Source organism: Pogona vitticeps, chromosome 4 (assembly GCF_051106095.1).
Source record: "Pogona vitticeps strain Pit_001003342236 chromosome 4, PviZW2.1, whole genome shotgun sequence".
Classification (NCBI taxonomy): domain Eukaryota; kingdom Metazoa; phylum Chordata; class Lepidosauria; order Squamata; family Agamidae; genus Pogona; species Pogona vitticeps.
This window is the reverse complement of record NC_135786.1, coordinates 5,269,840-5,389,203: the sequence shown is the minus strand read 5'-3', so window position 1 is coordinate 5,389,203 and position 119,364 is coordinate 5,269,840. Positions and strand designations below refer to the sequence as shown.

General features: G+C 46.0%; 3 protein-coding genes and 1 long non-coding RNA gene across 13 annotated transcripts; 2 read left to right on the top strand and 2 right to left on the bottom strand.

The window, feature by feature from the left end:
• The first annotated feature begins 212 nt into the window (after window positions 1-212).
• GMEB2 (glucocorticoid modulatory element binding protein 2) lies at window positions 213-22,762 on the top strand. Of its 9 annotated transcripts, XM_078391973.1 has the most exons (11): window positions 1,499-2,018; window positions 2,169-2,374; window positions 3,631-3,825; window positions 6,150-6,244; window positions 7,801-7,928; window positions 9,992-10,095; window positions 10,368-10,525; window positions 15,002-15,073; window positions 16,732-16,869; window positions 18,721-18,843; window positions 20,807-22,762. In XM_078391973.1, exons 3-11 carry the CDS (start codon window positions 3,692-3,694, stop codon window positions 21,448-21,450), a joined length of 1,596 nt encoding a protein of 531 aa, XP_078248099.1. In that variant the 5' UTR covers window positions 1,499-2,018; window positions 2,169-2,374; window positions 3,631-3,691; the 3' UTR covers window positions 21,451-22,762. The 9 variants fall into 9 exon arrangements, with proteins under 9 accessions (XP_072852774.1, XP_078248102.1, XP_078248099.1 ...); XM_072996673.2 differs by lacking the exons at window positions 1,499-2,018; window positions 2,169-2,374 and adding an exon at window positions 213-451 and having other exon boundaries at window positions 6,147-6,244; XM_078391976.1 differs by lacking the exons at window positions 1,499-2,018; window positions 2,169-2,374 and adding an exon at window positions 268-451 and having other exon boundaries at window positions 7,806-7,928.
• A 17,234-nt stretch (window positions 22,763-39,996) lies between these two features.
• Window positions 39,997-42,887, bottom strand: LOC140706472 (uncharacterized). Of its 2 annotated transcripts, none has more exons than XR_013544350.1 (2): window positions 42,753-42,887; window positions 39,997-40,152 (listed from the first exon to the last, which is right to left on the bottom strand). It is a non-coding gene; the product is annotated as an uncharacterized LOC140706472 (long non-coding RNA). The 2 variants fall into 2 exon arrangements; XR_012086094.2 differs by lacking the exon at window positions 42,753-42,887 and adding an exon at window positions 41,410-41,523.
• Window positions 41,897-87,230, top strand: HELZ2 (helicase with zinc finger 2). Its single transcript, XM_072996670.2, has 20 exons — window positions 41,897-42,005; window positions 61,063-62,163; window positions 63,277-63,460; window positions 64,564-64,671; window positions 65,485-66,014; window positions 68,478-69,119; window positions 70,116-70,902; window positions 71,147-71,222; window positions 71,821-75,328; window positions 76,929-77,014; window positions 78,451-78,585; window positions 79,914-80,072; window positions 80,442-80,586; window positions 81,438-81,554; window positions 82,546-82,741; window positions 83,104-83,238; window positions 83,646-83,864; window positions 84,825-84,981; window positions 85,114-85,281; window positions 86,937-87,230. The coding sequence occupies exons 2-20, from the start codon at window positions 61,163-61,165 to the stop codon at window positions 87,077-87,079; spliced, it is 8,496 nt and encodes a 2,831-aa protein (XP_072852771.2). The 5' UTR covers window positions 41,897-42,005; window positions 61,063-61,162; the 3' UTR covers window positions 87,080-87,230.
• A 5,865-nt stretch (window positions 87,231-93,095) lies between these two features.
• On the bottom strand, window positions 93,096-98,009 carry FNDC11 (fibronectin type III domain containing 11). The gene is made up of 2 exons (XM_020812427.3): window positions 97,880-98,009; window positions 93,096-94,111 (listed from the first exon to the last, which is right to left on the bottom strand). The coding sequence occupies exons 1-2, from the start codon at window positions 97,891-97,893 to the stop codon at window positions 93,160-93,162; spliced, it is 966 nt and encodes a 321-aa protein (XP_020668086.3). The 5' UTR covers window positions 97,894-98,009; the 3' UTR covers window positions 93,096-93,159.
• Window positions 98,010-119,364: the final 21,355 nt, after the last annotated feature.

Sequence of the window (119,364 nt, the reverse complement as noted above, 5' to 3'; positions counted from 1 at the left end):
CGCGCCCACGAAAGAGCCTGTTCCCCCTCCTCCCCCACCTACACCCAGCGCCCCAAGTGGGGAGCCCGGCTTCCCGTTTCCGCGCAGCCGCAGTGGCGCCCGTTTGGCGGGACTTATTTCCCAAGGCCGCCTTTATAACCCACGCGGCTGGATGGCTGGCTCCCCTCCCTCGTCGCCACGCCGCCAAATAAGTCCCGGCGAGCTTCTCCAAACCGCCCAGCGGTGGAGGAGGCATCGGCGAGGCGCGCCTGCGCAGGAGAAACCTGAGGCGGCGCGCCCGCCCGCGCGCCGGAACCCGAGCTTCCCTCATAGGCAACCCAGGCAGACATTTCCCCCCCACATACATACATATACTTTCCCCCCCCCGCGCCAAAAAAGAAAAATTCCCCTCAGCGCCTCCTTCCGTGCCGCTGGAACCTGAGTCGGAGGGCGCCGGACGGCCGCGGCTGAGGTAAGAGAGCCCCCGAAAACCCCCTCAGCGGGGGCCACCGCCGCGTTCCTCCTCCCCCCCTCACGCACGCACGCACGCGCCCGTCCGCCTGCCTGCCTGCCGTGCCGTCCGTCCAGCCAGCGGGTCCCTGCGGAGCGTCAGGACGTTACGGCAACGGCGGAGAGACGACGACGACGACGACGGCCGTTGCGCAGCCCAGCCAGCGCTCGGCCGTCTCTCTCCCCCCCCCCGCCTTTCCCCTCCTCCTCCTCCTCCTCCTCTCTCCCCCTCCTTGCCCTCATGTCGCCAGTGGCGCGCGCCCCCGCGCGGCTTCTAACTCCCCCCCTCCCCCTCCCGGCCTTGCGAGCGCGCAGCGACGCCTCCCCCTCGCGCTCGCTTTTCCCTCACGCGCCGCGAGGCGACCTCCGCCTCGATCGTCTGCGCGTGCGCCCGCGAGAGAGAGAGAGCAAGAGCGAGCCCGGCCGAAGGTCCCGCGTCGCCCCGCCGGCCCGGCCCTGCCCGTTGCTTTTCTCTCTCTTTCTCCCCCCCCTCCAAACCGTTCCCCTCCCCTTCTTCTTGTGGAAGGGAAAAAAAGGCGCCCCCCTGAGACCCAGACGCGCCCTCCCTCCTTCCTTTTCTCTTCCTTCCCCACCTCGGCCTTTGCCTCTGAAAAACCTGTAAAAATTGTTTTTAAATAACTTTTTAAAAAAGTTCTAGGTCTAGAGATGGAAAAAATTCCATTTCCCCCCGGGGGGGGAGAAGCAAGGAAAAAGCTGGGGGGGTGTCCCCCAGAAAAATGGATCACTGTCGATCCAATCTAGATAACTTTATATACATACAAATATGTTCAAGGAGGAAAAAAGTTTTCCCTGTGTTCTTCTTGGGGGGGGGGGGGGGGAAAGAAATTTCCATTTCTCAGTCAGCACAGTCTGGATAACAATATGCACACAATTTTTTTTCTGGAAGGGGAAAAAGAAGACATTTCCCAGTCGATGGAGTCTAGATAACTTTACATACATGCAATTTTTTTTTCTGGGGGAGGGGAACCGTTTTGCCTGGTTGTTGTTGTTTTTTCAGAAAAAGTTTTATTTCTCAGCCTATCCAGTCTAGATAACTTTACATACATAGGTTTTTTCCATAGGGAAAAAGATCATTTTTGGAAAAAATGGAAATTTTATATCACTGGTCATGGCTTTATTAGAGATCTCTGAAAGGAAAGCAAGCACTCGCATTCTCCAGAACTCTTCTCTGAATGAAGGTGGTCTAAAATGTGAGGTTCAAGCAGAAAGTCCTAAAAACCCACCAAAAGCTAAATAGGAAATCTATTACTCATTTAATTAATTTAATTAAAATAATTTTTAACCCACCTTTCTCCTTAAAACGACCCAGAACTTGTGACCGTGGTATGTTTCCTCCCACCATGGTTATGGTTTTTAGTATTATAATTATGCTCGTTGGAAAGGGTTGCCATAAGTCAGAATTGGCTTGATGGCAAAATATTATTATAATATTTATTGCGTGACAGAGGCCAGCCCCTATCCTGAGGTGCATGCCCCTCTACATTTCAGCACAATGAAGGCTGGATTGTGTAAGTCCAAAACTGTTTTTCTTGCAACTTTTAAATCTTTAAAGTCACATTTAAACAGGCAGGCACAGTTGATTAATTCAAGTATCAAAACAACCTTCAGCAAAGCTGAAGCTTTTCTACTGTTGCTTCCTCCCTTGTTTCACTATGAAGCGTCCAGGTTTTATGCAGGAACATTCTGCAGATGGCAGCAGGAAGCAGTTCTTTTGCACATTCATATTGTGCCAGGTGCCATCCTGTGTGTTGTGCATATGTGGCAGCAGAGCCTGTTGTGTTCAGCTGGGCTTACTCTTAGGTTGGAACCCAGGAACATCGACTTGGACATAGGTTCTGTTAAGTTCAGTGGGACTTGCTTCCAGGTAGGTGTGGGTAAAATGTTGGACTAAGTATGCTTTTGTCAACAACACCTACTGATACAGCACTTGCAACGGTTATTTCCAGATTCATAGAATTAACCTGTAAGAAGCAATGTCATCTTGGTGAAAATCATCAGGTGCATCATTTAAATGCCGCAGTTGTATTGTAGTCTCAACCCACACGCAGGTGTTGTGATTCTCCTCCCCCACCCACTCCAGTTTATATTCTGTTTGTCAAAGACCAGGTCATCAAGGCAATTTACACCATTTTAATACACCGTTGTCTCTCTTTTCCATGGTTTGTAATGTGTTACTCCTTTACAATGACATGTTATGCTCTTACTGCATGCAGTTCAGTATTGGCCATGAGTAACTAGATGTACATTATTTTGTGCTCCAGTGCAGAGCTGCACAACCTTTTTGCATCGGTTGTCACAGATGGAAGCTGTACTTGTGCATATCTATGCATTTGTCCCAATAATCCTCTTTCTTGACTTGAATAAAATGTTAAGATTCTGCTGTTCGAAGTGTTATCTGTTTGAAATCAGTATATGTGAGTGGGAGGAATGTGCAGAGAGGAGCAGCAGCTTCAGATTCTGCATTAGTCCTGCAGATGATACCAACTGGAAGTCAGGGAGAGACTGAGCCTATTTTTATTTGATTCTGATGCTATATAATTAAAGTGCAGCAGGCTCACAGGACTGCATGTGGTATTTGAAAAGGTGATGCAATGAACCTGAATATTTGAATATGATGTTACTTTTTACCTTTATTTGTTACAGTTGTGTATGAATCACCTGCCATTTCAGCTGAAAGGATTTCAGAGTAAAAGGACGTTAGAGAGCCATTTCCTGTAAGGCAACACAGTTAATGAGCTATATAGACTGGTGATCTGACTGTCAGTAGAAGATGGCTTCATGGGTTCAACCTAAAACAAACAAAAATTCTAGTGCCCTCTTACAACACGATATATCTCCTAAATATATGAGGTTTTCCCTTTTGGAACTGGATATATTTTTACCACTTAGAATTTTTTTCTTTCTGTTAGGGCAGCTTCCATACTGTCTCATAAGTGAAAGGTTACGTGCCAAGCACGTTACTTTGATGATGACAGTGTCTGTGATTCTCATGCTTTCATTCCTACTCTAGATTGCTTGTTGAGAGGGACACAGGGTAATTATAGTGGAAATAAGAAATGCATGGCTTTTTAAAAATTCACTTGAAGAAATCACAGCTTTCAGTTTTTGTTTTCTTGACAGGGCAAAGGCTGCAGAAAGGACCTTACCCTCAACATCAGTCTTGGCTGCATTTGCTATTCTGATGATGGCAACTCCAGATGTGAGTGTCCACATGGAGGAGGTGGTGGTAGTAACGACTCCAGACAATGTGGTTGATGGCAGTGGTGTTGAAGAGGTGAAGACTGTTCTAGTCACCACTAATTTGTCTCAGCATAGGTAAGCAAAAAGAATACCTGAACTTTAGGGTGACTGCCTTCAAATAGTACAGATCCTTACCTTTTCTAATTTGTTACATTAGCTCTCTAGTTGCTTCCAAGGGGGTCTTGGAACTTACTGATTTCTAGAAGATCTTACATAAACAGTACAGCTCATGTCTTGCAGACTAAACGGTGTGGCTTTTTTATTGAGTCAATCTATCTCATGTTCAACCTCCCTCTTTTATTCCAGATTTCCACTTTTCTTAGCAATATTGTCATTTCCAAGGAGTCTTGCCTTCTCATGATATGCTTAAGGTCCAGCCTTAATCAGTTTTGGATAGTTGCACCTCGTCACCTGTGTCCCCCCCCCACGCCAGGTTCCCTCAGGGTTCTGTCTTGTTTAAAATGTTAAATTAAGGTTGCTCAGAGTTTTGGGGTTCAGTATCACCAATATGTGGGTGACACTCATGGCTTCTCTATTTTGGCTTTATTTTTGTAAAATAAATAATGACACTGTGTAATATGTCGTATGTTGTTGTTCATCTGAGGTTGCATTTACAGAATTTATAGAACTGCTAAGGACCAGGCTATATTTATTATGTCCTGATACATAAAGCCATAGAATTCAAAGAAGGTGTACTTTCGTTCTCACATGACTGTATGTGTGGGGCATTCTCTAACTTTTGGAATGTGGTGATAGATAGATACCACATTCCAAAGGTTAGAGAAAGTTCTGTTTTGTTTGATTACCAAATGCTTCTCATAAGTTGTTGAGACTGCTAAAGACCTTAAAGCCCGAGCAGGTTCATATAGAAGAAAGCCCTTTAGATCAGGGGTCCCCAGCCTCTGGTCCGTGGCCCCATGCTGGTCCGTGGCCTGGGCCGGTGTGATCATGCCGCTTGTCATCCACCTCCCTATTCTTTACTTTGTCCAAAGAAGAATTCATCACACCCAATTCTAATAAAACCAGCTTATTGTTTAACATGGCTTCTTTGATTTTTTTGGTCTCGTTTGTCATCATCCAACTTCAACAACAAATTCTAAGTCTTTACATGATTAAAACTGGGTATCTCTTCGTGATAAGACAATGGGGAATAACTGCTAACTTCTTGGGTCCATTTGGGTTTGGCACCCATCAGCTCTGGTGTGTTCTCAGCCAACTTCAAGTTTGTGGATGGGACATTGGAGTTCCCTGCAGTTCCCCCTTTGTCGAGCCATATATCTTTCTCTGTCGGGGTTTGAAGCCCATGGGACTGCTGGGGAATCCCTATACATTTTTACCTTTCTCTCCTTTGTTCTTCTCTCTTAACACATGCCCTATATTTCTTCCTTTGCTTTCGCTCTTCAGTCTCGTCTCTCCCCCCCCCCCCCCGGTATGGTGGTTTTCTATATATTTGTTGCCTCCATTCCTTTTCGGCGTACTCATGAAGCACCTTGAACTCTACCCACTCCTGTCCGAGGATCTTCCTGGATCAACTTTACTAGGTCTTCCTTTTTCTCTCATTTCTCCTCTCTTTCCGAACATGCTTCTGCCTCTTCTGCTCCTTCTCTCTCCTTCTTATCCTCTTCCTTTCCTGCCTGATTTGCGCCCCCTTCAGCCTCTTATTTTATTTCTAGTTTACTTAATTCCTTTTCTATCACTTCTACCTCTTGTGCCATTATTTGAGAGGCAGACGGTATGCTCTCCTGATCCTGGGTGAGGTGGCTTGTTGCTTCACAGCCAGACCGTCCCTTCCCACCCACCACACACACAATTTCCACCCCCCGCACAGCCCCTTTGTGCATGCGTAAAAGTGTGCCTATGCAAGCGCCCCCACCCCTTTGTGCATGTGTGCGAGTGCCCTATGTGTATGAGCAGAGGTGCCCCACCTTCTCCAACTGGTCCGCAGTGTTGAAAAGGTTGCGGACCACTGCTTTAGATGGTGAGATTATCAGGTAGGAATCTACTCTCTTGTTCTCCCTAAAATGTTATGAACAAGGGTGATGCTGTACAAATGAAGCATAATACAGTAATTACACCTGAGACAGGATTAGCTTTGTGTTCAAATTTTAGAACTCGCAACCATCAAAAGTCTCTGGTTGGGATTAGACCCAAAGGAAGGCCCTCTCCTAGTGTTTCTGGAGATTGGCTCATAGCAGAAAGCCATGCCCCTTCCCTATAGCACCTACGTACTGTTCCTGTTAATAATGCTTAGTTGAATATAATGTGGTTTCTCTCAGTGAGTAACTTTTCATACTTCTTTGCATTATGGTTCAGAATGGATGGGGTAGTTTTCCAAAGTGATGTGGATTATAAAGCAAGGCATGCTCGGTCGGTCTAACTGTTCATCTTGTTACTAGTAGTGACCTAAATGAAGACACCCTGGAGACAGAAAATGCAGCTGCTGCAGCTGCAGCTGCTTTTACAGCCTCCACGCATCTGAAAGAAGCACTTTTAGGTAGGTGCACAAAATGCTAACACAGTCCTTTGCATCTGCAAATGGCATTATCTCAGGTCAAATGCAATGCACACTGAAAAGCAGAGTGGATAAAAATCAGTGATTTTTTTTAAGCAACCAATTTAAGTCACTATTTAAACCATTATTTAAATAAAAATTCAATTTTTAAAATATAAATCATGATTTAAATGTGTCATTTAAATTAAATCTACCCTGCTGAAAAGTTTACAGCTTTTCTGCCAACTTCTGGAATGTGCATTTGCTGATGATGGGGGTAGGTGTAATGTTTGTTTGCTAAATTCTGTGGAATGCAAAATAATCCACATGCGGTGAGGTGAGTGGAGCAGATAACTACATTTGAGGATAGTTGGACTGTTCCATGGTTTTGTGATTGTGTATTAATTGCAGTAGTGCTTCTTCTTTATCTCTATTCGTCCTCAGAGAGATCTAGGTAGCTTCCGTTAAATATTCTTCATCTTGTGAAGTGTCTTCTGCCATGTCTGAATATGATCAAGACAGCATTATTTCAGCTCCTTTAATGTTGTTTAAGCAAAGCTGTTGATGGCTAAAATGCTGCTTTCCTTAATGTGTTGATGTCTCTTGCTATAAATGCAAGCAATGTTTTCAAGACAAGACAATAAGACTGTACTGTAGTTCAAAAATTCCTTTGTGTGAATACACTTTTTTAAAAAAAAGAAATGTTAGAAAAAGGAAGAGGAAGGTAGTTAGTGGTTGAAGAATGTGCATCAACGTGGGAGGAAAAGATTAAAAAGAAAGAAACTAATTGTTCTGATTGATGATTTTTATTATCTCCACCACCAGAGCACAATATTGACTCCCAGTCTTTTCCCAGGCATGCAGCACTATAGAATAGATAAGGGGAAAGTTACAGTCCACTCAAAATTGCAGCTTCTCAGTGGCTGTTTGGGGGAAAAACAGCAGCAACAATATGTGCTTTTAATTTGGGGATCTTTGTGCTTTGCACCTCTCTTCCTTAGAAAGTGATTATGCTTTCTAGTTTCTTCTTGCCATGAGTATTGTCACTTTTTCCACTTGATGCCTCCCCTATGTGGTGAAATGTAGACAGTATATTTCCCAGCATATATACGTGTTCTTTTTGCTTATGATAATGTTTTTTGTGAATAATGGTATTAATGACTCTAGTCTTGCTGAGTAGAGCTACACTTGTGTAGTTTGATGTTATGCAAGTGGTAGCTGTAAAAGTGCCGTGGTGGAAGAGCTATTCATGAGGCACTTCTGTGAACAGATTACACAAAGGACTTACACAGTCCTTGTCGTCTGTGCGAAAGGACAGAGCCAAGTTGGGCCTGTGTAACGTTGCAGTATATGATGACAAAAAAGATTCTGATTAACAGAAGCAGTTAATTAGCTAGATGTTCAGTATTACCACATTTCAAGCTTGTCTATATATATATATATTATTGAAGGGAAGGATTTTTTTAAAAGCTATTTTACAAAATGTCTTCTGCTCACAATCAGTAGCCTGTGAGTGTAACCTTTTTTTAAAAAGTCTGTTCTGATTCCTCTGTTTGAAGTGAAGATGGCTGAAGGAGAGGACTGCATGGAAGCAGAGATAGTGTATCCTATCACGTGTGGAGATAGCAAAGCCAACCTGATATGGCGGAAGTTTGTTTGCCCTGGCATCAATGTGAAATGTGTCCAGGTGAGATGGTGGCATAAGAAATAAAGCCTTATGTATATATTGCTATTTATTTCAAAGCACCCACTGTCATGGAATTTTGTGAAAGATTCAACATTCAACATATACCTAACTGTTACCAATCGCAAAAGAAGTTAGCTATAATTTTTACTGAGCATCAGGTGCAGGGCGTCTGCTCAAAAAGACCTCTGTGCCTCTCTTATGAGTATGATTTAAGGTTTTATTTATTTATCTAAAACATTTATAGCCTGCTGTATATCACAAGATCAAGGCGGGTTACAAAGCCCGAGGAAACGATTTAGGAACATAAGAATTTAAAATGATTTAAACAGAAACTTTAAAACCATTGCATTAAAGCACAGGCCAAAGAGTTTCAGACCCCAAAGGCTCTGATAAATAAGTATGTTTGGACTTGATGCTGAAGCGATGCCTGTGTCAGCATCAGTTGGACCTCCGGGGGGGGGTATTCTACAGTCAGGATGTTCCAGCTGAGAAATGCTTCTTTCATGCCTCCACATAATGAGCAGTTCTCAAGTCTGCGACATGGAGGAGGGCCTCCCCTGCAGGTGCCTACCTGTACATCACCACTACCCAGGAGACATTGTTTTTTGTCCCTTTGCTTTTTTTTCTCAAAAAAGGTTATCCCTATAACTAGAGATGGGAACTCACCATAGTTTGTCACGGCAGCGCAGTTCAGCAAATTGGGCCCTTCGATGTCATGTGGGTACCCTGTATTCTACACCCTCTTCCTGTGGTCACCCCATGAGAAGCAAGGCCGGGGGCTTCCCTGCCCCACCTCCTCCTCTGCATGGGTGGCTGCAAGAGGAGGCAGGGCGCAGAATCTGGGGTGCCCACGCAACACTTGGGGGTTCAATCTGCCGAACCGCGCCAAACCACCAAAACACGATAAGTACCACTCTCTACCCTTCAGTAATAGAAGCATGTAAAACTCACAGACTAAAGAACTGGTTTATGTAAGATGCCCATTCTTTCATGATATGTGTATTATTTATGAAGTCGTGTAATTCCTAAATAAATAATTCATAAGCCTCGACCTGCTGAGTTATAGTCTGCACTTTAAAAAGGCAACACAAGAGAGAAGAAAATTAGGGGGAGGGGGGGAATACGTCATGTTGGGGGATATTAAAAGGAATGTTTAATGAACTCAGTGGAATAATTAACCTATATAGCCTGCTGTATATCACAGATTAGAGAACATTAATCGCAGATTAAAAATCAGAACATTAGAAAGAAAGAAAGAAATATGAGAGAAAATTACAATTTTTTTGTAAAGTTTTTAAATCTTTGGCTCTGCTTGGTTGTCTTTTTTTTCTTCCTGATCATACCTATCTGTTCTTGTTCCCATCATATGGATGGGCAACTGAAAATGAACACAGTGTGTTGAACTTATGCAACTCTTCGTTCAGTTTGATGTTCTTGTCCGCTGGAGTATTGTTATTGTCTCTTTATCCAGCTGTTAAAGTGGAAGGAAACTGGTTAGAAGGTGCCTTGATCTTGTTTAAAACAATTCTTCATCCTTCCCCTAATGACATTGCTTTGGGTTGATGAGGAATGGGAACAGAGACAACTGCTTCTTTTTCCCCTCTGCTTTCTTGTCAGGTCCTCCTCAGGACCATGAACTGGGTAAGGATGGCAACAAAATGGGCAGTTGCCTCTGTTCCTTCTGAGCTTCATCACCAGTCAGAGATGCCACAAATCCAGGAGTGGATTCAAGGCTGCTTCCAGTCCTTCCCAGTTCCATGTTTGTTTTAGAGGTGATGAAGTTGAAGGAGTTCAAGGTGGAAGAGATGATTAGGAATTTCTCTTCCTCACTCCCTGCAAGTCTCAGTTTCTGTAATGTAAGTAATATTGGTGGTATCCAGCCGTACTCTGTTCCCCGAGATGTGATGTCTTCTGTGGGGACACAGCAGAGGTGCCAGGCAGCAAGACTTGGGAGTAGCTATCTGATTTTTGTACTACCGGACTTAGAATGATGGTTCTGCTCTAGCACTAGCTGACAGTGTGATGGTCTTGTTCCTTCATGCCACTTTCTCTCTTCTTTGCAGTATGATAACCATTTGATAAGTCCCAAGGAATTTGTCCATTTGGCTGGCAAGTCCACCTTAAAGGACTGGAAGAGGGCAATCCGGATGAATGGAATCATGCTAAGGTTAGCCTCTGTCTATGTGTAGATGGCGCAGGTACAGACTGAGATTTGGAGCAGACCTCAGGGCATGTACATTGCACCCCATGCTTTAAAGGAGTCAGGACCGACCAGTCCCTTTACCTTGTTATCTGGTACTTATACTGATTAAGGTCACCATCAAGAACATTTTCAAGCTTCATTGGAATAAATATGGTAGACGAAAGTGTAAATGTACAACACGGTTGTGGTTTTAAACTGATGCAAGTGGACATTCACATTTGCTCCCTCTGTTATAGGAAGATAATGGATTCAGGCAAGCTGGATTTCTATGAGCACACCAAAGTGTGTTCCAACACTTGCCGAAGTACTAAAATTGACCTGACTGGAGCCAGAGTGTCTCTGAGTAGCCAGACTTCGACGGAGTACATTCCTCTCACCCCTGCCTCTGCAGATGGTATGTGACTGGGTTGCGCACCTTTCAGGAATTAACACCAGTTTTCCCCAGCTGTTACTATAGTGGTTGGTTGTGAGGATGGTTTTTTATTATGTCTCCTTTGGGGGGGGGGATCAAGGGGTAGGGAGCGTACACTTCATCTCTTGATTCATCCTCCCTCTTTCTGGAAAGTTTGTGTCAGGATACACGATACATTAGTTCATGATACTAATGAACATATATCGTGTTAGGCTACACAAGCTAACTGTCTCATGTGGTATAAAAAAGTAGCATCATATTTTTATACATTAGTGCTCTCCAACTTTGAGAAGGGTCTGTGGTGTAGTAAGACACATGCTTTGAAGGTATGTTATCCATCCCCATCATGGGTAGGATCCTTAGGAAAGACTTCTGTGTAGGATCTTGGGAAGCTGGTTAAATTGGAGGTAGTAATAGGGCTAGACGGATGTCTTGTCTGACACCATATAAGGCAGCTATATTCACACTTCCTTTTCAAGATGAAATAGGGTGCTCACCTGGAATCTGAGTACTGAACAAAAAAATAACATCATTAGGTCCCAGTTGTCTGGGTGTGTAAAGTGTAGAATATTTGTCAAGTCTTCTTTTGAACCTTTGAGGAATTTAACAACACACTTCTGCAACCAAGTGGAATACATTCCAGCACCCTGTCTTGTGAATGCAACAGATATGTAGCCACATGTTCTGGGAGATTTATCAACTATAATTTCTCCCAGCTTGCATAAAGCATGTGAGATGCTGTCTCCAGGAGCCTCTGGACTAGAATATGACCTAGATTTCTCTGCAAGGACCAAATTTGACAATTATGCTTATAGTACTTTTAACATTTTTAGCTTTTGGCTTTTCTCATATTGCCCGATTTAATCTTAGCCCTAACCCTACGTTCTCAAGTGTAGTTTACCCTTGAACTCAGATTGTGTATAAAAATGAACATAAAGTATTTTAGTAATCCTTGTTTTCCCCTTGAATTTTAATTATTGCTGACTTTTGCCCTTCTGTCAGTTTTTTCTCTTTATCCTGGTCAGTTGCCAGCTCATATCTGCTCACCCCTCCATGGAAGAGCCCCCACGTTTCCTCTGCCCTTTAATAGGGCTGTCTTTCAACACAAACAGTTTATTACTGGCTAAATAGTTTAGAGACTTTCATTTTAAGACTGCTCCTTCATTTTTAACAAATAAAAAGAAGGGAGATTTCCAGTTTTTTGGCTTTCAGGTTACAGAAATAGATGTTGCCACCAAGATTTAGAGAAGTTACTTGACTGACATGCAGAATGATAATCACTGGTGAGTGAGCACACAGCAGTACAGGGGCAACATTAACTTGTAGATTTAGCCCTTTGAAATTTAGAATGATTATATGAGCTCACTTCTCCTGGGTAAAAGGAATCATGCCCACACTTCTTTCTAAACAAATTAAGAAAGCTTGCATTTAATACAGGGAGATATTTATGAAAGAAATGATGATTGAAGTCCTAGTTCCAGCTAACTGACCTGGAGACCTCAGGAGCCATGATTATCCCTTTCATCTCTAGAGAACAAAGGGAATATGCCTTTTCCTTGGAACGACAAGAGAAAAGTGTGAGAGGGGAAGAAATTACTTCTGCAACCATAAGAATAACGCTCTAAGGTTGCAGTCTAAGGTCAGTGCAAGTCTGAGCGTGTAAAGGACAATCCAAGAAACCTGAGGGCGTCCTTTGTGTATTCTTCCCCCTGCAAAGACATGCATCTTCTTGAATGTAAGCTGAGTTGCACCACTCACTTCAAGAATAATGAATCTTAAGTTTCCTTTTCTAGGAAGAGTATTTTAGCTGTAGTCGCCATGCATCTGTAAAACATAGGATGTGCTCACTCAGGCATATAGCTCACATTTTGAACCATTTGTGATGTGGTCCACTGCAAGCTGTTTGTTGGTAGTTACGCAAAGTATGGGAAATATGGCCCTTAAAATCGGGCAGGGTGGTGACGGTTGAATGGGCCACTTAGATATGAACTCCTTACAAGAGGGATATTTGCCCCCTGTTTTGAAGGAGACCGATGACCCGGTCCATTCTGGAAAAAGTTGTGAACCGACAATTTAAACAACTATTGTCCAGTTGCTAACATACCGTTCATGGGGAAACTGTTTGAGAGGTTCATGGCTGGCCAGCTGCAAGCCTTCTTGGAGGACACGGATAGTCTGGATGGATCCCTTCCGATCAGGGTTCAGGCTGCATCCTGGGACTGAGACACTTCTGGTTGCCCTGCTAGATGACCTATTGCGGGAAGCTGACAGGGGGAGTGTGACCCTGTTGGTCCTCCTAGACCCTGGAAATAGTCAAGATTGGTGATTGGAGGTCTAGCATTCGGTTGGTTCCGTTCCTTCCTTGATGTCCGATGCTTGGGGAGGCTGTTTCATTCCCGTGGACATTATAATGTGGTATGAGTCAGTCATCTCCCCCTTGTTGTTTAACATCTACATGAGGACGCTGGGAGAGATCATTCGGAAATTCAGAGTTCGCGGTCATCAGTATGCTGATGATACACAATTCTATCTCTCCTTTTCCTTTTCAGCAGGGGAAGCTGTACAGACCCTAGAACGTTCCCTGGCCACAGTCATGGACTGGGTGAGGGCAAATAGGCTGAAACTGAATCCTGACGAGATGGTTAGGGACGTGGTGGCGCTGCGGGTTAAACCGCAGAAGCGTCTGCTGCAGGGTCAGAAGACCTGCAGTCATAAGAATGAATCCACGCAACGGAGTGAGCTCCTGTCGCTTGTCCCAGCTCCCGCTAACCTAGTGGTTCGAAAGCATGCAAAATGCAAGTAGATAAATAGGTACCACCACGGTGGGAAGGTAATGGCGTTCCGTGTCTAGTCACGCTGGCCACGTGACCACGGAAGATTGTCTCCGGACAAAACACTGGCTCTATGGCTTGGAAACGGGGATGAGCACCACCTCCTAGAGTCGAACACGGCTGGACAAATTGTCAAGGGGAACTTTTACCTTTACCTTTTACCTGATCGGTTAGGGGCCTGTCACCTGATTTTGATGGGGTCATACTCCCCCTGAAGGATCAGGTGTGAAATTTGGGTGTGCTTCTGAACCCAATGGAGAAACAGATCCTGGGTGTGGCCAAATCTGCCTTTTCCCATCTGAGGCAGATTGCATACCTCCATCCCCTTCTCAACAGGAGATCCCTAATAACACTGGTTCAAGCGTTGGTAAACTCAAGGATTGAGTGTTGCAATGCTCTCTACATGGGGCTGCCCTTGAAGGTGGTTCAGAAGCTGCAGCGAGTGCTAAATGCAGCGGCCAGGCTGGTCACTGATACATCTAAATTTGACCATATGTTACCTGTCCTGGCTCACTTGCACTGGCTGCCAGTGTGCTTCCAGGCCAAATTCAAGGGATTGATGCTAACTTATAAAGCCCTTTACGGTTTAGAACCTTGCTACCTGTCAGAGCCCCGCTCCCTCAGGTCAACTTTACATTCCCACCCGCACCTCCCAGTCTTTAATGTTGCTGGTGGCCACTCCATAAAAGGCCCGGAAAGCATCAACCAGAAACCAGACCTTTTCGGTCGTGGCCACTCTGCTCTGGAACTCTCTTCCTGTGGAGGTGTGACTGGCCCCCACCCTCCTGAGCTTCCACAAGCAAATTAAAACGTGGGTTTTTACCCAGGCCTTCCCAGGCAACCCCCTTTTGTAACATTATGCTGGCCTCTTGTCTGCCATCCTATGTTCCAAACTGGTGATTTTATTGGGGTGGGTGGGTGAGTTCTGTTTGTTTTCTTTTAATGTGATTTATATGATTGTAATATTTTTAGCTGTTATGTTTTATAATATTTTCTAAGTTACCCAGAGTAGTGGCATGCTCACTAAATGGGTGTTGTGTGTGTAAATTACTTAGTTCTTCAGCCTGACCCTGATCCGTGCCCAAGCTAGACCTTTTTTGTCCACCAGTAGGGCTTCTGCTTATTGGTGCTAAGCTGGGGCGATTCCCCAACGGACGGAAGGGTTGCTTTAAGGGAGATGTCTCCCGACAACATGACCCTTTCCAGTGTGATGAGATGCAATCGTTTCTTGCTGTCTTGTCACACCCTTACTGGAAGCCCTGATGCTAGGTGTGATCTCTCACACTTACCTGTCTTTTGAGGTTGCTATGAGAGTAAAATGAAGTAGCTTTATCGTACGTTGCGGTTTCTTATTCTAAAGACAGTGATCATGTAAACAAGACCTTACAAGCAAACAGCCAAGATTTTGAAACTCTTATTTGAAATCAGTTCTAATTTTAGAAATGCCACGGGAATAGGGGAATTCCTGGCTTTCAGCTGGCAAATAATAGAGCAGAAAAGTGAGAATAGTAAGATAAGAAGAGTTTACAGTAAAAGAACTGATACATCTTACAAGGTCATACCATGTTCTTTTTGTTGTTAAAAAATCTTCCTACAATGGTAATTTTTGGTTTGGTTTTAATCACAGTAAATGGTTCTCCTGCCACAATTACCATAGAAACATGTGAAGACTCCAGCGACTGGACTATGACTATTGGAGGTGATGAATAGAAACGGCGCTTGTGGACTTGTCTGTGTTTCCAGTTCTGTTCCGTGATGGCTACCTAAACCTGGAAGTCTTGTAATCAAAACTATTGCATGTGTATGAGCTGATTGTTACTGTAATCTGTGTACATGGGGGCAGAACTCAGTGGTAGAACCCCTGCTTTACTGGCGTAGGATCCCAGTGCCCTTCCTAACATACCCAGATAGTTATGGAGGAGACCTGCCAGCCTGGAAACCTGTTACAAGTCAAGGAGGCAGTACTGAACAAGACGGCGCAATGGCCCGACTGTGTGAAACAGTTTCAGATTGGACATGGGCTCAATGCGCGTCACCAGCATTTGTACTAGTGATACCACAGGTGCTGTGTGTTCCTTCCCCCCACCCCTTGCCAGCTGCCCAAATCACAATCCAACATGTCCCGCCTGGGTCCTCCTTGTCCAGTCCGGGCAGATGCTCAGGCTTCCCTTCTCCGCCTTCTCCAGCATCCAGCCACTCAGACAAGGCAGCAGGGTGGGGATTCTTGCTGTGCAGCTGTTGAGTGGTCAGCTGCTGGAGGAGGCAGGGAAGGGAAGCCTGAGCTGGCCGACAAGAGGACCTGGGTGGCACTCACTGGGTTGTGAGTGTGGCAGCTGGTGGTTGGAGGAACGTGCATCCAGAACTCCTCCACTACTATACTTCCAGTATTCCCTCCCTCTTATATATTTTAGGCACATCTTCCTGTCAGCCATTTTGGAAATAGATGATATGTTAAAATTGTTCTGGAATATACAATTTCAGACTTTTGGGTGGGCAGTTGCTTGATTGAATGTCTCCACGGTATCTATAAAAATGTGTTTAGAAGTCAAGGAGAAGGATTCCAAGCGAAAACCAAGCACTGTGAGGGAAGACTGAAGGAGCTGGGCCTGTTTAGCCTTAAAATAAAATTAAAAGAGACTGAAGTGAAATATGATAGCACTTTTCAAATACTTGAAAGGCTGCCCTACAGAAGAGGAGCAGGATCTGTTCTCAATCATTCCCAGAGTGGACATGCAACCATGGGCTCAAGTTACAGGAAGCCGGATTTCGGTTGAATATCAGGAACAACTTCCTAACTGTTAGAGCAGTACAACAATGGAACCCATGACCTCATGGGGAGTTGGTGAGCGCTCAAACACTGGAGGCATTCAAGAGAAAATGGGACAGCCCTCTGTAAGATCTGCTTTGATTTGGATTCCTGCCTTGAGCGGGGTGGTGGTGGTTTGGCATTAATGGCCTTATAGCCTCCCCTCCCAACTCTGTGATTCTAGCAGAACGTTCCCTCTGTTTGCTGTTTTGTAAGGCTTTAGAAGTGGGAATAGCATTTGAGTCAGAAGTGTTGTTATTCTGGAACAAGTTATGCCACATAAATATATGGTAAAAATATAAGAGTGCCATTTGTAAAATATGTGTGGAGTACAAGTACCTTGCATGTGAGTGTGCCCACAGTAGAGTTCGGAAGCATTACTTTTTTGGACTACCAGTTCCCAGAATCCTCCAGCCACCCACCCCTGCTGCCTGGGGAATTCTGGGACTTGTAGTCCAAAGAGACGTTTCCAAGCCGGAGTACAAACATAGGCATACCAGGTCACCTTCCTTTCTTTGCAGATTTTTTAAGCATTCTCTCCTTTCCTCCAGAGGATACATTCGCGTTTTGGCGAGGCCTGAAGGAAGCTGGCTTGTTGGAAGAAGTGATCCAGGAGTTCCAAGCGGAGCTCCTGGAGACGATGAAGGGCCTGCAGCAGAGAATTCAGGATCCCCCTTTACAGCTGAGTGGTAAGATGTGTCAAGTGCACCGATCTTTCTGGCAAACAGTACTGTTTTTTCAAAAGTTCTTAACAGTTGTTAGAGGTCATTCAAATGGCTACCATAACTTCTAGGAACAGAAAAGACTGTTGGTGTAGATGTTGTAGGTAATGTTGGGACATTTAGGTCACAATTTCTACCTTTTTATTGAGTATTAAGAAGCTGAAGAAAGGATTCTTTCAAATACGCCCAAACAATAATGCTTATGGCTTTTTGGATTCTTTGTGTATGTAATTCGTTGCTTGTGCAAGATATGAATCTGTTCCTTAAATATTTAATACAGTGGTGCCTTGCCAGACAATGTTAATTCCGCGAAAATTGCTGTCTTGAGAAAACATTGTCTTGCGAAACATGGTTCCCCATTGGAATGCATTGAAATCTATTTAATGTGTTCCAATGGGGAAAAAACATCGTCTTGCGAAAATCATCCATAGGAAACATCTTGCGGAACGCGGTTCCCCATAGGAATGTATTGAAATCTATTTAATGTGTTCCAATGGGGAAAAATCGTCATCTTGCGAAAATCGTCCATAGGAAAACATTGTCTTGCGAAGCGCAACAGTGATCGCAAAAACTGTTCGTCTTGCGGATTAATCATAACGTGAAGCAATCATCTTGCAAGGCACCACTGTAATTAAATTCAGCAAATCTTGGCTCCTAACGATTCCAAAGAAAATCTAGAACCATAGTCGCCAAAGTTCAGAAATCAGAGGACATCCTGAATATGATGTCTCGTAATCATGAGGTTCTACTTCGTTGCCTGTGTAACATCTTGTCCTCTTCCTATCGTAACTATATTTTGCCCTTTCCTCTGTTTTCCTCCCTCTTTGACATCTTGTAATCTGCCAAGACTGTTTCAGGCTCTTTCATAAGAGAGATTCAGAATCCATGATGATGCAGATTTGAGTAAAACATATTTTGCATTCAGAATACAAATTTTAATGGCTTGGAGTTACTGGACAGGAAGGCTTCTGTTTGGAGAGGCATCATAGAGAAACAGCTTATGTGGGTTTTTTAAAAATTTATTTACCTTTATATCCAGCCCATTGAGTGAGCATGCCGCTACTTTGGGCAGCTTACAAAATATTATAAAACATACAGCTAAAATATTAAAACCATATAAAACATATTAAAAGAAAACAAACAGAACTCTAAAACCCACCCCAATAAAATCACCAGTCTGGAACATAGGATGGCGGACAAGAGGCCAGCATAATGTTACAAAAGGGGGTTGCTTGGGAAGGCCTGGGTAAAAAGCCAGGTTTTGATTTGCTTGCGGAAGCTCAGGAGGGTGGGGGCCAGTCGCACCTCCACAGGAATAGAGTTCCAGAGCGGAGTAGCCATGACCGAAAAGGTCCGTTTTCTGGTTGATGCCTTCTGGACCTCTCTTGGAGTGGCCTGGATGAAAGCTACAGAAAGCTAAGGTGGCCATTTTTCTTGTATTAACACTGCTGACTTCTCTTTTCTGCTGGCTCTGGAAGGAAAAATTAAGAATGAATGATAAGTTACACATTTTGTTGTCTTTGTGGCATAGTATTTCTAACAATTAATAAAAGAGGAAACAAAGCAAGTTTATTTCCCAAAGATACTTCTATTCCAAATGCAGTTACATTTTATTTGGTCTTTATTTCAGCTTGAGATCAGGAATTAGGTAGGAGTTCATCCAATTAAAAGTTAAAATTTTATCTTTGTAGCCTTGTACCACCCTATACCACCAGTAATGAAATAGAAATGATAATAAATAAAAAGCACAGATTAATCACTCTTCTTTCTTTGAATGTCAGCAATTGAGATTTTTGTTCCCACCTTATTTTTTTTAAGATGCTGTCTTGCTCAACAATACAGTCCAGAACTTTGGCATGCTAGACCTGGTGAAGAAGGTTTTAGCCAGCCACAAGTGCCAAATGGATCGTTCCAGAGAGCAGTATACACGAGATTTAGCAGGTATGAATATGCAGCCTTATACACAGCGGAGAAGAAAGAGTCCCTCTGGCCTCAGTTTTTCCTGCAGGTCTTGTACCAGGATTTGATCTGAAAAGTTTTTTTTTCCCCAAAGAACAAACATGGCTGGAGATTTCTCAGGCTGTGCCTTCACATTTGAATCCAGCTCCTTTCCAAGATGCTTCTCCAGACCTTACCCTTAGAGTTGTCATTTTCAACTCCATTGAATGGATCAGTTAGTGGACTGGGCGGTGTTCCTATGGTCTGCTAAACCAGGGGTCCCTAACCCTCGGTCCGCGGCCCATTGCCGGTCCATGGGCTCCCTGGAACTGGGCCGCAGAGACTGATCTCCGCCACCCCTGCACACACGCATGGTGAGCGTGTTGCGCTTGCGGAGGGGCCCAACATGCCCCACCCGTGAGCATGGGGGGACCCCCGTGCATGGAGCCCGCACCTCCCCAAACTGGTCTGTGGTCCCAGAAAAGGTTGGGGACCTCTGTGCTAAAGTACGCATCATCTATTTTAGTAACAGAAATAGGGACTCATTTATTTCTTCCCACAGCAAGCCAGCCTGCCTTGCATTTCCTTATCCATTCCCCTATTCCAGTATGCAGCACGATAAGCAAAGTGTGCTGCTTATATATTGCCCCATAGCACTTAAAACACACTCGGGGTGGTTACCGTTTTATTATGCAAGGCTACACATTGGTGTGCACACACACACACACACACACACACACAGAGCACACTCTACACTGCTAAGCTCCTTAGCAGCAAGACTTTCAGGACTTTTCCCCCAAAGAATAGTGTGAGTCAACATGGGGTGTGAACACAGTGTTACACAAGCCAGGGAGACCCAGGTCTCGATCCTTGTTTGTCTTTTAAGCTTTCACAGAGTCATGCTTGAAAAGTTTGCTTTCTCTCAGTCCAACGTGCCTCACTGACTTCTTGTGATAATGATTACAGTGGTGCCCCGCATAACAGGTGCCCTGTTTAACGACGAATCCGCATAACAGTGGCTTTTTTGCGATCACATTGCAATGTTTTAAATAGTAAAACATCGCTTTGTGACGATCGGTAAACTGTTTCGCTTACCGATTTCCGCATAGCGATGTTTTTTCTAACAGCTGATCGGTGGTTCCAAAATGCCCACCGGGTTTAAAAAAATGGCCGCCCGCAGTGTTTTCACGCCCTTTCCTCGCTTACCGGGCAGCGAAAATGGCGGCCGTATGGAGGATTTTTGTATAACGGTGAGTTTTTTGCCCATAAGAACGCATTAATCGTGTTTTAATGCATTCCTATGGGCTTTTTTGTTCCGCATAGTGACGAATCCGTATAGCGACAATGTTTTTCGGAATGGATTATCGTTGCTATGTGGGGCACCACTGCATTTGTTTAACTTGTTGCACTGATAAACTGTTTTATATATAAGTTCTCTCAGGCATTGTATTGATGTAAAGCTGAAAAATAATACCACAACAAGGAAAGAATTAAGCCATATTTGGCCGTTATTAAAGCAGACAACATACCACAAGTAGGGAAGAGCAACCTACATAGCCTCTCCACTTCTGCCTTCTATGGCAGAAGGTGCACAATCTGAGAAGAAGAGCATAGCTTGTCCTTGAGGGCTCTCTGCAAAGGTGTGGATGCTGATTTTCAAGTAATACATTTAATTCTATCCTAGCTGGAGGTGAAAACCCTTCAGCTTCTGTGTTCTAAAGGGGGTTGCACCAGGCAGAAGGGCTGTTTCCCTTTATAGCTATTGCGGCAGTACCCTGTTCTCCTTAAGAGATTTTTCACAGTAAGGCCCCTTGGTACTCCCTGTTTCAGAATAGCTTTAGCGCCACAGATGATGAGAGGCAGTTTAAGAGGAGGATACCAAACTCCAGTTCTTAGCTGATTAGTGTCACTGAACACCCTGCTTAGCCACTGTTACGATCTTCCTTCCTTCCTTTTTTATCTCCAGCTCTAGAGCAGCAGTGCGATGAGCATCGGAAAAGAGCAAAGGAGCTGAAACACAAATCACAGCACCTCAACAACGTGCTAATGACCTTGACGCCGGTCTCCCTCCCCTCCCCTTTGAAACGCCCCAGGCTCACGAGAGCCACCTCTGGACCTCCAGCCATCCCCTCACAGATCTTGACTCAGCCCGCACAGATCACCTTGGCTCCGGGGATGCCGGTCACTCAGCTGGCCAACCTGCCTATAGGCAAAGTGGTCTCTGCCCTCCCACTGTCTGCTCTGGGGAAAACAGCGACCCAAGTGACTTCCACAAGCTCTCCAGCCTCCCCACTGCTGGGTGGATACACAGTCCTGGCCTCAGCAGGTTCTGCTTTCCCCAACGCCGTCGAAATACACCCAGATGCCTCCAACCTCACAGTCCTGAGCACAGCAGCCATCCAGGACGGCGGCACCGTGGTCAAAGTGGTGAGCCCTTTCCAGCTGCTTACTCTCCCAGGACTGGGCACAGCTATCCAGAATGTCACACAAGTGTCTCCCGGTGGGAGTACAATCATGACTGTACCCTCCACTGTTGTTGAGGGTACGACGGCAACAGAAGAACATACTACCATTGAGGTAACTACAGTAGATGACTCTGAGCAGAAATGAGACACAGACTTTTAGCCTGCTTTCTGGGGTGTGCTTTGGGCTCACACAGACATCCCTCTGATGAGAAGAAGAGGGCACTGGGAAAAGAGGAAGGAGACGGATCAGCTCATGGGAGAACAGTGAGGATGGAAACAGGAGGGAGAGAAGCATAGAGAGACCAAGCTGAAGGGAGAACACTACACAAAGGTGATGAAATTCCTCTGTTCCAGGAGAATCGTTGAAAGCTACCATCTTTCCACCTACTGTATTCGAGCACTGTGCTTTCTCTGGCAATCTGCAGTGGAACAAAAGTGTTTGTAGAGCAAGAGAGGCAGACGAGGCAGGTTTCTGAGAATGAAAGAAATCGAAGAACCAAAGGACAAGTTAGCCAGCCAAGCAAGTGTAGCTCTCAGAATGGCAGTGCAGATAGCCAGGAAGGCATTTCCTGGGCTGAGCCATGATTCAGGCTGTACATGGGTCGTGGGCTCTTTCCCTGCCAGGTGGGAGAACAGGTGAGAAAAAACACTGCCTGGGATTGAGTGTTGGGTAAAACGTGTAGGAAGGCTCCCAGGGCCGCCTTCGCTTTGCAAAATGCTTGCAGGATTTAAAGCAGTCTGGAAGATAAGCAAGGAGGGTCCTTTGGGGGGGGATGCTTAGAGCGGGGACTTAAAAGAGTTGCCCATTTTTTAAATGCAACACTGGGCACATCTCTTTACCTCACTGTGTGGAACTCACAGTTTGAGACCTAGGACATGAGGTGTTTTGGAAGAGGGTTTGTACAGAGGACCAGTAGAAACCCATTCAAATAGAAGCCATTAACCTCCAAGAATTAATGGCTTCTTTATGTTATTAAAAGGCAAATAGACAAAAAAAACCAACAACCCCCATCCCTCACATATTCTAGCCTTTTTTGTTTGAGGCTAGTGGCCGGAGGAGATCATTCTTCTGAATACTGGATGCCTGAGCTGCTTTTGTGTCAGTGGAGGGCTGACGGTGTCTCTGTTCACACTGTCATCTTCCACAGGCGGCGATCCTTATCCACTGTGCATCGGCTTCTCGGGCCAATATATTTGTGGAAAGGATATTTAGGCTGAAAAGGCAGGGGGAGCAGTGAATATGTGCCACTTCTGAGCTTTTGGGGGTGCTGTTTCAGCTGCCTTGAGGGAATGTGATAACCGGTTGCTTAAAAAAAATGCAAGACAAGACATGCCAACGGGAGGGAGACGTTTGCTGCCCTAAAACACATCTAGGCAGTTGGATTCTTGCAGTGTGAGTTTGTCAGTAACAGCAAATGGAAGACTGGAATAAACTATTAAATGTGTTTTTAAGCATGTCCTGTGGCTGATTGACTTTCTCTTTTACATTTTCTCACCACGAAGTAAATGTCACTATTTGGATAGGAGCCCAAGTAAATGGCTTCAGATGAAGCTGTCAGAGTTTTGTTTGCTATCTTTAAAGGCAAGTTTAACATTTATTAGGTCACACGCAAACTCACAGTCTTACATGTTTGTTTTTCTAGTGTACATATACTCCAATGTGGTTATAGTAGCCCGGTTTGTATATTCAAGCATGAGATATTTCTGAGCTAGCATGATGGAAGAGCATGGAACGCAGGCTTATATTCCACTCCATAGTGCTTAAAGCATTCTCTGGGCAGTTTACAGTTTTGTGTTTTTTTAAAATAATTTTAATTACATTTTTTCTACTTTTCTATCCGTTGCAACTAGAGTGATTTATTACAATATATTCCATTCATTTCATCTTGTCTTATCCTCTCTAACATAATATTAATCTAACCTACTTAAATTGGTGTAGATTTCTATCCGGGTATAAAGAGGGTCCCATTTATTTTTATCCAGCCTATCATTTAGTATATCTGTCAAAATATCCATTTCTGCTAGTTCCAAAATCTTCTCAATAAATTCCTTCTTTGTTGGCACCTCCTTATATTCCGCCCCATAGGGCTTAAAACACCCTCTGGGCAGTTTACAGTTTAATTATGCAAGCTATACATTGCCCTCTCCTCCCCAAAGTGTGCTCGGTACTTAAATTAACCAACCTCAGAAGGCTGGAAAGCTGAGTGCACCTCAGGCTGGTTGTCAGAATCCACTGGGATCAAACACTGACCGTGAGCAGAGTTTTCACTGCAGTGTTACAGTTTAACCCATGCATTCCCTTTATAGTTGTTTATAAACAATTATAAAGAGAGGGATATCAAGGTTGACTCAGCCTTCCATCCTTCCGAGGTCGGTAAAATGAGTACCCAGCTTGCTGGGGGGGCAATGTGTAGCCTGTATAATTAAAAAATTGTAAACCGCCCGGAGAGTGCTTGTAGCGCTATGGGGCGGTATATAAGTCCAATAAATAAATAAATAAATAAATAAAAATAAATATCCTGAAATGTCTCCCCCAAAAGGTTAATGTTTTATGTACCATAAACTAAAAATTGAGGGTCGTCTCATACACTGAAGGAAGCTGAAGAGAGAACAAAAACAAGTGGAGGGGAAAGCAGGGATCAAAGCGATCCTGCAGCGCTTTGATCCTTTTCCCCCTACACTTGCTAAGCCCTAGTTAGATTTCTTAATTTTAGATTAGAAATGTGTGGGACGTCTTATACATGGGAGCGTCTTATACACAGAAAAATGCGGTACTGTTCTATTAGCAGGGAAGGATCGTGATGCATCTATAGGAAGCGAGTTCCACAAGCCGGTGGCCAGCATGGAGAAGGCCCAGCTCCTCATGGAAGACTCCCTGGCCTTTCCCGGGGTGGCCATCCACATCATCGAAGCCTGAAAGGTGCAAGTGGCATGGGGGGTTGATCTTAGGGAGAGGTATTGGGGAGAACCCAATGATGGAGTTGCTAGATTCAGTTCTTTTCACTCCAGCTCAAGAGAGCAAGGCTCTTGTAATAAGCTCCATTCATTGTTTTGTCAAGAGGTGGGCAAAGAGCCATCCTGGATTTGTTCAACTAACTACAGAACCCATTAGTCCTGTCACCTAGTCTCACAACACCTGGCAGGCGATACTTCCTTCTTTGGGTTCCAAAGTAGGTGGCCAGCATTCTGGCTTAGGTGCTCTGGAGGAGAACATTCAAGACAGTTTCACCCCCCTGTTGCCGTTGTACCAGCCTAGGTACAATGAAGCTGCTCTGTCGTACACAGCCCCTTACAAGAAAATGAACACATCCAGAAAAAATATGCCATTGTGTTGAAGTGTCCCAAGATGAATAAATGAAGGGCCCGTGACTAATTCTTGGGTTTTTGCCTGTCTCTAACACACTAATCAATCAGCCAGAGACAGAGAGATCCAATAAATATTTATTTTCAGCTGAAAATAGGCGCAAACTTCACATGCAGAAAACATGCGGAGAAGAAGCACACCCCCTGATACAAAAGCATACATTTTTATAAGGCATCACATGAAAGAGGGACCAAGGGGGTTGGGAAGAGGTGGAGAAAAGGGAAGGGTTTCTATAATTGGTACACATTCATGCATGTGGGCTGTAATTCACTTCTCCGTGTCAGATACTCTCCTTCCCAAGGACAAACTTCTCATTTAGAAATACCTTAATGGTAAATTGAAAGTTACAGAAAGCAAAATGGCTACTGTTAGGCCAAGATATATTTTATATGTATTAACTGGACCCCTTCAGTGTCTTAGCTGATTCCAAACGAATTGATTTAAGAAGAAAACTAGATTTGAATTAAAGAGAACCAAGAATATAACATGAACACTGTATCAATTTTAAAGTCAGCTAGGGTGACTATGTACAGTATATACTGTATAAAGTACACTTTGCATAAAAGATTCTTACTCATTTGCTGCCACTAGGTATGCTGGCAAAATAAACTCAAATTAGAATTTAAATAAAACCAAAAGCTAAGCAAGTTTATGTTGTTACTGGGGCAGATTTAAAATTGTGAGATAAGCTTTTGGAGACCGGATCATCTTTCTGGCTAAATGTTTAAACAGGAAGAAAAGAGGCTGAACATCATGGAGTGCAGAAACCTAATGACAGTTAACAATATACAGTACAGTATTAGTTTTGCAGGGAGCCAGAACCGGGGGAGCCATCAGTCCCAGTTAACATGGCTGGCATGCAGAAAGAATGGTCACAAAGATCTAACAAAATCTTGTTTCTCCACCTTTTCATATTTGAGATAGTTTAGAGCAGGCTGGAAATTCACAGAAAAATGTATTGACATGAGTTGGATGAAAAATGTGCAGCATTCAACTGTACTGTCGGCTGCCCTGGACTCCGCATTGGGAAGAAAAGCATTGTATACATTAAAATAAATACATATATTTAAATTGAGTGTTGCCATAATGCAAAACAATACAGTGGTTCCAACAAAAAATTGCTATCTTTATTGATATAGTTGGCACCCATATACTTCTAAATCAGTCTGGAGTCCAGTGAAATCTAATGCTATGAAATAATTGTTCCATTGTTAATATTATCTACAGGCTCAGCCCCATAAACTTGTGGGAGTTCTGTCGATTCTATCAAGTCTGGGACTAGCAATTGCATTTAAACCATATATTTCAGCCTAGGTACAATGAATTCTGAATCTTATTTTTTCAGAAAATAGCAGCTAATTCAACAGCTGCTATTCTGGACAGTACCTAACAATGACCACCTCTTGTTTGTGTGTATTAATTGATACCATATCTCTTGCCCATTAACTGTCAGCTATCAACAGATAACCAGAAACAACAGTTAAACATGGAGGCACGGCTCAAAGACTTCCTCCCAATCTGGATGACCTGGCTTTCAGAAAAAGGCAGCTTAATGACATGGTTGTGAGAAACATGAAGTCTTGATCCCACTGCTTCGATCGAGAGGAAAACAAAACCTATCTGGCAGATTTTTCAGGATGTCTTGCAAGCAACTTTAAAATTATCTGTGAATTATCTACTCTCGCAGAGCTCAGCTGGTCCTTTGAATTGTTCCAGGAAGCTAAAGCCCTGTTTGCTAAAAGAAGATTATTCGTGGAGGAGCAGGAGGGGGTGAACATCAATAGGAGGAGGAGAGCAAAGTACACATTGCCATCAACAGCAGAGACTGTTCGGTTTCCATTTCTCAAAATTAGTGAGAATTACCCTCTTTCCCCCAAATATAAGACCTAACCTGAAAATAAGCCCTAGTATGATTTTTCAGGATGCTCGTGATATAAGCCCTACCCCAAAGATAAGCCCTAGTTAAGTGAAACCCTGCCCTCCACCATTGAGCAGCAAGCAGAAGATGACATGAGTATCCGAATAAAAGTAGATGGTCGTACATGAAAAAAAACCTGAAAATAAGCCTCAATGCATTTTTGGAGCAAAAATTAATATGAGACCCTGTCTTATTTTAAGGGAAACATGGTAGTTGTGCCAGATAACTTGCAAAAAGTGTGAGATATCGTGTCACACTTTTTGCAAGGTCTCTGGCACAGAAGGGGGAAACATGCCTGATTCCTGTGTTTAAGAACGCCTGCTGCTTTTATGTTTTCTGCAGCCTCATCTGAAGGTGGCTTTTCACCACCATGGAATAACTCAATATACAGAATGTCTATTGGCACTTTCATGTCTGAGGAAGTTTGGCTTCTGAGCCACAAAGTCTAGCACTGAAACAAACCTGCCAATCTTTACTGTAAAGTGCAACCATATTTTGCTGTTGTTTTGTGCTGTCAACTTGGAACTGACTTCTAGCAGCCCCCCCCCAAAAAAAAAGCTTTAAAAGTTTGCCCGTCCTAGATCCCTGGTGAGTTTCTGCAGCGGAGCTGGGATTCGAACCCTGGGCCCACCTGTGGCTTTTCTTCCTGTTGCATTTCCCAGTTATTTTACAAGAGTAACATTATCTGCGAATCATCCACTCTCCCAGAGCTCAGCTGGTCCTTTGGATCTTGCCAGGAAGCTGAAGCCCTGTTTGCGAAAAGGAGATTTCTTCATGGAGGAGCAGGAGGGGGTGAAGATCAATAGGAGGAGCAGGAGAGCTAGGCACACGCTTGCCACCAACAGCAGAGACTGTTCGGTTTCGGTTTCCATTTCTCACTGGTTGTTTTGATGCCTCTCCCAGGGTTGGCAGTGACGTGGCGGCTTTGTGTTTGGCCCCCAGCTTGCTTGTCCTTCTCTGCCTGTCTCTCTTGCAACACAAGGGGAGGGAAAGAAGGTGGTTCCTGGGGTGTTATGTTCTCTTTCAGAGTAACTAATCTATCTATGGGTTGCGCTGGGAGGAGGAAGAGAATCAGAATATGTCACACTTTTTGCAAGGCATCTGGCACGACTAATTGTCTCATGGGGCTTCTGCAGGAGCAGGCAGGAACCTGAATGGTAAAGCCCTCCTGCACCAGTGGAATCGTGTCAGGCAAAACTGCTCCTGGTGGATTAAAGCTATGCTATTTTAAAGCCCACAGGAGCTGTGCTGGGGGGGAGGAGGTGGGCTGTTTATATCCCAACATTTTTCCAGCATACTTTGACTCCAGACATTAAGTTTTATGACTCCCTCTTTTTTAAAAAAAATACTTTGACCCTGAGCTTTTGAGTGGATGGTATTGACTTAACAGCCTTCAGACAAGGGAAGTAGCCCAAGATGGGTATAAATTAGCAAAACAGAAAGATAAACTTCTTGTGGCCCCCCCTCCCTGGGTGTCTCACTGTTTCCAGGTTTTAGAGCCCAAAGGTAAGGGGGAAAGAAGCAGAACGAAAGAACCGTCATTCAGATATTTTCCTCACCTCTAGTCTAATTTCTGTCACAGATCTCCAATTCTTTTCAGAGGCTCCTTTTCACTATGAAAAACAAAAGTGGTTTTGAGTAATAAATAATCCTCATCATCATCTTAGAAAGGCAGAGCTGGAAGGGACCCCAGAGATCCTCAAGTCCAGCCCCTGTTGAGGAGGCACAGCCGGGAATCGAACTCCCAACTATCTGGGTCTCTTCAGCCAGATATCCAACCCACTGAACTATCCAGCCTTTCTTCTTCTTCTTCTTCTTCTTCTTCTTCTTCTTCTTCTTCTTCTTCTTCTTCTTCTTCTTCTTCTTCTTCTTATTATTATTATTATTATTATTATTATTATTATTATTATTATTATTATTATTATTATTATTATTATTATCATCATCATCATCATCATTATCATTATTATTATCATCATCAGTATTATTATTGCAACAAGGGGAAAAATCGGGTTCTGGGGGAAAAGTTTTAAGGGACAAGGCAGATAACAGGTAACTGGAAAAGTTAACTGCGGCTCTGAGAGAGTTGGAAGAGTGATGATTGATCTCCCCTCCCCTGACAAATGTTGGGGACGGGGTATTGCGCAGGGCTATCTGAAGAGCTGTTCGGCTTGCATGCGCCCTGAGCAGCATCCGTTCCCCCCAATTAAGAGCATCCACCACAGCAATCACACCAGCCAGTACAGGTGAGCGGTTCTAGGGTTGGACCCAGTCTTAGGAGGGACAGGCTCAGCCCCTGACGAGCCACGAAACTCAAGGTGCCGCCCTGGGACATTCACAGTCTTTCAACTTGGCCTGCCTCACAAGGCTGTCGCAAAGATACTGACAGAGGGGAGCAGAGAAGGGAGAGAAGTGTGTGCTGCTCTGAGCATATTAGAGGGAAAGCAGGATTTTCTTTATTGATGTATTCATATCAGAGCATTGCACAATTTAAAATTATGGACATGTATGAAATATAGGAATTAATCACTTCTTAAAGGAATTAAAGAACTCTTAATGAGGGTGAAAGAGAAAAGAGTACAAAAAATGGTCTGAAGCTCAACATAAAAAACAAACAAAGATCATGGCCACTGGTCCCATCACCTCCTAGCAAGTTGAAGGGGAAGATATGGAGGCAGTGACAGATTTTACTTTCTTGGGCTCCATGATCCTTGCAGATGGTGACAGCAGCCACGAAATTAAAAGACGCCTGCTTCTTGGGCGGAAAGCCATGACAAACCTCGACAGCATCTTAAAAAGCAGAGACATCACCTTGCCAACAAAAGTCCACATAGTCAAAACTATGGTATTTCCAGTAGTGATGTATGGAAGTGAGAGGTGGACCATAAAGAAGGCTGACAGCTGAAGAATTGATGCTTTTGAATTGTGGTGCTGGAGGAGACTCTTGAGAGTCCCCTGAACTGCAAGGAGAACAAACCGATCCATTCTGAAGGAAATCAACCCTGAGTGCTCGCTGGAAGGACAGATCCTGAAGCTGAGGCTCCAATCCTTTGGCCATCTCATGAGAAGAGAAGACTCCCTGGAAAGGACCCTGATGTTGGGAAAGTGTGAAGGCAAGAGGAGAAGGGGACAACAGAGGACGAGATGGTTGGACAGGGTCACTGAAGTGACCAACATGACTTTGACCCAATTCCGGGAGACAGTGGAAGACAGGAGGGCCTGGCGTGCTCTGGTTCATGGGGTCACGAAGAGTCGGTCACGACTAAATGACTAAACAACAACAACAACATGAAATATAGGTAAAATTAAAAACAAAACATTAAAATAGCTATTTTTGACCTGAAGCAGGCTACTTCAATATTTATTTATTTATTTATTTATTGGACTTATATACCGCCCCATAGCGCTACAAGCACTCTCCGGGCGGTTTACAATTTTAATTATACAGGCTACACATAGCATTCTCTTGCCCATTCACTATATTTATTTATTTTATTTATTTATTTTATTTATATCCTGCCTATCTGGTCGGTTAAGACCACTCTAGGCGGCTAACAGAATATCTTATTTTGTACATGTGGTGGGGCATAAATTGCATCCACATAAATGCTGCATTTAATACATTTCTTCACAGTCACAGAACATTCGTCTTGTATCAAAGCAGTCCCATTTTACTTGATTATTCTTTGATCTTTCAGCTTTGCTTTCAATTCTATTTAATGACTTCCAGATAGTGCAGGAGGGCAGAGCATGAACAGAGGTGGGGAGATGACACACTCCAGGAAGAAGAGGCCTCATAAGCAGCTTGGTGCTTCATAATCTTGAAAACTGACCTGAACTGTCTGTCATTCCCTGCACATGGAAAGGTAGCAAGTCAGGGAGAAGGCTAGGCTAGGCTGTAGTGTTTCAAACATACTACTGTACTTTACAGTATGAAATAAATCTGCATAATGACTATCACAGTACTATAATTTTTAATTTTTTTACTCATGTTCTTCTGTATACAGTTTTAAGGTTTCCACAGTGGAGCATCCAGTAATGTGAATGTTGCTGTAAAATTGTAAGTTGCCCAGGACAGCACCTAGAAAATTTACTTTTTGGGACAAAAAAACTCCCACTCATGCTGAGCAGATTTACTTCCCTCCAAGCCCTGGCTTAGACACAAGATTTTTATGAAACCTGTGTGTTTATGGAAGATGAGAGCCATACATTTTATAACATTTATTAAATTGGTTTCCCAGAGTCTGCCTTCCAATGTTAAATCGCAGTTAATAACATCAGGTCCATCAAACGAAGGGTTAGCCATGTGGGCCATACAAAATAAAATAAGTTCCTCACATGGGTGCAAACCTGGTGAAGTGGTTCGTTTAATCCGTGAAAGCTCGTGAATTGCATGATGATTTTTAAGTGACCTATAAAGGTGTCGCCTATGTTTGCATTTTTATTTTAACAGAAGATCGTTGCCGAGAGAAAAATGGCGACTTTAAAAAGTGTTGGCCGTTGGTGGACGGCGAAATCCCACCCCACACTGGTGGTGGCAACTAGGAAAGCTTGGAAGGAGCAAGTTACAGGGAATGAAGATAATTGTAGCTAGCAAACATTTGTCAGGATGTAACAAAAGTTTTGTTTAAAAATAACATAAGAATGCAGTTTCTGGAAGAGGTAATCTGGTAGTCTGTTGCAGCAAAACCCAAAACACTGGGAGTTCAAATTTCCCCTGGTATGGAGGCCACAAGTGTGAAATAGTGTTTGAATTACGAAAAGATCAAGCGGCAGCCCCCCCCCCCCCCGTAAATCTCACTCTCTTGTTTTCCATCCTAGCTGCCCATCCGGTCAGACCATTGCATCTCTCCTTGAATATCAAGGATAATGAAGGGGTCCTCCTATGAAAAAAAATGTTAGTTTCCTGATACTTCCCCCCCCCCCCAGCACAGCTCCTGTGGGTTTTAAAATAGGAAGGTTTAATCCACCAGGAGCAGTTTTGCCTGACGCGATTCCACTGGTGCAGGAGGGCTTTACCATTCAGGTTCCTGCCTGCTCCTGCAGAAGCCCCGTGAGACAATTAGTCGTGCCAGATGCCTTGCAAAAAGCGTAACATATTCTGATTCTCTTCCTCCTCCCAGCGCAACCCATAGATAGATTAGTTACTCTGAAAGAGAACATAACACCTCAGGAACGACCTTCTTTCCCTCCCCTTGTGTTGCAAGAGAGAGAGGCAGAGAAGGACAAGCAAGCTGGGGGCCAAACACAAAGCCGCCACGTCACTGCCAACCCGGGAGAGGCATCAAAACAACCAGTGAGAAATGGAAACCGAAACCGAACAGTCTCTGCTGTTGGTGGCAACGTGTGCTTTGTTCTCCTGCTCCTCCTATTGATCTTCACCCCCTCCTGCTCCTCCATGAAGAAATCTCCTTTTAGCAAACAGGCCTTCAGCTTCCAGGCAGGATCCAAAGGACCAGATGAGCTCTGGGAGGTTAGACAGATTAGTTTGTCTGGGAATTGTCTGGTCAACTGTTCAGTAGAAGGACGCTACCCAGTGTGGTGTAGCCCATGGATAGGGTGATGGCTAGGACCCAGGAGGCTTGGGTTCGAAACCTTCCTGAGTCATCAAAGCTCCTTGGGGGAAGGGGAACGGGTAAAACTACTCCTTCAATACCTCACATGAGGTTGCTAGGAGTCAGTTTGGACTTGACAGCACATGACAGCCACATTAAAGATGGTAAGAACTGGTTGGATCAGGAAGATGAGCCATGGAAAGCTGCTCAAGTGGGTAAAAGACATAACATGCAGGAGGCTACAATAGAATAATTGAGTTAGAAGGGGCCTACACGATCATCTAGTCCACCCTCCCGCTCAATGCTAGCACTAGCTATGATGACCAGAAATTCTGGGAGTTATAGTCCAAGAATTGTGGTGCTGGAGGAGACTCTTGAGAGTCCCCTGGACTTCAAAGAGAACAAACCTATCCATTCTGAAGGAAATCAACCCTGAATGCTCACTGGTAGGACAGATCCTGAAGCTGAGGCTCCAATACTTTGGCCATCTCATGAGAAGAGAAGACGCCCTGGAAAAGTCCCTGATGTTGGGAAAGTGTGAAGGCAAGAGGAGAAGGGGGACCACAGAGGACGAGATGGAAGCGACCAACATGAATTTGACCCAACTCCGGGAGGCCGTGGAAGACAGGAGGGCCTGGCGTGGTCCATGGGGTCACGAAGAGTTGGACACGACTTAACGACTAAAAACAATTATCAAAGAACATCTGGAGACCCAAGGTTGAGAAGTAGCGGAGGATTTCAGGGTAAAAGGAGGAACATTCTTTCTGCAAGCAAGAAATTTTGGAAGCAACAAGTTACAGCGAATGTAGATAATTGTATCTAGCAAACATTTGTCAGGTTGTAACAAAAGTTTTGTTTAAAAATAACACAAGAATGCAGTTTCTGAAAGAGGTAATCTGTTAGTCTGTTGCATCAAAACCCAAAACATTTGTGACACATAAAAAGATTGACAAGTTTTTTTTATTTGGCAAACCTTTCCCCCCCCCCTTTTTAAGGAAAACAAAGATCATAGGTGGGTCTAGGAAGGTGATAGATTTTTTAAAAAAAAAATAGAGCAGAGGTTTGCTTCAGGTAGAGATCTTAAAGGTCATTGGTGAACAAGAAGTACATACATCTAAGCACAGATACATAGATTAATATTTATAGGGTGAGGCATGTGAATGAAACCACCCCAGAAGGCCAATTTCCAAAGCAACGGTTGTGTTAGCTTGAGTCTAAGTGGTACCTGACCAGGTAACGGTTGTGTTACCTGGTCTGAGCGTCGACCTGAAGGGCTCAGCAGTGTCTGTGAGTCTACTAGCAAAAGACTGAAGCACTTTAAAAACGAACTGCTTCATTTCAGTGTGAACTTTCATGGACCAAAATCCACTTCCTAGGAGAGAAGGGGGTAACATGCCTGATTCCTGTGTTTAAGAACGCCTGCTGCTTTTATCTGTTTTCTGCAGCCTCATCTGAAGGAGGCTCTTCACCACCATGGAATAACTCAATATACAGAATGTCTATTGGCACTTTCATGTCTGAGGAAGTTTGGCTTCTGAGCCACAAAGTCTAGCACTGAAACGAACCTGCCAATTTTTACTGTAAAGTGCAACCATATTTTGCTGTTGTTTTGTGGTGTCAACTTGGAACTGACTTCTAGAAGCCCCCCGAAAGCTTTCAAAGTTTGCCCCTCCCAGATCCCTGGTGAGTTTCTGCAGCGGAGCTGAGATTCGAACCCTGGGCCCACCTGTGACTTTTCTTCCTGTTGCATTTCCTGGTTATTTTACAAGAGTAACATTTTCCAGTTGCTTTTCACAACAGCGACAATGTTCCAAACACTCTCACTAGTCCTCTCATGATCAACAACTAACCGTTTTGCTGCCTGCCTGCAAATGTCAGAGCGTCTTTCCCTAATGTCATCTGCTTGACCCACCAGATCCTCTCAGGACAGGCTCTTCTATGTAGCCAGCCGTGAGAGAGGCCTGAAAGTCGTCAATTAGAGGCAGGGCCTCCTCGGTGGTGGCCCCAATGTTATGGAATCAACTCCCGGAGGGGCTACACCTTGCCCTCTCCCTGTACTCTTTTTGGAGGCAGTTAAAAACACTAATTAGAATCACAGAATCATAGAAAAATGAAGTTGGAAAGGACCTACAAGGCCATCAAGTCAATGCAAGAATACAATCAAAGCAGATCTGCCAGGTGAAGCCTTTTCACGCTGGCCCCCCTCGGCTAAATGCCTTGCCTCCAGTCTTGCCGATCTTCGGAAATGGGTTGCGCCATTAAGTTTTTAGACCATGCTTTTGCTACTTGTATTTACCTCTGTGTAGTTTGTTTTAATGGTCTGTAAAACCACCTCGAACAATGCTTTGGCACCAATGGGGCAGTATATAAATCAAATAAAATCAAAACAATCCATCCATCCATCAACAGTGGCCATCCAGAGACAGCCACCGTACAGGATACCCAAAGCCAACCATAACAAGGGTTTTGACATGGCAAAGGAGATGTTTTGTTTATGGTCCATCTGTCCCAGGCTCAGTGTGTTGTTTCCTAACCCTCTTCTTGGTGCAACCCACTGACAGCTTCCTTTTCCGAGAATAAACAGGAAGTCCCTTCTGATTCCCCCCCCCCACTTCTTTTTTAATTTTTCTAGACAGGAGATGGGTCATATACATTTTCCATTGTTGCTTTGTAAACAGAGCTCACTATTTATTCTCTGTGCATGATCTGATCCCTTATTGGAGCCTGACAAGTCACCCAAAAAATGTGAGGAGGCATTTCGACACCCTGGAGAGCAGCAGTCACATTGATGGCGAGGCCCACCTTGGCGAAAAGGTGGTGGTGGGAGCAGCTGGAAAACTCTTCCTGTGTCTATGCTTTATCTATGGCTACCTGCTGACTTTACATTCTCAGCCACAGCCCATATGCGTGCTGTGTTGCTTCTGCCTTCTCTCTGCCCACATATTCATGCATACTTTTGCTAGCCTTAGGATTTCCCATAGCCTGCTGATACCTCCTTGTTGTTTCACTGGAAATCTTCTTCATATAACTTTCTATTTCAGACCATAACCTCAACAATCAATCAGCCAGTGTGGCTGTTGTGTCCAGAAGTTCAACGTCTCATAGGCAAGCAGAAGCTGGTAATGATCTCATAACAACCTAATGTACGCTTCCTTCAGTCTTAAGAGTCTATGGTCACGTGCTCTGTATGGAGGACTTGGAACAGCGTCTAGTGTGGCTGAGAAGGCCAATTTAAGAGTGACCATCCTTTCCACACTGAGGACAAATACAATCTGTCCCCTGTCCAGCTCTCTGATTTTGCTGGTTTCAGGATGGCCTCTTTGCCTCGGCCTGCTGGACAAGGGTCTCTTCAAATTGGGGGAGGCCATGATGCACCACCTGCCTCCAGGCTGAATGCTCAGAGGTCAACGTTTCCCATCTGTAGAGGTCCATCCCTAAGACCTTCAGATCCCGCTTGCAGATCTCCTTGTATCGCAGCTGTGGTCTCCCTCTGCGACGCTTTCCCTGCACTAATTCTCCATACAGGAGATCTTTTGGAATCCGACCGTCAGCCATTCTCGTGACATCCCTGAGCCAGTGTAGACGTCATAACAACCATTTGTCATTATAAAGACATAACAGGGTCGCTTTTTTTGCACTGGGACTTGATTTTTCCTGTTTTGACTGGGACGGCCATACTTGCCGAGAGAAAGAGAGAGAGAGAGAGAGAGAGAGAGAGAGAGAGAGATTGGCAGCTGGTTTAGAAAAACCTAGCTTTTCCAAACTGTTTTGACTACAGTCTTGGTAGTCTTCATCAATCAAGTGATGGGGTGATTAGGGAAATGGAGCTGGTTCAGAACTTAACAGGGCATCATCATTGACAACAACAAAACCATTAAAATTGCCCCATTTCCAGGGCGTGTCTCTAAAGGAAACATGATACTGTCAGAAACATGATACTCTGCAATTTAGCCATTTCAAAGGGGAAATCCAGGGTCCTTTATACCTACTCCCTGGAAAACATGCTGTTAGATGTTCTTAAGAACTCTTTTCTTTATTTGTTCACTTATATCCCTCACCCTAAGAACTATTATTATGCAGCCATAGTTCAGCCAAGCAGATCAATAAAGAACATGTATCAAAAAGATTTATTTTCATTGCTGGGTATAAATAGAAACAAGGGTTTCCAGCTGGACCGGAAATGTTCATTGTTTCCACAAGCTTAGAACCAGAGCTTAGAAAAACTGCTACAAATCCCAGAATCCTCCAATCACAGAAGTTCAACTTATATATCTGTATCTAGATACCTATGTATGGGACATTTGAGGATGAAAATGGATGTAATAGGCCTGTGCGATTCTTTATCTGTCCACCCTTATCCCATTCCTGCCAGATGCCTTAGAAAAAGCATCCCTCCTTTCAACCCCATAGCTCTGTTCTGTGAAACAAACTGTGGTTATTTTCTTGAGTCAATCCATCTTGTTATCTGCCCTTCCTCTTTTCCTGCTGACTTCCCCTTTACCCAGTGCTTTCTCTTGTCCTGTGAGCCGTGTCATCTTGTGATTCATTTGTGCATGGGTCCTGTTTAAAAGGACTGGTCATCTTTTAGAGGAGACCTGTACTGCGGGACTCCTTTGCCAGGCGAAAGGGAAGCGCACCCCCTCCCCTCCCCCAGTTTGGCAAACATAGGTATATATGTCTGTCTTTTCCGAAGAGGCAGGAATCTGCCAGCCTGCTCAGCTGGTGAACGTCCTCAAATCAACCTGACTAGTGGAGTCAAAAGAAGAAGAAGAGTTGATGTATTTCAATCACTCCGCCCCTACCCCTATTCTATAGCTAACAAAATGCCTACGGTAGATGCTAAGCTCTCTGTTCTTTGCGTGGCTCATGACAAGCACTGTTGCTCTTGTTATGTGCTTTTGGCAACCAGGCTGAAATCCTGTTGGTCAACATGGAATCATGGAGCCAGAAGGGGTCTATAAGCCCATCAAGTCCAACCCCCTGCTCAAGGCAGGAATCCAAATCAAGATATACCAGACAGATAGTTGTCTAATTTTCTCTTGAATGCCTCCAGTGTTGGGAGCGCTCACCACCTCCTGAGGTCATGGGGTTCCATTGTCGTACTGCTCTCTAACAGTTAGGAGGTTATTCCTGATATTCAACCGAAATCTGGCTTCCTGTATTTTGAACCCATTGTTGTGATTCCTGCACTTTGGGATGAACAAGAACAGATCCTGCCTCTCCGCTGCATGATAGCCTTTCAATTATTTGAAAAATGCTATCTCCCCTCAGTCCTCTTTTCTCAAGGCTAAACATGCCCAGTTCTTTCAGTCCTTCCTCGCAGGGCTTGATTTCCTGCCCCCTGATCATCCTTGTTGCCCTCGTCTGAACTTGCTCCAGTCTGTCGGCATCCTTTTCAAAGTGTGGTGTCGTAAGCTGGTCACAGTATTCAAGACGAGGCCTGACCAGTGCCGAACAGAAGGGGACGATCACCTTACAGGATTTGGAGACCATACTTCTGCTAACACAGCCTAAAATAGCATTTGCCTTTTTTGCAGCCACGTTACACTGTTAGCTCATATTCAGCTTGTGATCTATAAATCATTCCAAGATCCTTCTCGCTCTCATTGACCCCATCTTGATCCCATTTGGTTTCTTTTTCCTAGATGCAGAACTCTGCACTTACCCCTGCTAAATTTCATTGTTATTTTCAGCCCAGTGTGTAAACCTATCAATATAATTTTGAATCGCGTTCCTTTCTTCCAAGGGAAAGGGTTGTTTCACCCAATGTTCTGTCATCCACAAATCTGATAAGCATTCCCTGCACTCCCTCATCCAAGTAATTAACAAAAACGTTGAAATGCACCAGGCCCAGGGCTGAGCTGTGTGGTACCCCACTTGTTATCTCCTCCCAGTTTGAGAAGGAGCCATTAATCATCACCCTCTGAGTATGGTTTTTGTACCTGTTTAGTCACCTGACAGTTGTTCTATCCAGCCCACACCTAGTTAGCTTGCTAATCAAGTAACTAAGGTATGTGTCATCATGGCCGGATGAGACTTCTCAATAAGTGGGTGCAGCTGGTGTGCAAGCTTTAATTGTGCAATGGCACTCTGACCACCACTGAGCTGTGGTTAGAGCATTGGACCAGGATTCATAGGTTGAGACACGAGTTCAAATCCACAGTCAGTCAGGAAACCTGGAGGCAAGGACCGGCTTAAGTCCTACTGTCAGCCTGGACTGAGACATAGGTCAGGAGGAGAAAGGGGTGTGTGTGAAGGACAGCCAGTTATGTTTTCTTGATTTCACTGGAAGAAAGTGGGGAATAGAAAGGTAATGACCGGATATGTGTATCACTTTTTTGACTTCCAAATGCGGGCAAACAGCCCTGCTGCATTTTGAGGCCATCCGGCTCAGCTTTAGTCTCCGTTCCAGCCTTGGCAGCCCCAGGATAAAAATGGACACAGTGTGTATTCTGCTTTGTGTGATTTGGAAGAAATGCAGGGCCCATATGCAAATAAGCAAACAAATCGATAAACAGCCGTAGCAGCTGAGGCTTGAGCTAAATCTCCAACAGCAAAAGGACTGTTCAGTGAAGGGTGCTCATTATAATAAACATTTCGATGGTGACACTACCGTTCGTTTTGAGTTTTAAAAGGTTCACGGTCCCGATCTTTCCTGCAGTTGCATCAGGATTCTGTTTCTCCTTGCATGAAATTATTTTGCAATCCATTGAAAAGGCTGGGAAGAAAAGGAAAGTGGAAGTGATGATGAAGGGAAAGTGACCAGCCTGGAAAGGACAGGAGAGATCAGAAGAGTTGGCTTGGGAACAGAGCAGGCAAAGCCAACGTGAACCTAAGAAAATGGGGTTTTCCCACTGACTCAGTGAGAAGAAGAACAGGCAACCTCACACATCTGTCCATCTTCTCTCCGTCCCTCAATGTGTACTATGGAAGATTTGATGGTAATTTCCCAGAATGTTCAGGTTGCTGCCTGTTACTGAACGAAAATAATCTGATATATGTATTATTATTGTACTGTAGTTCTTGTGAAACAAAGAAATAAGCCTGTAATGATTTATCCTGTTCAACAGAAGAGTCTGTTGAGTGGAGAGAGAACTTGGGTCTGTCTTGTGGTTACTGGGTTGGGTTAGGTCGGACATGGGCGATGCGGGTTCTAATCCCCGCTTGGCCATGAGATTCACAGAGTGACCTTGCCGAACTAGGAGTTATATGTGCCACTTGGAACTCACTGGAGAAAAGGTAGGATGTGAACGCCAGAAGCAAATTGAATGGAAAAGGATTTGGCTCCTGGCTAAAGACTGATCCCGTCTCAGCAGACAGTTCTCTCTTTCATGCTAATTCCCATCCAGCCTTTTGTTCAAAAGTACCATCAGATTCTGACTCATCCTCTCCTGACTTCACCATTAAGACAAAAGACTTCCCCCCACTACCATGATAAAAATCAGCTTGGAGAAGGGGGGGAAATGCTTTTAATAAAATCGCAACCCCCAGAACCTCAAAATTACAATGGCCTGGGGGTCTTTAAAAGAAATGAGTAACTTTGGAGAAAATCATTGGCAATGAGATTGCTGAAAGACAAGAGGTAACATTGGCCCAATTATGTTGCTGAGCTCCGCAAACTGCACTAGAGTAGGCCCAATGAATCAAGGAGGATTTAGAGAGCCAAGTCATCTGCAAGTTGTGTTGATTTAAATAGGCCTACTCTAACTGTGACCGTTTACCATACTAAGTCCCTGTTCGAGTTGACTCATTTGAATCAATGGAAGTTACAGAGGACTTGACTCAACAAATCTACACTGATTCAATGCACCTACTCAGGGGCAACGTACTTTGCTAAGGAACAGGATGTTGGCCGTTATTTATGAGTTTATTAATGAATCCACAGCTTTCCTGGATCTTGAACCTCCATGCTGTCCATTTCTTCCATGTCCGATTCTCCATATTCACGACACACCTGGTATCTTCTGGCTGTCTCCTCACCATGACGGCGGATTCATCCACAACATGAGTCTGCAAAATATGTCCAAAGTTGCTCTTGTTTCAACTTCTATACCACCCCATAGTGCTAAAGAACTCGCTGAGTGGTTTGCAACCTAACTACGCAGACAACAGAAATGTCCAGGGTCCAAATGTCCCTTTTATAGGCTTCCAACAGGCGTACCTTGAAAGGTTGAACAACGTCTGAAGTTGGTTGTTGGTGATGTGAGCGGTGGCGCTAATTGATGACTCACAGATATCGGCCAATCAGATTGATTGAGGGACTTTTAAAATGTACCTGCGAGAGGGGCTGGGCTCTTTCCCTCTCAAGACCCCCTTTTCTCAGGTGAAAGGGAGAGCTGATCTCTGGGCAACGGGAGGGGAGAAACGACCAGATGCTACTGGCATCCGGGGTTATATGGCTCCCTTTGGCTGTGCTGACGATCCAGAAATGCCTCCCCGTGTTTCCTTGGACCTCTTTTTGCATTTTGAAACTTTGTGCCCAGAGACCCATCTCTGTGATTTCTCTATCCTGCAGCAGCTTTTGTCTGAATGTGTTCCACTTCTGTTGTTTTGTTTAAAAGGCAATGAAATTTAGCTCCTTCATGTTGCTTCTGATTTAGAGAAACCCCAAGAATTATTTTATTTATTAGATTTCTGTCCCACCAATCTAGACCAAGGGTCTACTCTTTTATTAATGAGTTGCAAAAGGTGGTCCTGTCACTAATGGCTTATCCTTAGGTCCTGCAAACAAAGGCCACTGGTTTCCTTTACTGAGCCAGTTCATCTCATGTTGGGCTTCCTCCATTCCTGCTTTATAGTTTTTCCTAGCGATATGGTCTTTTGCAAGGCGTCTTGTCTTCTTCTGCTACTTTTGAAGTGCGATTCTCTCTGTTATGTCTTGCTGCTCATGAGACCTCACTATGGTCTATTCTAGGTGGGGTTGACGCTGATTTAGGTCTCTGGTCGAAGAGCCAGAGGTTGGGAGTTCGGTTCCCCATGGGGCCTCCTTGACAGGATGATCCAGAGGGTCCCTTTCAGCTCAGCCGTTCTAAGAGTCTACCTATTGTGTGCATGCAAGATACACGTGTCATTCATGCCGGATAGCTCCATGGCTTAGGCACCTGGCTGCGAAGCCAGAGATTGAGGGTTCGAATCCCCATTGGGCCTCGATGCTCCCCAGGCTGCCTTCCAGCTCTCCAGTTCTAAGATCATCATCATCACCACCACCATCATCATTTATGCATTCTTCAGCTTAAGCCTTTCCAAAAGAACCCCCCCCCCGCCCACTCTTTGAAGTCATGGCTGTTTCCCCGCGTCAGCTCTTCTTCGGCTTCCATCCCGTGAGAATCCTTGCCACCCTCGTGTAGAGAAGGCACGCGGGTCGCGGCTCCTCCTGGCCGGGGCGCGGGGCGGTCCTTCCCTCCTCTCCCCTCCCGGGCATCCTGAACGCATTCATCCCCGCGGGGTCTGCCGTCCCCGTTTGCCCTCCCTCTCCCGAAGCTGCCTCTCGGGTGTGTGGGTGTGTGGATGCTGGGAGTTGTAGTCCCCGGCAAGGGGGGGAGGCGGCGGCCAGCCACGACCCTTTCCAAGCCGGGGCCTCCCCGCCCGTCCTCCCCGCTCCTCCTTTCCCCGCCCCGAGGGCCGGAGCGCGGGAGCCTGATGTAACATCCGAGGCGCGCCGCCATAGGGCCGGCCCGCCGCCAAGGCCGAGGAAACGAAACTCCGGCCGGCTTTAAATCCCGCGCCCGCCCGGCTTCTCCCGCTTTCTCCCGGCGCTTCTCCCGCGCCCCGCCAGCCATCCAGCCGCTCGCCCGGAGGAGGAGGAGGAGGAGGAGGAGGAAGAAGCCCGCAGGGAGCCCGTGCGCGCGCGGGGCGGCCACCAGGTAAGCGGAGGGACACCTTTCCCCCCCCCCCCACCTACCTACCTACACACAACACACACACACACACACCCCTTTGTTTTGATCTTGTCCGACCGGCGCGATCCGAGGAGTTGTGTTCTTGACTCGGGGAGGCGAGCGTCCGCCTCCCCCACCCCCGGCCCCGGCCGGCTTGCCTCCCCTCGCGCGTGGGAATCCGTCCGGACACGTGGAGCGACCCTCGGCGCCGCCGGGCGATGGCGGCGATCTCGCGTTTTGGGGACGGGGGGGGGAAGCATCCTCACAAAGTTTGGGGCCGCCTTTCCCAAAGTTGTGTGTGTGTGTGTATGGGGTGGGGGACAGAGGCGGGATGGACGACCCGGGCGAAGGCCGGCCGGGCTGGGCTCGCCAGGGCGCGCCCGGAGGTCCCTCTCGGGGGAAGAGGCGCGCGGCCGCCGGCTCCCCCCCCCCCCGCTTTCTGGTGGGAAAGGATGCCTTTTTGGAGGCGAAAAACCGCTTGGGGGGGGGGAAGAAGCAAGAGGCGGGAAAACGGGGAGGGGGGAAGAGAGAGGCTCTTGGAAGGAGGTCCCCCCCCAAAAAAAACCCCACCGTGGGAGAGGATGGGTTGGTTTGGGGACGCGCGCCCAGGGAGGCTCTCGGGAAAGCACCGTTTGGAGCGGGGGGGGGGGCGAGAAGAGACCCTTGGCCAGGAAGGAGGCGTTGGAGAGCGGCCGCCCCCCAAAGGTTGAGGAAACCTCCCCCCCTCCTTACCAAGATCATCATCCTTGGTTTGGTTGAGTTGCTGTTGGTGTGATCCCCAAGCAGAGGCTGAGAAAGTTGATGCGGTGGGATTACAACTCCCAAGTTCCCCAGCAGCTGCTGCGGTGTGTGTGTGTGTGTGTGTGTTTTGGGGCGTTGTCGTCCCTCCCCCAGTTCATTTTTCCACCCCAGAAATAAGTAAATAAATGTATTTATTTATTGACTGCGCTCCCAATGAGTGTTGAAGCCCTCCTATCCTGGGTGGTTTGTGATAAATGCAGCACAAAGCCGAGCCTGACAATATAAACACTCGAAACAGTAGCAAAAGGGGGATCATTGTAACAATAGTCCCACCTTCCACTTGCTCTCTCTTGAGTTGCCCATGGATAGTGGCCTCTGATCCTACTGTATTGGCTTGAGAGACCAACTTGGCTTGTTTTTATTTTTATTTTTTATTTTGCTTACCAAAGGCTTATCATCCTTCTTCTGGAACTTTGCTGAATTTCCCAGTTTGCTCCCCTGGGTGGCCAGTTGGCCCATTTATTGAAAGTCGCCCAACATTTTGAATGAGGAAGAATTGATTCGTGAACTTGTGGAGCCAGGCTGGCCCACGGGCACAGCAGAGAACTGGGTGGCATCTGGAAGATTTAACACATGAACGGGTGCAAAAGTTTTTGCACCCTTCTTTGTATGGCTTGGCTTTATTTTGTGAAAGCCCTTCCTGTCCCCCCTCTTGTTTTTCTAATCCTAGGTAGCCGTGCGACAGTGAAAGAGGAAAATAAAATAAAAGCCAGGCTTGGACAGTAGCTTAATTACGATGTGCACAAACGTGCAAGCGTTTTAAGTTGGCTGCTATTGCCAGCCTGCAAATTTGATTCCTTTATTTATTGCCTTTTATTTCATTGTCTGGAGGAGTGTAGGATGGCGTAAACGGGTTGTATTTCTGGCGTTTCCTTCCGATCTCACAAGAACCCAGCAAGATGGGTTTTGGATCGGCACCTGCCCCACGTTCTTTCCAGAAAGCTTTGTGGCTTGTGTGGGTTCGGCTTAAGCTCTTTTTTCGGTTCAAAGAAATCAGTAGATTTTTGTTGCATCAAAACAGGTGAAAGATTTCTTGGTGCATTTAACCGTAAACAAGTGTCCCTGGCATGATTACTGCCAACGGGTCTGGAAGGGGTCTCCTCCCTTCTACCCTGTTTCCCCGAAAATAAGACCTAACCTGAAAATAAGCCCTAGTAGGATTTTTCAGGATGCTCGTAGTATAAGCCCTACCCCCCCCAAATACCCCCCAAATTAAGTGAAACCCCATCCTCCACCATTGTGCAGCAACCAGAAGATGACAGGACTGTGTTTGAATAAATGTAGATTGTTGTACATGAAAAAAATAATAAAACTTGCCCCCAAAATAAGCCCTAATGCTTTTTTTGGACCAAAATTAATATAAGACCCTGCCTTATTTTTGGGAAAACACCGTAAGAGGAACAGGTTGCCGTAACTATTGTTCCATGGTCCTGGCAAATCAGCAGGGACCCAGTCTTTTACGGTCTGCCCGGTCGAACCTTCCAGCAAGGGCATGTTCTCCATTCCACAGGGTTCGTCCCTCGGGGTCTCGATCCTCCCAGGGTCGTCCCTGTAGTTCTTCCTCGGCTCTCTTCTTCTCCATTCTAACCCTTCTCTACTCTTTCCTTCTCTTCTCTCAACCTTCTCCTCCGCTCTCTCGCCTTGGCTTCTCCCCAATAAGAGAGTCTTGTCGGTTACTATAAAACCATGTGCTGTTTTTACGGCTGAAATGGTTAAGCGTCTGATTTCATTGCTCACCGTTCTTTCAAGTGTTTGCTCCCGCAGAAATCCTTTTTTGGTGAAAAATCCCCTGAATGTGTAGGGAAACTGGCTACCAAATAATAATTACAGCTGATCAATATTGGTGGGTCGCCTTTTCCGTCAGTTCCTTTCATTGAAATGGGCCTACTCTGAATGCAACTTGGTTTAGCATCGTAAGTCACAGTTGAGAGTCATTTCAGATTGAAAGCAATGGAACTTACAGAAGAATTGACTCCACCGTTGTTTTAATGGGCCTGCTCTAGTGCAATTTACTGTGCTAAGCCACAGGATTTGGGTTGGTGGTTCATACCTAAGCCCTGTTCATACACTATTTATTTTTAAAAACATTTTGCTCTGCCTTAAAAAGGGCCCAAGGTGGCATACCTTATGAAAAGGCAATATTTGAAAGCTTTTTAAAAAAAAATCATTCAGAGGTCCTTCTGGAATAACCAGTTCAGAGGGGTGGGAGGTAAGGTATTGCAGATTTCCATAATTATGTCATAATTATGTTATTAACCACCCTCTAGCACCATGGGGTAGCATATATTGAAACAATAAATAAATAGAATCAGAAAGTATTCGTTTCGTTTCGTTTAGTCGTTTAGTCGTGTCCGACTCTTCGTGACCCCATGGACCAGAGCACGCCAGGCCCTCCTATCTTCTACTGTCTCCCGGAGTTGTGTCAAATTCATGTTGGTTGCTTCACAGACACTGTCCAGCCATCTCATCCTCGGTCGTCCCCTTCTCCTCTTGCCATCACACTTTCCCAACATCAGGGCCTTTTCCAGGGAGTCTTTTCTTCTCATTAGATGGCCAAAGTACTGGAGCCTCAGCTTCAGGATCTGTCCTTCCAGTGAGCACTCAGGGTTGATTTCCTTTAGAATTGATAGGTTTGTTCTCCTTGCAGTCCAGGGGATTCTCAAGAGTCTCCTCCAGCACCACAATTCAAAGGCATCAATTCGTCTGCGGTCTGCTTTCTTTATGGTCCAGCTCTCACTTCCATACATCACGACAGGAAAAACCATAGCTTTGACTATTCGGACTTTTGTTGGCAAGGTGATGTCTCTGCTTTTTAACATGCTGTCAAGATTTGTCATCGCTTTCCTCCCAAGAAGCAGGCGTCTTTTAATTTCGTGGCTGCTGTCTCCATCTGCAGTGATCATGGAGCCCAGGAAAATAAAATCTGTCACTGCCTCCATATCTTCCCCTTCTATTTCCCAGGAGGTGATGGGACCAGTGGCCATGATCTTAGTTTTTTTGATGTTGAGTTTCAGACCGTTTTTTGCACTCTCCTCTTTCACCCTCATTACAAGGTTCTTTAATTCCTCCTCACTTTCTGCCATCAGAGTGGTGTCATCTGCATATCGGAGGTTGTTGATATTTCTTCCGGCAATCTTAATTCCGGCTTGGGATTCCTCCAGTCCAGCCTTCCGCATGATGTATTCTGCATATAAGTTAAATAAGCTGGGGGACAATATACAGCCTTGTCGTACTCCTTTCCCAATTTTGAACCAATCAGTTGTTCCATATCCAGTTCTAACTGTTGCTTCCTGTCCCACATATAGGTTTCTCAGTAGATAGATAAGGTGGTCAGGTACGCCCATTTCTTTAAGAACTTGCCATAGTTTGTTGTGGTCCACACAGTCAAAGGCTTTTGCATAGTCAATGAAGCAGAAGTAGATGTTTTTCTGGAACTCTCTGGCTTTCTCCATAATCCAGCGCAAGTTAGCAATTTGGTCTCGAGTGCCTCTGCCTCTTCGGAATCCAGCTTGTACTTCTGGGAGTTCTCGGTCCACATACTGCTGAAGCCTACCTTGGAGGATTTTGAGCATAACCTTGCTAGCATGTGAAATGAGTGCAATTGTACGGTAGTTGTAGCACTCTTTGGCACTGCCTTTCTTTGGGATTGGGATGTAGACTGATCTTTTCCAATCCTCTGGCCACTGTTGGGTTTTCCAAACTTGCTGGCATATTGAATGTAGCACCTTAACAGCATCATCTTTCAAGATTTTAAATAGTTCAACTGGAATGCCATCACCTCCACTGGCCTTGTTGTTAGCCAGGCTTTCTAAGGCCCACTTGACTTCACTCTCCAGGATGTCTGGCTCAAGGTCAGCAACTACATTGTCTGGGTTGTCTGGGATATCCACATCTTTCTGATATAATTCCTCTGTGTATTCTTGCCACCTCTTCTTGATGTCTTCTGCTTCTGTTAGGTCCCTCCCATTTTTGTCCTTTACCATGTCCATCTTTGCGCGAAATGTTCCTCTAATATCTCCAATTTTCCTGAACAGATCTCTGGTTTTTCCTTTTCTGTTATTTTCCTCTATTTCTTTGCATTGTTCATTTAAGAAGGCCCTCTTGTCTCTCCTTGCTATTCTTTGGAAGTCTGCATTCAATTTTCTGTAACTTTCCCTATCTCCCTTGCATTTTGCTTCCCTTCTTCTCTCTGCTATTTCTAAGGCCTCGTTGGACAGCCATTTTGCTTTCTTGCATTTCCTTTTCTTTGGGATGGTTTTTGTTGCTGCCTCCTGGACAATGTTACGAGCCTCTATCCAAAGTTCTTCAGGCACTCTGTCCACCAAATCTAGTTCCTTAAATCTGTTCTTTACTTCCACTGTGTACTCATAGGGGATTTGGTTTAGATTATACCTGAGTGGCCCAGTGGTTTTTCCTACTCTCTTCAGTCTAAGCTTGAATTTTGCTATGAGAAGCTGATGATCAGAGCCGCAGTCAGCTCCAGGTCTTGTTTTTGCTGACTGTATAGAGCTTCTCCATCTTTGGCTGCAGAGAATATAATCAATCTGATTTCGATATTGCCCATCTGGTGATTTCCATGTATAGAGTCGCCTCTTGTGTTGTTGGAAAAGAGTGTTTGTGATGACCAGCTTATTCTCTTGACAAAACTCTATTAGCCTTTGTCCTGCTTCGTTCTGAACTCCAAGGCCAAACTTCCCTGTTATACCCTTTATCTCTTGGCTCCCTACTTTAGCATTCCAGTCCCCTAGAATGAGAAGAACATCTTTCTTTGGTGTCAGTTCTAGAAGGTGTTGTAAATCTTCATAAAACTGTTCAATTTCAGTCTCCTCAGCAGTGGTGGTTGGTGCATAAACTTGGATTATTGTGATGTTGAATGGTCTGCCTTGGATTCGTATTGACATCATTCTATCATTTTTGAGATTGTATCCCATTACAGCTTTTCCCACTCTTTTGTTGACTATGAGAGCTACTCCATTCCTTCTACGGGATTCTTGCCCACAGTAGTAGATATAATAATCATCTGAGCTGAATTTGCCCATTCCTGTCCATTTTAGTTCACTGATGCCCAGGATGTCAATGTTTATTCTTGCCATCTCCTGTTTGACCACCTCCAGCTTCCCAAGGTTCATAGATCTTACATTCCAGGTTCCTATGCAATATTTTTCTTTGCAGCATCGGACTTTCCTTTCACTTCCAGGCACGTCCACAGCTGAGCGTCCTTTCGGCTTTGGCCCAACCACTTCATTAGCTCTGGAGCTACTTGTACTTGTCCTCCACTCTTCCTCAGTAACATGTTGGACGCCTTCCGACCTGAGGGTCCCATCTTCCAGCGTCATATCTTTTAGCCTTTTGTTTCTAAAAACAATCAGAGGACCCCAGGAAGTTGATATCATTAAAAGACAGTATTTGCAGCTAGCAACAGTGAATATATAAAGAGAAATATATAAAGATTTGGTTTCAGATGTCTGCATTCTACATGTTGCTATTGGAGCAGTGCCAGAAGAGTCGCCCTGTTTAGTCCCACAAGTGCCCTCCCCATGAATATTGGGTTGACCAGATCGGAGGTCTCCTTTTGCCCCTTGGTGGTGTGGAACTCTGTTGGAAGAGGGTCAGTTTTGGCGAGATACCTGCGTACCTTACAATTGCCTACATAGTGGGTCTGCTTGTATGAGCCACGGTGTGTGCGGGCTGCAGATTTCCAGGGGATTTCTTGCTGCTCTTGTGCGCAAAGAAAATTCTGAGATTGCAATGCCATCCATAGTGCCTTGCCTTCAAGTTTGGGGGATGTATGATAATTTGGATCGGCAGGAAGCACAGCAGGGAATCGAACTCCCAACTGTGGCTCTGCAGCCAGAGAGCTAAGCCACCGAGCGACCCAGCAGTTCAGTAGCCTCCCCTTGTGCCTTCTTTTTGCCCGGAGCTGGAGGCAAAATGCAGTTTCCTTAAGATGCAGAAAGGAGTGTAGAATGAAAACTTCCGAGCGGCTTTGCTCATGCTCATTGTGCAAATGCCACGTATTCTCAGTTCTGCTGCGTGGAAATGTGGGTTTATCTCAGGATGCTAAAAATTTCCTCCGTGCAAAGGTGGCTTTCAGAGATGTACTGAAATCAAGGAACGGAAGAAGTCTGTAAATGAATTTAACGACCACCAAGCTCCAGGAACCAGCCCTGGCCCGGCAGAAATTCTGTTTGCATGATCACCCGAGCTCATGGAAATCATGTCTTCCATGCTGCTTTACAGTCTAGGATGAGGTACGCTAGAAAAACAGAGATGTGCAGGTTTTGGAACTATTCATTCCAAGAACTCCAGTGACTACGCTCCCCCTGGGGAAACCTGGGAGTGTTAGTCCAGAACCAATCGTGCACACCTCTTAATGGGCACCCTCCACCCCGCTGGTTGCTCTTCCTTTTTATTGTGGCTCTTGAAGCATTCTCTTGGGGGGACGGCTGGCCCGGAGTGCCATCCTCTTTGGTTGTGATGAGAATTTTCACTTGTCATAATTTTCAGCAGGTTTGTCTCAAGGCTCAACGTGTGGTGGGTACGTGGGAACAATACTTACCCTGTATAATTTAAAAATTGTAAACCGCCCAGAGAGTGCTTTAAGCACTGTGGGGCGGTGTATGCCGTATTTTTCCGTGTATAAGGCTATACTTTTGTCTAAAATATTTAGACTAAAAATTGAGGGTCGTCTTATACATGGAAGGAAGCTGAGGAGAGAACAAAAACAAGTGGAGGGGAAAGCAGGGATCAAAGCGCTCCTGCAGCGCTTTGATCCCTTTCCCCCTACACTTGCTAAGCCCCACTTATTTTTCTTAATTTTGGATTAGAAAAGTGGGGGGCATCTTATACATGGGGGCATCTTATACGCTTGCATTTTACCTCTCCACATTCTTAAAATGTATGCACTTCTTCAGCTGCATTCTTATTTCACAGAAAGGCACAGTGAACCTCAAAAGCATGCACATTTCTGAGGCGAAGGCACATTTTCTTTCTCAATTCATTACTGGGAGGCGTGATCCAGATAATAAAACAAAAACAAGTGGAGGGGAAAGCAGGGATCAAAGTGATCCTGCAGTGCTCTGATCCTTTCCCCCTTACACTTGCTAAGCCCCACTTAGATTTCTTAATTTTGGATTAGAAAAGTGGGGGGCGTCTTATACATGAGGATGTCTTATAGACGGAAAAATACAGTAAGCAGCACTTCTTTTAATGTGATGTCTTGGGGTTTTATATTTGCCATCCCTCCGTTAAAAGAAAATCTGTAGGAAGCCGCCACGAGAAGACACCTTTTTAAAATTCTGGGCTTGCCCACCTCCTTAACAGCCCCCCCGGGGCCACTTCGCACAACTTCTCTTTTCTGTCCGTTTATCTCACAAAGTTTGCTGAACTCTTGAACAAGGTGGTCTGGAGATTATTTTGGTCTGGATGTGCTTTTAAGAGCGAAAGCTTCTTCCAGACAAGGTATGTTGTCTCCCTGGCAAAGCACCTGAGCAGAGAGTATCGGAGAAATGAAACTTAAAGGCAAGGGAGTGGAGTGAAGACACTATGTCTGCCCGGTGCTAATGCAAGCACAATTTGTGCTATGATGACCTAGGAAGGAGAGAGGGCCATGTTTGCTGGGGGGATTCTGGAAGGTGTCATTTTTAAAAGGGACTTTCTGAAAGTTTGATTGGAGCCCATCTATCTCTGCTTTCTTTCCTGCCTGTCCTACTTTTAGAGCAGAGACAGGTAGAATTAAGACTTGTAAGAATTTGAGTTAATTTTCTTGTTTAAAGTTGATTTTTGAGGTTTCCCAGAGAACCAGAAATGCAATGAGCTGATGGACTTTTTTGCCTGGGAAATCCACTCTTGCTTACTCCCAAGCTTTCTTTGTTCCAGCAATATAATTTAGATTGTATAATTAGATGTGTGAGTCATGCCGCTGAAGAGCTTTTTTCAAACCCAATACAGTGGTGCCCTGCTTAACGATTACCCCGCTCCACGATGAAATCGCTTCACGACAATGTTTTTGCGATCGCTATTGCGATCACAAAATGATGTTTCAAAGGGCTTTTTTCACTTGACGATGATCGGTTCCCTGCTTTGGGAACCGATTTTTCGCTTAACGACGATCAAAACAGCTGACCGTCGGGTTTCAAAATGGCAACCCACTGTTCAGAATGGCTCCCCGCTGTGTTAAGGATGGATTCCTGGCATTACAGGCATCGGAAAATAGCCGCCCTATGGAGGATCTTCACTGGACGCTGAGGTATTTCGCCCATTGGAACACATTGAGCGGTTTTCAGTGCATTTCAGTGGGCTTTTTACTTTCGCTTGACGACAATTTCGCTTAACAGCAATTTTGCTGGAACAGATTATCGTCGTCAGGCGAGGCACCACTGTACAAAGGGACAGGGTGGGAAGTTTAAATCTTCATCTATCTGCTGCAGTTCACTCAGGGATCTACTAGATCCAAGATCTGTTTTCTGGCTTACCTTGCTGTATAATGTGCTTCTGTTAGGGACATGTTTGGCCGTTCCTTTCTTGTTTTGTGTTATCGGCTGGCTAAAACCAGCCTTTTAAGAAACATTGGTAGTGTTGACTACAAATGTAGTTTTAAACCATATTTATTTATTTCCCTGATTTTAAAAATATATATATTTTACATTTTGAGAATGTGCTTAATTTTTCTATTATTGCAAATCATACTGGGCACTCCATGGAGATACCTCTAGAGACGTTGTGTAGAAACAGTAAACAACGAGTTTTCTGTAATTAAGCGTTCAAGTCTGTACACGTCTGCTCCGAAGCTTAAGGGGAGATACTTCTGGATTAACGACATATTGATTTTTAATTTAAGAAGAGGTGGAATTTTTTTAAAAAATTTCTGGTCCCACCTGCAAAATTTGAAACCTAGTTCAAGGTGACAGAGTTTCATTTTTTGAAAGTCTGTTTCTGAAGCGGACTGTTTGCTCGATGAAGTGGGATGATGAGTTTTGAAATAACACAGTCCCCTCTTTATTGGCTGGGCTTCAGTTTACCTTGGCCTCAGACTTTAAAGTACAGGGTTAGGTTGTTCCGGGTCTATTAACACTCGTCAGATTTAAGCAGCTTATTTGTCCAGAATGGCTGCGTACACTGGCTCCAGTTCTTTTTGGACTGTGTGTGGCCCATAATCCATCTTAATTTGACTGTGCTAATTAGGGTTTTTGGAATGGGGCCCAAAACACCTGAACGGTTGCTTCACTCCACAGTGGATGTGACTGAAATCGAATTGATTTAAATCATGATTTACAACTTTTGGGGGGAAATGGATTTTTAAAAAACAGTTTAAATTTTTTAAAAAATTAATTTTTTATTAAAATATTTTTTTATTTTTTTAAAAAAAATTAAATTTATTTGTACTTAAAAAAAACAATTGATTTTTGTCCACTCTGCTTCTCTGATCTGAATGGAGTTAAATAGTGATATTGGACAGTGGCATGGGCGATCCAGATTTTTGGTCTGTTCAGGCTGTCTTGATAGGGCAAGACATTTGAAGAAGGGGTTTTGAAGCTCCACGGGAGATTTCTTGCTTCTTGGCGAGAGCGAGACAAGGGGTGTTTTTTACCCCCTCGCCTTGCTTTTCATATGGTGTGCCAGTCACCTCTGAAACGTAATTGTCGGTTTAGAAATTTTAATGCCTGAATTGGAATCACCAAGAACTAGAGACCTCGGGGGGGGGGGATTAGAAGCGTTTGTTGGTTACAGTTGGCATTTATCCCAATTAAGGGTTAATTCCAGAATGAGACCAAATAATCAAAGACAATCGTATTAAAATTCGTCTTGAGTACAAGTCTTAATGGTTGCAATAATTCCAGGCAAATTCAGTTTGTCTGTTTCTAGCAACTTTATTTCTCTACTTTGCTCCCTGGATTCCATAGGTGCAAATATACTTCAGGATTGTTGCAAAACACAAATGTGTTACATAGAAAATGGTAGGTACCTAGGCTTAAAACATATGAAAACTGGATTTAAGTTGTCAGCAAATACGTAAGTCAGAAAATACAGTTCAATTGTAAGCTTTTAGCTGCAAAAGTCCAGACAAGAACTTTAGTCATATCTAAATCAAAAATAAAGGAGCTTGTTTAAAAGGTGCATTTAAAAACATGTGAAAGAGAATGCATGTTCCACAAGATCACAGTTCTGAAGAACAGAAAGCTTGGTAACTGTCAGTACAGTGGTGCCCCGCTTAACGATTACCCCACTCCACGACAAAATCACTTCACGATAATGTTTTTGCGATCGCAAAACAATGTTAAATATGAAAAAACCGCTTGACGATTGGTTCCCTGCTTAATGGCGATCAGAAAACAGCTGATCATCGGGTTTCAAAATGGCTCCCCGCTGTGTTAAGGACGGATTCCTCACATTATAGGCACCAGAAAATGGCCACCCTATGGAGGATCTTCGCTGGACGATGAGGTATTTCACCCATTGGAACGCAGTAACCGGTTTTTAATGCATTCTAATGTGTGTTTTTTACTTTCGCTTGACGACAATTTCGTTGTACAGCAATTTTGCTGGAACGGATTATCGTCGTCAAGTGAGGCACCATTGTATTCTTTAGCATTACTTCCTAAGAGCTTTGTGGTACTGTGGCTAAACTGCAGTACTGCAGCCGAAACTCTGCTCACGATCTGAGCAATCGCGATCTGAACCCAGTGGGGCTCAGTTAGCTGGCTCAGGGTTTAACTCAGTCTCCCATCCTTTCAAGGTCATTAAATTTAAGTACCCAGCCTGCTGGGGACGGGGTGTGTGTGCAATGTGTAGCTTGCAGAATTAAATTGAAAACCACCCAGATAGAGCTTTAACCACTATGGGGTGGTCTATAAGCAGCAAATTTTGCTTTTTGCATTACTCGAAAAGCATATTGAAAATACCAAAGCTTTTAAAAGTAAACAAATATAAAGTAGAAAGTATTACCTAGCCTCTAAGCATATTATTAGACACACACACACACAAACACACACAGAGAGAAAAATACCTTCTCATCCAGCCAAGCCAGTTAAAGTCTATGGAGGAAATTCCATGGTTGATTTTCTGGTACCATTGCTGCTCTGCCCCATGATACCCACAACACATACAGGATGATGTTCATATGATGATGTCTTCCTTTACTAAGTACAGTGGTGCCTCACTTAACGAGAGCACTGTTTAACAATGAATCCGCATAGCGATGCGTTTTTTTTTTGCGATCGCTAATGCAATCGCATTGCAATGTTTTAGGTGGCAAAACATCGCATTGCGATGATTGGTAAGCATTTCGCTTACCGATCTTCGCATTGCGATGTTTAGAAAACAGCTGATCGGTGGTTCCAAAATGGCCGCCAGGTGCAGAAAATGGCCCCCGGCAGTGTTTTCGCCCCCTGCCCTCGCTTACCGAGGCGGCGAAAATGGCGGCTGGATGGAGAATCTTCGCTTACCGGTGAGTTTCCCCTCCCATAGGAACACATTAAACGGAGTTTAATGCGTTCCTATGGGGTTTTACGTTCCGTATAGCGATGTTTCTGGATAGCGACGTTAATCCTGGAACGGATCAATGTCACTATGCAGGGCACCACTGTATCCTATTCATATTTATATTTGTTCAGATCTTCCTGATTTGTGAACAATCTATTCTGTAGAAAGCGCGCCGGTTACAGGCATCTAATGTTCTAAGGAATTATTCTCCTGATCCAATTTCTCATTATTTTTGTGTTTTCAGGTGTCTGCAAACTTATATTTGGCTGACTGCCGCTATGGTGATAAACATAGTCGTTGGGACTTAGCTTCCTGCAGGTCATGTGACACCCCCCCCCCAGACCTTGTATTTCTGTGCTTTTGAGACTCCAGAGTTCGAATTCATTGCTAAAATGTTATGAGTGCCGGTAGGGTGTACCACTGAACTGACAATACACCTTATATTTCATATTTTCCACATCTGAACAATTCCATTCATCTGTTGTTGGCTATAATCGTATCTCTGTATACAAATTATAACAAAAACTTTCGTTCCGTTGCCAAGAGACGTTTACACTTCATTGACCTTGCTCTCGGGCAAGCTGGAAGTAGCCTGCTTGTTTTGAAAACAACTAAGTTGAAATTACAAGTTTCACTTTTAAAGAACTTCATTCCTACAACTCCGTAACCAATTTTTTAACACCTATGCTGACGTTTCAAACTTTGACTTAATAACCTTCCCTGTGACATGCAAAACATGCTTACAGGCACGAGGCAGGATAGCTGGTCTTTTTAAAAGGCCCAGATATGCTGTCTGATGTTTCTAAGCTTTGTAAGTCCAGGCATCAAGAATCAGCCATAGCTGTTTTGCTCAAGTTGTGTCATTTATGCAGTTTTGCTGTGCAGAAAATCGTCCTTCTGCCAAGAGTATAACATGAAACAGGATAGCTCACCCAGTGACTTATGTAGAGATCCTTACCCCACTTGCAAGGGGAAGACAAGTGAGGATTTATAACTCTAGGCCGAAATCCTGTAAACAACAATAGTATATATAGAGCATGGTAAAAGGGAAAAAACAGAAAAATATATTTTATATGTATCACCAAAACTGGCCACTAGAGGGCAGCAGAGACCATACTATATATCCTTCATGAATAAGTATTCATAGCACGGTCTCTCTGGCTCCCATTAGTGGCTGCTTCTGGTAATACATGTAAAAAAATTCAGGATTTTTTCTTTTAATGTTTTTAATATTTTCAGACTTTGGATAAGTGGATCATTGAGTAATGATCATTTGGATAAGGGGGTGCTTCTGTATACCTAAACATATAAGCTATCCCTAAATCTATACTTACGTCTATCCAGCAATTCCAGAATTACATGGGCAAGAGCAGGCATACAGTGGTTTTCCCTGTGCAGCAGCTTATGATCACTTATGGTGTAGAGGACCTGTTGGAAAGGAACACTTGTATGATCAGCTTTCTGGGATCACCTAAGTGAACAGGATTCTGGCCCTGGCGAGTACCAGGTGCTGGAAGAGAGAGCTTCTTGGAGAGAAGATGGGATATAAACATAACAGTTAAAAACATAATACATTCTGTATGGTGTGCAGCATCAACCTGTCTTACTCAGTCTGGAGGCTTGCCAGGTGTGTTGGAATACAGCCTTGTTGCTCCCAGCCTGCACAGTCAATGTGATCGGACACACCAGTGTAAACCCATTTGGGCAGGGCAATCCTCATTCAATATATTATTTTTGTTCCTGTCTATTATCAGTTCTTTGATACTTAAATAGATGTGGTCTGGGCGGTGGTGTTTGGGTGCAGGTATAATATCCAGTTGAATTTGGAACTGAGGAAAGGTTAACTGTAGGTGAGCAGACAGGAAGTGGATTTAGGGATGGGGTTTTGGATTTCTGGGACTATAAATCCCATAATTCTCCATTCTGGGAGTCCTACCTGACGGACACCTAAATGTTGCTCACCTGGGAGAAAGGCCTCAATTGGGCGGCTTTAAAACTTTACTAGGCCTAGGTCCTAACTTTCTGTTCATAAAGAAAACTGCCAGCGGGCACTGGGGCAGGAATAGGAAGCTTGAGTATAGAGCCTATGCTTAGCTTTTTACACACCTTCCTTTTGATGCTTTTCTCCCATGTAAGCCACATTCAGGTGTCAGTAAGGTGTGAGTCTGAAGATAGAACTCCCAGAATGGGGAATTATGAGATTTGTAGTCGGAAGAGTTCTGAAAGACCCATCCCTGGTGGTGTTATCCTTTCACTGATCCAAGCTAGCTTTGTTCCCTCCCCGAACTTGGAAAAGAAGCTGTTTTGGATTGCAGTTCCCCAAATCCTCCCAACTACATGGCCCCTCTGGATTCTGGAGGTTGTAGTCCCTCCAAAAAGCTTCCTAACCCGTTCTGTTTGCTCCCAAATGAGATTTCTTCCTGAATCACCGCAGACGTTTTTGTAGGATTGTCACTCTTGAAGTTGAATGCTTAGCCAATTAATTGTAGAGTTTTAGTTGGATTAATTATTGCATAAACTGGCTCGGGGTTGGGAGCAGCAGTTTTAAGAGGAGAGCCCCCGAACGGCTTTCGAGAGGCTGCTTTTAGCAAATGTTCAGCCGCACGAATAGGAAGCAGTCTCCGCCGGCATGCGAGTAAACACAGCTGGTTCAACTTTATTATGGGTTAGTCAACCAAAAGTTATTGTTATGCTCTTGAAGAGACAGACTCCCGTCTGCTGATTTCTCAGGATCATTTCGCTGGGCTGAGCCTGTCCGATATTTACTGCATCCCTGTGAGTCACTCTATCGACTGCCTGTTTTCTAGAAACATCTGTTTTGTGGTCTTCCTCCACCCAGTTTTCAAAGTGTCAGCGTTCGGGGTCAGATGGACTTTTCTGACTCATTAGGTGCTCACGAGGGATTTTCGTGTCTCTTTCAACAACAAACAGAACTTCAGACTTTTGGGTTTGAAGAATGACTCAACTTGGTTTCGGTCTTTTTTTACTTCTCTCTTTATTTCTGTCTTCTCCTGATCCTCCTCTTCTTCCTGGCTGTGAGGGTTCTGTTACAAGGGCTGTCGATACTTCTAATAAAGGACGAGTCGGTGGTGAAAAGTCAAACGGTTCCGTATTTATTGCAACATCAACATGAGGGGGAAGGGGATTCAAAAAGGGGTTTAACGTTTCATGCAACTCTGCGCTCGGCTTCAGCGGTGTCCACAGACTGTTTATAAAAGGGTTGGTATTCTCCAAATTCCATGGTCCTGTTAAAGGCTTCACAACACCGGGAATGGGGTTCACTTCTTCCTCTAACATGATCAAGGGAATGGTTTCTTCATCCCCGCTCCAGTCCCCCCAAGACGACCCTTCTCCATCGCCGGCCAACCATGCTCCGGGAAACCCCCCAACTTCTGCAGTTCGGCCATATGCCGTGCTTTCTTTCTTTCTAGCTCACGGGCGACTGCCTCTCGTTCCTCCCTTAGCTTACGCCTCCATTCCTTGGTTTCCGTTTCTCCCCAGTATGAAGGGCGAGGCTTTAGCCCTAATTGCCTCCTCTTCTCAGCCTCCTCTTGTGGGACCCGCACCTGTTCCCACTTGTGGGTCCATGGATCCTCCATCCATATCCATTCCCAACCGCCCGGGATCTCCTCTCTCTTTTCCCTTTTATCGGCAACTGCCGCCTCAATCTCCTCCCCCCTCCTTCCCGCCAAAGTTCCTCCAGGTCCAGGGTTCAGGCTTAATTCCTTCATGACAGGCACCAGGTCACTGGTATCTACCCCTTTGCTCTTGGTAGGGGGTTTGGAAAACTCTTTACCCCAGTCAGGGGTCTCCACTCCCTTCTCTTCCTGATGCGGTGGTGTAGGAGGTGGGGATGTTTGTGTGTGTTGGGCCCTCGACGGGAGCGTCGGCACTCCTACCAAGGCCTCCATCTTGGGGGCCTCACACTGGCATTCAGAATTTTATTATTATTATTTTTTTGGGGGGGGGACTATTGCAGTCAGTGTGTAGAGGGTGGCACCCATGACTGGCTGGAGGATTCTGGGAGCTGTAGTTGCGAAGAGTAGAATGTCCAAGCCCAGAGAGTAAAGTTAAGAAGCGACGTGACCTAATGGGGACATAGCCGTGTGGAAGGTTTGGGGCTCGGTGGCGAAGGAGCTGGAGAAGAGGGCGAGAAAAATGGTTCGTGTTTGGGATGCGAGCAGGAAATAGTTTTGGTAGGTTCACCGATGGGGGTTCCTGAGCAAAGTGGGGTTAAGAAAGCCATAATGATCAGCCAGACCCCTGGATAAGAAATCCCTTCTTCTCCTATTCCAGTTTCTGTGGTTATGTACCATCAATACATTTCTGATTTACGGTGACTTTCACCTAACGACCTCTGGAAAGTGTGATCCTCAACAGGCTCTTACAATTTCAAGGCTGTGGCTTCCTTTAAGGGAGTCCATCTATCTCACATTCAGTGTTCCTCCAGATTTTGGTGACGTGGCTAACAATCGTGTTGCTCCATGTTGATCACAGCTCTGATTGCTTTATTTTCTTTCTGATTGTCTTATGTTCTCATCCTGTATCCAAAATAACTTCCGCTTAGTAATTTTTGCATCTGGAGAGAGGGTTTAAGCTTGATTCACTCTGGCATTCGCTTTATTTATCCTCCTGTCAGTCCGTGGCATTCGTAAAGCTCTCACATTTTGAATGAATCTTTTTTTCCCCACATCGGCTTTCTTTGCTCTCTGGCTTTCTTATCTGTACGTGGCCAGGATCACAATCTTGTTGATCTTCGCCTTGGTTCCGGTGATTTATCTTGACTCTTAAGGATCTTTTTTGGTTTCTTCATGGCTGCCCTTCCAAGTCCGAGTCATTTTATTTATTTATTATTTATTTATCGTATTTTATTAGCTTTATACCCCGCCCATCTAAACCAAATTTCTACTCTGTTTTCTGATTCTATGGCTGCAGAGCCCATTTTGGCTGGTGATTGGACCGTGCTATAGAAACTCTTTAAAATGTTGAGGATCTTTGTTATCCTTAAAATTATGCAATTTCTGGTAGGGTTGTTTTTTCTTTTTTCATGTTCAACTGTAATCCTGCTTTTGCTCCAAATCCTAGAATTCTCCAGCCAGGGTGACTCCCAAGAAAATTGGATCTGTTTCTACAACAGGCCAGCCTACACAGTAACCCTTCCTGTTATAGCAGCCTGCCATGCGATATTATCTGTTATGAACCCTAATAGGGCTTTCAAGATAACTGAGACATGTAAGGATTGGTTTTACGAGGTCCATCCTTTTCCTGTGAGTTTGCAGGGATTTGAATCTAAGACTTCAGAGTCCCTAGCCCATCGCTTTGTCCACTACACCACTAAAAACTGTTCTGGGTGGGTTTTACAGTGTGGTTTTGGGCGGGGGGGGGTTGTTTCTGTGCTGTGTTGTTTTGTTTTTTGGTGGGGTTTTTTTGCAGCCCCAGTGCCTTGCAATGGAGCTTGCTCCTTTGTTTAGTATTTTTTTTTCAGTCCGAGCGCCTTTTGGTGTTTTTTTTCAGCCCCAGTGACGGAGCTTGCTTTCCTGTTTATGTATTTATTTTTTCAAAGCTCCAGCAATGGAGCTTGCTTTCCTGTTTATTTATTTATTTTTAAAGCCCCAGTGCCTTCTGATTGGGCTTGCTGTGTGCTTTATTTATTTATTTATTTATTTATATTTTTTGCCGGAGGGAAATGGTGCTTTGACTTACGACCATTTCGAGTTACGTCCATCTTCTGGAACAGATTATGGTCATAAGTAGAGGCACCACTGTATCATTATTCCATATCAATAAACAATCAGTAGTGGGGTCTTTCATAAAACTAAAGGGTCTTAATGGCCCACTTAAAACATAACGGCTTCTTGACCCTGGGAAAACCCACTCCCACAAAGGGACTTGTGGGGATTGCAGCTGGTCTCAAGCGCGGAATGGTGACAGATGATGATTCTCAGAAAATCTCTTTCAAGTGCCCATATTAGTGCCTGTCTTCTAATATAGCAGGGCCCCCGTATCTGCAGAATCAGTATCCACTGATTCACTTATCCACAGTTGGAAAATAATTAAAAATATCAAAAGAAAAATCCTAGAAATAGATATTTCTAAAGGTGAAGCTACCAAAACTGGCCACGAGAGGGAGCCAGAGACCATGTTATTAAATTTTTGTTTGCTATTATCCACGTTTTTCAACTTCCACAGGCAGGTTTGGAACCGATCTCCATGGATACGGGGGGGGGGCTGTAGTTAGTCTGCAGCTCCTATCCTTGCTTGTCCGGTGCCTGGGCTCATGACGACACGTTCAGTTGGTACGGGATCGGATTATCCCTCATCTGGCCTCCTTGTTGTTCAGCAAAGCCTTCCTCAACCATTTGTCTTCCAGACATTTTAAATTACAAACCCTGCCATAACTGGCCTCTTCTCCCCATGCCAGCTGGGACTGATGGGAGTTGTAGTACAAAGCCCCTGTGATGAGTCTCAGCTAGAATGTGGCTTAAATGGCTGCCGGCTCTTTATTTTAACCCCTCCTACAGGCTGGGAACTGCCGCCAAGATCTCCTTACCTCTCCCAGAGAACAGAGGAGGTGCGTCAGTTCTGCCGAAGGAGACAGCGGGGGGGGGGGGGGACACCGTTCCAGTTAAGCCATTATGGTTGGCAATGTTGGGAGCTCATAGGGCGTCCGGGATCCGATGTCACACGTTCAGCAGCTCCAAAAGCACAGCCCTTTGTCCTAATCGCTGGACGACTTAAAATTTTGGTTTGTCAATTCTAGGTAAATCTCGAGGGCTGCTGAGAACGGGGACCCTGAATCCCTCTGGGTGCCCCTCCATCCACGTCGGGAGGAATATTGTTTCTCAGACTTCTTGGACACGATGCCGCAGCTGAACGGGATGGTCCCTGGCTTGCTGGAGCCCCTCCTAGACCAGGTGGTGCTTCACCTGGCCTGTTCGAAGTGCGCCCAACCGGAAAACGAGACCACCTACCGGCTGAAGGAGGTGGAGCACCCGTGTGTGATGGAGATCCTCCTGGCCAGGTGCAAAGAGAGTCAGCGGAGGAAGGTGTGGCGGAAGATCGCCAGGAGGCCAGTCTTCCCCAACCCAGCCCACTACGACGTCTGCAGGTATTACGTTGCGGGCTCAGGTTGCGCCAAGCACCGGAACCGTTGCACCTTCGCTTGGAGCCCGGAAGAGGTCGTTGTGTGGACGTTTGAGCGGGAGAAGGGCCTGGAGAGGCACGTCCTGAAGACGCTGCTGCGCCAGCTTCAGACCGGCCGCTTCGCCAACGGGGTCTCCAAGCTGCCGGATGCCAGCGCCTCGGAGCAAATCCTGAGCGAGTTCGGAGGCCATTTCCGGGAGATCTGCAAAAGCTGTTTTTATCAGACCCCGCAACGGATTTGCGCGAGGAACTCCTCGCCGGCGTGCGAGGGCCACTGGAGCCCACTTTTGACCCACGTGGTTCAAGACGGGAAGATGAAGGAGCAGTACACCGAAATCCGGCCCTGTCCGGCCGGCCTGAAGAAGTTCCAGTTTTGCCGATACATCTCGGCGGGAAGACCGTGCCGGCATAAGGCGAGTCGGTGCTACTTTGCTCACAGCGACGTGGAGCGGGCGGTCTGGGAGGCCGAGCAGAACCGGGGGTTGGCGCGCATCGACCTCCTGCGCCCATTGGCGGATGGTCAGGTGGGAGAGGCGAACCCGGACCCCCAAATCTGCTTCTACTGCCGGGTGTGCCTGGTGACTTGCAACTCCCAGGAGAGCTTCGAGAATCACTGTTCCTCTGTGGAGCACGCGCAGCTGGTCTCCTCGGATGTCATGACCGAGTGGAAGCATCGTGCCCCTCCGTACGACTCGAAGACCTTCTCTCTTTGCAGCCGGTAAGCAGGGCCCTTTCACGAACCCATCCATCCTTCTGTATGCATGTCAACCTTTTGACTTTTGGAGACCCTTTCTAGGCTGCTGAGTGCTCAAAAGCAAAGGATTCATCGCTTCCCTCTTTTGTGACACTCAGTTTGTGGCTACAGTGGCCCCTGCCCTGATGGGTTGTCTTGGTTTGCTTTGGTCTGGATGTTTAAAAAGATAGGGATGTGGTGGCGCTGCGGGTTAAACCGCAGAAGCCTCTGTGCTGCAAGGTCAGAAGACCAGCCATCGTAAGATTGAATCCAGCTCCTGCCAACCTAGCTGTTTGAAAGCATATAAAAATGGGGGTAGATAAATAGGGACCACCTCAGTGGGAAGGTAACAGCGTTCCGTGTCTAGTCACACCGGCCACGTGACCACGGAAACTGTCTTCAGACAAACGCTGGCTCTACGACTTGGAAACAGGGATGAGCACTGTGCCCTAGAGTTGGACACGACTGGACCAAATGTCAAGGGAAACCTTTACCTTATAAAGCCAGCTCACCAGTCTTTTGCTGTGTCAGAGAGCAGGGCTGAGCCACAGAGGGAGAGGGTGCCTCTGTGACCAAAAGGTGGCAGAATTTAATCTCTCTCTTGGGGGGAGGTGAAAAATCAGCTCTTTTTGAAATGGACCTTAAAAGTCAAAAAACAAGACGCGCATCATAGGCTGCCTCCCTAGAAGCGTTGTGAACCATGGAAACAAGGTGTATGAAAGGCATGCATCTTGTTTGTGGTGGAAAATAGCACTTCCCGGGGTACAGGCAACCTCTGGGAGAAGGAGCATGTGTTAGAAATGGCTCCTTTTTCAGTGAAAAAGATAAGGGGAGGGATGGCTTGAATTTTGGTGGGGGGAGGCGGGCAGTGGCAGCAGTTGGGGGCCACGTCCCTCTTAAAGGGTCCCCAAGAAGCTCAGTCTTGGGGGGGGAAGCAGGTTGACAAAATGAAGGGGAAAGGCTCTGCAGTTAGAGACTGGCTTGAACCCTAATGGCGGTGGTCAGCCAGGGAAATCGGCTGTTTTTTTTTTTCCTGAGTTCACCCGGTCTCCTCCATCTTCTTGGAATGATAGCTGTGGCTTGGTTTCCTCCCTGTAGAGCGGACATCTGTGAGTATGGGCAGGATTGTACCAAAGCCCATTCTCCTGAAGAGCTGGAAGAGTGGATCCAGAGGGCCAAAGCGGCAGAGAAAAACAGGAGGTTTGCGAAGCAGGACGGCCTTCTGGCTTACCAGGACCGGCTTATTGCTGAATACCAAGAAAGCCGCAATGAAGTCTTAATTGTAAGTTGTTGGTTGCTAGGAGAAGCTGTGGGCTGTAAGGAGAAAAATTCTGTGATCTCGCTCCACGTCTCATTTCTCTACAGCTAAAGGCGCTTCTAGGAAAGCTTATAAGCTTTGCATAAAGGCAGTAACCCTCCTGTGGTCTTTGTGTCCTCAGCTGTGTATAGACAGCTACACCTCTACTGTTCATGGAAGTTCTATTCAGCTATGCCAGCTGATAAGGCCGGGATAGACCAAAGCTTAGAAAGAATAACTTCTTCTGGCAGTGACGTCCGGAATTTCCCAACTAGCGTGGCTAATCAGACTTGTAGTCCGAAACAGATCAATTTATAGGTCCAAATTTCTGTTTGAGCTGCTCATGCCTGAAACCTGGATCTGTAGAGGAAAAAAAAACTTGTTTTGCTTAAGGTCATCCTACCATGGCTGGGCTCCCCCGAAGTCCCCTTTAAGAAAGAGAGAATGGCACCCTCTGCTCACAATACTAGGTATCCCATGCTTCAGCCTCCTGCCCTCTCCTCCTGCCTCTTTTGTGCTTCCAACGGCTACTCAAGGTTGTGCTCACTTACTCCGCTGTGTTGTGCCCCCGTGCTGTTGGCACTGTTCCCACCCACCATGGGCTATCTGATCATCCCGTCTGCCTGCCAGGAATGCCCAAGGTATGTGCCCACCTCCCCAGTGTGATCTCTCCTCTGCTTCCCCAGTGCGCCTTGCATTTCCTGCTGGTATTTCCACTGTTTAGGATTCAGTCCGTATACCCACGACAATCGTTTCCTAATACCTCGCACTGCTGGCTGTTGCTGTGCACTCTTATTTGTTTGGCCCAGTCACTGGGAAGGTGTCGGAGACCACAAGGAAATCCTTTTCTAAAATGTTTTCCCTGTTTGTGTTTTTTAAAAGAAGAAAATAACGACTATATAGTATTCATGTGGACTGTAACCGGAATTCCGGATACCCACAAATACCAAATTTTTAAGATTCCAAATCCAAATTCTGAATCTGAATGTGGGTGCTAGGGCACATCCCAAATTATAACCCCCCCAAAGCCATACACCCCCATCTCTCTGCTTGTCCTCCTGCCACTCCTGTGTTGCTTCTCTCTCCAGATTTCCGAGGAAGTGGAGGGTGTGAACGTCACCTGCGCTCAGCCGCTCCGGGTCCATTCGGAGGACAAGAAGATGCAGCACTGCTGGGTTTTCACAGTCCATTCCCAGGTGAGCTTGTGGGGGAAGAGAGATGCTGGAGACCGTCACACACAGAGACTTAACGTGGTCAATTTGAACCATACCTGCCTGCGTCGAGGATGATTGGGCTCTCGACAGTTGTGTGATAGGCCTTCTTCCTTTCCTCCTTCCCTGGCTTAGGGGGAGGGTGCAGGGTGGCCAGAAGGGAGATAGAGGAAAACTGGCAGGTCTCCGGGTGAGCTGCAGGGGAGGAGAGAAGCCTTCAGAATGGGCAACATCTTAAGGTCTGGGGCTTGCACATCTTCCTTGGATTTCTTTGGGGTTTCCCCACGCTCAGATACCCCAAAACTTAACTTGCGCCCGTGTGTGCCCACTGGGGATATGGGGAACCATTTTCCCATGGGAATTGACCTGAGTCCTCATGGGCTCCACTTCCAGTATTCCAAAACCCCTTTGCCTTTTGGGGTTTAAAACTGGTGGGATGTGGGGGGACGTCATGGGGACGGGTGGGCCTTAGGGCTCATCACAGCTCCTCTTCTGCCAATCCTGGTGTGGTTGATAGGAAGTACCATATTTTTCCGTGTATAAGAGTATACTTTTGTCTAAAATCTTTAGAGTAAAAATTGAGGGTCGTCTTATACACAGAAGTAAGCTGCGGAGAGAACAAAAACAAGTGAAGGGGAAAGCAGGGATCAAAGCAATTCTGTAGCGCTTTGATCCCTTTCCCCCTACACTTGCTAAGCCCCACTTAGATTTCTTAATTTTGGATTAGAAAATGGGGGGGCGTCTTATACACAGAAAATACGGTACTTTATGGCCTGTGTTGCTTTCTTCCAATTTCAGAAGCCGTTGGCCCACGTGGCTCTGCTGAGGCGGGTCCCCGGGGCGGCCTTTTTCCTCGCCCTGGACGGGCACAGCCGGAGTCTTACCTACGCCTCGGGAAAGAGGTTCAGGACTCGGCAGGCCTCTCCGCCGGCCGTGGAGGTGGAGGTGTGCATGGAGTGCCACACCTTTGGGGTTTACGAGCAGTGGGTGGTGTTCGATTTTGGCACCCGCCCGGTGTTGGTCCGGAAGCTCCAGGCCAGGGTGGGCCAGAAGCAGACCTCCTGGCACGTGGATCCAGCAGCACAGACGACCGGGGACAGCCACTTTGTGGACTTTGAACGCTGGCATAGCGGCAACCGGGTGGTGGTGCCCAGCGTGGAACGTACTGGCAAGGAGGTGGAGCTGCTGGCCAAATATAAGGCCCCTTCTCTCTCGCTGGCTTTCCGGAGAGGCGCCGAGGGCAAACCCATCGCCCGCTTGAACTACCGGGAGGAGATGCACAACTTCCTGTTCAGAGAGGAGGAAGCACAGCAGGCTTTGATTGCCAGGTGAGAGCACACCTGCGACTGCAATGGCATCCGAAGGATGACGCTTCAGGTTGCGTCACCTAGAGTGGACCCAATCCTGTTTGATTTGAGGAGCTAAAAGGGACGTGGTGGTGCTGCGGGTTAAACCACAGAAGTCTCTGTGCTGTAAGGTCAGAAGACCTGCTGTTGTAAGATCGAATCCACGTGACGGAGGGAGCGCCCGTCGCTTGCCCCAGCTCCTGCCAACCTAGCCATTCGAAAGCATGTAAAAATGCGAGTAGATAAATAGGGACCACCACGGTGGGAGGGCCATGGCATTCCGTGTCTAGTCGAGCTGGCCACGTGACCACGGAAACTGTCTACGGACAAATGCTGGCTCTACGGCTTGGAGACGGGGATGAGCACCGTGCCCTAGAGTCGGACACGTCCAGACTAAATGTCAAAGGGAACCTCAGGAGCTAAGCAGGGTCAGTTCTAATTAGGACTTGCATAAGAGGTGATTAAGGCAGCCCAGGAGTTTCCAGATAGGACTAGGCTAGGAAAGACTCCTGCCTAAAGCCCTAGCAAACACTGTCAGTCAAAGTTGATACAATTAGTCTTGAGGACTAGTCTTCTTCTGTGTCAGGTAGCCTTCCTATCTTCCCCCTTCAGAGGCAGCTGCGAATTGGAATGTATTTCTCATCCTTGTTAGAAATCTCTGTCCCACTTCTGTTTTTCTCCCCCCCCCTCAAATACAGCTTTTTAGCACCAGTAAGAGGTACTCATTGTTCTAGTGGGGAGCAGTGGGCTGTAGTGGTTAGGAAGGCAGGTTAGGGTTGGGAGGCAGTCAGGTCCAAACCCCATGAAGCTAAGTGACTGTGGCCAAGGGGCTATGGCCCAGTGGGTCCCAAAACTGGTGTTCCAAGTCTTCTTGGACTGGCCACTCTTAGAGGTCTTCGGTGGTATTGCCAAAGGTCAGGGCTTCTGGATGCGGTTGGCCAAGATCTCTTTGACAAACCAAGTTTGAGACCTGCTGTTCCAGCCCAATTTGCATGCTTAGAAGCAGGGAAGAAAAGTGGGGAGATGTGACACTCCACTCATCTGCTGTTCCCTCCCACTTTGGACAGTGTTGGCTAAGGTTCGCGGGAGTGGTAGCCCTAACCACTTCTGGAAGGCCACAGATTATCCATTCCTGTAGGTTTATACTCGAAAGAAGGAAGGAGAGGAGGGTTTCCAGTGAGTCCTGGTTCTTTCTTGGGCCACCTTCCCATGGTGGGTGGTTGGAACAAACGAATAGGATCTAAAATAGCAGCGTGGTTTATTGTATTTTTTAAATATATATATTTTTTCTTTAAAGAATATAAAATGCACACAAAGAAAATAAAAAATGAACATAAAAAACTTCACACATACAGACTTAACACAAAGTGCTCCGTGGTTTATATTGAGAGAACCAACGCTTCTCTTTAATGAATACATCGTCCGTAAAAGTTCCCCAAATACCTCTTAAATATATTTTTGTTTGTCAAACTCTTTATAAACCTAACATTGCATGTTAGTTCATCCCTAATAGCAATATTTCTTTATTCCGTTCGTTTCACTGAAATTCGTGCTTTAATTTCCAATTTTTCGCTATAGTTAATCTTGCTGCAGATACACAGTTTGTTACCAACTCTTTTACTGTCCAGTTCTGTTGTTCCTTATCAAAGGTTAAGAATGCTGCTCTTCTTGGGGGGTAAACTCTGCCTTTAAGGGCAAGCTCTCATTCATGCCTTCAAAAACCCGTTCCCCAAATTTCATTTCATTGGTTTGGTTTAGATCTCTTTCTGCCTTTGAAGGAGAGGCGCTCGATTCTTTTAGAATGGAGACAACGTCATCCAGAGTCTGGGTAGCTGCCAGACGACGGTGGTGCAGGCTAAAGCAGAATATACATCAGAAGAACCTCGGCAGGGCAGAGTACAGTGGTGCCTCGCTATAGCGATTCGCAAAACAGTGATTCCTATGGGGGAATTTCGCTGGACAATGTTTGGTCCCTGCTTCTCAAACCGATTTTCTCTAGACGATTTTGACAGCTCCCGCCGCGCTCGCAAAACGGGTGTTTTTGGGACCTAAGCTTCGCAAGACAGCTATTTAAACAGCTGATCGGCGGTTCGCAAAGCGGCTTTTCTATGGCCGACGATTCTTCCCCGTTGGAACGCATTAAATACGTTTCAATGCATTCCAATAGGGAAATGCTTTTCGCTAGACAATGGTTTCGCTAAACAGCGATTTCAGTGGAACGGATTATCATCGTCTAGCGAGGCACCACTGTATAGAGCGCAAGGGGGGACCAGGTGCAGCCAGAGGTTTCCCACTCATTGCCCAGAGCTTTGCTGTGTTGCAGGAGGTTTGCTTGGAGGCGTTTTATCTTGACACTGAACACAGTGTGGTTCTTTCTTTTTCCTGCCTTGTTTCCTGGGCATTCCACCTCGTCCTTCCTTGATCCCCCTCCCGGTTCTGATACAGGCTCAACTTGCAAGTGGTCCTGTCCCTTCAGCAGATGATGGAGATGCCTTCCCGGGAGATGAAATTTGCTCTCCAAGGGGAGCTGTATGCTCACGCCCCCACCCCTTACTCTCTGACTCCCGACTCCAAAGAAGGCTACCTCTTGCACCGATCGGTCAGCACCGCCTTCCTGGCTCCCGATCCTCCCACAGATAACCGTGTCTTTGAGGTCTCGGTGGAGAACAAGGCCATCACGGAGAGGAGCATCTGGCTTCTCCTTCCTCGGCGCTGTTGTTTTGAGCTGGGCCTCCAAGCCGGCACGTCCCTCAAGGCGGAGGTCCAGTTTCAGACTGACCAGCTCGAATTCCGCAAGTGGCACCACGCCGTTGACCAGCTTTGCGACGAGCGGCTGGTCCTCCCCGACGTGGCCGCCTGCTCCGTCCCACAGCCTCTCGGTCAGGGCCCGCTGCTGCAAGGCGGGAACGTCAAGCAGAACCAAGCCGTCACCTTCATCACCGGTCAGGCGTCTGGAGTCCGGCAGGTGCCCCCTCTCTTGATCTACGGGCCTTTTGGAACGGGGAAGACCTTTACCTTAGCCAAGGCTACCTTAGAGATCATCAAGCAGCCTGGAAAGCGAGTTCTGATCTGCACCCACACAAACAGGTCAGTGGGAGGTTCGGCCTGTTTGCAGGGTCTCGCTTTTGTTGCTTTGAAGGGGACCTGTTTTGGGTTGCCTGCAAAGATGGGTTGAGGGGGTCAGGGTCCCTCTGGGCATTCTCTGCCCACAACAGTTCCAGGAAACAGACCCAACCGTCCTCAACACATCTGATTGTGTCCGATTTCAGAAGGTAAGCAGGGTCTGGCCCCGGTTAGTACCCTGGGTGAGGGAACACCAGGGATCTCTACTTAAGTTTGTTGTTGCGGTCAAGTTGGAACTGACTTATAAGAACCCTAAAAGGGCTTTCGGTGAGGTAGGTGAGATATTTAAGGAGTGGTTTTACTAGTTACACACACACACACACACACACACACACACACACACACACACACACACACACACACACACACACACACACACACACACACACACACACACACACACACACACACACACACACACACACACACACACACACACACACACACACACACACACACACACACACACACACACGAGTTTCCATGGCTGACAAATTTGAACTCCGCCCCCATGTCCTGCGTCCATCACTCTATCCACTAACACCACAGAGAGTATCCTTAGTTAGGGTTAGGAAAGGAATATTGCCTCAAACCCCAGAGAGCTGTTGCCAGTCAGAGCCTGGCAGTAATGATCTAATGACAAACCAAGGGCCTCGCCGTAGTGCAAGGCATCTTCCTGCGTTCGCAGCACAGCAGATACTCATTATTCATGGGAATTGTACACCCCCCAACAACATATGGAGAGCTATATGTTTCTCACCCCTTTGAGGTATGAGAAGAAGTAGGAGGATGCAGGAAGATGATGGGCTGTAAATCTCTTAGTGTTCAATGAATGAAACTCATTTTTTCTGTGTATAGAACAATAGGAACAAAACATGTTTTCAGTTTCAGTCCAGAATCCTCTGCCACCACTTGTTCTCTTGATAACAATAATGCAGTAACCCCATTCTTCTCACACAGCGCTGCTGATATCTACATCCGTGAGTACTTCCATGATTACATCACAGCTGGGCATCCTGAGGCCATCCCGCTACGGCTGATGTACCCACGCCGATCGCCCAAATCGACCGACCCCATCACGCTTCGCTACTGCTGCCTGACCCCAAACCGGGATTCCTTCCGTCTCCCCACCAGGGAAGAAATGGACCGGTACCACATCATTATCTCCACCTCCATGGTCTTGGTGGAGTTTGACTTGAACCCTGGCTATTTCAGTCACATCTTGATTGACGAAGCCGCCCAGATGTTGGAATGCGAAGCGCTGGTCCCCCTCTCTCTTGCCACGTTGGAGACCCGGATCATCCTGGCGGGAGATCACATGCAGGTCACCCCGAAACTCTTCTCCTTGAGGGAGGAAGAGCAGTCGGCCGACCACACCATCCTCACCCGCCTCTTCCAGTACTACAAGAAGGAGAAACATGAGGTGGCCCTGAAGAGCCGGATCATCTTCAACGAGAACTACCGCTCGACGGCCAGCATCATCGACTTTGTCTCCAGGCATTTCTACACCGGCAAAGGGGATGCCATCCATGCCAAGGGCCACGTTCCCCCTCATCCCGAGATCCATCCTCTCATGTTCTGCCATGTGGCTGGCACTGCAGAACGGGACTTCTCGATGACCTCTTGGTACAACAACCTGGAGATGCTGCAGGTCAAGGAGAAGATTCAGGAGATGCTCCAGAGGTGGCCGGACGAATGGGGAGTACCGGAACCTAAGAAAATCTGTGTCGTCTCCTATGGCATGCAGGTAGGGGGGCAAGGAGGCTGGGTTTACAGGGTTGGGGGTGTCTATTCTTCTTGCCCTCCCCCCAATCCCTCATATGATTCTCACGATTCCTGATGGCTGCCTTAGAGGCAGAAATTCAGCTTAGCGGTGTCTGTGCATTGACGAGAGACAGCAAGTTCTTTTCAAAGAGACGAGTGCAAGCCCCATGAAAAAGGAAAGGTTTTTTTTGCGACTTAACTTACCCGCCTTCATCTGTTGGCACCAGGTGTTGACTCTTAGACAAGAGCTGAGGAAGAGCCGCTTGGGAGATGTGATGGTGGAGACCTACGAGAATCTGCCAGGTAAATATATCCGCTCGAGGGACCGGTGTGGCTCTTGTGGGTGGATTGCCAAGTACTAGCTGCAGTTGTTTCAGCAGCAGATGAGATGGGGGGGGGGGTTGTGCTATTCTGTCATCACTGGTCTCCAGACGGGCGTGCTCCCGGTGTGTTTGCAATGGCAAACCTCCTAGCCTCCAGCCCAGGACAGATGTTTTTGTTTTGTTTTGTTTTTTTGGTAGTCCTGCCCATCGGCCGAGAGCAGCTTGGGAAGTCAGTGTGGTGGCCAGCAGTTAGGCTCACTGTGGAGCCCTGGGACCCGTCGCCTTTTGAAAAGGACCTTTTCTATGCCCTTCTCTTATCTGGGCCCTGTTTAACTGAAAATGCTGTGTGCCATGCCCCCATCGCCCTCCATGCGGCGTGCAGGGGGCACCTAGTAGAACCTAGACGATGGAGGCCTTACAAAGGCTTAGGGCTCAGCTTTCCCTTTATGATGGAGGCTCTTAGGGAGGTACACACAGCATCCTCCGTTCTTCAGCCCCAGCATCCTGACAGGACTGGCCCTTCCAAAATTGCAGTGTGGGGGGGTCCCCTTCTCAAGTCTTTTTCTTCTTTTAAACAGGGAGAGAGTTCCGCATTATTATCATCAGCACCGTCCACACCAGGGAAAGCTTGAACCTTGTCAACTCCTCCAACCTGGACTTCTTCAACGAGGGGCGGGTATTGAACACCATCATGACGAGGGCCCAGTCTCAGGTCATCGCTGTCGGGGACGCGATGGCTTTATGTTCCTACGGACGATGCAGCAAGGTCTGGAAGAGCTTCATCAAGGGGTGCATTGAACACCGAGCGGTGTCTCCCGAAACCTTGACCTTGGAGGAGATAAAACAGGCGGTGTGTGACCGGGCTGACTGGAACAAGGAGAGGGCTGAGATTGAGGAAGACGAGAGCGACACAGACTCCTGGCTGTCCGACGTGGAGAGTTTGAACATTGAAGACCCAATATTGCAGGAACTTCTGGACGAGAGCAAAGACGTGGTGGTGACGGTCTCAGAAGAAGGGCTGTTGAATGTGAAGTCTGAGGTCCCTGCTCCTGGAAGGAGCAGGTGGGAGTATGTCAGCTACTCGCCCCAAACCATGAGGGAATATCTGCGCATGCACCCCAGCATGTACAAGCGCTGTGAGCTCATCAAGGAAGGGTTTGACCGAGCTTCGGCCTTCTCTCTGGACGATTTCCCTTCCCTGCACATCCATATCAAAGGCCGGGTTCACTGCGGGACGGCGTTTACCGGCGACCAAGTCTTGGTAGAGATTCTACAGCACAAGACCACCCCGGAGGGAAACCTCCATGGGAAAGTGGTGGGTGTCTTGAAGGAGGCAGAGCGAAACCGCGTCTTTGTTTGCACGGTGGATGAGTACGACCTGCGGGTGATGATACCCGTCGATCGCACGGTCACCAAAATCTTCGTGCCTGGCCTGAAAGACGAAACAAACGTGATTCCCGTCCGAAGCGTAGACGCAGCGGGGAAGTTCAGGTTGAAGATGCGCAAGAAGTTAAAGCAAGAAGACCGGAAGAAATACCTCTTCGTGGTCCAAGTCATCAAGTGGCGGGAGGGGTTCTATTACCCTTTGGGGATTGTGACAGATGTCCTTCCGGTGGCTTCCACGCTCGAGGAAGGATTGCGAATCCTGGACCAAGAGTATTGTCTCTCCAGGGAATACCCGGCTTCGGTGAACAAGGAGGTGTCCGCGTTCATCTCCAAGAAGGCTCCGGTGATGGGTGAACGGAAAGACCACCGGGCTTTCCCAACTTTCACCATAGACCCCCAGGGATCTAAAGATCTGGATGATGCCATCAGCGTCAGAGACCTGGGTAAGGCGTATGAGATTGGCATCCACATTGCTGACGTAGCCTCTGCGGTCCCGAAAGGCAGTGCCCTGGATTCGGAGGCCAAGAACCGGGGCGCCACCTATTACACCCCTGGGAAGGAGCCAGTGTGTATGCTCCCTCCTCAGCTCAGCCAGGACCACTGCAGCCTCCTCCCTCAGAAAGATCGCCACGTGATCTCGCTTCTGGTCTTGGTGGATAAAAAGACGGACAAGATGGTCGACGTCGCCTTTGCTGCATCCACCATCCGCTCGGATCGGCAGCTCAGTTACGAGGAAGCGGAGAGTGTGATTAAGAATTACTACAAAGTTGAGGGGCCGGTGCTGCGCTTCGACACTCTGGAGGACTGTGTGGCGACTGCCTATCATTTCTCCCGAGTCCACCGGATGGCCAGGCTTCAGGAGGACTGTTATTATGACCAGCTGGACGAAGAGACTCCTCTGGGGAAGAGAGGCTCCCACCAAATGGTCGAGGAATTTATGATCCTCTTCAACAGTTCTTTGGGGGAGCTGCTCACCCGCGAGGATCGAACTAGGAATTTGACCCCTCTACGTTGCCAAATGGAGCCCAACCCACCGCAGTTGTGTCAGATGAGGGAGAAATACAGAGACATCATCCCTCAGTCCACCCACCTCATGCACCATCTGGGGCCTTCAGCCGCTATGGCCCCTGTGGGGAGGAGCAGTCAGTTTGCTCTCCTGACGTTGCTGTGGGATCTTCTGAAGTCCGCGGCCAGGGCGCATGATATTCCGACGATACTCGACCTGGTCACCACGGATGACATCCACCCCAAGCTGGCCCCTGTCAACCTGGAATTTCGTAAGCTTCTGGGCCGCTCTTATTTCCTGCGCTCCAACTCTTCCATGGAGTCCAAAATGGGCCATTATTCCTTGCATGTCGATGTTTACACCTGGGCCACCTCCCCCATCCGGCGCTACCTTGACCTTGTGGTCCAGAGGCACCTCCTTTCTCTGATCTTAAAGAGACCTGTGCAATATTCCCCTACGGACATTGAATCCATTTGCCGGGAATTCAACCGGAAGAATGGCTTGGCGAACGCCTATGAGAAACGGTCCCGATCCTTGGAGATGGCCGTGAAGTTGAAGGGTCAGGTCCAGCAGAAGATTGCGTTTGTAATGAACGTCGAAGGGGTGGCCAACAACTTCAAGATCTTGTTTCCACTGAACAAGGAGACCCTTCCCGATCTTCTGCTCGTCAACTACAGAGCTCTACAGCTGGTGGTGCAGCCGTTCTTCGAAAGGGAGCGGGAGAGCATAAAGTTGGTATGGAAGAGGAGGATCTATTCCATGACAACCCTAAAGGACTGCACTGTGAAGTCATCGGAGGTTTGGGATAGGAGCGTCACCCTCCTCAGCGCGGAAGCCTGGTCCAACATTCTTGCTGCAATCAGGAACCAAGAGTACGAGGAGATGTGCTCTCTCCTCCAGGAGGACCATCATCTCCAAAGGAGAAGCATGGGGAAGATGGTGAGGAGCAGGTGCTCACACTATGTAGAGGTGACTCTGGAACTCAGTGCCGGCAGTGTCTTGTGCGTTCAGCTGACGACGGATCTCCAGAGGGGCTTCCTGGTCCCTTTTGTGCAGTTGTGGACCGTCGCCTCCGGCTTCGATGTGTGTCTGGAGCATTCCGAGAAGCCCATAAACTGCTTCTCCAGGTATGCCACCCTGGCGCCCAAGAAGACTTACAGGAATGCTTCTGATTATCGCAAAATCTGGCTCCCTCTTTCCGATATGGAAGCAGCGTCGTGTGCCGTGGCCGAGAACGACTCCATCATCTTGCACGACGTGGCGATTGTCTGGGAGAAGAAACGGACCAGTAAAGGGCATCTCCTGGGGACCTTCTCGTTCACGAAAGCGTTCTTAAAGGAGTGTGCCATTGAACTGGACTTCAGCTACTGCTACCTGTGCATCCGCCTTTCGGGCTTGAAAGTGGATCGGTCCTTGAGCGGCGTGGAGTCCCTCAGCCACAGCCTCCAACAGCTCAGCCTGGCCAAGGAAAAGGCAGAGGCCAGCAAATTCACAGTGGATCCAGACACCTACACTTGGGTAGCCCATGGATGCACTGAGCAGTCGGGGGAAGGAAAGGAGAAATCTGACCCGCGTGGTGAAATCATGGTGCATTTCTACATCCATAGCATGTCCATGGAAAAGATTCCTGTTGAGGTCACCCAGCCGTCTTCCAGGTTCACTGTGGAGCTGATCCCGAGGCTGCTGCCTGATGTGTAAGTCTGGTGTGCTCAAAAACCATTTTGGTGTTTCCTGCGCCATCTTTCCCCCTTTCTCGGTCATTGTTCTCCTTGCAGAACGCATAAGTCCGGAACAGGGAGCCTGCCGTCTGTTGGCTCACATGCTTCCCCTTTCCTGCAGCCCCGAGGGTGATCTCCTAAGTAGAGATGGGCGCGAACCAACGAACCAGCAGTTCGTGCCAGTTTGTTCTTCGGCCGCCCGCCAGAGAAGGCGGGGCTGGGAAGCATCCAATCAGCTGTCAGGCTAAAGAATGCACTGACACAGACTGCTGGCTCTGCAGTTCATGCTCCTCTCTTCTCCTAAGCCTTTGCTTTTTGTTTGATGCCTATGTCCTCGAGAACCATAAAACTGCAGAGCTATCAGGGACCTAGAGGATCATCAGGTCCGACCCCTGCTGAAACAGGAAAAATCCACAGCTAAAGCATTTCTGAGGGATGTGGTGGCGCTGTGGGTTAAACCGCAGAAGCCTGTGCTGCAGGATCAGAAGACCAAGCAGTCGTAAGATCGAATCCACGTGACGGAGTGAGCGCCCGTCGCTTGTCCCAGCTCCCGCCAACCTAGCAGTTCACAAGCATGCAAATGCAAGTAGATAAATAGGGACCACCTCGGTGGGAAGGTAACAGCGTTCCGTGTCTAAGTCACACTGGTCATGTGACCACGGAAGATTGTCGTCAGACAAAACGCTGGCTCTATGGCTTGGAAACGGGGATGAGCACCGCCCCTTAGACTCGAACACGACTGGACAAAAATTGTCAAGGGGAACCTTTATCTTTACCTTAAAGCACTCCTGACAGATGGCCACCCAACCAGTGTTTTTAAAACTCCGGTGATGAAGGTCGAGAGTCCGCCGCCCTCCGAGGTAGTCCACTCCACTGCCAGAGACAGCTGTTACGCTCTACATGTTTTTCCTAATGCTTAGGCCAGATTTCTGTTCTCGCAGTCTTGAGTTTGGCTCCTACCCTCTGGAGCTGCAGAAGATAAACATGCTCGGGGCTTCCATGTGGCAGCCCTTCAGAGAGCTAGAGATGGCTGCCATCATCTCTCGGTCTCCTCTTCCCCGCATTCAGTCTATCCAGGCCCCTCAACTGTTGGTTTCCACAGCATTGATCCACCCTGCTTGCCCCCCTGGAGAGTTTCACCATGAAAATAATTTGAAAGCTGGCCACGAGGTTCTCCCCTTCCCCTAGTGACAATTTCAGCAGAGGATACCCTGGGCTTACGGTAAAGTAAGGGAGGAGGCTTGTGGCCCTGTAAAGAGGTTGGACTATTAATTCCCTTGATTCTTCCCGGTTAGCTGTGTTGGCTAGATCGGATGGAAGTTGCCATCTGGACTCATCTGCGCAGCTACCGGTTGCCCTCTCCTGCTGCAAAGATAGATGGAGCGCCCAAGATTCTTTGTCCTCATCAATCCTGTTGCACTCCCATGTAGGGCTCATTGGGTCCCCCAGGTCACTGCAGTAGAAGGCAGATCGGCGAAGCTTCCGATCTGCTTCCGATTTGCCTGCAGCTCTCTTGCGTGCTGTCCTGTGTCTGTGGCCTGTCTCCTCACCTATTTTCTTTCCCTTTTCTCCCCAGCCGGAAGGAGAAGGCTATCTGGTGCCTCCAGCATGCGACAGAGCTTGCCCAGGCAATAGCCCTTGGCCACAACGTTCCTCAAAAACGTAAGTAGGAGCAAACTCCAGGAGCGTGAAAATGTAACTATTGCCACACAGAGAGGCTCTGATGCTTTGAAAATGACCGATTGGCCAAGTATTATTAGAGGTAGTTGTTCTGGGTTTTTTGGGCTCTTTGGCCGTGTTCTGAAGGTTGTTCTTCCTGATGTTTTGCCAGTCTCTGTGGCCGCCATCTTCAGACGACAGCAACCTGTGCTCTATTATTAGAGATGCTTCTGTGTATTCAGTATCTGGATCCATTCCCCCCTCCCCTGCAAAAAGATCCTCTTAATTTAATAAATACATATTCCTAAAGTCTTTAGGGATGTGCTGGCGCTGCAGGTTAAACCGCAGAAGCCTCTGTGCTGCAAGGTCAGAAGACCAGCCATCATTAAGATTGAATCCACGTGACAGAGTGAGCTCCCGTCACTCGTCCCAGCTCCTGCCAACCTAGCCGTTTGAAAGCATGCAAATGCAAGTAGATAAATAGGGACCACCTTGGTGGGAAGGTCATGGCGTTCTGTGTCTAGTCGCGCTGGCCACGTGACCACGGAAACTGTCTTTGGACAAAACACTGGCTCTATGGCTTGGAAATGGGGATGAGCACTGTGCCCTAGAGTCGGACACGACTGGACTAAATGTTAAGGGAAACCTTTACCTTAAAGTCTTAATATTAGAACATAACCAAGACGTTGTTCAAGGCTGGGCTGACTGGGCAGTTCAATTTAAAAACATCTGGAATAATTGGAAGTGCTCGGGAGGCCTGCCTGCCAATGGTAGATCCTCTCTATTGAGGGGAGGATTCCCACATCATACTCAGCTGTGGGGTTGGGAGGTTTCCTTTTAAGATGATCCCTGGTCGAAGTGTGAACGTTTGTGTTTTTGGTTGACAACTTCCAACATTCTGTTGAATGGGGAACCCTGGGAGTTGTATGTAATCCAGCAACACAAACCTGCCCCCCTCTGGACCCTAGTAGAATCAGTTTGTACCGTAGCTTGAAACCAAGATATTTTTTTTCTTGTTCAAGCCCAGTTGTTTCTAACCGGCGAGATGCTAGTGGGTTAAAAGTACTGGACTGTGCAGCTGGAACTGACTAGTGTTTCTTTAACGACAATCTGAAACTGTAGAAAATCTTCTGCCAAAGCTGAGGAATATGGGTCCCCGTAGATCATGTTGGATAGCACCTCCCATCATCCTTCACATGTGGCTTCACTATTAAGAGCCAACGGGATTTGCAGTCTGGAGGGCCACCTGTTTCCAGTCCTGCTCTATGGAACTAAGTGATGTTAAACACAACCCTTGAAGTGTCTCTCTCTGGCTTCCCAAAATTCATCATCTTGTACCTGATCAGAGAACCTGAGCCTAGGTTGAGGCTAAGGTATGTCCTCCTGCAGCGTATGTTTGAGGTGTCCTTTTGTTTTCCTTTCTCCTACAAATCCAATAGCGATGGAGATGTCAAACCTCTTGAGGCAGAGAAGTTTTGATCTTCCTGGAAGCTCTCGGAGACTGAATCCCAGTCAGAATCGTGCCATTTTTGAGGCTTTGAGAAGGCCATTCACTCTGATTCAAGGCCCACCAGGTAAGGCAACAGCAGATGCCCCTGGCAGCTGAAGAACGGGGTTGAGATGATGCAGGAGACACCTCATCCTGAAACAACATGGAGAGGCATTTCCACCCCCCCTCCGCCCTTTCCTCAGTGTGCAAAGCATCCTTGGCAGTGAGGGCTGTTATTTATTATTATCTCTGCTGCCCTCTAGCTTTCTATAGAACACAAAACTGTAGAATTATCATTTGAAGGGACCTCTGGGGACAATCTAGCCTGACCCCAGGCTGATGCAAGTATTCTTAGCAGGGGGCTGTTCAGTCTGGGTGCAGCAACCCTCCAGTCTAAAAAATATCTCTTTCATCGTGATTCCTGCGGCGGTTTGTCGTGAAGGAGAGGAGAGGCAAGCAGGGGACCCAGGTCACTGGCTCACATTCTTAAGAGTAAAAATAAAAGAGTCTAGAAGGGCCTTGAAGGACAAAATTTGCGATCTTGCACTTAAATCTACTCCAAGGCCACTGAGTTTTCTGGGTTGGGTGGCCATCGGCTGATTGAATCCGGCACGGCTCTCCTTAGGTGGTGAGCGAGAATACTTAGCCTTGTGATGTAATCAAAATGATCATTACATGCCGTCAAGTCAGTTCTGACTTAGGGTCTCCCTTTACAGGGTTTTCAAGGTGTGTGTTTGTTTTATTTATAGGCGGCCTTTCTCCCCCTAAGAGGACCCGAGGCAGCCCAACGATATTAAAAGGAATTGAAAACTTAATAATTAAACATTTAAAAAAAATTAAACCATGGGCTCATTAAAATAACAATAGGATCATTAAAAGCAAGTCAACATTTAAAACGATCTGAACTTTAGAAAGGCATTCTGGAACTCAATCATGATTGTTAAGAGCCTGCCTGAAAACGTGGGTCTTCGGTGGTCGGCGGAAGTCTATAACGGAGAGGGGACGGCATCAGTCTAGAGCAGTGGTCCCCAACCTCGGGCCTCCAGATGTTCTTGGACTACAACTCCCAGAAGCCTTCACCACCACCTCTGATGGCCAGGATTTCTGGGAGTTGGAAGTCCAAGAACATCTGGAGGCCCAAGGTTTGGGGACCACCGGTCTAGAGCACTCAGAAGCAGTTTCCTATTCTCTTTTGAAGGGTATTCTCTTTTGGAAGGTACTCTGAGACCATACAGCTTGCCCAAGGCTCCCCAGGCGGGCACAGTGGGGAATCGAACTCCCGGCTGCTGGCCAGGTGCTCCAACTCTCTGAGCTGCTTATTTGCTTGAGAGACTCCCTGCAGCCACAGATTGTGATGGGCTTCTATTAGTGATTTCTCTCTCTCCCCCCCCTCCCCCGCCCCCTTTCCCTCAGGAACTGGGAAAACTGTCGTTGGGACTCACATTGTCTACTGGTTTCATCAGCTGAATCGGGAATTCAAAGGCAAGGAGCAAAATCTGGACGATCTAGCGAAGGCGAAGGCCCACATCCTGTACTGCGGGCCCTCGAACAAGTCCGTCGATGTTGTTGCCGGTAAATGATTTTAGATAAACTGTGCGTTGCTGTTCTGTAACTTCTGTTGTTGCTGCCAATCTTCAGAGGGTGCTCTATTGTCCTGTTCAAGGGCCTCCCTTTTCTATTTTAATTCCTTTAATTCTATTGGAGTTGTTTCGCCAAGACGTTTCCTTGTGCCTGGTAACTGAAGTCCTGCAACTATCGTTCTTAGTGTGGAAAGGTCTCGCATGCCTGAGGCTTATTCGCACAGCAGCAAACAGCTGAAAGTTTGCAGCATCTTATTGCTGTTGTTAGCTGGAACAGTATCATGCCTGCAGGATCTATTTTGGGTGCTTGTAAACGCCCAAGACTTTCGTGTTCTGAGGAACTGCTTTGCTTCTTTTGCAGAGATGCTGTTGAAGATGAGGCAGTCTCTGAGGCCCTTGAGGGTGTACGGAGAAGCTATCGAGGCCATGGAGTTCCCTTATCCTGGTAGCAACATGCGCGTCTCCTGGAAAGCCCAGCGGGATGCAAAATCAAAGCCGGAGATCAGGTGTGAACAACTGCCTGCCTTTGATTTAAAGGACAAACCCTTTTGTAGCTTGGAAGACCTTTTTAGTTCTATGTCTTTGTATGGATTCAAAGGAATCATCATCCCTGCTCATATGGTTAAGGCATAATGCTAAACCATGATTTGGCACTAGAAGAGTGATCTGGGAATATATCAGGCGCTCATCTTGTAACCTTTCCCAACTTTTTACCCCTTAAATTGAATTGGCTGTTTACTATTTTATTGCAATTTGTAGTTTGCCGTCATATCTGAGCTGATAAACTATGGTTTGTTTTTGCCCTGCAAACCTGGATTACAATTGTGGTTTAAAGCTGGTTTGACAGCAAGCTATAGTGTGCTAGTTTGGATATAGCAAATAACAACTGTTGCAAGCAGGAAATAAGCGACTGTATTTTTCCATGTATAAGACAATACTTTTTCCTAAAATAGTTGGCGTAAAAATTGAGGGTCATTTTATACACGGAAGTAAGGGGGAAGGGATCAAAGTGCTGCGGTATCGCAGCTTTTTGATCCTGTAGCCCTTTCTTTTGTCGCTGCTTTCCCCCTTCACTTCTGCAGCCGTTTGAGCCTGCTTTTGTGGGGCTTAGGAAGTGGAGGGGGAAAGCAGCAACCAAATTTTATTATTTGGGGTTGGAAAAGTAGCTCTTGAAAAAAATTAAGAGATTGACAATAAAATTCGTATCCAATTCAGGTTTCCAGCCTTCAGAACTGGGGATTTTGTGTTAGACTTTCAGACGTTTGTATACAAGGGATGCTGAGGGGGTAGCTGTTTATGCCTGGGTGTTGTGTGTAAACGTTTATTCTTTAACTTTAAAACATCCTTTCTGCACCAGGGCCATGACTTTGCACTACCGGATCCGTAACGCACCCAATCCTTATGCTTCAGCAATCCGTGCCTTTGACGCGCGTGTGAAAAGAGGAGAGGAGATGACCGAGGACGAAATTGAGGAGTGAGTGTTAACGCACATCAAGATTTCCTCTGAGAGTCAAATGAGGAAGTTTGTTTCTGACAGGGCTTTTCTGTGCATCCCTTGAAAACATTCTTTCAAAGTCTCCCGACTTTTTTATGCAGCTTGTTGACCTGTTTGGATGTTGTGGGAAAACGTGGCTTTCACGAATCTTGGGCTTCTGAACTTCCCCTTTTCCCCCTCTTTCTTTAAGCCAGACAAAGGTGGAAAAACACCTGTTTCGGTTTCTAAGCAGACTACAGTTCTTTGTGATGTCTGTGTTCAGGGAGCCTTGGCTTCTTCTTCGTAGTCTCTGTGAATGCACACTAATGGGTTTTATCTGCGCCTGCGCAGAGGTTTCCAGAATCTTCTAGAGCTTAACACTGTTTGCTAAGACCACCCCCCTAGGACACGTGGTCCCCCCACCCATGGTGGTACCTATTTATCTACTCGCATTTGCATGCTTTCGAACTGCTAGGTTGGCAGGAGCTGGGACAAGCAACGGGAGCTCACTCCGTCGTGTGGATTCGATCTTACGACGGATGGTCTTCTGACCTTGCAGGACAGAGGTTTTTGCGGTTTAACCCACAGCACCACCACGTCCCCAGGGCAGTTAGAGTCCAGGACATTTAAAATCAAGTTTCCAGACCTTGTGAGAATTTTTTTTTTGAAAGCAACTTGGGCAAAGCCTGGAGAAAAAAATTGTGTCGTGGTGGTGCAGCTTCAGAGCCCTGAACCAAATGGGTGCCCCTCAAATAGGAGCGTAGAGCGAAACCGCCAAAGGAGATCCTGCCGATCGGTTCCATTTTTATGCAGGTTGTAGAATTAAAGATCTCTTGAGGAGGTGGAGAGAGCAGGATTTAGATTTCCTGGGTGCAGACTGGTGTGTGTGTGTGTGTGGTTTTTTGCTTTTAATGCAGAGTGGCCACCCTGCCGCTCCAGTCCTCTGAGCCCTGTTGTGTGGAACTGAGAGGTTGCCTTGCTCACCTTGTAGGTACAAGCGGTTGCTGAACAAGGCACGGGAATTTGAACTGCAACGTCACGACGTCATCCTGTGCACGTGCTCCGCCTCTTGTGGCTCTGTGCTGGTGGAGTGCTTGCACGTCAAGCAAGTGCTGGTGGATGAATGCGCCATGGCCACCGAACCGGAAACACTCATCCCCTTGGCCAACTATGGAAAAATTGAGAAGGTGAGTGAGGGTGGTGTTCGCGATGGCCTAGATCCTTGATGCCCTGGAGTGGCAGACCATAAAAGGGGATACCAGGGGTCACCAGGTACTCGGGTAGGGAAGATTCCTGCCTGAAAGCTTGGTGGTCTTGTCCAAGGTCAGCTTGGACATGTACCACTGGTGGCGCACAGGAATGATCCAGGGGGGGTAGAGGGCTGTTATAGCTGTTATTACGAATTCACACTTCCTCCATTGCTGTGTCCTACTGAAAGTATGATGTGCCACCTCCTCCTGGGTGGAAGGCCACTGGTCATCCATCTTTGGCCTTCTAACGTGCTAGGAGTAACCTCTGACCTTGAGGGCTTCTCCCGAATTCTTTCTAGGTGGTCTTGCTGGGAGACCATAAGCAGCTGAGGCCGGTGGTCCACAATGACTTCTGCAAGGCCCTGGGCATGGAAACGTCGCTTTTTGAGCGCTACAAGGACCAGGCCGTGATGCTGGACACGCAGTATCGCATGGTAAGCATTGGGGGCTCTGCCTGGAATATCAATGTGAAGGACAGAAGGAGGAGGTTGACTGCTAGAACGGAGGCATGCAGTGGTCCTATGAGGGAACAATGGGGAGGTGGGAATATCTGTGGACGCTCAAGGTCTTGGAAGGGAGGGAGGGAGGGAGACATGGAAATGAAAGACCTGCAGACTTGCCCAGAACCAGTCTGCCCAGCATGATGCCAAAGCTTTATTGACCAAAATATTATGGAGCTTTGGGTAACTTGCCATGGCTAATTGCAGCTAATTGACCAAGTGCAGGGGTGTACATGGGTTGCCCACAAGGCACGTGACCAGACGTATGACTTTTCCGACCTCTCATGATGATGAGCCATGTGATTTTTTGGGGGGAAACTCCTCTCTTTTTGACTCTGCAGCACCAGGACATCTGTAGGTTCCCATCGGAAGCCTTTTACAACAGGAAACTCAAGACGTGTCCCTACCTCGTTCGTGGTCCCAGTGCCCTTGGCCACAGAGACAGGGCCTGCTGCGCCATCATCTTCGGTCATATAGAAGGAAAAGAGAGGAGCCTCATGGTCTCCACGGAGGAGGGGAATGAGAACTCCAGGGCCAATCTTGAGGAAGCAAAAGAGGTGGTGAGTAAATCTGCAAGAAGGCAGAAGCATCCTTGGCAAGCAGGAGGAGACGGTAATAAGCGGTCAACGGAATCTCTGTTTGCTGTTACCCTGTTGGTCAGAGAAGCTTGGCCTGCAGCCGTGAGAAGGTGAAGATGCTTATCTTCACCCGTGATAAGCGTCAGATGCTGGTTTCTGGAATTCTGGAATTCAGACTGTTTATAATTCTGTTTATAATAATCTTGGATACTCATTCATTTATTTGTTGGTTCCTTTATTCCTGGTCAGTTTGCAAGCTGGCCTAGAAGACAGAGGCTAGAATTCCATTGTAGCCACGGATTCAGTTGATTTGGATCTGTCTAGACATGCCGTTGCATTCTTTCCCTGTATGATGAAGATAATCATTTCATCATATAATGAAGCTCTCTCAGAATGGGCATGTGCTGGTTCATGAGTTTTACTCTCAATTATTCTTTTGCTGTTTTCCCTGTTTTTATCCCAGTGTTGCTGGTTTTGGAGAATTAGCTTTGTTACTCTTCAGCAAAAACAAAACCAGATTCAGTTGTGTGAAACTTTTTAAGATGAACAAACTCACTTAGTTTGAGCTTTTGTGGATATCAACCTGTTAGCCTTCTTGCAGTTTTATTGGATTTGTATTGGTGGATATAGTTGTGGCCGCTGACAAAGCTGTGGGAGCGCACGAAGTGTGGAATATCAGTGCTGTGTATATTCTACCACTCTGTGTAGCTGCCCAGAGTGGTAGAATATACCAGATGGGTGGGATATAAATCGAATAAATAAATAAATAAAAGAAAGAAAGAACTGAAAAGAAAAAAATTGTCAGTGAAACCCAGTTCTGCAGGATCAGGAACGTTTCCGTCCTCATAGCTCAGCTGGCTTTCTTTTGGTCATGCTTGAGTACTTTGACATCCAAAAGGATGTTGTTTTTTGATGTGCTGCTTGTTTTGTTTTTTGCTCCAGGTGCGGATAGCCAAACAGTTGACCTTGGACAAGACCACCAAGCCTGAACAGATCGCCATCCTAACCCCTTACAACGCCCAGGTCTTTGAGATCAAGAAGCTTCTCGCCCAAGCCGTAGTGCAAAATATCACTGTTTGCTCCATCATGAAAAGCCAAGGTGGGTGGTCACCATATCAGGCAGGATGATAGACCTCTGGAGATGCCACGGCCTCTGCTTCCACTGGTCCATCTCGGAACTGAGCATCCTTAACTCTGTTGCAATTTTTAATTCTCCACCCCCCCCTTCCAGGAAGCGAATGGAAGTATGTGATTTTGACCACTGTCCGGTCGTGCTCCCGGTCTGAGATTGATAAGAATCCCACGCTGAGCTGGCAGAAGAAACACCTGGGGTTTGTGTGTGACGCGAACCAGATCAATGTCGCCATCACTCGGGCACAGGAGGGGCTGTGTATTATTGGTAAGTGATGGGGGGAGGGAGTGGTAGAGGAAGGAAAACATTTTTGTCTGTGTGTGTGTGATTCAGAGGCTATCCTGGGCCCATAACTTTAATCTGTTGCTTTTTGCAAGTTCTCAGAACCTGTAGCCTAGAAAAAAAGTAGTAAGTCAAAAGCTCTGGCATACGAAGAGCATCGCTGGTGACTGGCAGCTGGGGGGATACTAGGAGATGTAGTCCTTTAGAAGAGTAGCTTTATCCCAAGTCTCCTTAGGAAGCACCAGGGATGTTAGGGAATCTTTGATACCAAGCCCGGAGTCCCTAGTCTGAGTCTCTATTAAAAACAAGGTTTTTGCCTCAGAAAAAAAGAGGGGTGGGTGTTCCGATTCGAGTTGGAAAAAAAAAGTCCCGAGTCAAGTTCGACTCAAGTCCCTGTTGCGACTTAAGTCCAACTTGATGGCAAGTCTCTGTGACTCAAGTCCCCATCCTCTGGAAGCACTATACAGTGGTGCCTCATTTGACGACGATAATCCGTTCCAGCAAAATCGCTGTAGAACGAAATCGTCATCAAGCGAAAGTAAAAACCGCTCAATGCGTTCCAATGGGCGAAATACCTCAGCGTCCAGTGAAGATCCTCCATAGGGCGGGTACCCATTGAAAATCGTCGTCAAGCGAAAGTAAAAAAAAACCCATTAGAATGCATTAAAAACCGGTTAATGCGTTCTAATGGGCGAAATACCTCATTGTAAAGCGAAGATCCTCCATAGGGTGGCCATTTTCTGGTGCCCATAAAGCGAGGAAACACAGCGGGGGGCCATTTTGAAACAGCAAGCAGCTATTTTGAAACCCGACAATCAGCTGTTTTGAGCATCATAAAGCGAAAAATCGGTTCCCGAAGCAGGGAACTGATCGTCGTCAAGAAGATTTTCCCCATCTAAACACCATTTTGCCATCGCAATAGTGATTGCAAAATACTCATCGTGAAGCGATTTCATAGTCTACCAGGGTAAGCATCAAGCGGGGCACCACTGTTCCACTTGGGAACTCATCAGTGTTTCTGATGAAGTAATTCATTGCCTTGTAGGGACATGAAAAGTAGGCGGGTGTGGGGAGCCCACTGGCAAGCAATTCAATTGTTACAGTGAGTTTTTTCCCCTCCCACGTTTCTCCTTTTCCCTTGGCCTTTGGCAAAAGAGGGCGAGAGATCTGCTTTCAGGGCTGAAGTGGCCGGCGTTTTCCTTTGGGGTGAGATCTACTCTTGTTGGCCAACGCTGCGAGGATTTTCCTTTGCCTTAGCCTGACTGGCCGCGACGTAAGAGGTGGTCTTCCTGCCACTCGGGTCTCTTCATGGGCTGCTGTTAGTCCCCAGAGCTAACCTTTCAGGGGTTCAACTTGCCAGACACAGAGAAGGGAAAATGTGTTTTATTTGAAATTCTCATTCACCCAGGCTACCACTGAATGTGGGGATACGGATCTGGTGTGAGTTGAGGGGGAAGTAGGAAGAAAACCCTACAAGGCCTTGGAGCAGGGACTCTAGAAGGGCTGCTTTTCTGGAACAAGAACTCCCACAGGCCTCCAGCTGCCGTCGTCTTGAGTTCTAGGCCGGTGAAAACAGGACGCCGCCAGATGGCATCCGTCCTTGTCCCTTGACTGTTCTCCTCCCTGTCTTCTCTTTCTAGGGAACCGGTATCTCCTGGAATGCAACCCGCTGTGGCGAGGACTTCTGGAGCATTACATGACTCAAGGGTGCGCCACTGCCGCCAGTTCCATTTGCATTAGGAAGGCGCCGGCTGTTCCGCTCCTTCCTCGGTACAACATGTAGCTCGCTGCCTCTGTGACACCTGGATCCCCATTTGAAGCACCTTTCCGCCTTCCTAAAAAGGGACGAGCGATTCCTACGCTGAGCTGCGCGGGCATGAATGTGTGACTTCAGATGGTTCCTGGCCTTCGCCGTGGCCTGGATCCTGCGCCGGCCTGACTCCCTCTGCCACTGCTGACTCCAATGGGCCAAGGCCAGAACAAACTCCCAAAGGCTTGGCGGGTTGCAGCAATGAGGATGCTCTCCCGTATTTCGTACCTGCTTTTGAGATTCCAGCCATGGATGATTTCCCCCCTCCCCACTTACCTTTTCTCAACCCTTTTCTTCTGGAAGAGAAAACAAGCTGTCTTTTTTGGGTGTGGGGATTCAAGAACGCGGGTGCTCTGTTCAGAACCCCCCAGTTTGCTACATCTGGTAATATATCTCAGCTTTGCTTTTGGGAACTGAACAGATGCTGCTTAAACCAAAAGGAGGTCCAATTTTTTTTTTTAAAAAAAGTTGTCAGTCCTGCTTCTATGGAGCCAAAGAAATCGGTATTGCCACTCACTGGAATTGCAGGAGTTCTTTGCTCAAGAGTTTTATTGCCTTTATTGCCTTTTCAATGAAGAAATGGGAACATTTCTTGACATGGCAACAAACAGCCATATAAATAGGATGTAGCTGAGACCCATGTTTTATTTTTCTAGAAACCATTTATCGTGGCCATCCAACATAGATTATTAGCCCAGGTGGCGTCTCTTGTCAGGGAAATCGTGTAGAAATATATATTTTAAAAGCTTTAAATTTTTTAAACTGGAAGCATTTCCTTTTACTGATCCCATTTTTAAACTTTCGAAAAACACACATTTGCACTTGAGGGGGTCTGATGAGGGAACCACGAATCTGAGGAAACTTCTCCGTTCCGTGTCCTTTGTTCAGGCTGACCAGCAATTCTGAATGTGTGGAGTCCCTCATAACGAAAATTTAGCCTGACAGGCGAAGAATTATCATAAAACTGCGATGCTGTGCAAGGTGGTCGGTCTTTTCCCCGTTGAGCCTTCGATGTGCACGAGGGAGTGACGGTGGCCCTCATTCCAAAGAAGTGCTGTTGAAACTACCTGAGAAGAGTCTAATAGTACACCTAGGATGAGTGCATGGGTTTGTGCATGTATTTCAACATTCCTGAACATGATCTTCTGCTGCTTTTGCACCCTGGTGGCCTTCAGATGTGGTAGACCCCAGCAGGCTGGGGAGGATTGGGTTTGTAGTCCAACACGGCTGGGATAGAACAGTCTACCGTTTCTCAATGGAACAAATCAGTATGCATCATACTGCTGGTTTCTACATGAGTTAGACATTTTGCACTTTTAGAAGGGAAAGAACACCGTAAAAAAGAGATCATTCCAATTTCTATGTATATCTAATGGCTACTTTAAAAAAAATCTTCATGAAACTTGTTCCAAAGAGCCCAGGGGTTTGTGCGGATGATGCTCAAACTGGATAGGGTTCATCTGTCTTTTTGTGTTGCCATTTTGCCGAATTCAGCTGTTCTGGCCCATGATTGCTTTTCAGTGTACCTACTTATAACGGTGCAAGAAAAACCGGAGTTGAATTTCGGCTACACAATGGTGATGCCGCTGAAATTCTTCCGGAAGCTCATGGACTGTAATACAGTACGCTGTGTTCTGTGTGCTTATCCTTTTTTTTTTAAGTGTTTATAATTTTAGTGTACCTAATTTATTGCAATTGATGGAGCTGCTCTTTAATAATGGAAGGAGAATTGTCTTTGAATTCTGAAAGCAAGGGTATGTGATTGTTGTGAGGGGATTCTGCAAACCAGAAGCCTTCTGGGTTGTGTGTGTGTATTGTGTATGTGTGTTTTTGAGGGGGAAAGGGTCCCGTTATAGGAGTAGTTGTCTCCATAAACGTAAACTTACAATAATAATTATAAGAAATAATAATTATCAGGGATTCTGATAGCAAAGAAAACAAAATGACACTATTGTTTTTCCCACTGTTTCTACCTCAGTAATCTGAAATGTGAAAAGGTGACTTTCCAAGATTACCAATACGACTAATTGCCTCCCAGCTCCCCCCCCCAATATTATCTGAATAATTTTACTCTTGAAGAGTTGATTTTGAATTAATAATTGATTCGTGGCCAGTGATTAAAGAAACAACAAGTCGTTGTGGGGACATAATAATACATCTCTAGAAATTCTTTGGTACCTGGTGTGGTGGGGATGGGCTCAGGAGGCCTGAGTTCGAATCACCCACTCAGCCATGGAAACTCATTGGGAGTGTGGAACAGGTAAAACCACTCCTCAAATATCTCATTTCCCTTGAACGCCCTTTTAGAGTTGCTGTATGTCAGAGGCGACTTGACGGCATATAACATACACATAAGTTCTTGAACCAGCCTCAAAAAGGACCAGGTTATCTGACTCCTTATTTCTTCTGCCTGCATAGACATACTGTGTTAATGAAAAGTGTTCTGAAACAAAAAGAAAACAAATTTTTGTAAATCGTCCAATTCTTAATGCTAGTATGGCTGGTCACCTGGGGCGACCTTCACTTTTCACAGTTGACTCTGTGGTTATTTATGCTTTTGGCTCCCCACACCTCTTGTCTTGTATCTTTTTTTCTTCTTCTGCCTGTTCCTCTTTGCTCATACTTTTAACTGGATAACTTGGTTCTTTTTTGGAGGCTGTGCATGTTATGTGCCACTTGTATTCCTTTTCACCACGTTTGTGCCTTATGCTGTTGCAGTTTGCGGCTTCCAGAGACCCCTGCCTGTATCTCTAACCACTCACCTCTCCTCGAAAGGCAAGCTGGATCACCAGAGGCCATTCCCGAAGCCCTTTTCCTCCTGAATTCGCGATGGCCTTTTTATGGACTGCCAGCGTTTTCAGTCTGCTTATTCACTTCTTCTTCCTGTGGCCGTGAGATCGGTAGCTCATAATGTCCCAATGCACTCTTTTCTAGGAAGAGGCGAGCATTGAAATCCCTTACAGTAGTTGTTCAGGGTCTCTAGATCGCTGCTATTTTGAAGAGAGGAAGTGCTAAACGTAACCCATGGGGCAGTTCTCTGGCCATGCCCGATGGGAATTAAAGCAGTGGTTCACAGTGAAATAAATCTGTGAGCCTTTAATCCCCCAACCGTCATGACCACTGGCTTTTTAAAAATCTCTGTCCTAACTCTTAACATCCAGATTGCTATTGAATTTCAGAATTTTTAAATCCACGGAATGTATATAAATTTAAGCCAGATATAAATTATTGGGCTTTGCAAAAAAACCTATTCAGTTCAGAGCTTTTAAGACTTTGTAGTGATCGGAGCCTGTATACAAGTACCTTTTTAGTGACAAAAACCATCGGTATAAAACGAGAGAATCTTTATATTTGGTGCAATACATTCCAGCAGGAATTGAGCTGCATGAGTCCGGAGAAAGTGATTCTGCCTTGATTTTTATGGACATCCCTTTTATTTCAGAATCATGCGGTATGGAATTGTGCCTGAAATTTTGGGGAATTTGTAGAACGGACTAAAATATTTCAGAAATATGACCAAAAGTGTGTATTTTTATATGTAATATATGTATGTAAGAAGTATCTTGAATTAATTTGTTTGGACGGTATTTGTCTCTTGGATTCTGTAGTGTGCTAAAATTAAATCTTCATAAATGGAAGCCTTTTAGTACCCTGAAATATTTTTCTCTAGTTGATAAAATATTTGTGGTGTTTATATGGATTTTTAACATTCCATTGAATAAATATTGTAAAGCCTTGGGTCCTTTTAAGAGAACTATTTTAAATAAAGATGACTGGATACACAAAATAAAATTTACTTCTCAATTCTGGTTATAATCATAAATGTGGCCAGTGGGGGAATGCATGCAGATTCACTGGAAAAGACAATAGTGCTAGGAAAAGTTGAAGGCAGCAGGAAAAGAGGAAGACTCAATGCAAGATGGACTGACTTCATAAAGGAGACCACTGGCTTGAGTTAACAAGAGCTGAGTAGGACAGTACGTTTTAAAGATTGCTTATTCATAGGGTCGCCATAAATCAGAGTTGACTTGAAGGAGCACATAGCAATGGCTCCTTCCCACCCCATTTCCTTCCCTCTCCCAATATAAAGCTCTGCTCGAGGCCCATCCGGCCGGCCGGTCACTGCAACTACACCACCAGCAGGTCTTTCTGGGCAAAGTACATGTTAAAATTTTATGTCAAAAACCGAATGAATATTAAAGGAAGGCCAGAAAGAAATGCCCTATATGGTGGGTTTCTTGGTTTGTTTGTTTTTTGTTTATATTTACAAATTTACCAACATGTGATGGAAATGCGAATTTTAATGGACATTTATGGAAGGAAGGTGACTTGAGCATTTATTGGCCATTTTTCCCTTGCATTTCCTACTCCAAGAATCTTAAGATTTGCCAGTAAAGATCAACATTACCAGATTATGTACTAAGATTTTACCTTTGCTTCTTTTATTTTTTTGTGGCTTTTTGAGCCAGGGCTGTGATAGGGTAGGAAGCCAGCAGTCGTGGTTAAATTAAATCTGTTTTGGGCAATAGTCTGTCCAGGGTTGTTCCATAACAGCCATCCCTCTACTTTAGCCTAAAGCTGCTTGACTTCATTCATTGTCAAGATTCTCAGCTCATCTGGACCTACACATCATAGGCATCCTTCAGTCTCGAGAGACTATGGTAACATGCTCTGAATCGAGGAGTGTCCTCTCCAGAGCATGAAGCCCGGGTAAGGTAATATGGATAGGCTGTTACCCAAGCAGCAAATCCCCCCTCTCCACATTGCTGAAATGGTCCAATGGAAAGGCAAGAGCCAATACGACTGGTTCCAGCAACGTTGCAGGAGTTGGCAGAACGACGCGAGCTGCCTTCGGGACTCCAGCTCCGGATTTTGCCTCGAGGTTAACTCCTGAAGCCTTTTCCATTGGTGGATATAGCCACAAGGCAGTGGAGGTTTGAGATTGGAGTTTTCCTTCTCCTAGATGGGCTGCCTTCCATGGCTGACGAGCCCCACCTACCCGGCCTGCTCTTTAATAGTGCGGAAGTATGATCTGATCCTACGCAAGAGCTTCCATAATAAAGTCACCCAAATTTCAAGAGATGCTTCTTCTTCGTGGTCTCCGTGAATGCCCACTGAGTGTGAATTCACCAATGACCGCTCGAAGAACCAGAGTTACAGGTAACTTTTTTTTATGTGCGACTGTCCAACTAACGTGGCAAATGTCAAAAACAGAAGAGTGCACATTGCCACACCACAAATAAAGTTCTTAAGAGCTCCTCTTTGCCCTGTACGGTAGCAGGGCTGGGTTGAGGAGTGTCTCACCTCTGTGTTAGGCTGTGCGTGACATCTGTAGGTGTAGCATAAGACACAACCAGTTCATATAGTTAATTAACTAGAAAAACCACAATTTTGTGATCAACCTCAGCTGTTAAGTATTAAGACAGTTATGGGTCTCACATCTGTATGTCATTCAGCTCCTTACAAAGGTGTGTGGCTAAAAAACCCAATTATGCTGTTTCATATAAAAAGCCATCATAATAGTGACAGCTGACTGAACATATTAATTTTGTGAAATTAGATTGTTTCCTGCTGGCATTCCAACTGCCACAGAAATGGTTTTCTCCATCGTTTTTTTTTACATCTTAAAAATAGTTCTGGATTTAAAAATCTGTTTTTGAATTTACCCTAATCTGCCAAGTCCTAGTGATATTAAAAAGTTTTGTTCTAAATTACTGAAAGACTTCTGGAAGCCGTCCCGTAGTAAACAATGTGACTAGATTGGAAGCGGACAGCTGCGTCCTCCAGATGTTTCTGGACTACAATTCCCACACTGGCTAGGATGATGGAAGCTATAGGCTAGAAACATCCACTCGCTCACCCACCCCTGTTGTAAACCTAATAGCTCCCATGTTGCTCGGCTTAACAACTTCAGCATTTCATTTGGAAGACGATAACTCTGCCCAGTTTCCATCTCAGGAAAGAAAAAGTTCACCTTGGAAGGCAAAACTTTAAAAATAAGTTTTTAATCTGACTTATTTCGACATTCCTTGTGAATTGTTAGCATGGGAAAATCAGGGTTCAGACATGGCACTCTCCATTTCTTCCTCGAGGTACGGTTTGGTCTTAAGCAGGATGGAATCGTGCCACTGTTCGTACACAAGCGTGTAAGTCTCTGCTCTCTTGATGGTGAATCTGTACAAGCGGTCGGGCAGCAGGTTGTGAATTTCGAACGTGTTCGAGGTGACATTCATTGTGCCACAGTGGGCTCGCTCTTGCGGGGTTCGGGACTCCAGCAACTTAAACCGGAGTTCGTATTGTTCCAGCTGCGGCTGCTGGCTATTTACAAACCACTTGAGACTCACCCAGTCCTCAAACGCCACCGATTCCCTTCGGTCAAACATCAGCGGCAATTTTGTGCTGAGGACTAGCCTGATGTGTGGGATTTTGGCGATCCCGACGTCCGACACCAGGCGGTGCTTGACGTACAGCCTTCCGGGGACCAGCAGAGCCAGGAAATAATCCATTTGGTCCGAGAGGTACGATAACCTCTGCTTGATGGTGTCCCACTGGGAAAGGAAGGTCATCATGTCATAGTTCTCCAGGAAGTGGACCAGTTCTTGCCGACCTCTCTCCAGCTCTTCCAACAGGTCAGACAGGAGCAGGAGCTGGATTTTGGTTTGGATGGTTCCCACTTTCTTCATCCTCTGGAACCTCCAGGGGTCTATCAGTTGGAACAAGGTGGTAGGGAGCATCAGGTGGTTCTGGTCTCCCAGCGCCAAGTGCTTAGGCAGGATTTCTATGTAATAGGAGCACTTCTTCAGCAACTCGATCCTCTTGTGGTGGCGCCTGAGCAGGTGGAGGCTCAAGTCCGAGTGCAGGAATTCCAGGACGACGTTCTTCCTCTCCAGGTACCCCCTCCAGGCTTCATTCTCCTGCTCCTCATCACTGTACGCCACGGTCTGGAGGCTGGTCCCTAACGTGTTCAAATAGACATCAATCGTTCCGAGGTTCATCATGCCTGGGCTGGAAAAATGACAGAGGGGGAACAAGTCAGTTGCAAGGCTGGGATTGTGATGATGGCCTCTGATTTTGCTTTTCTTAATTAATACTACCTTCAGAAACTTGGAGGGAGGGAGGGAGGGAGGGAGGGAGGGAGGGAGGAAGGAAGGAAGGAAGGAAGGAAGGAAGGAAGGAAGGAAGGAAGGAAGGAAGGAAGGAAGGAAGGAAGGAAGGAAGGAAGGAAGGAAGGAAGGAAGGAAGTGACTGGGCATGTTCACCTACTCTATAAATTTCCACCCATCTCTGGGCTCTGGACAACGGCTGGACACAATGACTCTTAGGGTCCCTTCCAACTCTGCAGTTTGAAGATCATTATTATTACTACTACTACTAAAATCTGGTTTAATGACCTCTCCTCTGTTACTTCCTGCCCCCCAAGAAGCTCTGCCTGACATTTTTCATACTGGAATGAATCTTAGCATTCCAGATCAGAATCTGACTGTCTGGCTGCCCATTGCCCTCTGACTCCTGCTTTCCCTCCTCAGCCCTGTTCTTGTTCCTCCCCGCCCCCCCCCCCATGTAAGGGGCCACAGAAGAGCTGAGTCACATACCAGCCACAAAGGAGCTGCCAAGGTGAGATCCAGATCGTGCTTTTAGAAACTGTCCCTTTCTAAGCTCCCATGGCATCTCAATGACGAGACACAATAGCATCATTTTTCCACCAACAGGTAAAGGTCTTTTTATTCATGCAAGAGAGCTTGCTTGTTGCAGAAAGCACTTTTATAATCCTAACTGTAAATCGTTGGGCTCTATCCTTTCTGTTACTGATGTCTTCTCAAATTGGGTTTTAAGTTTGTATACTTTTCATTTTACGATATTTAGTGGTAACCTTACCCTTTTAGGCAGCCTTGAGCCAGGGAGGAGGCAGGAGAAAAATCAAATAAGAATCACTGTGGTAGAGTGATGACTGTGCTTGACTGGAACATGGGAAATCCAGATGTAAGCTTCCACTGTAGCCATGCAGCTCCCCTGCCCCCCCCACAGAGCCTGACCTGCCTTACCAGGCTGTTGTGCAGATAAAGTAGGGAGGAGAGCCATGTTATTGGAGAACCCCTAGGAAAGTTTTGAAGCTGCTTTTTAAATGTTCCTTGTGGGGTTTGAGTAATTTTAACCTATTCTACTCTACTTTGGGAGCACAGCTGGTCACAAAAGTGGTAAGCACGTGCTTTAAATAAATCTTGTTGGAGAAAGGAGAGGCAAACTAAACAGACAGATATGCAGAGAGCCAGCCAGACATTTTGGGCTAGGTAGCCCCTCTGTGGCTTGGCAAAGAGGCAGCTGAGTCAATCCATGCCAACAGCTGCACCATCACCACCGGTTCAGGTGATTTAAAACATAGGAAGTGTCACACATTTTTGTGGGCAATCCTAAGCGTTGCGACCACCCAAGATTGCATAAATGTGTCTGCAACTGGTTGAGGAACAAAGGTATACCCCCCTTGACGGTTTTGCTCTGGCCCTAGATTCTACTATATTTAGGGTCCACAACTAAATATAGTAGAATCAGCTTTTTTATTATTACAGCTTTATTATTATTATTATTATTATTATTATTATTATTATTATTATTATTATTATTATTATTATTATTATTATTATTATTATTATTATTATTATTATTATTATTATTATTATTATTATTATTATTAAGCCAGTTACAGGATCTCGTTTTCACTCAGCAAATTCATTTCATGGTCCCTTTCCAAATGCTTGATGAAAGGTGGGATATATAAAAAAAAGGGAAGCAACGCGGTCAGGGTGAGCCAGGATAACTCAGCGGAGTGGACGTAAAAGGTGGTGAAGGAAAAGAAGACATGCTGCTAATGCAAGATGATTTCTGGCAGGAGAACGACAGGAGGCTAAATTTATATCTTGCATGGCAGAAACTTGGGAAACTACCACAACACAGCCCTGTCGGACAGTTGGGTCTTTCTCACTGTCCAGCGCTGGAGGTGTTTCAGTGGCCGTTGAATGGCCACCTGCCAAGGATGCCTCAGGTGGATATTTGGAAGGGGGGCTGAACTGGATGACCCCGTGGTCCCTTCTAGCCCTTGTTTTTAATCCATAAAGCCCTAAACGGCTTGGGCCCAAGTGATCTCAAGGATTGCATCTCCCTTAATGAACCTGCCCAGGTGTTAAGACCATCAGGGGAGGTCTTTCTCTCAGTTTCACCACCCTTACAGGTGGATTTGGTGGAGATACAGGAGAGGGCCTTCTCTGTCCTGGCCTCCAGACTTTGGTACTCCCTCCCACTGGAGGCCAGCCCAGCCCCATTTTAGCTGTCCTTCTGCAAGCAAAGACCTCCCTCTTCAGGCAGGCTTTCCCTTAGTGACTTGCTGTCTGAGAAGGTGTTTTTAAATGGACTGTTGTGCCTTGTTGCTTTTAAATGTTTTTAGTATTGATTTTATTTACCCTTTTTAACATAATTCTTTTTAAATATTTATATGCATATGGTCTTTGCTTTCAAATATTATATTCGCAAAGGCTTTCACGGCTGGGATCTAATGGTTGTTGTGGGTTTTTTGGGGCTCTTTGGCCCTGTTCTGAAGGTTGTTCTTCCTGATGTTTCGCCAGTCTCTGTGGCCCGCCATCTTCAGAAGAAGATGCCGGCCATAGAGACTGGCGAAACATTAGGAAGAACAACCTTCAGAACACAGCCAAAGAGCCCCCCAAAAAACCCCACAACAACCTTTAAATATTGTCTTTTTAATGACGTAAGGCACCTTTGGTCCTTTATAAGGTGGAAGGGAGGACTTCCAAATATTTTAAATTAAAAAAAAAGTCTATGGCTCTATGGTATACGTTCAGGTAAACTCATGGAGTTCACGTTGGTTCTCTTGGCTGTACCAAGAGCAGCTACTAAAAGATAGGCATTAGACATTAGTGGCAAGTCTGGGGTAAAAAATGACCCTAAAGGCACAGGTTTACACATTACATTATCTGGAGCAAATTGTACTATCAGGCTCAATTCCTGTAGCTCCTAACTAGATATCCATATCGACAAGTGAGGGAAGAAAGGAAGAACCCCCAAAATGGTACAACATTAAAAACTAATAATTTTATTTAATAGCCATTTTTGTGGATCAAACTCTGGGAGGCAGTGGAAGACAGGAGGGCCTGGCGTGCTCTGGTCCATGGGGTCACGAAGAGTCGGACATGACTGAATGACTAAACAACGATCAGCTGCTTTCTCCAATGACTCCTAGTCTCAGCCTAATCCTGTATGCTCAACACCGGACCATAAATCCCACGTTGAGACCTCCAAACTCTCTTTAAGATGCCTCTTTATTCTCGGGGCTTCCACGTTTGCCCATTCAGCCCAGGGGTTCACGGCCATAGGGGGTGGTTTGGGGTTTAATTTGGACTTCAACTCCCAGAAGCCCCAGCCAGCATGGCCAGCGGAAGGGGCTTCTGGGAATTGAAGTCCCCCCAAGAGCGGGTGGCTCCGAATTAATAACGACCCCACTGATCTAGATTAGGAGACAATGTCTTCTTCATCTTCACCGCCCCCCATGGGGTTGTGTCCTGTTTCAAAGCGCCTTTGGGGCACAGCCCTGACGCCTCCTTCTCCCACCCCACCGCCGGCTGGATCCCCCTAGGCCGGGCTGGCCATTTTCCCCTCCGCCTGTGTCGTCTTCCTTGGACTGGGAGAGGGGCGCCCCTCACTTTTCCTGCTTTGGGGGTGTCCCTATTACACCCCCCCCGCTCCCACATCCCGGGAAGGGGAGCTTACCTGTGGCTTAGCATGATTGGTTCCCGGGGCAGCCGCTCGCCCGGCCGCCCGCCACCCCCGCCCCTTCTGCCTAGGCCAGGGCCAGGCTCGGGGCGCCGAGCAGGCCTCGCCGGTCGCCATGGCAACGCATTGTGCCGCAGGGCCGCGTTCTGGAGCCTGCTAGGCCTCGCGCCAGGCGGGAGCCGTGGGGGGGCAGCTGAAGGCTGTGGGGGGCCGGCTGAGGATTAAGAGCGCGGCGGGGGGGGGGGACATAGTCAAAAATGTGGGGCGAGAGGGGTGAGAAGTAGAGGCCCAAGGAATTGGGAAGGTCGCGGGTGGGTAGGTGGGGAGCTAAGATTAGGAGCCCCATAGGAAAGTAATGATATATGGAATTGGGGGGGGGGCAGACATTGTAGGCTGCCTGGAGGGGCGTTGGGGGAATCTTATGTGTGGAGAAGAAAGGGGGAAAGCAGGAGAGGAAATGGATCCTTTGTGTGTTCTGCAGGCGATAAATACATCAGTGGCTTTTCTTGGTATCCCATAGGCAACGGATAAGGTAGACCTTGTCAGTTGTGCAGATTTCGAACTGGGTCCCCATGTGGGCCACGCCTTGCTTAGTCCAAAAATGAGGATGAGCACTCGCTCGGAGGACTTGTAAGGGAGTTAAAGACACATTTTTGGGGAATAAAGCTGCCCTATTGGGGGTTGGGGGGTTGGAAGAAGACAAAGACTCCCTGAGAAAGACGTCCAGGAAAAGGGCGAAGGCAGAAGGAAAAGAGGAAGAACCCAATGGGAGAGGTGGTGACTCCAAAAGGAAGCCACAGGCTTGGGTTTGTAGGCACTGAGCCGGGCTGTTAACGATAAGACTTTTGGGAGGTATCTCTTTCAACAGTTTGGCCTAACATGGAAGCAACTGGACTTCACGTAAGAGGGCCTTCATGGCAACTGAGCATGTACAGAGTTTGCTGCATTGCTCTCTGTTATGCTCGTAGCTTCCCATAGGCATCTGGTTGGCCTCATGGTGGAAGACAACGTGCTGAGCTAAATTGCCTTTGGTCCAGCCAGGGAGAGATGCTGTTTGTGTTTGTTTCATATTTTTCTTATCCTGCTTTTTGGTCGCAGAAGGACGTCCCCAAAGCAACTGGCAAGGGGGGGGGGGAGATCACAATCCAAAGGCAAAAAAGGGGAGAAGAATCTAAAAAGGTAGAAAATAAAGAGAGCTGTATTGTGGTACCAAGACTGACAGATTTATTTCAGTTGGGTCACCTTCAGGGTGGTTGTTAATGTGCCGTCAGATCACCTCCACCTTACTCCATGGTTACAAGTGTTTGTTATGGTTCTGTTCTGAGTAAAACTGGCATTTGTAGCATGATGATGATCTTAGAAATATCTGGGGTATCCTGCTGAATTTACACCAGATGATTCTGGGTATCTCAGCGAACTATCGATTTGAGGATCGGACAGAAGTACTGTAGTATTAAATTGTATGCATGTAGTGTTGAAGGAAAACTTTACAAAGGGGGAATCGGGGACGGCATGGGTGAGTAACAGTCTTCAGCTAAGTCAGGTATTCCAGATGTTTACTGAACTCAATGGGTTTTGGTGCACCCGACTCTTCAAGGAATGAGTCTAAGACAGAGTGCCTTTTGTTTTGGTCTAGTAATTTGTGGCAAGCAATGATCAAGAAAGTTTTAAAAAAATTAATGCCAGTGGACTCCGTGCCTCCTTGTCTTACATCTGCAACAACTGTCTACTGTCAGGGCACTATATTGGGTAGATTGCTTTATAGCATCATCTTCAGTTGTTTCCCATCTTGTGCGCGCACAGCTGTTTATAATTCTGCTGCCCCCTGATTTCCTCTTTCCTATCTATATCCCACAACCCCTTCTTTACCTCTACTGCCCCTGTTTGATCCATAATAGGTGCTTGGGTGACTCAGTACTTTGTAATACCTTTTTTACGGAATCATATTTTGGCTTCAAGTGCTTCTGGAAAGAAAATCTGAACAATTCAGTGGTATTGAGTGGCTTTTCGGTTTGCATGAAGAGTGCTCGTCTAGCTTTTTTCTGTACAAGCATATGTTCATGCGGGATTAAAGCACAGACTTGCCATTCAGTTGAGGCATGGTGTTTTTCCACAAGAGGGCAGCAAATATCTTCTCCCTCTTCCAAATCAATTTCTTACAAGGATCTGGAAGCTGAGTCATGGCAACTGGACTTCTTCCTTATTAGCTTGAAACGTTGCACGACTCATCCAAGTAGCTTCTTCTGTCTGAGGAGAGTTGGTAGGAGACCCCTGATAGATCCTCCATGTCGATTTCACTTCCCCCTGGTCTGGATAGGCTCATTAGATGGACCCAGAAAGATCATCCGCTCCCAGAAAGATTGGGACCACATCCACCAGAATGCTAAGGACTGTTAGCAACTCATGACAATGGGTGGAGAAGGACTGCAGAAGTGGGATTATCCCTCACCCCCTGCCCTTTGTCCTTCTAAGGAGCCCATTCAGACCAGAGGGAAGTGAAACCAACGTAGAGGATCTACCAGGGCTCTCCTACCAACTCTCCTCAGACCGAAGGAGCGACTTGGAGGAGTGGTGAAACGTTTCAATCTAATAGGAAAGACGTCTGGTGGCCATGACTCAACTTCCAGATAACCTCACTTGGATGAATGAGAATCTTCGCAGATCTGTTCCTACAAGGATGTTAGAACCAATCTGTAGGTTGCAAATGTTTTTGTGTCTTTAGGACCACTGGAAAAGGAAGCAGTGGCTGGAACAAGCCTGTTGCATGAAAGCCAAGGCATTTTCGAAACCATTATGTATAGTGGTGAGTTTCTGTGCCAGAATTTGAAATGTGGCCACTAATTCTCACTCTGAAGTTTTTTTTTTTTTAAATGCTGATTAAAATCAGAACCTGGAAAATTCACTTTTGGGGGCTCTAACGCTCAAAACTCTTGAGCCAGTTTAGCCATTTGTGGGAACTGACATTTAAGACTATGCTCTGGTCTTCAAACATTACTCAAAATATTAGGATGCCTAGTTCATGTAATATGGTTTGATAGATTTCTGTGGGAAAAGAGATTTCTCAAGGGCTATTGAGTATGTTAAATGAGCTTCCATGTCCAGAGGCAGCGTATCTCTTCAAATACCATTTGGGTGGCCTTAGTGTGGAAAAGCTTTGCCTTTATTCCATACCTTGGAAATTCAGATTTTTCTTCTGTTCTTATGACTATGCTTTATTCTTCATTACAAAGGAACATTCACATTATGATGCATGCAATCCCCCTGAGGAAATACAGGCGTTGCAGACTTATTTGAAACCACAGTTTTGAAAGTGATTATATTAAAATGTAATTTAGCTTTATAAAGCATATTGAAAAGGATCTTGTTATCAACATGTATTTCCTTCTCCCTTCCCTTTTCTCCCCCCCCCCCTTTGTCTAACACAAATACTCACTTTTAGGGATGATGTAAATACATCCCCCACAAGAGTGACTGAAAACCATATCATGTGGTAGTGCTTTAGGTGGGTGTCCATCACATTTTATGCAACTTACTACGTGCTTTGGCGTAATCGCTTGTTGAATCTCCATGCCAACATTTCCTGGAACATGTATGTAGCTATGACAGGGAGACCTTGCATATGACTGGGAGCCAGTAACGAGAAATGTCAAAAACTCAAAAATGAGATAATATACCTCCTTAAATGAAATAATCGGTATGCACAGAACATTCTGCTGTTTATCATGGGGTGCACCACTAGCTTATGACAAAAAGCTGGTAAATGTATAGGATAAGAGCACAATTACGTAAGTTGTAGTGCTTCCAGCTTTATAGAGGGAGGTCTTTATAGAAGCTGAAAAAGATTCCCTCAAAGGAATGGTCACTAGCCCCCAGAATTACATTTTAAGCCCTCCGTAGATTCTGCTGTTGGTGTGGGGAGAAGAAACAAGAAACAGATTTAAAACTTCTCAAGAGAAGGAAGATTTCCTGTGCAGAATGTTATGGGCAGCTATAATTTCATCCGAGGCCCAAGCCACCCATTTACTTTGAGTAATTAAAACGGTAAATAGCCCCATTAATGTGTTTAAAAGAAGATTACAGTTTTGGTTGAAAGCTAATTAATTTTATTTATTTCCCCATTTCTATAGTGCCTCATTAGTAGGATTACTCTCAGTGGTTCACAACATACAATAAAATCATACAATAAACGACACCGTGTAATAAATGCAATAAAAATACAGTAAAGTACGATAAACCCTGCACTTAGCTAATACAGCGAACCTACCTTTGAACAGAAAAACACAAATCAAACCTGTTTGAGTAAATCAGGTCCATATTTGCCACTAGTAGAAGGAAGATCTATATAATTCTGTCTTAATTAGCTTCCTAAAGCCTGAGGGGAATGGTGCCTGGCAAACCTCTCTAGGAAGCTGATTCCAAAGGGAAGGGACCATAACCTAGAAAGTGTGGTTCCTTAGTATTTGTTTTCTTGGCCTTCTTGCATGTTACAGTTCTTAACATCACAATGTGATTTCATGGCATGAACATTGATGTTTGTTGGTGATTATTGTCTTCATGCAGTTCCAGCAACAAAGGTTCTATACAGCCTGTGTTTAGTGATGAAGCCACCTCCTTATGAGATGTGAATTAGGCAGACCTCTGTTTGAGAAATCAGGCTTTAAAGGGACGCTGAGCTTAAGTTCTGAAGACCTGTCATGGAACATAGCAAAGTAACCTGCTGGTTACATGAGCAGAGGAAAATTCCTTCTGTGCACTTACATGCCTGCAGCAGATAACAGAATTATGTCTTGTAACTGTGGGTTATCTGTAATGTCTGTTACTGCTTTGAGAGAGGCGTGCACAGCTTCACCCCAAACGTCGTTGCAAATGCTGGAGAAAAATGTTCACGCAAGTTCTTTTATTTAAACCATTTCTCTAGCATTCATTCGTGCAAGGACTTGGGACTGTGTCTATATTGATTTACATGAGGCTGGATCCAGGATCCGCTTCCATTGGTGCCTTCAGAAAAAGCTTGTAATGGATTTTGAGGAGTTAGGGCCCTTGACCGTGCGGCACAACTCACCCTTTTCAGGAGTCATCCGCGACCCTCTTTTCTGCATTTTTGTGCTGTGGGGAGGACAGGACAGGGCGGCCAGCTTCTTGATCCCAGTTGCACATGTTTAAATCTGGATCCACGTTGTGACTCTGTTGGGCCATCCATCCTAGGTGGGTGCCCTCTAGGGTGGCTTGGGGATTCTGGGAGTTGTAGTCCTACACATGGAGGAAGCTGTGTTTAAGGTGTTCTTACTGTTATTAGGTTAATAATCTTCTCGGCTTCTTAGCCTTGCTCTAACCTGCAGCTGTTCTCTCGAGTTTAGGGGACCCAAAATCATTTTAAAACAGGAGAATCAGTGCTGTTTTCATCACCCCCTGCCCCACAGTGCTGAATGGTTATTTATTTGATTTATATAACACCCATCTACCATTTTCACAAGGCCCACTTTTTAGACCTCCTTTCTCCCCAAATGCTCGGGACATCATTTCCTTTTCTGTTTTTGAGCCAAATGGGTTTCTTTTATTCTTAATGTGCATTAGTCAGTTCTCACTTAGATGCCCTTCGCCTCCCGCCGACGGCTTAGGATAGATTGTTCCCATTCTTGTTCCTCCCCCCCCCCGCTCTCCATAACAGATGAAGTGAGGAGCTTCTGTGTATCTCTCCTGTGAGCATGTACAGATTACAGAGCTTCTGAATGCTTGTTGTGACAGCAGCTATCTCCTGTGACAACTTGCAGAGGAAAGAGATGGAGAGAGATCAAGCCAACTGCATTTCTGTAGGGGAGAGCAGGAAGCTGGCTTGTTGCTGTGGTATAAAAACTGCACGTACAGGAGGGATCATTGTTCAAACTTCACTTCTTCTGTGAACAAAAAGCACAGTGTGCTATTTATATACCACCTGATAGCACTCAAAGCACATTAATGATGTTGGCTACACATTGACCCCAGAAAGAGCTGATTACTCAGTTTTTTGACCTTGAAAGGATAGAAGGGCTTAGTCAACCCTGAGCTGGCTACCTGAACTTGTTGAGATCAAACTCAGATCATGAACAGAGTCAGGATTGCAATACTGCAGTTTAACCACTGTGCCATGCGTGTGAACACACCAGGTAGCCTCGAAGTGCTATAAGCCTCACTTCCCCAACTGCAAAACAAGGATGAGATACTACACAGAGTGAGCAGTGGGCTGGGGGAAAAAAAACCAGAATGAAATTTAACAGGGATAAGTGCAAATTGGGGGGGGGGGACACACCAAACACACAGTTCCAGAACGGGGAGTGCTTGGCTCAGTAATATTATGAGATGGATCTTAAGGTTGTTGTAGATCACAACCTGAATATGACCCAACAGTGCAATGTGGCTGCAAAAAGACCAGTGCTGTTTTAGGCTGCATTAGTCTCCAAATCCGGTGAAGTTCTAGTTCTACTTAATTTACACTGGTTAGGCCTCTTCTGATAAGGCCATTGAGCACCCCCTTGCTCAGTGCAGGAATCCAAATCAAAGTCGAAAGAGTGAAAGAGCTGGTCATGTTTACTTTTGAGAAAAGAAGACTGAGGGGAGATAGGATAGCACTTTTCAAAGACTTGAAATATAGTCATACAGAAGAGGAGCAGCATCTGATCTCGATCGTCTCAAGAGTGCAGGGCACATAATGAGGAGTTACAGAAAGCCAGATTTTTGACTGAATATCAAGAAAAACGTCTAAACTGTCAGAGCAGTACGACAGTGGAACCCATGACCTCTGGAGGTGGACGTGATGGCCTTGTAGGCCCCTTGCAACTCCATCGTTATCAGATTCTATGCATGTCTTATTGCACAGTTGTCCCCCTTTCCCTGGAAGGATCCAAGCTTGGAGAAGTTACTTTGTTAGGATTACAACCAATGAAATCCCCAAGTCAACGATGCCACGAGTCATGTTGGCTGGGGGATTGCGGGCAGTGTCATCCTCAAAAATAACATTCGGAGGCTTTAGCAATCTTGGTATGGCCGCAGGCAAACATCTCCCCCAAGAACCCTTGGGAGAAACCTAGATCAGTGGGACCTTGTCACCTCCCCACACCAGCTTCCAGCGTGCATCATTAGCAGATCCTCGGCAGCTGAAACCACTCCTTTGGGATACAAATGAAACAGAACTCATTTTCAGAAACAAAAAGCACGGCCCGTCTCACCCTCCTCGTGAGCTCAATGAAAAACACACCTGCTCCTTTGCTGGGGGCTGCCGAACCTCTGTGCCTCAAACCCACACCAGGAGGGTGCCCCTTTCACAAGACTCGCCCAGACGGCAAGAGCAACAGAGAAGTCGTTGCCTTTAATGGGTGCATCTCCATAACCTGAAGTCCAGCTTTCATGTGTGAATAAGCCATTGCAGGCAATCCTGGTGTGGTTTCAGTGGCATGTTTAATGAATCCATTTCCCACAAGCAATCGCATAGATCAAGGGGTGGATAAATTTCAACCTCCTGCATGTTATTGCACTGCATGGCTGGCATCCTCCACTGTTGCTTATGCTAGCTACGGCTTTGGGGAGTCTCAGGCCAACAGTGTATTGTCGCTACCTGATCACAACGTTGCCACTTGGTGCTTCAGTTGCAGTCACTCATTCTTGCTGGGGAGGCCATGTGGCTTAGCAGTGACAGCACATGCCTAACATGGAGAAGGTCTCAATCCTTGGTATCTCCAGCTAGAAAGGTAGACCTCCTGAGACACTGAAGTAGCTCACTGGTCATACTATCTGTTACTGGGCCAGATGGACCCACCATAGAACACATTAGAGGGCAGCATCTTCTGTTTTACCGCTGCAAAGTGATGTTTGGCTGACATCTTAGAGTTTGGAAAAGTGACTTTTTTTTTTAACTGAAAGACCCAAAATCTTTGTGCTGGATATGCAATTCTGGGGTTAACGGTTCAAAAAACGAGGAAGGTTTCCAAGCTCTGATTCTACCTCTTCATATGGTTCCAGGAGCAAAGCTTAGAGAAGGTCTTGGTGGCTGTGTTGGGGAAGGGTTGGGTTTTCCCCATCACTCATAAGGGGAAACTTGATAAACTGGATTAGATCTATGATCTGGAGGTTCCTCCTCTCCTCTTTGAAGCTGGAATCTTTCTGCAGCTTTTTGGACCGAAGTACCACCCCTACCTCTTCACTGTTTAAATTCAATTCAATGATTTGCTCCTTTCTCCTGGAATAAGGATTGGCTCAGAGTAAAGTATCTCAAAAGACCACATGTTATGTGCAGTGTCACTTCTCTGGAAACATTCTCACACTTTTCCTGGGGTAAGGATGAGTGAACAAAAAAAACAGGGGTGTGAAATTTTGTTTTGGACAACAACACCCAAAATCCACCAACCAATGTGGCCAGTAGCTATGCTGGTGGTGGGAACATTTCAAAAAGCCTGGGAAGTACAGTATATGTCAAAAATACACATTCCTGCACAGAAATACAGGAGGAGGAGATTGGCTGTCCCATCGAGAGCATCTGGATCAATCTAGTTGGGGCAAAAAACCCAAAGGAACTTGGTAGTTGGAGTTTACTACCGACCGCCCAATCAAAGAGCGGAAGCAGATGAAACTTTTGAAAAACAAATTGCAGCATTTTCAAAAAGACACGACTTAGTAATGATGGGAGATTTCAATTATCCAGATATATGTCGGGAAGCAAATTCTGCCAAGTATGGCCCTTCCAAGAAATTCCTGGCTTGTGTGGCTGATAATTTTCTCCTATAAAGAGTGGAGAAAGAAACTAGAAGATTTGCTGTCCTTGACTTGATTCTGACCAACAGAGATGACTTGGGGGAGGAAGTGCCAGTAAGGGGAACTCTAGGCAAGAGTGACCATGGCCTTCTAGAATTCTTGCTTTCAAAGGAAACGAAAGCAGAGTGTAGCCACGCATGTCTGCTGGATTTTTTAAAAAGCCAGTTTTAATAATCTCAGAACGAGGATAAGGAAGGTTCCCATGGCAGGAGATCCTAACAAGAAAAGAAGTCCAAGAAGGGTGGGAACTTCCAAAAGAAGAAATGCACAACTACAAACAATTCCAACAAGAAAAAAAGGGGGGGGGAAGTGGCAAAAAAGGCCAGCGTGGCGGCACAAAAAGCTCAGGGAGGACCTAAAAACCAAAAAAAATATATATGTAGAGGAAGTGGAAAGAAGGCCAGGCCATCAAGGATGAGTTCAGACTAGTACCAAGGAAATGCAGGGATGGCATTAGGAAGCCAAAAGCTGAGAATGAGCTGAGGTTAGTTAGAGACACTAAAAGCAAAAAAAAGAGCATTCTTTGGGTATGTGAGTCACAAAAGACAAACAAAAGGCCTTGTGGCACAGCTCTGCAATGGAGAGGGAAAATTGATAGCAGAGGACAAAGAAAAGACAGAGGGGCTCAATTCCTATTTTAGTTCCATCTTTTCTCATAAGACAGATAATGAACTTCCAAACAAATTGGAAGTGCAAGGGGGGAGCAGGATTGCAGCTGGAGATAAACAAAACGTCAAGGAATACTTTATCACCTTGAACGAGTTCAGATATACAGTGCTGGATGAACTGCATCCGAGAGGAATGAAGGAACTGGCTGAAGAACCCTCAGAACCGCTATCTGTTATTTTCCTTGAAATCATGGGAAAAGGGGGAGGTGGCAGAAGTTTGGAGGAGGGCCAATGTTCCCCCTATCTTCAAAAAGGACAAAAAAAAGGAACCTGGGAGATACAGGCCAGTCAGCCTGACCTCCATCCCAGGCAAAATTCTGGAACAGATCTTAAAGTGATCATTGTGCAAGCACCTAGAAAACAAGGCAGTAATAACTAGAAGCCAACACGGATTTGTCAATAACAAATCCTGCCAAACTAATTTGATCTTGTTTTTTGATCAGGTCACCTCCTTGATAGACAGAAGGGATGCTGCAGACTTGATATATCTTGACTTCAGCAAAGCTTTTGACAAAGTGCCCCTAGTCAGCAAGCTAACTAGGTGTGGGCTGGATAGATCAAGTGTCAAGTGGATACACAACTGGCTACAGAGTTGTACTCAGAGGGTGATGATTAATGGGTTCTTCTCCAACTGGGAGGAGGTAACAATCCTGGGCCCGGTGCTCTTCAACAGTTTTATTAATGACTTGGATGAGGGAGTGCAGGGAATGTTTGTCAAATTTGCAGATGATACCAAATTGGGCAGAATAGCTAATACCCTAGAAGACAGAAACAAAATTCAAAATGGACTTGATAGGATGGAGCACTGGGCCGAAAGCAACAGAATGAAATTCAACAGGGATAAGTGTAAAGTCCTGCACCTCGGAAAAAGAAACCAATTGCACAGTTACAAGATACCCGACTCAGCAAAACTACAAGAAGCATCTTGGAATTGTTGCAGATCACAAGCTAAATATGATCCAACAGTGTTATGTGGCTACAAAAAAGGCCAATGCTATTTTAGGCTGCATTAACAGAAGTATAGTTTCCAAATCCTGCGAGGTGCTAGTCCCCCTCTATTCAGCATTGGTTAGGCCTCACCTTGAGGATTGTGTCCAGTTCTGGACACCGCACTTTAAGAAAGATGCTAACAAATTGGAACAAGTTCAGAGGAGGGTGAGAAGGATGATCAGGAGACTGGAAACCAAGCCTTATGAGGAAAGGCTGAAAGAATTAGGCATGTTTAGCCTTGAGGAAAAAAGGCAGAGGAGACTTGAAAGGCTGTCCTACAGAGGAGGGGCAAGATCTGTTCTTGATCATCACAGAGTGCAGGACACACAACAATGGGCTGAAGTTAAGGAAGCCAGATTTCGGTTGAATATCAGAAAAAACTTCCTAACTGTTAGAGCAGTACGACAGTGGAACCAGTTACCTCGGGAGTTGGTGAGCGCTCCAACCCTGGAGGCATTCAAGAAAAATTTGAAAATCACTTGGCAGATATGCTTTGATAGTATTCCTGCGTTGAGCAGGGGGTTGGACTTGATGGCCTTGTAGGCCCCCTTCCCACTTCGCTTTTCTATGATTTCTATGCAATTTAGTCACAGGATTTGCTTCTTGCTGTTTTAAATTGGAGTTGAACCGGTTCCTTTTACAATGTTGACATTCATCAAACGCCATCTGTGCTGAGCATCTGCCGTTGGGTGTGAACCCCACGCATGTGAATGGAGTAGTTGCTGAGGACGAAAGATCTGGAGTGCATTTCTAGGCTTACTCGCTTGAGCTAGATTTCATTTACAAGAACATGAGAGACACTGCAGACTAAAACAACCAGAAAAATCTGCAGTAGCTGAACATGCCCTGAAACAAACTGGACATGAAATTCTATTTCAAAATACTGAAATACTGGACAACACCAGCAATCATTACATCAGACTGCACAGGGAAGCCATTGAAATCCACAAGCACAAGCACAGTTTCAACAAAAAAGAGGAAAGTATGAAGCTCAACAAAACTTGGCTCCCAGCTATCAAACATACTAGGTGCAAAAGGTCAACAAACTCTACCCACCCACAAGGACAGGGGATCACTACACACAAAAGACCAGCTAATGACACCCATCAACCACAGGAACAGATAATCTCTTCCCCTTAGCTCAACAATACACCCACAACAATACACACTAATCACTCATCTACAGGAAAAGACAAAAGCCTATCTCACAGCCATAAATACTCCACTCCCAAGCCAACTACACCAGAGTACAGGTTGCTGTCCTCTGAAGATGCCGGCCACAGAGACTGGCGAAACGTTAGGAAGAACAACCTTCAGGACACGGCCAAAGAGCCCAAAAACCCAGAACAACCATTAGATCCCGGCTGTGAAAGCCTTCGCGAATATATAGATATCATTTCTTGGAGCACAGAGGAAATTGGTTGCTTTTGAGGAATGTTTTCTCCATCCCAGCAACATCCAGATTCATGTTTCAACCTGTCAGCTTTAAAAATAACGACAATGTTAGCGGTGCAAAAGCAATCTTTGTGTTATTCGTGATTGCTGTTTACTCTCCCCCTAAGAGGCTTATGAAATAGATAACTGCTGTCAGGAGCAACCAGGCCGGGCTACAAGGTGAGGTCCGTATGCCGTGTGCACAAGTTTTGATCTGTTTGAACCCAGCCTCAGAGAGGCTGGTTGAGCACTTGGAAGGAAATAAACCTTGCTAGGTGTGAAATGCAGGGATAAATAATTTTTCAAGAATATATACTTTGCCTTCCTGTGTGTTTATATATTAAACACCCATTGAAGTTTGTAGAAAGGAAGATCAAAATGCAAAATAGCCATTGATTACAATACCATCCTCTTGATCATCCTCTGAGAGAAGGTATCCGTGAACTCCAAAGTGACCGTAGAACTGACCTGCCGTTTAATTGAAGACATCACCTGACAAGGAAGTCAGCGTCACGCAAATGGAAAAGCCAACACAGAAAAGATCTTGCACCTGAGTCACCCCTTGCCTTGTGTCAAGAGTTTGGGAAAGTTACTTTTTTGGGGGGATAATTATTCCAGCCATTCCTGGCCAGGGGATTGTAGGGGTTCTAGTCCAGAATGATCGATCTACGTTTCTTCCAACCGGTGGCAACCCTTTCGAGAGTTTTCTAGGTAACCTAGTACTCAGAAGTCCTTTGTCCTCTTTTTCTGGGAAACCTTGTTAACTTGCACCAGGCCACCCAGGCTGGCTCTTCTCCCAGGAGGTCCAGAGGGGAATCAAGCTAAGACAGGCATCTCGAAGAGTTGACGAAGAATGGCCAGAGGAACTACATGGTAAAAAAAAAAAAACAGTGGCATGTGCCCTATTCAACCACTACGACGACATCCATCAGTTTTGGTGTTTCTTGTCATAACTGAAATCTGGATATCCAAATGTAGGTGGGGGTACAAAACTATCGGTTGAGGAAGGCTTAAGCCTCACTCTTTGTCTTCTCTTGCTGGGCTACAAATCACCTGCTCTTAATGCTACTTAGCTGTGAGAAAACAGCCTGTGGGGTTTGGAGGAATCGGTTTATTGGAACCTATTAATGACAGGTCTTAGAATGGATTCTGGAAGCTAATGGGGATGGCGGTTGTGCATTTTGTGTGGACGTTGTTTCCACGGAGTCTGCCCGCATGGCAACATTTTGCACCTTGCCTTAGGAAGGAAGGGTTCCCCCCCCCTTACCCATGTGGTAGCAACCACACAGGATTGCCCTTGGGCCACCACCTCTTCACCGCCCAAAATGCCTCCAAAAACGTAGACACGGAGTTGTTCTTGCCTGTATCTTGGGTTTTTATTTTGTTCTGCAACCAAGTGAGACCGTCTGCCTCTAGAAGCCTCTAAGACTGAAAGTTTTCCTGCCAAAAAAGGAAGGAAAATCTCCGAGCTTTTTCAGATTTGCCTTTCCATTTTCGAGAGCAGCATCGCGTGTCTCGGGACCCAGAAAACCGACCTCTTGCTTAACCCTACTAGGAAATGAACAACGAACTCAAAGCCAAGCATCAAATGGATGGGTCCTGACAGCAGGCATAGATATTACAAATGGACCCATCTACACAAAGCAGTGGAACTTCGGGGAAGTTGCGCCAGAAGATCAATTGCTCTTGAAGAATGTCTAAGGCTATGAATCTCTAGGTATTAAAGCAAATATAAATTTTTATGAAGATCTCAGGCTGCATGCTTCCCTTTATCAACAAGATTTCTCTGTCAGCGAACTGGTCTCTGTTGTCCTGGGCATTAATCTCCCTCTTCCCGTGACCTCTTGCAATCAAAATTAAGTATGTGTCATCATTCCTGTCTTTGAGATCAAAATATAAAGGATCCAATTGAATTTCCCCCCACAACCATTCGCCATTCCTTCTTGCTCTGATCCGGCCTTTAATAAAACATTATATTTCTCGGTGCCAAGAGTAAGCAAAACGTCTCGGTACCACCTGTCAGACAGACCGAGACAGCTGTGATTCATCTTCATGGGAAATCGATCGCGCGGGGCAGGAGAATGAGCCAAGCTGAAATTAAAAGTCGCTCAGAATCTCTGCCCTCGTAGTTCATGTCAATTGAGTTTATGGGACAGCAAGGCAGAGCGCTAAATAAAACATTGAGAGCATTATAGGCTGAGTTATTCTAAAAGCTTTCTTAGTCTTTCTCCAACTTTCAGGCAAACCGTGGAAGTTCTTGGTGTCAGGATTCTGGGGAAAGAAGGAGGATGGCCCTACTGTTTGGCGAAGTGCAGATAGAGTATTTTGAGCATCGTGGTTTATTATTGTTTTAATTTCAAAGTGTGCACTATAATTTTCTGCCTCAGGTGTTCAAATAGTTTGGTTACAAAGCATCTCGCTGGGGGTGGGAGCAGGGGAAAGGACTATTTTCCTGTTCCGGCTCAGGCAGCAAAATGTGTTGGGCCAGCCCTACTCTCTCCTGGTGCCTAGGACAGCACACAGAGAAGCTCATGAACGATCTGTCAATGGATGCATCTCTATAACCTGATGCCCACAACACTGACATTCAGCATTCAATTGATTATATCTATGGTTCCCAAACTTGGGTCCCCGGATATTTTTTGTCCTAAAACTCCCAGAAGCCTTCAGCACTAGCCGTGGGGCCCAGGATTTCTGGGAGTTGCAGTTCAGGAACATCTGGAGAACCGCTGAGCTAAAAAGCAGCTGGAAGAGTGAAGCATCTTGGGGTCAGTGAGAGGTGAGCAACTGGAAAAAGGAGTGTGGAAACTGATTTCATGGGATTTGTGAATCCACTACGGATTGTAGTTGAACTTGAGAGGAGCTTTTCAAAATTCCATCTAAAACATGTCTGCTGCATAGATTCAGTAACATCAGTCAACCTAATTCACTACTTCCATAAAATCTCAGTAGCTTACACTACCATGGAAAAATCAAAATCCTCTGAGAATGCTCTGCTCTTGAGCCTCCAGTCTCAAGGCTAAGCTGATTCCTAGACCTGACCTGCCGTTTCCTGATTTACAGGACCCTCTACAGTGCTGTTTCCCCCTGCTCAATGATCTTCCCACCAAAGGCATTAATTTATATCCTCAAATATACTTTTATATAAACAGCATAAACCCCAGGGAAACTTGAGCTCCGAAAAGGCCGTGTTGGTAGCAAAAGCAAAAGCATGAGGAATTATTTTAAAAATGAATTTGTTGCAGTTACATTTCTAAGGCCCTTGAAATAAATCAATTACCATTGCAGGTGCCATTTTTAACTATGCAAATCTTTTTTTTCCTCCCTCATTATTAAAAAGTACCTTTTAACAAAGCACTAGAAACACTACAGGCTGCTGACCTATAATCTGAAATACGTGCATAGTTGAGACCACTCCAGTGTAATTGTAAAGGGATAAAAAAACATTATGCTTCTCGGAGAGAGAAGTGAACTTACATCTTTATGTGTTACAATTGTAATGTATTTTAGTTACACCATAGTTATAGTAGAAAGGAATAGATTACTTATACTCATCATATCATAGGCATCCTTCAGTCTCGAGAGACTATGGTAACATGCTCTGAATCGAGGAGTGTCCTCTCCAGAGCATGAAGCCTGGGTAAAGTAATATGGAGGATAGGCTGTTACCCAAGCAGCAGATCCCCCCTCTCCACATTGCTGAAATGGTCCAATGGAAAGGCAAGAGCCAATACAACTGGTTCCAGCAACGTCGCAGGAGTTGGCAGAACGACATGAGCTGCCTTCGGGACTCCAGCTCCGGATTTTGCCTCGAGGTTAACTCCCGAAGCCTTTTCCATTGGTGGATATAGCCACAAGGCAGTGGAGGTTTGAAATCGGAGTTTTCCTTCTCCTAGATGGGCTGCCTTCCATGGCTGACGAGCCCCACCTACCCTGCTTACTTATACTAGTTATTTCCAAACTCTGCACAAGATACAGTGGCAGGGAGCCAGATTTTCACCTTTAACATCTTCCACACCCTGTGCGAGGCCCAGAAATGGTAAAAAATCATCACAAATTTTGGGGGGGGGGGGAAAGCTATATCAAAACAGGAAACCATGAAACATGTAATCCCTCTGTTTTTTTTTGTTCTAAGGTTTTTTGGGTGGGGCATTTTTGGGGTCTTGTGGGAGCTGAAACCCCACCAGTGCAAACTCTACTTGGTGCAATATACGTTTGTTTATTTCAGAGCCTTGGGGAGCCCAAATGTTGGGGTCAGGGATGGGAGAAGGGTGTTTTTTAAAGGGTCTTCTAAAGTAAGACAGGCTTCAGATCCTGCTGTGAGACTCAGTCTTCTGAGATAGTTCATATTTCAGTTCTCTTTCCCTTTTTCTCCGGCTCTAACTGAGTATAAAGTAAAGATAAAACATGCCATACTTCAAACAGCCAAGATTGAGCACTTCGGAGCTGCTTTGATTGCACATGTACAGCAATTACCCTTTCTTTTTTTCCCCCAGTGTTAACATACTGAATGAAAGTTTTTGTGGATTTCTAACATCTGCTCTCCTTTACTAGGAGTTCAATAAGGAGATAACAGGGACGAGACTCACATGGGTATCAGCGATCTGAGGTGTGCGTTCATTCAGTTTTGTGTTCGCACAACCCCTGTAAAGAAAGTGCAAGCGTGTACAAACAGGACTTGAAGTCCACAGAAGGGAGAATCAGCCAAGAACTGACACAGGGTTTCTCAGCACTGCGAAAGGAGGTTTCTGTGGCTCAGTCCACCGAATGCTTAGCCAGAAGTAAACTCTGTGGATTTTAAAGAAGTGTGTGTGTTCATTCTTACTTTCAAGAAGGGGATGCAGAAGATGTTCAGCTCAGGTGCACGATGAACCCCAGGAAAGGAGGGTGTAGAGTCATAGAATCGTAGAATAATTAAGTATGGGAAGGGGCCTGTAAGGTCATCGAGTCTAACCCCCTGCTCAAGACAGGCATCCAAATCAAAGCAGGTCTGCCAGAGGGCAGTCCAATTTTCTCTTGAATGCCTCCAGCGTTGGAGAGCGCTCAACACTTCTCAAGGTGAGTTTCATTGTTGTTCCACTCTAACAGTTAAGAAGTTTTTCCTGATATTCATCTGAAATCTGGCTTCCTGTCGCTTGAGCCCATTTTGACATGTCCTGCACTCTGGGATGATCAAGAACAGACCCTGCCCCTCCTCTATATGGCTGACTACCTTTCAAGTATTGGAAAAGTGCTATCCTATCTCCCCTCTGTCTTCTTTTCTCAAGGCTAAACATACCTTGTTCTTTCAGCCGTTCCTCACAGGGCGTGGTATTCAACCTGATGATCATCCTTGTTGCCTTCTCTGAAGGCAGGGTTTAAATTGCAATACTTACCCTTCTGATATTCTTCGATTACAGATCCCACAATCCCTCATCGTTGACCATGTTGGTGGCTAGCAAATGGGGCTTCAGTCCAGTAGCATTTGAAGGACCACATGTTCCTGGCCTGAGCGCCAGAGTCTTGTCCACAGGTGGGCGAAATGAAGACTTCTAGTTATTGCTCAGCTACAGCACCCAGCATTCCTCACTGCTCAGAACTGTGTGTGTTTGTGTGTCTGTTACACACAGCCCACCCCTGAATACCTACCGACCAGAACAGCCTTGTTAACAGAGATCCTATTGTGAGTACATGAGGAGGAAAACAGGAAGAGCAATGAAAATAAGACCTTGGGGGATCTACTTTGGCAGATGAGTTGATAAAATAATGCCGAAGCTTTACAGGAGCCTTCCCCACCCCCCCGGCTCAAACTTTGGTGGTTGATCCACAAAAGTTCTGCTTCCAGAGCTCTGCGATGCTGCTGGGGCCTTTTCCCGTCTCTTTGGGAAAGAACGATGGAAGCTTTAATAGGTACGGAGAAGAGAGAAATTTTGTCAGGAGGCCTGGAGGTAGGGAGGGATCACCTGGCTGTGGAGCCCCAGGGGCTGGGAGTTCAAATTCTCACAGTGCTGGTTCCTGGAGAAAGTCCAGCGGAGAGGACCCAAGGCATGGGTGGGTGATGGGTCCTGCTACCGATGTGGTCTTGGGAAAAGATCAACAGGTGTTTGGCAGTTCCCAGCTCCTGCTGCGGGTGCTCACTCAGAGGCCGTGCCAGAAGGAGGCAGGGCAGGGAAGCTGAGAGGCTGCCAGAGGAGGCAGGGCTGTGACTAACTGAACCCGTGCAAAGGACGAACCCGTGCAAACCACTGAACTTGGCGGTTCATACCCATCTCTCGTCATGGGCAAGTTGGATGGTCCCAGAGAAGGTAAGGGACAACTTCATCCCCAGTACTCCAATCCCCCCATACCCCTACTTCTCCCTTCTTCCCCCCCCAACCATCTTTGCTCAGGCCTGGTGTCTGTTTTCTGTCTCCTGGAGGATAGTTTACAACAGTACCCCAAAACAACATAACTTACATTTAAAATATAGTAAGTAGTCTTTAGGGTGCTACCTGTTTTTGTCTTGTCTTGTTCTGTTTCTTTGGATTTTTGCCTGATATGTTTGCACAGACTAACACGGCTGCCTTTTCCAAAACTAGAAAATACTGGGAAGGTTGCTGTCAGTCAGAGCGGGCTTGTTGGCACATAATCGTTCTTGGAAACCAAAGAACCAAGGTGACCCGGAGTGTTGCATTAAACCGACATATAACAGAGAAAATCTCTGAGGGAAGAAATCTGTTCACATCTTCACTGGGCTGTGAAGCCCACTGGGCGCATTTAAGCCAGTCAACGGCTCCCACCCATAACTCCCTCACAGGGTTGTGGTGGAAGGTAGAAGCCGTGACTGAATCTGCCTTAGATCTTGGTTCTCGGAGAAAGGTAAAGTAAAAAAAAAAATGCAGATAGGGAGCGTTCCTATTTTTTTTGAACATACAGCTCAAAGATGGTGCTTCTCGTGTAGCTGTTTTAATAATAAACCTAATATCTAGTGCTGAATCACTGGTAACAGGCAATATCCTGTAACTGAAGCCTCTTATCAACTCCTCAATACGGATCCCACTCCACACATTCATTCTGTTATTAAAATGGGTTCACCTTTCGAATGAGAGTTTGTAGAATCCCATAGCCAACGACAGACAAAACTGCCAGTAATGAACCTTTCCGTCTGTGATATTCAATTCAAAAATAAATACAGGATGAATGGATGGATGGATGGACTTTGCTCCTGTTTCCCATCATCGTGCTGAGCTAGCTACTCCTCAATTGCTGTTATATATTAATTATTTCCAGTTCTCTCTCTTTCTCTTTTTTTACTTTAGCTCTAAACAAAAGGTTAACAACTTGCAGAGATTTAAGTGTCCCCTTCCTCTGGAGGTCTGTTCATCCTGATTCATATAGAATCATGGAGCTGGAAAGGGCCTATAAGGCCATCGAGCCCTACCCTTTACTCAAGGTAGGAATCAAAATCAAAGGAGATCTGACAGAGGGTGGTCCCATTTTCTCTTGAAAGCCTTCAGCTTTGGAGCCCTCACCACCTCCTAATGTAGTTACGTACCTCCATTGCTGTACTGCTCTAACGGCGAAGACATTTTTTCTGGTAATCAGGAAATTGGTTCCATTGGTACCACTCTAACAGTTGAGAAATTCTTTCTGGTAATCAGCCTAAATCTGGCTTCCTGTAGCTTGGGTCAATTATTTCATGTCCTGCACGCTGGAGTGACTGAGAACAGATCCTTCCCCTCGTCTGTAGAGATGGAGAGAGAATGTGTCCTCTCCTGTCCTCAGTTGCTGTTGCTTCAGCTGCTGCTTTGTATTGCCTTTGATGGAACCATTAAGAAAAACAAACAACTCTCTCTCACTTCCTGCTTCCCTTTCAGACCTAAGTCTCCAAAGGAGAAGCCACATCTGCTTGTTGCAGCAAAACCAAGAACGGGTCTGAGGGCACCTTTATGATCATTAGATTTATTGTAACGTGATTGCAAAAGTTGATGCTGCAATAAAGAGAGAGGGCAAAGACATTCCAGGTGCTGGCAGCAGGCCGTCTCACCTACGAATAGCCATGGAAAATCCCCACCATCAACAACCAACATCTAGCTCTTCTGCAGACATTGATGGGAGGCTTTCTCAGAAAAAGGGAGAAGGGAGGTAAAAGAGAGGAGGAAGGAAGGAAGGTTCCAGAAGGGAGGAAGGGCAAGGAGGAGGGAGAAGAGAAAAAAGGAGACAGAATCCAGAGAGGAATCAGGAGGGCCACTAAGGAAGAAATAGAAGCTAGGCTGAAATTCAAAGCCCTGAAAGTGACGGGTCTTCTAGAAGACTGGAAAGTTGTGGAACAGGATGACCCCCTGGGGTGGGGCCTGTCCACATTGGCATAGATATATGGTCTATGGATCACTGGTGGCCTGGTGTTTCTACTTAGAACAGTCCCTCTTTCCCCTTTAAGAGCTATTGCCCACCTTCCATGGCCCAGCAGAAAGGCACACATTTTTTTGGCTTGCTCTTTGTTTAGCCAAGAGATAACCATCTCCAGCAGCCCAATCTTCTAACTGCCAAGGTGGCTGAAAATTTTGAGGAAGAAAGTAGGGAGAGAACAAAGGACGGGAAGCAGGGAGGCGGAACAAGGGAGAAAATGGAAAGGCACCTACAGAGGGCAAGAGCAGTGATGTAAAAAATTCCTTCCCCTGACACTCCGCTGATGATCAGGGGAAGCCTTATTTGACAGCTAATCAGGCAAGACGGGTCATTTGCTGTTTGGATGAGAAGAGCACATCCCATGGTGCATTGTGCCTCAGCAGACCTTTTGCCGTCCAACCCACACCCACACCACAAATGGCCAGTCTGGATGGGCACATCGCCATAATTTCTAAGGGGAGGCCAAGAGACTGCGCCAGTCAAGACCACTTATAACCCTTCCTTTTGGGGTGAGGAGGAGAGGCGAGGAAAGAAGGGGCTATGAGAACAGGGAGCAAGAAGGGGTCCAACTCCAAACCCTTCAGCCTGGCCTGCCAAACGCCCATGCCTCCACCAGAAGGAGAGGGAAGGTCGGGTGGCTCTCTCTTCCAGACACAAACCATCTATCGATAAACCATCGCTGCCCCTTGCTTAGCTTATCTCAAGCAGGCCTTCCAGGTTTTGGAGGAGTAAGGGATGGTTTGACAAGGAGGAAGGGAGGGAAAGTAATTAAGGAAGCCAGTAAGACTGGATTTAATTCAAGTTTGGAAGAAACCTTCCTGTTATCCATCTTCCTGTTCTGCGAGTAAGCTTGAGTTTAATAAACACTGTTGTTGATAAATATACTCTGTCTCTGGTGGTGGATTCAAACATGGGAGGCAGTGACATTGGAGGCCTGGGGGTATCTGGGGGGAGGGCTTGCACAAACGTATTAATTAAATCTTTTAAGATACTATAGCTGGACTCTTGTGTTGTGTCAGGCGGCAACTACCCATGTGCCCACAAGGGGGCAGCATGAACACTGGCTAAATTATCAGTCCTGGAATACAGATGTCGTCTGTTAACAAAGTTTCTCTCATCCTACAAGCACCTATTTATACATATGTATGTGCATATGTGTGAAGACTCCTTGTGGTTCAATGACAGGCTTTAAGGCTTGAAAAGGATGCCCCGGGGTCCCTGAGAGTCCAAGCCCCTGGCAAA

What these genes read in the sequence shown, in the direction of transcription:
- GMEB2 (XM_072996673.2), top strand. Translation starts at nt 3,692, where the DNA reads ATGATGGCAACTCCAGATGTGAGTGTCCACATGGAGGAGGTGGTGGTA. An exon ending in CACCCCTGCCTCTGCAGATG is followed by an intron (nt 10,526 to 15,001) that starts GTATGTGACTGG and finishes TTTTAATCACAG; the next exon opens with TAAATGGTTCTCCTGCCACA. An exon ending in TCCCCCTTTACAGCTGAGTG is followed by an intron (nt 16,870 to 18,720) that starts GTAAGATGTGTC and finishes ATTTTTTTTAAG; the next exon opens with ATGCTGTCTTGCTCAACAAT.
- HELZ2 (XM_072996670.2), top strand. Translation starts at nt 61,163, where the DNA reads ATGCCGCAGCTGAACGGGATGGTCCCTGGCTTGCTGGAGCCCCTCCTA. An exon ending in CCACAACGTTCCTCAAAAAC is followed by an intron (nt 77,015 to 78,450) that starts GTAAGTAGGAGC and finishes CAAATCCAATAG; the next exon opens with CGATGGAGATGTCAAACCTC. An exon ending in TGGACACGCAGTATCGCATG is followed by an intron (nt 83,239 to 83,645) that starts GTAAGCATTGGG and finishes TTGACTCTGCAG; the next exon opens with CACCAGGACATCTGTAGGTT.